The sequence below is a fragment of the Salvia hispanica genome, chromosome 3 (assembly GCF_029641045.1).
Source record: "Salvia hispanica isolate PSC_SH4W2 chromosome 3, Shi_PSC_v1, whole genome shotgun sequence".
NCBI classification, from domain to species: Eukaryota; Viridiplantae; Streptophyta; class Magnoliopsida; order Lamiales; family Lamiaceae; genus Salvia; species Salvia hispanica.
In genome coordinates this window covers 32,943,127-33,065,022 of record NC_142694.1, presented here as the reverse complement: position 1 = coordinate 33,065,022, position 121,896 = coordinate 32,943,127, and the positions used below count along the sequence as shown (strand labels likewise).

The 121,896-nt window shown below is 37.9% G+C and overlaps 26 protein-coding genes, 1 long non-coding RNA gene, 2 other non-coding genes and 3 pseudogenes across 38 annotated transcripts in view; 15 read left to right on the top strand and 17 right to left on the bottom strand.

The window, feature by feature from the left end:
• Positions 1-447: 447 nt before the first annotated feature.
• Positions 448-1,344, top strand: LOC125209796 (uncharacterized). The gene has a single exon (XM_089066773.1). It carries the CDS (start codon positions 562-564, stop codon positions 1,273-1,275), a length of 714 nt encoding a protein of 237 aa, XP_088922899.1. The 5' UTR covers positions 448-561; the 3' UTR covers positions 1,276-1,344.
• A 637-nt stretch (positions 1,345-1,981) lies between these two features.
• LOC148930599 (uncharacterized) lies at positions 1,982-2,459 on the bottom strand. Its single transcript, XR_016136746.1, has 3 exons — positions 2,378-2,459; positions 2,259-2,291; positions 1,982-2,168 (listed from the first exon to the last, which is right to left on the bottom strand). It is a non-coding gene; the product is annotated as an uncharacterized LOC148930599 (long non-coding RNA).
• A 2,480-nt stretch (positions 2,460-4,939) lies between these two features.
• LOC125216406 (GPI transamidase component PIG-S-like protein) lies at positions 4,940-9,378 on the bottom strand. The gene is made up of 13 exons (XM_048118107.2): positions 9,141-9,378; positions 8,355-9,051; positions 8,004-8,088; positions 7,752-7,841; positions 7,231-7,304; positions 6,851-6,935; positions 6,669-6,758; positions 6,299-6,429; positions 5,933-6,014; positions 5,808-5,855; positions 5,660-5,732; positions 5,477-5,580; positions 4,940-5,303 (listed from the first exon to the last, which is right to left on the bottom strand). Exons 1-13 carry the CDS (start codon positions 9,307-9,309, stop codon positions 5,193-5,195), a joined length of 1,839 nt encoding a protein of 612 aa, XP_047974064.1. The 5' UTR covers positions 9,310-9,378; the 3' UTR covers positions 4,940-5,192.
• Positions 9,379-9,726: 348 nt separating this feature from the next.
• LOC125214161 (uncharacterized) lies at positions 9,727-12,039 on the bottom strand. The gene is made up of 2 exons (XM_048115064.2): positions 11,255-12,039; positions 9,727-10,374 (listed from the first exon to the last, which is right to left on the bottom strand). The coding sequence occupies exons 1-2, from the start codon at positions 11,517-11,519 to the stop codon at positions 10,028-10,030; spliced, it is 612 nt and encodes a 203-aa protein (XP_047971021.1). The 5' UTR covers positions 11,520-12,039; the 3' UTR covers positions 9,727-10,027.
• A 2,700-nt stretch (positions 12,040-14,739) lies between these two features.
• LOC148930598 (uncharacterized) lies at positions 14,740-17,310 on the bottom strand (annotated as a pseudogene).
• An 805-nt stretch (positions 17,311-18,115) lies between these two features.
• LOC125214160 (RPM1-interacting protein 4-like) lies at positions 18,116-19,724 on the top strand (annotated as a pseudogene). Its single transcript, XR_016137045.1, has 4 exons — positions 18,116-18,343; positions 18,673-19,142; positions 19,219-19,404; positions 19,478-19,724. The product of XR_016137045.1 is annotated as an RPM1-interacting protein 4-like (transcript).
• Positions 19,725-19,780: 56 nt separating this feature from the next.
• Positions 19,781-22,657, bottom strand: LOC125214159 (oleoyl-acyl carrier protein thioesterase, chloroplastic-like). The gene is made up of 7 exons (XM_048115061.2): positions 22,180-22,657; positions 21,405-21,538; positions 21,196-21,309; positions 20,846-20,941; positions 20,565-20,652; positions 20,415-20,483; positions 19,781-20,296 (listed from the first exon to the last, which is right to left on the bottom strand). The coding sequence occupies exons 1-7, from the start codon at positions 22,492-22,494 to the stop codon at positions 20,015-20,017; spliced, it is 1,098 nt and encodes a 365-aa protein (XP_047971018.1). The 5' UTR covers positions 22,495-22,657; the 3' UTR covers positions 19,781-20,014.
• A 689-nt stretch (positions 22,658-23,346) lies between these two features.
• Positions 23,347-25,318, top strand: LOC125214357 (FHA domain-containing protein FHA2-like). Its single transcript, XM_048115354.2, has 3 exons — positions 23,347-24,112; positions 24,375-24,532; positions 24,903-25,318. The coding sequence occupies exons 1-3, from the start codon at positions 23,473-23,475 to the stop codon at positions 25,110-25,112; spliced, it is 1,008 nt and encodes a 335-aa protein (XP_047971311.1). The 5' UTR covers positions 23,347-23,472; the 3' UTR covers positions 25,113-25,318.
• Positions 25,319-25,431: 113 nt separating this feature from the next.
• LOC125214358 (Mitochondrial import inner membrane translocase subunit Tim17/Tim22/Tim23 family protein) lies at positions 25,432-27,284 on the bottom strand. The gene is made up of 4 exons (XM_048115355.2): positions 27,008-27,284; positions 26,803-26,916; positions 25,855-25,959; positions 25,432-25,750 (listed from the first exon to the last, which is right to left on the bottom strand). Exons 1-4 carry the CDS (start codon positions 27,132-27,134, stop codon positions 25,512-25,514), a joined length of 585 nt encoding a protein of 194 aa, XP_047971312.1. The 5' UTR covers positions 27,135-27,284; the 3' UTR covers positions 25,432-25,511.
• An 899-nt stretch (positions 27,285-28,183) lies between these two features.
• On the top strand, positions 28,184-30,628 carry LOC125211822 (galacturonosyltransferase 8-like). Its single transcript, XM_048111760.2, has 3 exons — positions 28,184-28,428; positions 28,759-30,012; positions 30,108-30,628. Exons 1-3 carry the CDS (start codon positions 28,246-28,248, stop codon positions 30,381-30,383), a joined length of 1,713 nt encoding a protein of 570 aa, XP_047967717.1. The 5' UTR covers positions 28,184-28,245; the 3' UTR covers positions 30,384-30,628.
• Positions 30,629-31,049: 421 nt separating this feature from the next.
• On the top strand, positions 31,050-34,810 carry LOC125211823 (nuclear transport factor 2-like). 2 transcript variants are annotated; one of them, XM_048111761.2, is made up of 10 exons: positions 31,050-31,490; positions 31,654-31,727; positions 31,829-31,966; positions 32,143-32,422; positions 32,507-32,745; positions 32,983-33,145; positions 33,230-33,351; positions 33,495-33,560; positions 33,992-34,058; positions 34,267-34,810. In XM_048111761.2, the coding sequence occupies exons 2-10, from the start codon at positions 31,680-31,682 to the stop codon at positions 34,548-34,550; spliced, it is 1,407 nt and encodes a 468-aa protein (XP_047967718.1). In that variant the 5' UTR covers positions 31,050-31,490; positions 31,654-31,679; the 3' UTR covers positions 34,551-34,810. The 2 variants fall into 2 exon arrangements, with proteins under 2 accessions (XP_047967718.1, XP_047967719.1); XM_048111762.2 differs by having other exon boundaries at positions 31,073-31,490; positions 32,510-32,745.
• A 457-nt stretch (positions 34,811-35,267) lies between these two features.
• Positions 35,268-39,970, bottom strand: LOC125215361 (serine/threonine-protein kinase MHK-like). 3 transcript variants are annotated; one of them, XM_048116757.2, is made up of 18 exons: positions 39,757-39,970; positions 38,713-39,112; positions 38,538-38,616; positions 38,362-38,430; positions 38,182-38,271; positions 37,916-38,054; positions 37,724-37,826; positions 37,576-37,628; positions 37,237-37,303; positions 36,892-37,000; positions 36,720-36,785; positions 36,380-36,448; positions 36,263-36,314; positions 36,084-36,188; positions 35,915-35,946; positions 35,793-35,838; positions 35,639-35,714; positions 35,268-35,556 (listed from the first exon to the last, which is right to left on the bottom strand). In XM_048116757.2, exons 2-18 carry the CDS (start codon positions 38,718-38,720, stop codon positions 35,421-35,423), a joined length of 1,299 nt encoding a protein of 432 aa, XP_047972714.1. In that variant the 5' UTR covers positions 38,721-39,112; positions 39,757-39,970; the 3' UTR covers positions 35,268-35,420. The 3 variants fall into 3 exon arrangements, with proteins under 3 accessions (XP_047972714.1, XP_047972716.1, XP_047972715.1); XM_048116759.2 differs by having other exon boundaries at positions 35,268-35,561; positions 39,757-39,968; XM_048116758.2 differs by lacking the exons at positions 38,538-38,616; positions 38,713-39,112; positions 39,757-39,970 and having other exon boundaries at positions 38,160-38,271.
• A 273-nt stretch (positions 39,971-40,243) lies between these two features.
• LOC125212143 (Pentatricopeptide repeat (PPR) superfamily protein) lies at positions 40,244-43,032 on the bottom strand. Its single transcript, XM_048112222.2, has one exon. It carries the CDS (start codon positions 42,975-42,977, stop codon positions 40,368-40,370), a length of 2,610 nt encoding a protein of 869 aa, XP_047968179.1. The 5' UTR covers positions 42,978-43,032; the 3' UTR covers positions 40,244-40,367.
• Positions 43,033-45,070: 2,038 nt separating this feature from the next.
• On the bottom strand, positions 45,071-46,873 carry LOC125215421 (chloroplast envelope quinone oxidoreductase homolog). The gene is made up of 4 exons (XM_089067536.1): positions 46,662-46,873; positions 46,159-46,300; positions 45,984-46,075; positions 45,071-45,910 (listed from the first exon to the last, which is right to left on the bottom strand). The coding sequence occupies exons 1-4, from the start codon at positions 46,725-46,727 to the stop codon at positions 45,224-45,226; spliced, it is 987 nt and encodes a 328-aa protein (XP_088923662.1). The 5' UTR covers positions 46,728-46,873; the 3' UTR covers positions 45,071-45,223.
• Positions 46,874-48,066: 1,193 nt separating this feature from the next.
• LOC125211252 (peptidyl-prolyl cis-trans isomerase FKBP62-like) lies at positions 48,067-51,222 on the top strand. The gene is made up of 12 exons (XM_048110980.2): positions 48,067-48,340; positions 48,450-48,536; positions 48,626-48,886; positions 48,969-49,043; positions 49,122-49,202; positions 49,310-49,504; positions 49,588-49,683; positions 49,765-49,940; positions 50,017-50,139; positions 50,305-50,451; positions 50,741-50,868; positions 50,947-51,222. The coding sequence occupies exons 1-12, from the start codon at positions 48,154-48,156 to the stop codon at positions 51,071-51,073; spliced, it is 1,683 nt and encodes a 560-aa protein (XP_047966937.1). The 5' UTR covers positions 48,067-48,153; the 3' UTR covers positions 51,074-51,222.
• Positions 51,223-53,088: 1,866 nt separating this feature from the next.
• On the bottom strand, positions 53,089-54,149 carry LOC125209795 (uncharacterized). The gene has a single exon (XM_048109377.2). It carries the CDS (start codon positions 54,091-54,093, stop codon positions 53,206-53,208), a length of 888 nt encoding a protein of 295 aa, XP_047965334.2. The 5' UTR covers positions 54,094-54,149; the 3' UTR covers positions 53,089-53,205.
• Positions 54,150-56,806: 2,657 nt separating this feature from the next.
• LOC125215271 (E3 ubiquitin-protein ligase CHIP-like) lies at positions 56,807-60,098 on the bottom strand. The gene is made up of 8 exons (XM_048116641.2): positions 59,906-60,098; positions 59,746-59,813; positions 59,570-59,633; positions 58,140-58,211; positions 57,829-57,962; positions 57,576-57,714; positions 57,395-57,505; positions 56,807-57,296 (listed from the first exon to the last, which is right to left on the bottom strand). The coding sequence occupies exons 1-8, from the start codon at positions 60,008-60,010 to the stop codon at positions 57,171-57,173; spliced, it is 819 nt and encodes a 272-aa protein (XP_047972598.1). The 5' UTR covers positions 60,011-60,098; the 3' UTR covers positions 56,807-57,170.
• A 1,131-nt stretch (positions 60,099-61,229) lies between these two features.
• Positions 61,230-62,778, bottom strand: LOC125210644 (large ribosomal subunit protein eL32z-like). Its single transcript, XM_048110195.2, has 4 exons — positions 62,642-62,778; positions 62,130-62,224; positions 61,622-61,803; positions 61,230-61,511 (listed from the first exon to the last, which is right to left on the bottom strand). Exons 2-4 carry the CDS (start codon positions 62,217-62,219, stop codon positions 61,382-61,384), a joined length of 402 nt encoding a protein of 133 aa, XP_047966152.1. The 5' UTR covers positions 62,220-62,224; positions 62,642-62,778; the 3' UTR covers positions 61,230-61,381.
• A 1,925-nt stretch (positions 62,779-64,703) lies between these two features.
• LOC125210862 (cytochrome b561 and DOMON domain-containing protein At3g25290 pseudogene) lies at positions 64,704-65,528 on the top strand (annotated as a pseudogene).
• Positions 65,529-66,039: 511 nt separating this feature from the next.
• Positions 66,040-67,701, bottom strand: LOC125210861 (cytochrome b561 and DOMON domain-containing protein At3g25290-like). Its single transcript, XM_048110466.2, has 3 exons — positions 66,944-67,701; positions 66,489-66,743; positions 66,040-66,417 (listed from the first exon to the last, which is right to left on the bottom strand). The coding sequence occupies exons 1-3, from the start codon at positions 67,556-67,558 to the stop codon at positions 66,160-66,162; spliced, it is 1,128 nt and encodes a 375-aa protein (XP_047966423.1). The 5' UTR covers positions 67,559-67,701; the 3' UTR covers positions 66,040-66,159.
• Positions 67,702-68,886: 1,185 nt separating this feature from the next.
• LOC125216609 (4-hydroxy-tetrahydrodipicolinate synthase, chloroplastic-like) lies at positions 68,887-71,151 on the top strand. The gene is made up of 3 exons (XM_048118360.2): positions 68,887-69,220; positions 69,846-69,930; positions 70,038-71,151. Exons 1-3 carry the CDS (start codon positions 69,175-69,177, stop codon positions 70,963-70,965), a joined length of 1,059 nt encoding a protein of 352 aa, XP_047974317.1. The 5' UTR covers positions 68,887-69,174; the 3' UTR covers positions 70,966-71,151.
• Positions 71,152-71,619: 468 nt separating this feature from the next.
• On the top strand, positions 71,620-73,794 carry LOC125214266 (ubiquitin-conjugating enzyme E2-17 kDa). 2 transcript variants are annotated; one of them, XM_048115207.2, is made up of 5 exons: positions 71,620-71,734; positions 71,913-72,019; positions 72,632-72,759; positions 73,004-73,108; positions 73,464-73,794. In XM_048115207.2, exons 2-5 carry the CDS (start codon positions 71,950-71,952, stop codon positions 73,605-73,607), a joined length of 447 nt encoding a protein of 148 aa, XP_047971164.1. In that variant the 5' UTR covers positions 71,620-71,734; positions 71,913-71,949; the 3' UTR covers positions 73,608-73,794. The 2 variants fall into 2 exon arrangements, with proteins under 2 accessions (XP_047971164.1, XP_047971165.1); XM_048115208.2 differs by having other exon boundaries at positions 71,679-71,734; positions 71,918-72,019.
• Positions 73,795-73,971: 177 nt separating this feature from the next.
• On the bottom strand, positions 73,972-75,103 carry LOC125214265 (uncharacterized). The gene is made up of 4 exons (XM_048115206.2): positions 75,019-75,103; positions 74,415-74,491; positions 74,105-74,345; positions 73,972-74,024 (listed from the first exon to the last, which is right to left on the bottom strand). The coding sequence occupies exons 1-4, from the start codon at positions 75,101-75,103 to the stop codon at positions 73,972-73,974; spliced, it is 456 nt and encodes a 151-aa protein (XP_047971163.2).
• A 2,879-nt stretch (positions 75,104-77,982) lies between these two features.
• LOC125213759 (uncharacterized) lies at positions 77,983-82,179 on the top strand. Of its 4 annotated transcripts, none has more exons than XM_089068808.1 (5): positions 77,983-78,212; positions 78,952-79,002; positions 79,599-79,667; positions 79,917-80,025; positions 80,125-82,179. In XM_089068808.1, the coding sequence occupies exons 3-5, from the start codon at positions 79,653-79,655 to the stop codon at positions 81,858-81,860; spliced, it is 1,860 nt and encodes a 619-aa protein (XP_088924934.1). In that variant the 5' UTR covers positions 77,983-78,212; positions 78,952-79,002; positions 79,599-79,652; the 3' UTR covers positions 81,861-82,179. The 4 variants fall into 4 exon arrangements, with proteins under 4 accessions (XP_088924934.1, XP_047970440.1, XP_047970444.1 ...); XM_048114487.2 differs by lacking the exon at positions 77,983-78,212 and adding an exon at positions 78,232-78,400 and having other exon boundaries at positions 78,954-79,002; XM_048114483.2 differs by lacking the exon at positions 78,952-79,002 and having other exon boundaries at positions 77,983-78,213.
• Positions 82,180-82,393: 214 nt separating this feature from the next.
• Positions 82,394-86,108, bottom strand: LOC125215542 (nucleolar complex-associated protein 2-like). The gene is made up of 10 exons (XM_089066918.1): positions 86,042-86,108; positions 85,802-85,902; positions 85,609-85,680; positions 84,588-85,523; positions 84,179-84,508; positions 83,894-84,100; positions 83,588-83,674; positions 83,271-83,365; positions 83,067-83,186; positions 82,394-82,987 (listed from the first exon to the last, which is right to left on the bottom strand). The coding sequence occupies exons 1-10, from the start codon at positions 86,058-86,060 to the stop codon at positions 82,711-82,713; spliced, it is 2,244 nt and encodes a 747-aa protein (XP_088923044.1). The 5' UTR covers positions 86,061-86,108; the 3' UTR covers positions 82,394-82,710.
• Positions 86,109-90,376: 4,268 nt separating this feature from the next.
• Positions 90,377-93,056, top strand: LOC148930597 (trans-cinnamate 4-monooxygenase-like). Its single transcript, XM_089067754.1, has 3 exons — positions 90,377-91,226; positions 91,748-91,878; positions 92,344-93,056. The coding sequence occupies exons 1-3, from the start codon at positions 90,442-90,444 to the stop codon at positions 92,940-92,942; spliced, it is 1,515 nt and encodes a 504-aa protein (XP_088923880.1). The 5' UTR covers positions 90,377-90,441; the 3' UTR covers positions 92,943-93,056.
• Positions 93,057-96,295: 3,239 nt separating this feature from the next.
• Positions 96,296-98,789, top strand: LOC148930596 (trans-cinnamate 4-monooxygenase-like). The gene is made up of 3 exons (XM_089069028.1): positions 96,296-97,085; positions 97,546-97,679; positions 97,764-98,789. The coding sequence occupies exons 1-3, from the start codon at positions 96,325-96,327 to the stop codon at positions 98,357-98,359; spliced, it is 1,491 nt and encodes a 496-aa protein (XP_088925154.1). The 5' UTR covers positions 96,296-96,324; the 3' UTR covers positions 98,360-98,789.
• A 5,679-nt stretch (positions 98,790-104,468) lies between these two features.
• On the top strand, positions 104,469-106,761 carry LOC148930595 (trans-cinnamate 4-monooxygenase-like). Its single transcript, XM_089069243.1, has 3 exons — positions 104,469-105,202; positions 105,672-105,805; positions 105,883-106,761. Exons 1-3 carry the CDS (start codon positions 104,634-104,636, stop codon positions 106,476-106,478), a joined length of 1,299 nt encoding a protein of 432 aa, XP_088925369.1. The 5' UTR covers positions 104,469-104,633; the 3' UTR covers positions 106,479-106,761.
• A 3,100-nt stretch (positions 106,762-109,861) lies between these two features.
• Positions 109,862-109,971, bottom strand: LOC148930594 (small nucleolar RNA snoR100). Its single transcript, XR_016137485.1, has one exon. It is a non-coding gene; the product is annotated as a small nucleolar RNA snoR100 (small nucleolar RNA).
• A 3,466-nt stretch (positions 109,972-113,437) lies between these two features.
• Positions 113,438-119,731, top strand: LOC148930593 (B3 domain-containing transcription repressor VAL1-like). Of its 2 annotated transcripts, none has more exons than XM_089069114.1 (15): positions 113,438-113,563; positions 113,703-113,780; positions 113,955-114,090; positions 115,109-115,190; positions 115,274-115,390; positions 115,694-116,313; positions 116,445-116,541; positions 116,638-116,812; positions 117,213-117,289; positions 117,401-117,481; positions 117,578-117,793; positions 117,877-117,926; positions 118,201-118,314; positions 118,561-118,625; positions 119,013-119,731. In XM_089069114.1, the coding sequence occupies exons 3-15, from the start codon at positions 113,978-113,980 to the stop codon at positions 119,549-119,551; spliced, it is 2,346 nt and encodes a 781-aa protein (XP_088925240.1). In that variant the 5' UTR covers positions 113,438-113,563; positions 113,703-113,780; positions 113,955-113,977; the 3' UTR covers positions 119,552-119,731. The 2 variants fall into 2 exon arrangements, with proteins under 2 accessions (XP_088925240.1, XP_088925239.1); XM_089069113.1 differs by having other exon boundaries at positions 115,685-116,313.
• Positions 119,732-120,018: 287 nt separating this feature from the next.
• Positions 120,019-120,090, top strand: TRNAW-CCA (transfer RNA tryptophan (anticodon CCA)). The gene has a single exon. It is a non-coding gene; the product is annotated as a tRNA-Trp (tRNA).
• Positions 120,091-120,480: 390 nt separating this feature from the next.
• LOC125216510 (uncharacterized) overlaps positions 120,481-121,896 on the bottom strand; it is a 2,670-nt gene continuing 1,254 nt past the window's right edge. The window contains exons 3-6 of the mRNA XM_048118243.2: positions 121,296-121,780; positions 121,057-121,196; positions 120,829-120,895; positions 120,481-120,748 (exon numbers count right to left, since the gene is read on the bottom strand). Of these exons, the coding sequence (XP_047974200.1) occupies positions 120,710-120,748; positions 120,829-120,895; positions 121,057-121,196; positions 121,296-121,780 (731 nt within the window). The 3' untranslated portion in view covers positions 120,481-120,709. The remainder of the gene's footprint in view (positions 120,749-120,828; positions 120,896-121,056; positions 121,197-121,295; positions 121,781-121,896) is intronic.

Here is a 121,896-nt window from a genome sequence, read left to right as displayed (position 1 = left end):
GTCTCGTCTCTTCGATACGAGATAGAGCTCGCATCGAGACGCGATGCGAATGCTCTTAGTAATTACTTCCTCCATCCCCAAAAAATTGACAAACTTGTAAGAGTTTTAATATATAATTGATAAAGTAAGAGAGAAAGAAAAAGACAAAAGGTAGTGAAACGGATATTAGTAGATTGTGGGATGCACATTATAAATGTTGCATATGATTATTATTGGTTGCAAAACTTTTTATGTTTAGACTTTGTCTAATTTTTGGGAACAACCCAAAATAATAAAACTAGTCTATTTTATGCAAATGAATGCAGTGTATAATAAAGCATAAGTGATTGCATAAATGAGAGAATGGAAAAACATTTAGCATTTTCATTAAAAAAAAAACAAATCCCTCTAGACTCGTTCAATCATTCCTCAAATACCATCTATTACACTATTTTCCCTCCCTATTTATTTCTCAAAAAAAAATCATGAAAAATATAATATTTCAATTTTTCACTTTGTATACTAAAAAAACCATAAAAAATAATTGTATCATTCATTATAAGTGGCATTTAACGGCGGCGGATGGAAACCGAGGGCGGCCCCAGCAAATTCACCCGCGCCGTATCCACCCGCACCCTAACCGACGTCATCCACGACGACCCCGACGACGACGACCCGAAGGAGGAGCTCCGCGGCTGGAAGCACTTCAAGGAGAAGATCCGCAGCCAAGGGCGGCACGCAGGCAGCGGGGCCGCATGGACGTCGAGCGTGTCCGTCCCGGCCTCGGACGTGCCGGTCCAGACGAGCCAGAAGCGCGTCATGTTCCGGCACCCCTCGGGCCGGGTGAGCGCGGCCCCGGAGTCCGACCCCGGCATGCTGCAGGGGGCGGAGATCGGGGCCGTGCAGCAGGAGTTCCTGAGGCGGAACTCCAGCGGCCGCAACGAGCGGAGCGGGAGGTTCGACAGCGACCCCTCGCCCCTGCGGCGGCTGCAGGAGGAGGAGGCGGCGGACGAGGAGGGGGAGGAGGCGCCGGCGAAGATGTCGCTGATGTCGTTGCTAGCGGAGAACGACGACGAGTACGGGATGGGGGAGGACGAGGATGAGGAGGAGGACGAGGAGGAAGACGGGGGAGGAGCGAATACTAACTGTAGTATTTGCATGGTGAGGCATAAGGGGGCGGCGTTTGATCCGTGCGGGCATTCCTTTTGCCGCCTGTGTTCCAGGGAGATGTGGGTTCAGGGGGGCAATTGCCCTCTCTGTAATAATTATGTTTTGGAAATTCTTGATATTTTCTAACCTTTTTTGTTTTTAGGTTTATACTTTTTAATAATTGGATTTAATTATTACTCCTTTGTTTCCCAGGTATTTTTTGCTTCATCAATGCTTAAATTAAAAGTGTGGTTTCTCATGATATTGAAAAACCAAACCAAACTTTCTTAATATCTATATTATACTACTCCCACTTTAGTAGTTCTATTGACTTTTCTGCCCTCGTTTTATAAAAATGATAATAAACAGATAAAGTGGATAGATGGTAAAGTAAGAGAGAGAATAATAGCAAAAAATAAGAGTAAATAAACCCCCTAATATTTCCACTACAATATTTCTCAAACAAATTTCCACTACAATTTGATAATTTAATCCTAGATTCCAGCCCTGAAATGCCCTGAAGTGTTTAGGTCGCTTGATGCAAAAAATTTTTCCAAGTGTTTCAGTATTACAGAACTTGCCTGTGCTGCTGAATCCCCATTTTTCACCTTGGTAGAAGTTTTCAGAATTGCTATGTGCTTGTAAATTGTAATCATCATAGTGTCGGTTGCTTCCACAATTTATACGGAAAAAAGTAGAAATCATCTGAGGGAAAAAAACATGTTATGAATATATAGAGTAGGAATATCCAAAACAAATAAGAATATTCCTCAATAATTTACACATTTAGAGTTGTTTTACACACACTACCTTAACGGCTTGATCCTCTCATCACCCCATATAAAAACACAAAAATAACTTCTTCTTCTTTTTTTCTAAATAAAAAACTTGAACTTTTACCTTTGCAATCCATTCTTAGCCAAGGAGGTGTATTTAGTTTCCAAGGATTTACTAGTTGAATAAACATCGTCCATTAATATATACAAGTGAGTTGTCACTTACCTAGCTTGCACCACGGATTTACACAAGAGGGAGCACCACTGCCAAAAGAACGTGATATTAATGGTCATGCTACATTGAATAATGAGATGTTTAATTGAAAATGCATTAAAGAGAAATCTGTAACTCACCTGGTGTTTCCATTTGAGTTGGCAAACAAGTTTCTGAAAAGGAGTGGCGATATTTAAGTGAGTATTGAAAATCTGAACACAGCATACACATAAGGATGAACATTAAATAGTAAACTCACGGGCTGCTTCTCGCGCAACTTGGTACTGGATTTAGAGATGTGAAGTTGTTGTAGGATAGATCGCTGCAGTTTCAATCAACTACATTGCTGTATGAATTTTGAGCACACAATTATCATTCCACTTGTATGATAAGTGGGAAATATTAGTATTAAGTTCTGGATGGAAATGGAACCTCACGTGTTTCCCTTATCTTCCATCAATTGTGGCACTGTCCCGTTAAGGAAGTTCCCAATCAGGTAACTGGAAAACAAATATATCAGAGTTAGCAATTCAACCAAATTTGACTTCAGAACCCCCAACACTCAAAGTAGACATGAATCATCATGTGAGGAGAGTTGAGCCATATAATTACCAACTACGGACCCTATTGACAGCTGTATAATACGAAATATCATCACTGTGTAATAAAAGCACTAATCTTCGATTCAGTCAACTAAAAGAAATGTTGAAAGTTGTCAAACAAACTCTTACATGTCTCCTTCTTGACCACCAAGTTCTCGAGGAAGCAGTCCTGTTAATTTGTTGAAACTCAGATCTCTGCACAAGATATGATGGTATTTAACGAAAACTATAACAACAGGGCATGGTAAGGAATTAAGTTATTATAGAGTATTATTTTACTTTACATTAACATTTTGGTATGTAGCAATGTTACCAATGTTTTCCAGCCACAAATCATTCCAAACCTTTCTTAATAATAGTAGTCAAAACAAGACAACTTAAGCTTAAGGTTTCTGGTTGCGAGTTAATTATCAGGATATGCAAGCAACAAAAGTATTTATTTTAATTTAAAAACAAAATGACCTCGACTCAGAACACCGGAGACAACAAAAAGTTTACGAGACCTAAGGAAAAAAATAATTTTAAGTCGGATTATTTCACTCATCTGGTGTCTTGATCATGTCGCAGGGTGTTAAAATTTTCCTAAAACCTAAAAGAGTATTAGAAACTCTGCTTTGCATTAAAATATCAAAATACACTACAAACCCATTACTCCAAAGAAAAGTTATTATATTGAAATAACTTGCACGAACCATCCAACCAAATATGTATAAATGTTTGGATTCTAAATAGTCAATAATATATAAAGGAAACTAGTGCCACCAAAAAAACCATTATACTAACAGTGAATCGTCAATCTTCAGTTGTGCGGTAGTTCCCCTACAAGGAAATATTTGAGAGAAGAATGGATGGAATATGTGAGAAATGGTTTAGGAGAGGTGATGTGGGAAAACTAAGAACACTTTATTTCTCAAATTTTGGTGTTCAAATTTTCAACTTCTCAACTTCTTCAACCCGAAAAGAGCTCCAACTATAACCAAACTTAGATCTTGAGGGGAATCAAGCGCCAACCATGCAACAATCTGCATAAGTAACTAGGAGTTAAAGTGTGAATATAACAAATGTAGCCATCACAGAATTTTATGTTTTCCATACTGGTTATTTATATGATGCATAGAAACAGTAATAGCCAAATTTTGCCAACAGAAGTTACAAGAAAGTCTCCTTATAACTATTATTATTATTATTTTTTTTTTTTTTTAAATGAAAATTTTATAACTAAACTCTAGTGAAATTTTTATCATAGCAAAAATACTTAAAATTCTCCTACAATTGGATATCCCTAGTGATTCATAATCTATACCTCAAACATTGTCCACAATTTTTCTCTTTCTTGACAGCAGAATATTTAATTTCATAAACAGCAACTAATACTCTTTCCTAGACAGAGATTTAAAGATTAAAAAAAAAACCACCGAAGATATCTTTAGAAGTAGTAGGTACTCAAAAAGAAACCAAATATAGCCCAAGAAAAAATAACATGTAAATTGATCGGCATAGACAATGTGCAATTAGTAAATATGGCATAGTCCCAAAAGGCCCAACATCATACATACAATTAAAAACAAATAAATTCAGTGAATGCCATATTTCAATTCCTTAATAGGCAATTCCTAATACAAATTTTACGTACAGTTAAAATCAAATCAATTCATTGCATGTCTACCCTATTTCAATTCCTTATAATGCTTCAATTAGTCAAGTTCTTGATCATACAAAACCAAATAAGTATGTGGCGGCATATTCCTGTTCAAGAAGTGTATAATACTTATATTGTGTAATCTACCAATCGCTTTAATTCCCTAATTAGGATATTAATTCTTGGATACGGATGAACCCTAATGAACCTTAAATTTAACGAAGGAAAAGAACCTGATATTTTAAGGGTGGGCGAGGCAATATGGAGGGAAATGTTCAGAGAGAGCGGCCGAGATGGGAGACAAACCGAAAGTGTTGAATAATGTAGGGCCAGAAGGAAGCTGACAGAGACGATGAGAGAAACGCAGGCGTAACTTTTTCCACTCACTTTTCTTCATATTTCTTAAAATTCGTGCAAGTCAAACATAGACAATGTTACGTAGAAACTAGGTATAACTCACATTTATGCAAACATTTATAAATAGTTACAAACTCCTACTAAATTCATTAAAACTTGTTAAAGGTGGTGTTTTAATTTACAGCAGTATATTCGAAGTTTAGAAATTCATGAATGCAACGCGAATCAGAAAATCAACATGTTAAGTTGTGCAAAATATGAAAATATATTGTCCATACAAGAATCACACCCTAAGCATACACAAATGACTGTCTATTTTAATTTACGAGGTACTGAACGTATAAAATAACTGCACTGAACCAAGCGTGGCCAACGCGACGACCCCGGTATTTGCTTTGTCGATGTGCTGCTACTGTCAGCTTCAGAATCAACTAAAAACATTCCCTTGTATATGATCTCATTGTGGCGAGGGAACTCTAATCTTTCTTAGCTTTCCATGCTTTAAACTTTCTGCTTTCTTGCTTGTACCTTTTCCATTCTCTAAGGGCTGCCAGAAGCACGTGCAGCGCAACCGGCAGGAAGAAGGGCTGTCGTAGAACGAGACAGCAGATAGTTAGATTGCCTAATTGTGGCTAGGTTCAACATCAACAGCGTAATATTTACAATTGCCTCTAAACAAATGAAGCAAGCAACATACTTAATTCTATTTTGCTGGCTGTAGAGGAAGAATGGAGTGAGTTTAAGTAAAATGAGAACGAACCGAGTAGACAGCAAAGCAGTGCTCAAATGAGTAATAGCTCACGGACATCATGGATGGATGGTAGAAAGCATCCTCCGCAAAGGATCTAGCTCGTCTTGAGGATACTGACACAAAAACAATGTATGAGCTATGGGTTAGAACATGTCTGCATTTCAATGGCAGAAAATATTGCTTCCATCATACCGGCAGAAGCGTCGTAAATTCCAGCAGACACGTTGCTCAAAGCCGATTTTGCAGCCTCAAGAGAGTACCTCACCTGCTCAATTAATGGAATTGGGTATCATATAATGTTCCACTAAACTAAAACCAATATATGACATGGAATATTCACCTGTTCTCCTATTTCCTCCTTAATAATCATTCTTGGAAGTGACTGGACCTGCATAAATATCTTGCTTGTAGTAAAGACAAGGACATACGCTGAAACTATAAGCCAACAAAGAAAGTATGGCGTACCAGTCGAGAAAGTGATCCAAGAGTGGTGGTGCACTGAAGAAGATTATAACATGTGTGCTGCCGTGATAATACATCCAATTCCCTTATAATCAGAAAGTACACATGCTATCAATTTCCGTAGACAATTACTCTTTACAAAAAAGGCATTAACTAAACGGGGAATGTGTGGCTGAATTCCAAACACTTCCAACATGTTTTAGGAAAAGCATAATGAAAATAATATTTTCATTCTTAGCGGCATATAATACTGTCACTAATCTTTTAAATATTAGCATGTTACGACTAGAACTAAAGAAACCACATCTAATTACAAGCTTTTTGTCATTTTTGCCATATTACGCTGAACCAGCTAATAGACTTGCTTACCATTCTGTGAAGCCACTTTCACTGGTCAAAAGTCGCATTGTGCCTGATGCATCACGAAAGATGCCTTTGGACTTCAGACCAAAGAGTTGTCGTAGCTGTCCTATGAAGACTTCAAAGATTTTCCTCATGTCCTGTTGTCACAATTGAGGATAATATACTTATGGTAAAGTTTTTCTACTTAAACCTTATATCTTTTGAGTAGCTTAGCTAGAAAAATTAGTGCAATAACATTTGCAAACTAGTCAGCTTACATAACTTTTCTATGGGAAATATATGAACAAAAAATGGAAAAAGAAAAATAACACAATTTTTAAAACAGAAACTATTACATGAGAATTCAGAACAAGATCACTTAACGATTGCAACTGACCTCAGAAGAAATCATATGCCTGACACGAGTCTCCATTTTTGAACCATTCAAACAAGCTGCATGGTTCCAAACAACAACACTGCCCCACATCTGAAAATTTGGCACATACAGAAAAACTGAGTTTGAAGGGTAAAACACAGTAAAGAAACAATGATTTAAATTTTAAAGCAAACTTAACTCACCGGGGATATAAAGCCATTTGATTTAGAAATTTTCCCATTAGGGAGCTGCAATTGAAGTGGACACTCTGTTGAAGATGGGACATACCTGGGAGAGCAAATAGAACAAAAAGGAAAGGAAACTACATTCAATAGTTTCTAATAACGAATCACAGACTCAATCAGGATATTGAATATCAATCAGATTAGCTGTTGGTAGATGCAAATAATTGTCTGATTTCAAGGTTTTCCCTTAAGTTACTATCTCACAGGAGTGTATGATATCATTACGTTGACCAAAGTACTTCAAGATTATAAACTAAACACAAATTGACAGCAGTAATATTACATAATTTTACATATACTAGTAATAATGAAAATCATTAATGAGTTAAAGATTATACACCACAAGATGGAGGATCTTCGAACGTCCTCCTGCTGCTACTGATGTATCCAAATGCCACTCATTTGAGTTTACCTACAATATCTGGACATATAAGCGTTTTGATGACAAGTTTTAAAATAAATAGTTACTGTTCATTTTATGGCAGAATAAGCAAACATGAAAATTTGGTAATCACACAGAGAGTTAGTCATTACCATGATTTGCAGGCAGCAGGCTTACTAGAAAATGAAATTGTACTACAAGATATAATCTTCAGCAAAATACAAAAATAAATGCAGATGTTATACTGCAATATGGCTCTTCCCTCAACCTTAAGCATGCATCAATTGCAAGAAATTAAGAAAGTTAATAAGTTCCAAACAGAGAACTGATGCTGCAAGCATGCATCAGCTCATTTTTCTTAATTGAGGTCCTTGCGGATAGGAGGAAATATGGTATGCAACCCGACATACAAACTGCACAATATTTGTTTTTTCCTTAGATCAGGATACCCATAGAGGAAGTGTTGAGAGAACATACAAAGAAAGGAAGATCTTTTGTAGTGAAAATATAGCTCCCCAGCATTTCATCCCAGTAAGAAAACGAAGACTTTGGAGTGTGGTACAAGACCTGTTCTTTCATCAAAGATGGTACAATAGTTAATCAACCTGGAGTGATAAATTCAATAGATACAAAATCTAACAAAGAGTTCACAAATATAATTCCAAGCTATATAGTTTACCAAACATTCTCTTAAACACTAATAGACACGAAACAAAGCTTGAGCATGACCTGACTCTCCACGCTTATATCTGCTAGAGGCTTCAAATACTCGAGAATCGGAGCCAAGAGATTATCATCTATCTCTTGGAATTCCCTGCAGAAAAAAGTAATTGAAAATACTTTTCAGTTTGCAGTAGCGAAGTAGATTCAAACTTAAGCTACAGCTGACACTCTGTCAAGGCATTCAATGAAGAATCAACAAAACTAGCAGCATAACCAGACACTGTAAATAACAAACTAGATAAAAAAACATGTAAATATTAACAGTGTTGTTGTAAGAACAAGATATTGTGAAAACGATAACAATAACTGCATCATAAGCAACTTTCCTATCAAAATCACATCAAATAAGTTTTATACCAGTCATAAATCCAATCATGAGGATTAGCATTCAGCAAATTAAATGAAAGCACGATCTTCCCATCTGCTCCCACAGGCATAAACTCCCCACTGATCGACCCTTCCTCTTTTCCACCATTCACAAACGCTTTCACGAAAACAGAGGCCACCTTCTTCACCGCCTCCTCCTCTGAAACTCTACCCACAATCCACCCATGCCTATATTTCCCAACAACTGCACTCACATCCTTCTGTCCTTCCCTCCTCACCACTATCATCGTATAAACATTTCCTCCATTGTCACGACTATCACTTTCGTCCACCAACGAATGCAAATACTCATCGAACAACTCATCATTATATTCCCCTGAATCCTCATACTTGTTCGGCTCACTCAACGCTCCACACTTCCAGTTGAAATCATTGTCACTACGAAAACAATCAGCACCATTTTCTACGACTACAGAAACAGATGAATTATAGCTACAAGCACCGCAGGATGTTGAATCCTTGGCAGCGATTTTCCGCATTTGATGTTCAATCTTAACCGATAATTCATTAGCATCCAATGAAGATCCTCCTGTACCAACAAATACCGCTCGGAATTTGCAAGGAAATTGCAACGGAATCGACTCAACTGCGGCGGACAAATCATCGATTTCTCGGAACGGCAGAGGCGATCTGTAGATTTCTACCGATTTTAACAAAAATGGAAGACCTGCGGTTGCAAAACATAGCAGAAACTATAAACGAGTACAACATAAAAGATGAAACAGTGTGATTGAAATAATTTGCGATGATTTGTACCTAACAGGAAAGAAAAGAGAACAGTGAAGGTGAGAGCGAGGCGTTTCTGTCCTGGTTTGGTTTTGCGTGGGCAATCCTGTTCAGAATTTTCGAGCTTCGAGGGCAGAGGTTCAGCAGCTTCGGCAATTTCCGCCGTCGACGGCGGATTTGGAGCGCTGGCGGCGGCCATTTTCGGTCTATTCGAGCTCTTCGCAGCCGAGAAAACTCACCATTTTCTTTTGTAATTAACTTTGAGCTAATATTTTTGAATCTGAGTAAATAAATAGGAGTAGTATTCATATACGTACTCCATAATTAGATAAGATTATAATTAAATGATCTCATATTTTATGATTACAATTAATTCGTCTTATTTCTTAATATTTGAATGAAAATAAAAATTTTGATTTTGAATATAAAATCTCAAATGATTATATTCTCAAATTCTATATTGAAATCAATTACTATAATTCTTTAAAATTAATTTTAAATTTTACTTTTCAGTTTTTAAGTCTTGACTAATAAGTAATCACGCGGGACACAAACTCGTAATTAATTAAGACTCAAAGTAGTAACAGTAGTTACTAATCTTGCGTGATACTATGCCGAAATTAAATATTGATAAATCCATTCAATGGAACAACACTCGTTATGATTTAATAATGCACATATAATCTATCAAATCGAACGCTCTGGAAAATAACCTCTAAATGAATAGTTGTTGAGATCCCAGTGTCAATTCTACTTGCCCCTTTCCTCGTCGTTGCTACTAAAGGTGCACACAAGTTCGGCCCAGGCCCGACTCCCCGCGAGCAACGACCTCGTAAGCGATACCGAAACCAGCCACAACCAAAACTCACTACTTCCTAACAACAAAAACCTCAACTAGTATACCACCCAAACTATCCTCACTTCCAACCATGGCTATCTTCGAGACGACAGTCGTACTCGAGCAGAAGATCCGCCGCTTGTTTCTGCAGAGCAACGACATGAGCTTCAGCCGCCTCGAGCAGCACATCCTTCTCCGCAGCCTCCATCTTCACCATTTCCAAATCATCAATCAAACTAGATATTTCCTGCTGAAACTGCTTGGCTTCTTCAGCAGCTCTCTCTCCCATCTCCCTCATTTGCACCTTCTCTGTCTCTAGCCTCTCGATTTCCCGCGTTAGAACTCTGGTGCTGCTTCTTAGCTTGCTCAGCCTCCGCATGTAGTAGTGCATACGATCAATCAGAAACCCGAGGAAGAGAGAAAAGGCTGTGATAGATATGCAAGATAACCAGACATCAGCAGCGTTTACAAGCGGATAGGCATAGCCCTCCTTTCTCATCGTGTTAACAAAGATACGATACGAAAACAAAGTAAAAGAATGATAGCAAGAAGTTTAGCATCAAAGTCGATCTATAAAACGATTGCAGATTTTTCAATATGAAAATGAAAATGAAAATGCTTAGATATGATAATTTTGAAATAAGAAGGCCATAGCAGGATTTACAAGTTCAGTTTGCTCAAGGTCTAGATTCGAGAATTGCCAAAACGAACCATGAACTCGTTGAAGCCACAGTGGGAGATAGCACACAATGGTGATCAGCAATCAAGATTCGAGAATCAATTAACACAACCATAAACACATTTTAGCCATTCGGAGAAAGTAAACATAACATTCATTCATAAGCGATCTGTGCACGAACAATCAAGAAGCAAGAATGACCAAAACAATCAAAGTTCAAGAATCCCTAAAAGCAACCATAACACTGAATTTTGAGAGAGTGTATCGTGCATTCTTCTACCATTGTTATCTTATTCCATTCACAGTATATAAACCGGTTCTATATCAGTTCCATTCATCGTCTTCCTTATCTTACCATTCGAGAATAGCTACTAACACATACAATCAAGATACAAGAATCACCAAGATTAATCATAAGCAAACACAACACTAATAAGATCCAAGCCCACCGTAAGAAACCTGTACTCATTCAAGTCGTTCCGATAAGCAAACACAAAAAGTCACTAGCACTTGAGATTCAAGAATCACCCTTAACTCATTATGATAAGCAAAAACAAAAACTCATCAGCATTCGAGACTCAAGAATCGTGAAAAGGAAGCCATGACCAAATCTACAATGACCCTTACCCATAACAGTAGCCTCCAACAGATTAGTCCTCCAAATCACCTGATCCATAGGTGCCATTGCGCCGTGCTTAGACCCGACAACGCTAAACAAGCATGACAACAGAATCACAAAAATAGTTCCAGCTATGGTTGAAACTGTGCCCCTTCTCATTTTCACTTCATCCAAACCCTTCATCACCAATTCCCTCAAAGGCCCAATCTTCACCATTAAAAGGAATGCCACTAAACCCTCACCACACACAATTACAAAGACCGGAGGAATCATCCTTCCCACACACACACACAATTACACTAGTCCCTTTCTGCAAACACTAACTTTTTTCACAAATTGAAGCATATTCAAGAAATGAGCTGATATGGAGAAATGCAATCAATTCTTTATTTCTGTGCAAGCCTTTAAATTTTTTTAAAAAATAGAACTTTTCACAACTTTTAAATTTTTCAGTAGCTATGATAATAAAAGGAAGAATCTTGAATTTATCTTTTGTTCTCTAAAGCATTGGGTTTTTGAGAAAGCAATGACCCACTACGCCTTTCAGCCAAGATTATCTTTGGAAATAAATGCTGAGACAAACTAAACTCTACAATTAATCATATCCCAATTGCTGTTTCTGGTTACTTTGGAGATTTTTCTTACTAAAGGATGAAACTTTAACTTGATTCTACTTTTTCTTGGATAATGGTTTATTAATTGAGAAAGCAGAAAAAAGGAATGGTGCTGAGAAAGAGAGGGAGAGAGAGGTTACATGGATGGAAAAAGAATGAAATTGCAGAGCACACTGCACAATCTCAAATAAATGTAGTACTACTACTTGTCAATCGATATTTATTACTACAATATGTTTTTGTTTTAGAAATATTTGTCATTGTTTAGGAGTTGACAAAAGACAACATTGGCTTGGTGAAACATTTAAACTTTATCTTTACTCCATAATCAACTCAAATGTATCTTCTGAGGCAACTAGTCCCCGTGCAATCTAACATGACAATATAGCAAACGTCATAATAGGCACAAAGAGCCTATTTGAGAGCTGATCACCTGTTTTGTATGAATGAAAGATCTAGACAACGTCCAAACCGCGCTAGGGTTTGTAAAGAGCTATGGTTTAGAGAAAGAATATCTTTTTATTTCTCAATTCTCGATATTTTTGACTCTCTAATGATCTCTAGTATTTATAGAGATCGGACCCTGCTTGATTCGACTCTACGATTCGGGAAAGAATCAAGAAGAAAATCCGAAAAGATTTATTAAAAAAACTATCCTAATATAATGTTCGTTCAAAAGGAAATAAAAGCATAGCAAAAATAAAATAAAATAACTTGGTGACTACTCCATCTCTATCTTCAATAAGTCATGAAATCCTTAAAACGTGCTGGTCTCGACGACACTCGTTTCAGCCCGCCTTTCCTGCTACGCGTGACGCCCTTAGCTCTTCCTCTTGGCTTGCTCGGCGTTGCTTCTTGCGTGTCGTCGACGTTGTTATTCTCCTGCTTGGATTGCTCGTTGACAGGTTCTGGTGTTGCCATGTCGAGGTTCCTATCAACTCCTCCCCGGATGAGATCGACCTTGTCCTCAAGGTTGAGGGACGGGAAATGTTTCAGAAGCTCCAATGTAGGTTCCCAGGAAGCTGTTGTGGGATCACTCGCCCAATACACTAACCACTGACGTTGCGGCAGTCCGTCATGCAGAGCAACCCTCTCCTTCGTCGCCCTCACCGGCGTGTCAACTGGTCTACCATTTCGAAAGACACAAGGCAATTGATCCGAAATCGCCTCAGACAGTGGAGGAACAAAAGGCCTCAAAAGTGAGACATGAAAAACGTCATGGATGCGACTCCCAAGTGGCAGCTGCAAACGGTATGCCACTGCACCTACACGATCGAGAACAACATACGGTCCATAGTATCGTCTACCCAACTTAGCAGAAAGAGGGCGTCCGACAGAGACCTGACGATACGGCTGGAGACGGAGAAGAACTTGATCACCCACCTTAAACTCCACATGTTTCCTATGCTTATTCGCTTGCTCCGCCATTCGTCTCTGCGCTGCAGCGAGATTACCCTTTAATAACTGCAGCAGGGTGGTACGTTCGCCCAAGGAAGCTGCAACAGCCGCGTTCTTGGATGGGGCGGCCGGGGTGCCAAAAATGTTTGGAGGCTCACGGCCATAGAGGGCCATAAAGGGCGACATCCCGATGCTTACATTCAAACTGCAATTCATTGCTAATTCTGCCCAAGGTAGAAATTCATACCATCGTTTGGGTTGGTCAAACGTGAAGGCGCGCAAGTATTTCTCGAGAGACCGATTGGTGACCTCTGACTGTCCATCAGTTTGGGGGTGATAAGTGGTGGTGAACTGAAGCTTCGTACCACTCATAGTTAACAACTCCGTCCAAAACTCACTTAAAAAAATTGCATCTCGATCTGCTTTTCGAGGAAGCCATGAAGTTTGACGACTGTGTTGATGAATAACTTTGCTACCTTGGGGGCATCGAAACCTGTCGGTAACGCACCAAAATGAGCATATTTGGATAGGCGATCCACAACCACCATTATTGCGGTATACCCATGCGAAGGAGGGAGACCCACAATGAAATCCATAGAGGCCGAAGACCATACTGACTCCGGAATCGGCAGCGGCTGAATGAGCCCTGAAGGCTTGTCTGTAATGTACTTCGTGGCCTGGAAAATCTGGCAAGCTGCTACGTAACGTCTCACATCAGTTCGCATTCCCAACCAATAAAACGACGTCGCGACACGAGCAAACGTCCGCCTTTCGCCGGGGTGGCCGGCTGCCTTGGAGTCATGTGACTCACGCAGAATGTCCGCCCGCACCATGGAGTCTCTGCTCAAGTATAGACGGTGCTTAAAATATAGCACACCGTCAGACACGGAGATATGAGCCGGTGCTGTACCTACCGCGACTGCTGTGTGAAGTTGAACCAAGTCGGGCAGCTCCCGATTTTCTTGACGCACTCGGTCCATCAAGGTTGGAATAGGTTGTGAGAGCAAGACAAATAAAGTATGCTCCTCGGTCGGTTCTTCGTGCTCTCGGCGGGATAGGGCGTCGGCGACCCGATTGGAAGCTCCAGACTTGTACTCAATCTTAAAATTAAACCTCATCAATTTTCTTAAATAGAATTGTTGATCCGGTGTTTGTACCACCTGGGATAATAAATCCTTCAAGCTCCGTTGGTCACTACGAATAATGAACTCCCGCCCAAGTAAATATTGTCTCCATTTGTGTACCGACTCGACAATAGCATATAGCTCTTTGTGATAGGTGGATGCAATACGTCGCCTAGGCCCCAACTTTTTACAGAAATAAGCCAAGGGGTGGCCGTTTTGCAGCAAGACGGCGCCAATGCCAAAATCTGAAGCATCAGTTTCAATTGTGAAGGGAAGCTCGAAGTCAGGAAGGTGTAACACCGGAGCAGCCGTCATGGCGGATTTGAGAGCTTCGAAACTGTCTGTAGCAGCTGATGTCTAGGCGAATGCCTCCTTTTTCAATAAATCCGTAAGTGGGGCTGCAATGAGAGAGTAGTGCTTCACAAAACGCCGATAATAGCTCGTCAGTCCCAAGATTTCGCGCAGCTGCTTGACTGTGGTAGGCGTCGGCCAAGATGACATGGCTTCAATCTTAGCCGGGTCAGCTTGCAGTTCGCCGGCTGAAATTATATGCCCTAGATAGTCGATCGTCTCCACCCCAAACGAGCACTTCGATGGCTTGATATAAAAACAGTTGGAGCGCAGAATAGACATTACCCGCTCCAAGTGAATCGCGTGTTCCTCCATCGAAGCACTATACACCAAAATATCATCAAAAAAAACAATAACATATTTGCGCAAGAAGGGACGAAAGATACTGTTCATTGCTGCTTGAAATGTCGACGGGGCATTCGTCAATCCGAAAGGCATAACCAAAAATTCAAAATGTCCGTCGTGTGTTCTGAATGCAGTTTTATGTATATCGGCCACATGCATCCGAATTTGATGATAACCGGATCGAAGGTCGAGTTTGGAGAACACTCTCGCCTTATTGAGTTCGTCGAAGAGCTCGTCAGCCATAGGGATAGGAAAGTGGTCGGGTGTGGTAGCTGCATTCAAAGCACGATAATCAACGCAAAAGCGAAAAGTACCATCTTTTTTCCTTACCAACAAAACGGGCGATGAGAACGGGCTTGTGATGTGTTGAATAACTCCCTGTGACAACATCTCTCTAACTTGACGTTCTATCTCCGTTTTCTGAAAATACGGATATCGCTACAGTTTGACATTGATTGGCCGAGTACCTTCCGGGATATGTATCTTATGATCCCACTGGCGAGCCGGGGGCATGGATGTGGGAACCGAGAATATCGAATCATATGATTCCAGGACCCGGCTGATGAGAGGATCCGTGGGCAGAGGTGAAGCTCGCGGCTCAGGCGGTCCAGCAGCGGGTTCCGTCGAGATGAGCTCAAACAACTCGCAGTCCGGTTCGTGATCAATCAAGGAAAATAGACCATTATAAGAAATCCTCCGCGGTTCGGCGCCATCTCCTTGCAGAAATATGGTTTTATTGTCCCATTTGAACTGCATCGTCAAGGTCTGAAAATTCTTGGTCACATCCCCAAGGTCCTGCAGCCATTGCACTCCTAGAATTACATCTGAGCCTTTCACCTGTAATATAAACAAATCTATATCGAAGGAATTGCCTTGAAGCATAATCTGAGTTTTTAAGCAAGCAAATGAACATTTCAACGATGCACCATTCCCCACAAAAACTCGAAACGGAGTAATAGGGTGAATTGGAAGACTTAGCTGTTCTGCGACGGTGGGCTGAATAAAATTATGAGTACTACCACCGTCAATCAGTACGGACACCTCCTGCTCATTAATAATCCCCTTTATGCGAATAGATCTTGGCTTGAGTTGCGGACCAATCACGTTGACCGCTGAGACGTCACCTGTAATGACCATCGTCTCGCACTCCTCATCAGTCGGTATCTCCAGTTCAGTTGACTCATCATCTTCATCATCTACACCCATTAGAGCGTAGAACTTTTTGCTACATACGTGTTCTCTAGTGTACTTTTCTGGGCACCAATAACACAAGTTTTTTCGAGCACGTTCTGCACGTTCGGCTGCTGATATCTTGACAATAGGGATGCCGGGCTTGGGGTGTGGTCCCACTGCAGCAGGCCGCGGTTGCTGTGTGGTCAGCGCCGAAGTCTGATTCGGTCTGGGTTTCGAGTCGCGGTCGTTCCAGGTCTGGCGTGGTTGGGCACTCCGCGGGTTGACCAATCGTTGGCATGCAGCAAGCTGTTGTGCCAAAGCAAAAGCCTCATTGAGGGACGCTGGGCGTTTAGTTAACAGTTCGAGTTTGAGTGAATCCTACAAACCGGCGATGAAGAGTGATGTCAAGGTCTCCTCCCCCACGTTGGAGGCTTTTTGCATTAGATCTTCGAACTCTGCCTGATAGATTTCAACGGTTGAGGACTGGTGAAGATTGGCCAAACACCCAACATAATCGACATAAACATCAGGGTCAAAACGGTGTTTCACAGCCAACAAAAACTCGTCCCAACCTTTCTCCGGACAATTGTCTTCCCAATAAGTCAACCAACAGGAAGCTGGATGATCAAACAAATATGAGGTCAAGTAGATTCGGTCCTTTAGTGGTGTATAGTGGTGATTGAAATAGCGCTGGATTTTGCGAATCCACTCCATCGCGTTTTCTCCATTAAACCTAGGTGCCTCTGGCTTGATCTTTGGTAGTGGTTCGGTTTCCAGACCCTGCGGGGGTCGCACCAGTGATTGCGGTAGTTTCCAACTCCTGGAGGGCGCGAGAACCGGATCGGGGGGTTCTGCGTGCTGCTTCTTGCTTGCGGCGATCAGGATGGCAAGGCTGTCCTCTATCTTCTTAGCTTGGGTATCTTGTTTGCGTGTGAGAACCTCGAGATCAAACTGGATGGAGAGCAATTTCTTATCCTGCCCAGCGTAGCGCGCTTGGACATCGAGCAATTCCTCCGTCAATTCAGCTGCTGATAAGGGCTGTGTTTCACTCGTCGACATCGTAAGGCACGGGAGAAGAGAGATCAACGAAAGCACCAATTAATAGGCACAAAGAGCCTATTTGAGAGCTGATCACCTGTTTTGTATGAATGAAAGATCTAGACAACGCCCAAGCCGCGCTAGGGTTTGTAAAGAGCTAAGGTTTAGAGAAAGAAGATCTTTTTATTTCTCAATTCTCGATATTTTTGACTTTCTAATAATCTCTAGTATTTATAGAGATCGGACCCTGCTTGATTCGACTCTACGATTCGGGAAAGAATCAAGAAGAAAACCCGAAAAGATTTATCAAAAAAACTATCCTAATATAATGTTCGTTCAAAAGGAAATAAAAGCATAGCGAAAATAAAATAAAATAACTTGGTGACTACTCCATCTCTATCTTCAATAAGTCATGAAATCCTTAAAACGTGCTGGTCTCGACGACACTCGTTTCAGCCCGCCTTTCCTGCTACGCGCGACGCCCTCAGCTCTTCCTCTTGGCTTGCTCGGCGTTGCTTCTTGCGTGTCGTCGACGTTGTTATTCTCTTGCTTGGATTGCTCGTTGATAGGTTCTGGTGTTGCCATGTCGAGGTTCCTATCACGTCATGCTCGAGCTGAATGTACCATCGCAAGTGATAGTCATGAGGTTGTACATAATTCTCGTAAAAACTACTAATATGCTATCAGACTATAAATATATCGCTAGACGTGACATGACATGATAACAAAATAGTTCGATTGCTGAATATGAGTGGATATGAGTGATCCTATTAAAATAATGAACTAGTCACATTTGAGAAAATTAATAACGAAATATGAAGGATTGAAGTAGTTACGAATTTCGATTTTCTTTTTTTACTTTCGTCAATCAACCAATTAGATCATTTGTTGATGGTATATACTCCTTCCGCCAGCATTGTATGCTCCCTCTCTCTTCACTGCTGCAAATTCGTTGCTGAAGAATTTTGCCGCGACCTAGGGCCTAGGTTGATCTAAAAGTGTCGAATTACGTCGTCTTAATAACTACTCCTACAATTCTGCGCATCCAATGGCTGTAAGTTCACGATTTTCAATTTCTTCCCATACGAAATTATATGAATTCGCCTTATTTTAATCAGTCGCTTTGTCTCTCTCTTCATATTTCCATCATCACCTAATTTAGCTTCTGTTATGTTGTTAGTTCAGATCTGCTTCGTGTATATACGTATATGTATTTGTGCATTGGTTGTAGTTTTGTGTAGAAATTCACAATGTTTAATACTAGTACTATTCACATTTGGTTTGAGGAAGATTCATTGATGCATCATGATTATTTGGAGATTGAACTTAATAATTCATACTTTTCTCAATATCTGCATCTAATCGAATAATGCTATTAAGCAGCGTTCAAACGTGCCAAAATTTGGCAACTGGGAGAACGAAGACAACGTTCCTTACACCGTATATTTCGAAAAAGCAAGGAAAAACAAAGGTGGGAAGATGATCAATCCTAACCATCCAGTGGAAAATCCGGCCACATTTGATGATGCTCCGCCACGAGACGAGCCCGACGGGAGGGGAGCAGCGGGGTCGAGGCCCGAACGTAGAGTGAGCAAAGAGGAAGACGCCGATTCCCACAACTCCAGTGAAAATCCAGGTCCAAGGGCTGTAAGCGAATCGACCGGGTTGCCCGCCCTGCCCGAGCCAGTGCAGGATCCGAGCAGAGCTTCGACCGCTCACCTCTTCACCAGAAGAAAGTCGCGGGAGGACGAGACAGCAGTTCACCAGCTTGGGAAGGGAAAAGCCATGATAATAGTAGCCAAGGCACCCCTGGGAGATCCAAGCTAAGGCCAACTAGTCGAGGCGATGAGAGTGTGAGTCTTTCTTACTAAGAATTCAATGTTTGAAATGTATTTTCACCTTATTAAGCAAACGGTGTTGCAATGGCAGCCCGACAAAGGTGCGGCCGTGCCAAGATTTGGCGAGTGGGATGAGAACAACCCTCAGGCGGCAGAGAACTTCACGCACATTTTCAACAAAGTGCGTGAAGAGAGGAATACCGGAGCTGGGAACGTCTCTGGGACTCCCAGACCTCCGTCTTATGGCACGCCCGAGATACAGAAGGACCAACCTAAGGTTCGTTGTCCATTTCATCTGTCTTAGCCCTTTGATTCAATCTTACGTTTGTTTTCTTAACCTTCGAATGCAGAAGGGTTGCTGTGCGTGGTGGTAGAGAAAGAGGAAGAAGATGACAAAGGGTGGCGAACATGTATCGTCTGTGTCGTGATCATAGTCGCCATCTCTGTCGTTCAGGGGTTACGTCTACTTAGTTTTGGTCTTTCTAGTGTCCAGTTTCTCCTAGATTCTTTCATTCTCTCCCTGTTGTTGTAATGAAATATACTACTACCATATATAATCACTGGATTTTCAAAATTTGGAGCACCATTGTTAAATTATACTATGCCTCTGAAGAGTTGATCTTTGATATATTGTCATAACAAAACATCAATCATAAAAAAGAACATAAGAACTGAAATTTCGGCAAATGTTCGACGTTCTCACAAGAAACATACTAGAATTCAATCATCTCGATCAACAAAGACTAAAAAACTTCATACAAAATCATCGGAGATAACGAAAAGCATAGAGTTACAAGATGCCTACTGGCAATAGAAGGAACGAACAACCAACGGGGAACTTCATAATATTACCTCTGGGGATGAGTAGAAGGGGAGGCGAAACATGCTCATCTCTTTGCGGGTTTCTTCCGCCACTCAGTGCGCCCCCGGTTGATCTCAGAACCTTCTTTCGACAATCTCAGGAGATGCAGAAACTGAAGGCGGTCGTTCTCATCTCTTGCAGCAGCCAGAGAGCCGTTGGTTCCCTGAAGCCCTGGAACTGTGCTGTCGTCTATGGCTGGCTCAGGGCTGGTGAGGGAGTCGACTACATCATCGTGCTGGCATTCGCGCCTGTAATCCAACGTTATAGTCTGCAGCTCATGACTGTCGATGATCTCTTGAGGCATGCTCTGTTGGGGGAAAAATCACAATTCAGAATAAAATAACTAATTTCCAAACAAGAAACAGCCATTTCCAAGAACATACAATGAAGGAAATATACTAAATTTAACTAACTAACTAACCAACCTCTAGAACCCATCCAATGTAGGTGACATTGTTTACATGCTGGTTCATGTCAAGATCAGCTCGTCTAGGCTGCGAAAACAGTGGCGCACCCATTATTTCAGATAAAAGGAAACAAAGTTCGAATTATCTGGCAAAACCCAAGGATCTTACCACAAGCCCGACTTTGTAATGATCAGCAGGGTCATCGAGTTTAGCTATTTTCTTCAAGCTAGCATTATTCTCTTCTGGAAAAGCTAGTCTGCCATCAAACAAATTAACAGACATATGATAGTTAGTTGCACGTGCTGTTCATGCAAGATAACACGAAAGATTTTCGGGAGCAGCCTAGAAATTCAGTATACCAACATCCTTGAAAGATAATACACAGAACTTTGGAGCAACTTAAGGCATAACTACCAAGTGAAGGAGTAAATCAGAAAGAAAGACTTCACCTAAGCGTTTTGGGGCAATAAACTAGATATTCGTCACGCACTTCATCAGTGACTTTCTGCAGCCGCCTGGTATCTTGGTTCATCATCACCCACTTGCTGCAACAAAACAGGTAAAGATGATAAAAGGCTCATCAATTACTGTTGAAATCATGAAAGTGCTAGTCGCGTGTCACGAACTAGAGGTACAACCACCGCAAGAAACAAGTGCTAAGAACAGAATTAGGTTCCACCATATCATTAGATAGAGGTTTCCAAGTGATTAGTACGAAATATTAAAGTTAAAGACGAGCCAAGTTTCAGAGTAAGTTCCCACATTGATCACCAAATTTGGAAAAAAAAAATCAACGCACCTAGTTGCCCGTCCAATGACTTCACCAGTAGTATAATCTTTGAGAATCCAATCACGTCTTGTGCCTATCCTTCCTTCACTTTGGCACCATGTCTCGATCTCAACCACATCACTCCTGTTTCATTATGAATATTGTGAAAGCACAGATAAGAGCATTAGCAACCAATTTGCAATTACTAGGCAACAGTTAAAATTCTCAAATTACACTACCAGGCAGGGTATTTGTAGATCTCAATGTGCATACGAGCAGTCACCCATATGAGATGATATTTTCTCATAGTAAGCGTAGTTGCAAATCCATCAGTCGAGAACCCAACATACTGAGCATGGTTGCAACCAACCTCCTGCTCGATTAGAACGCAAAAATAAGTACTAGGTTGGAGATAGTTCGATTTAGCCTCGATGAAAAGATGCGCACAAGATTCAGGCAACAAAAGATGCGAGAACAATATACTATAACATCAGTTTATTCCACTCCAAATGTATACCGCGATTCAAACAAAGTCATGAAACAAAAAGAAAACAAAGACAGATTCATGAATCAAGTTATACACAGAGAAATTTGCAGTAAACAAAACATTCACCATAGTTCAATGGACAAGAGAAACGATTGTATGAAAACATATTCTCAAAAAACCAAGTAAATCTTCTCAACCAATTACAATTTTCCAAATTCTAATCTATACAACAAAGCATGAATATTTCGAGAAATTAGTTTAAATTATATCAACGTTTATTAACCCAAATATGAATCATATTTAAAAAAAAGGACAAACAAGAATTAGGCCAAATTATAAACCAAACACCAAAAAGACCACAAAAGATGCAATCTTGCTCAAAAGAAACACCCACATTAACGCTCAACACACCTCAATCCTCACCAAATGTGCAATCTTCCACCAAATCAGCTAAAATTGCAGATCAAATACACCCATTCAAGTAAAAAAAAATAATACTAAAACCAGCTAATTTTTTAGCGAAGCACCTGCAATAGATTGGCTATGGTTTCAACGGTGGCGGTTTTGTTAATCCCGACCTCATAACACCGCACTATGAACTTCTCCTTATACGACAAGCCGTCTTCGGTCAAGCTGCCGAGCCGCAGGCGGTCGGCTAGGCTCGTCTCCTGCGCCTTGCTCTTTGTCTCGCCCGTGGCCACCGCCGCCACCCGCAGTGAGGCCGCCCTCCGCGGGCGAGCTGAGCACGGCGCGCGAATCACGCCGGGAAATCTGCAATTGGCGGTGTTATCGGCGGCTGCGGCGGCATTGCATGCCGAGAAAGCCCCTCCCCTCAGCAACATTGGCGGTGGCTCGAGCAATTGGGGATTTATCTGGATTCTCGCAAGGAATTGATTGCCACAAAAAATCTAAAATTTGGGCATTATTTTAGTGCGCGTGTTTGTGTTCTTTATTGTAGTGTTCTTCGATATGATCGATGCACGGAGGCTGGAAAATGGGTAACTTTTTTAGGGAAATTGGATTTATTACCTTCTGATAGATCTGTAGAAAATGGAGAACTTTTCATCATTTTCCGAGGGGGTAGTTGAAACAATGATTACAATCTCAATTATTTTTCCTTCAATTATTTTTAGATTATGGAAAAAAAGATTTTCAAAATTGGAAAAAAAAAAATCCTACGTTAAGATGAGAATCACGCAATATGAAATGCCGTGTTTAAAAGATTGGTCACGCCCAACCAATTATCGCGCTGAGATGCTTGTATCGGGCCAACCGAATAGAATTATGATATCCATCGGTATAATAACATAATTAGGTCATTTAATCCTTCACGACTCGCCGATTCGTAGTTGGATTGCCCCAGCATTACCGTCGAGGATCCGGTGTAACTCACCGCCGTCTGTGCTCTTCAAGTCAATCGGGGCATGATGAGTGACGCTGACAACACGTCAATGATAAGGTGGTTGACTTGAGATAATGCAAATAAAGGTTAAATTAATCAGGATTAGATCGCTGAGGATTGAAATACCTTAAGGTGTTAAAGATCGTATAATACATCATTTTATTTGGTGCGCTCAAAATGCCGGAAAATATTAGTTGAATGTGCTACCAATCAGACATTTCGGTACATATGGTGAGATTCCACTTTCAAGAAGCAAAAAATCCAATTTTAAAAATCTACCAAAAGAAGAAAAAAACTAAATATTTTACAAAAGGAAAAACCTTCAATATTATGGAGTAGTACAAAAAGAAAAAGGAAAAAGAAGCTGCCTCCAAATTAATCCCCCAATTCCAACGATCGGAACCCTAATTCCGCAGCGATGAGCAGCAGCGACGTGGAGGCCGGCTTCGCGAAGCTGCAAGGCGAGGATTTCGAGTACTACATGCAGACCTACTCGATTATCCTCGGCCGCAATTCGAAGAAATCGTCTGTGGACGTCGACCTCTCCTCCCTCGGCGGCGGGATGAACATCAGCCGCCACCACGCCCGCATCTTCTACGACTTCCAGCGCCGCCGCTTCGCCCTCGAGGTGCTCGGAAAAAACGGATGCTTCGTCGAAGGCGTCCTCCACCTCCCCGGCAACCCGCCGGTGAAGCTCGATTCCCAAGATCTTCTGCAAATCGGCGATAAAGAGTTCTACTTCCTGCTTCCGGTCAGGAGCATTCTCGGCGGCCCGATCGGACCCCGCCACCACACGGCTAATTTTCCGATTGGGGCCCCACCGGCGGCGCAGCATAATTTGGGGATGCCGCCGCCCTCCGGTGGCGGGGTAGGGCTTGGGAAGAAGGGTAGAGGAAGAGGGGAGTATTATGAGGATGAGTATAATGAGGAGGATGGCGGAGCTGGAGGGGAGGAGGGCTCGTCTGGAGGTAAACGGATGAGGCGGATCGACGCCGGCATTGATGCCGGCGGTTACAGTTACGGCTCCGGTGGGAAAGCAGGGGGGTCAGGGCAATCAGGTAAAAATCGTTCAATATATGAAGTTCATTTAGTACTGGAATTTGCTGAAACAGTTGATAGATTTTGTTTATGATTAGTCTTCAAATTATCACCTATTGTAGTTAAGCATCGGTTTAAATGTCTAAGTTAGGGAAGTTTACACTGATAAACTCGTGTTCTTGTAATAAAGGTTAACTTATTAAATTGATATGGTCTATCTATCTACTGAGGCAGAGATGCAATGTTTCTTTACTATCTAAGAGCATACACATTTTATTTCAGATAAAAAGGGTGGTGGAAGACCACGAATCGACAGGGAATCAGATAACCAGCAGCTCCTTCAGCTGGAGGAGAAGGATGTCGTGTCATCAGTCGCAACGGTTCTGTCTGATCTATGTGGTCCTGGGGATTGGATGCCGATGGAGAAACTTCACACAGAGGTAAAAGAAAATTTGAATAAATCTTGTTGGTGACTATTGCCTTCCAACTTTGTTAGTACTTGCAAAGATGACCAATTGGCAATATCAAGAATCATGTTTCTATGTGATATCTTTGGCCAAGATTTCGATATGTGATACTCGTGTTACTTTCGTTTTGGGATTAACTTCTCTATGTTTCTCCCCCTTGTATAGTAAATGGGCATTTGTAGTAAGCTTACCATCTCCACTCATCTAAGCTGTTGAGTTCTGATATGGAGTAATCATTATAGTGACTATTCCCCCACCAAAACTTGTATTTTACATTGTTTTCCTATTAAGAATGTCTAGATTCATGCGTCATCTTGGTCTGAAAATAATTTGGTTCACGCAGTTGGTGGAGCAATTCGGCAATATCTGGCATCACAGTCGCGTAAGGAAGTACCTGACATCCGAGGATGTTTTGACCCCGGAAGCCAATGGAAAACCATGGCATGGAATGCTCATGTTGTTGAGGAAGTATCCTGAGCACTTCGTGATCAACACTAGATCAAAGGGGCGCGTTGCCCAGGAGTTTGTCTCGCTCGTGTCACTGCTCTCCTGAGAGGGCTCTAAGCATCATGAGCAATGGAACATGTTAACAAGGATGATTACTTTACTTTTATGAAATTTTATTCGTTCCTAGTTAGTTTCGAACATCTGATTGTGTAAATTTTGTCTGAGCAGCAAATATGTTATGTATGATGTGGATATTTGAAGATTGAATCTGAAGAGGTTTGATTGTCAAATAAAATCACCACTTTTGACTCAGTTTATTATTTCATACACTTTTACTCAAACCTAAATTCAAGAGAAGGTCACGGCGAGACGAGCCGTTTATCATTACGATAGGTGTCAAGTGGAAGTGCAGTGATGTATGCAGCTGAGGCATGAAAAGTATCCATCCAGCAAAAGCAAAAGCAAAAATTTAGTACATGCCACACAGAGTTACAACACAGATGTATCAAGATTCTTCTTTTTTCAGATTATGGACACTTCTGTATATTTTTTCTTCCCGAGCACGTTTTGCAGCGAGAGCCTCTTCGTCTAGTATCTTGATTGGTGACCACTCGGGCAGTACAAGCCAGTCGTCCTTCTCTTTGAGCTTGTAAATGGCAGGCATAATCTTAGAAGTAGCATAATCAACTGCTGTCCCAATAACAGCAAACATCACAGAGTAACGAACAGCGCCAACTGGGCCAGCTGAGATACCATTGTAAGACAAAAAATGAAACAAAACCCGAATCAGAATGCAAGAAACATCAACACATTTGCTTATGCAGATAGAAATGGCTCGGAACCCTGACCTTGAAGACGACCAAGAATAGCTCCGCTACCAAACCCTCCAATAGCTGAATTTAGCAAGTCGTCTGGTTTACCTTCTCTACTCACCCTGACAAATTCTCGCGCACCTGTAACTCCGGGAGGTCAATATATATCTTGCAGTTCACACCCCACACCCCACACCCCACACCCCATAGGAACGAAGAAAAAAGGTATAGATATGTATTGCAATTACTATCATTCTCTTTGATATACTACTATTTCAGAATGGTAATGAGGTTTCTGACTGCATAGAAACTAAGTGTAGAGAAGTCTATTTGTGCATCAATACAAACAAAAAGCAGAAGAGTGCAATATTTCAATACCATTCTATCGTCCAGCTGTTTACCAGCCATTCAATTACCCAATCCACGAAAGATATGAAAGATTTAATCTAACATAAAAGAACTAGTGACTGGTAACAACACAATGTGCATAAGAGCAAAAAAGCAAAGAAAAAGAACAACTACATGAAGAGTACTTGCATTGGCCGTTCGATTTGTAGCCTACCGGAGAAAACATCAGGCTTTTCTGCCAACTAGACATGCATATCAATCTATAGAAAAAGAGAGCTCCATGGTAATCAACTAAATATATGATTATCGCAATATAGACATTGTGATGTTATGATCCAAACATAAGTGTTATCCGATTAATCTTTACCTATATACAGTGAAATAAAGATTGACTTTTTCTTCAACATAATAATGATCAGATTTACTTCCTCAAATCAATAAAGATGGAAGAAAATCCACAGCGCAATATGTTTGATCATAAATTTGTGATTACCAAATACAATGAACAATAGCATAAGTGGAAATGGAAAAGCTACACGATCCATCTAAAATCAACATAATCAAATGTGCTATGGTGAAACTATGAATATCAAATTCGATCATTAAAAGCTATCAATATCAAAAGAGTAACTTTACCGCAGTAACAGCCGGTGACGATAGCGAAATTCGAAGCATATATAGCTGAAATCGCTGAAACGCCGGGATTATTTCGGTGTTTTGACAGCAATCCTACAGATCCTCCAGCAATCCCTAGTTTTTGCACATAAACAATTCTCTAAATCAGACGACGATCATCAGAAAAACAATTCAGAAAGCAAGATAGAGAAAAAAAAAGAAAAACCTGCGAGCACAGTGGGGATTAGAATGCGCTGCTTCCACTGGTCCGGATTCGATGAAGACAAATTCGAAGAAGAAGATAATGGAGAATTTGGTGTGATTTGATCCGCGCTTTTTTCGTCCGAAGCCATTTGAGCTGAGGGGGAGGCGGTGGTCGACGGTGGCTGACGGCGGCGATAATCAGCTCATGAGCTACCGAAGGTAACGAAGAGACTGAAGATATCTTATACGGGCCGAAATCGTTTAATATTTCGGCCCATTGGGCCCGAATATTTGAGCCGCATTGTTGACCAGATGCTGGCCTTGTATTTATATGAATTTAAATTTTGTGTTGTGTAATTTAATTTTAATTGTTTATAATAATTTAACAAGTGGTATTTGTATGTAAATTATTACTGAATTTTAGTCGATTTCTAGTTATACATATCACTTTTATTGATTTGTAAATTACACAAATATTTATTTATTTTGATTTTGCAATTAATATACTCTACTATATTTCCAACCGATATATAACTTGATAAATTAATTGAGTGTTACTATTGGGCGCCAACTAAAATAACGTTACATATACTGAAACAAAATTTTACTATACTAAACTAAACAATTTCATTAGTTGGAAATTTATGTTAAAAGAGAATGTGATGATGGAGAAAATGTGAGAATAGAATAATAAAAAGTAAAATCATCTAATTAGTATTCTTGGCATGGTTTCATTGTCTATCACATGACATCGTTTTAGTTTATATCCGATAGAGTCATATAAATATACTATTAAATCTTATCAATACTGAAATTATAACTTACTGCAAATTTGAATAAATCAATAATTTTATGAATTATGTTCAAATTTTAATTTCGATATATGATACTTTAATTACATATGGTTCATATTTAATTTAAAATCTACTACTAGCAATCAAGTAAATCAAAATCAGGTTATCCACTCTTTGCGGTATGATTAATCTAAATCTAAACTACTTGAATATCACCGACAACAAATCGCCGGCCTTTTCTCTTTCCACGCCGGGCCCCACCTGCTCCGCATTAAAACTTGTACATTAAGGACAAAAATTTCACACCCTTAACGCTGTACAACACTCCCAAAGCGTGCAGTTCCAGATCTTCCAATCAACCCCGCCGCACCATATAATAACCACTCAACTATTTTTCCTCCAAATCTGAAAAAGCTCATCGACTCACTGTCACTAACACACACACACGCGGAGTTGCAGAGAATCAATGGCCTCCAATTCGGGCCGGATCCACCGGAATGCGACTTCGGATCGGGCTTCCGGGCGCACATTCCGAAGCTCAATGCTCCGACTCAAATACTTCGCCGGTTTCGTGACCGTCGCTGTTTCGCTTCTCCTTACGGCGTCGTTTATGCTCACTACCTCCTCGTCGCCGGCCGATCTCGGATTCGTGAGTGTTTGTGTTGTTGATTTTTACTGTTTGTTATTTTTCTCCTTTAATTTTGATGTTTTTTTTTTCATTAGATTTTGATTTGTAGGGTTTTATAGGTTCCATTTCTGTATGACTGGATGCATTTATAGTTGTTGTGATTGTGCTGAATTGCTTGTTTTTGTTGTTTTTGTCTCAATTAATGCTGCCTTTGTTGTTGAGCTTTCAAGCTTATGATATGATTGTTTAAAGTTTAAATTCAAATTCGAGTGCTTGACTTCGATTTATGAAGTAATTCAGCTCGATGTTACTTTAGTTTGGAATGTACTGAATTTTAAGTCATTTTGCCAGGGTTCTTCTTTTAGTTCATTTGGATCGAAATCGGAATCTCTTCGGAGATCAATTTTGGCATTAAAATCAGATCCGTTGAAGCCGAGGTTGGATCAGATCCGTAAACAAGCAGATGATCACAGATCTTTAGCATTAGCCTATGCCTCCTATGCACGGAAGCTGAAGCTTGAAAACTCGAAGGTGGTTAGGATTTTTGCTGATCTATCTCGGAATTATACTGATCTGATCTCGAAACCTGTGTACCGAGCCTTGTTTGGTTCGGATGCAAATTCGATTGATGAATTGGTGTTGAGGAGATTTGAGAAGGAGGTGAAGGAACGGATCAAGCTGACTAGGCAAGTGATTGCGGAGGCAAAAGAATCATTTGATAATCAGTTGAAGATTCACAAGTTGAAAGATACCATCTTTGCTTTGAATGAACAGTTGACAAAAGCTAAGAAGCAAGGTGCTTTTTCAAGCTTGATTGCTGCCAAGTCGATTCCCAAGAGCTTGCATTGCTTGGCTTTGAGATTGATGGAAGAGAGAATAGCTCATCACGAGAAGTATACAGATGAGGCTAACCCCCCTAAGCCAGAGTTTGAAGACCCAAAGCTTTATCATTACGCTATTTTCTCTGACAACGTGATTGCTGCTTCTGTAGTGGTAAACTCGGCTGTGAAAAACACGAAGGAGCCATGGAAGCATGTGTTCCATGTGGTGACGGACAAAATGAATCTTGGGGCTATGCAGGTGATGTTTAAGATTAAGGACTATAGTGGTGCCCACATTGAGGTGAAGGCTGTGGAGGATTATAAATTTCTCAACTCTTCTTACGTGCCAGTGTTAAAACAGCTCGAGTCCGCTAAATTACAGCAGTTCTACTTTGAGAATAAGCTTGAGAATGCGACAAAGGATACAACCAATATGAAGTTCAGGAATCCGAAGTATCTATCCATACTGAACCATCTAAGGTTCTATTTGCCAGAAATGTACCCGAAGCTACACAAGATTTTATTCTTGGATGATGACATAGTCGTTCAAAGAGACTTAACTGGCCTCTGGAAGATTGATATGGACGGAAAGGTGAATGGTGCTGTGGAGACGTGTTTTGGATCTTTCCATCGATATGCCCAATATATGAACTTCTCCCACCCGCTGATTAAAGCCAAGTTTAGTCCCAAGGCATGCGCATGGGCTTATGGTATGAACTTCTTCGACTTGGATGCTTGGAGGAGGGAGAAGTGCACTGAGGAATACCATTACTGGCAGAATCTGGTGAGAATACGCATTCAGAAACACCATGTTACATCGTTTGTTCTTTGTGCAACTTAGTTATTTGCTCATACTTATACCTGTGTTATCTCTTGCAGAATGAAAATCGAACATTGTGGAAGCTAGGCACGTTGCCTCCAGGTCTCATCACTTACTACTCAACCACGAAGCCGCTTGACAAATCTTGGCATGTTTTGGGGCTCGGATACAATCCCAGCATAAGCGTGGATGAGATCAACAATGCTGCAGTCATACACTTTAATGGAAACATGAAGCCATGGCTCGACATAGCCATCACCCAGTTCCGGCCTCTCTGGACCAAGTATGTTGACTATGAAAACGAGTACGTCCAAGCCTGCAATTTTGGTCTATGAATGAACCTATATGCTTAAAAGACCAGCTAAGCTAGTTCAATGTTAAGCTTTGAGGCTCATCACAACTTACACGTAGATTATGCCGGCGTATTTAACCTAAAAACTACCCTCGTTCTGTTTAAATTTTAAGCATCTATTCGTCTCAAAATTAGTATAGATATCATCTGTTGCTGTTCATATTTGTTCACTGTTAAGGGCAGTGGTTGAAAGCTGATTATATATCAATCATGAATATGTTTCTTTTATGATGCATTTTCTTTGGTTGATGTCATGATTTGTTTGGTGTGTTAGAAACTTAAAAACCAGAAACTTCGATCTAGTGGTGGAGTCACGAGATCTCGTGGCATTAGTGACGATCTCATGACTGAAAGACCACGAGATATTGATGTGATAGATATCAGTAACGTTGATCTTGTGGTGGAAGACCATGAGTTTGAATCCGAACTATGCCATTCGGTCGAGCTACTTTGAGTCGTACCCCAAACTGATTTACAATAATAAATTAAATACGGAGTATTTTCTTTGTCTCACTCAACGTGATAGCATTTCTCGTCTCATTCTCCTTTTTTTTAAAACTGGAACATTAAATGATAAGATCATATGTCGATTTGATTAAATGCAATGACATGAGAAATTTGTCAATTTATTGTTGCATGTACAATCTTGCAAGCCAATCTAAATGAATTACAGTAATTTGTATGATATGAATATGAATGATTTTAAATTGAATTAGAATATAATTTTTCATATTTAATTTCGATCCCAATTCTAATTCTAGCATATTAAATGAAATCTAATCCAACATATATTAAACGAAAGTGATAAAGCTACGTAAATTAAACGAGATTATTATTTCCATAAATTAAAACTATCACTATTTATATAGTATTTATTTATTCACATAAAGATACAGATTCATGAAATCTTAAAAGAAAACCGCATTCCCCACCTCCTTCAAGATCCACCATTCCTCCACCGCATTCGCCCCCCCTTAAACCCTAGAATCCGCCGCCGGAGCTGCGGATAACTCTCAGAAGTAGACGGAGAAACAACCGACGTCCGGTTTCTCTCTCCGCGCTCTTTGATTCGGATCCGTTTCGCATCCAGGTACGATCCGATCGGTAGATCATTAATGCTGCAGTCATTTGCATCCCGCTGTGCCATTAATACCGCGAATTAATTGCCACTGACGATTCGTGACGTAAACTCTAGTGTTATTCACTGGCGCGGAATGCTGAATTTTTTTTCATGCGCTTTGCGAATTTTGCAGGCAGTTTTTTGGATTGTCGATCAGTGATGGCAGCACCGGCGGCGGAGACTTTGGAATTAGTTAGCGCTGAAGTTGTGAGTTCGCTTCTCACTTTCTTCCGTTCAGTGATAAGGATTTACCTTTTTATTTTCCATTCATGTAATTGGAGTTTTGATTGATTTTGTTGGTACGGTAGATCGGGAATGCCTTCGTGAAGCAGTATTATCACATACTGCATCAGTCACCAGAGTTTGTTCACAAGTTTTATCAGGATGTTAGTGTTGTTGGTCGCCCTGAGGAGGATGGCTCCATGAGCACCACCACCACTATGGAAGTAATATATTTCTCTATCTCTCTCTTTGAATTGATGGTAGGAAACAGTTGGGTTGGGTGTATAAACTATTCTGAATGACAAACATATCAATTTCTAGTGCTTCTATAGTCTTGTTGAGATTGTAAAATGTTGGTTTTCAAAGTGTTTTTAGCTAATGATGTGATTTGACCATTCAGAACATCAACAAGAAAATCATTTCACTCAACTATGGGGAATTCGTATTTGAGATTAAGTCGGTAGATTCACAAGAATCGTTTCATGGTGGAGTTCACGTTCTCGTGACTGGCTATGTAACAGGAAAAGACAACAAAGTCAGCGACTTTGTGCAATCTTTCTTCCTTGCCCCACAAGACAAGGGCTACTTTGTTTTGAATGACATGTTCAGATATATGAATAATGTCGCTGTTACTCCAGTATCGGTCCCTGGTGTTGTGGTGCCTGTTCCTGATGAGCCAGGTGATTCACTTGTTCAGATTTTTTTGTCGGCTTGTCTTTTTAAACATGTTTGTGACTGATTATATATTTCCTGTTTTCTGTCAGTAGTTCTCATCCCAGTTCAAGAGAATCATGTTTCTGAGCTGAGCACGCAATCTGTAGAAGAAGCTGTTTCTGGAGAAGTGTACAACCCACCGGAGAATGGGGACGTGCCAGTTACCGAAGAAGAAAAAGAGGAAGTTCCTGTGCCAGAGGTGGTTGATAACGCATGGGGTAATGCTCAGACGGTGGTTGAGGCCCCTGCCAAAATTGACAAAGCACCAAAGAAGTCTTATGCTTCTATTGTAAGTGTGACTATAAGCAGTTCCAAGAATTAAATCAGCTGATGTTTTCCTTCCTTTTTGGTTGCTCGCAATTCTTACTGTATCTTCATACCTTGTATAATCTTTTGTGATTTGACCCTGATTCATCTTGTTTAATCTTGTTATTTCCCATTGCTTGCCATTTTGCAGAAGAATAACATGAGAGTTTTAATGTTTCCTATTAGCCATTCTTTTACCTCTTCCGGCTTATAATTTCAGGTGATGCATCTCAAGGAAACTGCTGCAACTTTCTCGCGACCTCCTGCAGCAGCCCGAAAAGCTCCACCAAAGAGCTTGGACCAAGTGAAGCCTAATCCTATTTCAACACCTGAAAATCCAATATCCAATTTGGATTCTTTTGATCACGAACATAACCAAGAGGGTGAATACATGTTTTAGGCCGCATTCCTTGCATCTTCGGGTGTATCAGAATCTACAAACTTACATGATTTTCTTATATATGCAGCTGATGGGTTCTCCGTATACATTAAGGGCCTTCCCATGAATGCTACCGAAGCTTTACTTGGTGACATATTCACCAAATTTGGGAACATAACAAATAATGGAATTCAAGTTCGAAGCAACAAAGTATGTTCTAATATACTAGTAAATTTTATTATCTGATGATGGATAAATAATGTATATTGCTATTTACTACTCTGTATTTCTTATATTTACACCATTGGACACAACTTGTAATTGCAAAACTTGTAATTGCATGTTTGCTGCAGCAACAAGGATTTTGTTTTGGCTTTGTGGAATTTGAGGAAGCAACTTCCATGCAAAAGGCCATTGAGGTATATTTACACCAAAAATGTTTGAATGTTACATAGTTTTTCCATCTAAGTATCTTTTTGGATGTAAAAATGAGTTTGGTTGAGGGGTTAATAGCTATCTGATTTAAATTTGTTAGTGGTGTTCAACGATAAACGGTCAATCGTTAACTTTGATTCGGGATCACATGTAGCATATACATAAGTGACAATGATTCCTGTTGTATCCTTGCTCCCGAAACTCTAATCCTATGTACCCCACCAATCTCCCCTATTTATATCAGAGAACATCAGGAAAAGAGGAAGGTCTCGGGTACTGAGGACTGAGATCGTGTTGGCTAATTTTTCAAATTAAATTTCCTATCTGGCTGCAGCCTTTTAACCATTCCAAATTGAATCTGATTCTTCGGTTATTTTTGTTGTTCTGCATTGATCATACTATCTTTGCATCATAGGCTTCTCCAGTAACAATTGGTGGACGCCAAACCGTTGTTGAGGAAAAGAGGTCTACGAATTCTCGTGGTAAGTGGATTATTGATGTTTTGCCTAATGTGATATTGTGATGTGATACTACTAGTTACTCTCTTGTCTTTCTTTCTGTTGAAGATGTGTATTTATCTCGTACTTTCATCGAGCTGGTGCTAGTTCAATGTCAAACGTGTAGAATGATTATGATCATTCATATCTGATAATTGCTTATCTTTGTGACGGTTTGCCTTCTCTGACACAGGAAGTAACAGGGGAAGGTTCCAATCGGCAAGGGGATCTGGGTTCAGAAACGAGGGAGTTATAGGACGGGGAGGCTATGGTGGCGGTAGGGGCAATAACAGGGGTGATTTCAACGGCAGGAGTGAGTTTGGCAGCAGGGGTGGAAACCGGGGAGGATCCGCTAACCGCGATGGATATCAAAGGGGTGAAAGCATCAATAGCTACGGAGGTGTCCGTTCCAACCGAGCTCCTGGGATAGCCAACAACACAAAGAACATGGCCCCTCATGTCTCCGCCACTGCTTGAAGAGTCGTAGCACCAAGTTAGGTTCTGTTATTCCCTCATTCTTCTTCATCCGGTTTCAAGTTGCAGTCGTAGCTCCACGGAAACACGAGCAACCGAGTAGTATTCATCGTCTCTTCTTACTCACTGTGTTGTTAGACGAGATTGGATAGGTTTTTTTTTGTCTTAGTTTTTCACATAATACATACTTTCCACGGACCAAGGAAAAGGAATTTAATTCTTCAACAATTTCTCTCTCTGTCTATGGTTATTTTAATTATTCATTTTCAGCAGTTTTGTTTTTTTCTGGTATGATGTCCAATGAGTAACTATTTTAGCTATTAATTTACTTGTAGACACCACCACCAGGTGATTATTAGGTCCTAAATCGTTTATAACCCTTCCATCAACGAAAAATAGTCTCTTTTTTTAATTAGTTCGTCTATCGAAACTTGTCTGAGTTTCGGCAGGCATCACTGCTGCTGTTGTTCTTGGCCTGACTCGGGTGCTGGTAAAGGTTGATCTTTTACTAGTGTTTGTCAGGCTTGGATACTGGTCGGTGGTGAACGTTCAGGTTAAGCTAGTCTGTGCTGAGCTGCAATAAGAAGTGGAATTTGTTGGGACAAAAATTTAAAATGTCTTTTCATATTCATTTCATTCTCTTGTTTAAAAGATTTGGTGAAGGGGGAGCAACCACAGGTTGTATTAGTGTAACTGTATGTGATCATTATATACATGAAATTCAGAACAAGATGATCATATTCTAACAGAAGTGAAATCATGCTCATTTACAAAAAAAAAAAAAGGATCACAGTGAGAAGACATTCAGTAGCAAAAACAGCATCCAACATCCACCACAAACGATAATGGTCATGCATATTCTAGCCCAGCATTCTATAAAAACTTCAATGGTAACCACCGCGCTGGAAATGGGAGCACGTAGCTAGTAAGGGACGATCCAAGGTATTTGGCTGAAACGGTTTCCTGGCAAAACCTTCGGATTGTGAACCCCCTATTGATGGATGTGAAACTGAGCTGCAGTCGAAAGAAGAAAATGAGCTGATGTGAACGCCATGCAAAACTTCCATAGCCCGGTGAAACTGAGTGTTTACCTGAAAGATGATGATAGGGAGGAGGGGACTGATGGGGGAATGAAGCTGTGATCAGAAGGAAACAGCGACCAGAGAACTGCAGAATCGGGGATCAACCATGGTCGTCTCTCGTTTGAACAGTAATAGTTGAGGGAACAGGAAGATAGGGAAGTACCTGATTGCTGTGAATGATCTTGGAAACTAGAGCAGATCATTAGGTCCTGCATTGATAATGTCAGATTTTTAAAATGGAAAAGTGATCTTCCCTCTACATCTTGCAAGAGAGAGAGAACATACCTCTTCAATATCATGACTTTTCTTCACTTTCTCTACAAGAAATAAAATTCAACCATCAAATAACAGTGAAGTTCCCACAACTGATGCCCAACATACCAAAAATGAAATATTTACAGATGGATATTGTAGCACATGTCCTTTCTTAAAATATTTGGATCATAGTTCTTACCTAAGTTTGCAGCACTGGGATTAACTGCCAATGTTAAGCCAAGAAAACAATCATCTGCTGCAGCGCCAAAGTTCCAGAGGTTCAGTTCAAGGTTTGGTTCAGGTCCTACACATAAGGTGAGGTGAAAGTCAGAACGGGACATGGATTTTCACTGCATGGTTGAAACCAACTATACTTACCCAGATTCAATTTAAGGGCATCTACAGGTGCACGCGGGATTCGCATGGAAACCTAATTAATGGCAGACATTAAGCATACCTATGTGGAAACAATCGTAATGTGAAGATTCGTCTTACATGGAAAAAGGGATGCTCCAAGCATTGATCTGCAGTTGGCCTCCTTAACGGATCCCATGAACAGAGTTTCTGAGAGAAGATAGTATCAGCATGATTATGCTTGGTCTCATTAATTGATGAATAATTATATGCAGAATGTTAAACTCCCTTTGTCCCAAGTTAGTTGAGGCATTTTTTAACGCGGAACTTAAGAAATTAATGTTTATAGGTTAAAGTGGAGAGAGGATAAAGTAAGAAAGAGCATAAGTTATGAGAGAAAAGGAGATAGAATAAAGTTTTTTTACCAAAAAAGGGAAAAACTCAACTACCTTGGAACGGAGGGAGTAGTGAGTAAAGGTACCTTGATCAAGTCTCTGGCTTCCAAACTTGCATTTGGAACAATATCCGAGAAATCAGTGGGCATAACCTATCAATGACATTGAAACCAAAGTATGTAAAAAGAAGAAAAGCACAAAGAAGGCAGGATAACATGTATTAGGACAACATCAGATGACTTTAATGGAGAAACTCACTTCTGAATAAGAGATATCCACTAATCGAGAAATGTTTGTAGCCTGAGGAAAGGCTCTCCAATCTGGTGCCCCAAGCACACAGCAAATTTTGTACAGTTGGTCAATTTCACTGATCACAAACAGAGCATGATTAACAGGCTACAATGGAGAGAGCTCTGCTATTTTTTAGCTTGCCTTCGTTGATTTCAAGAGACATAGTAACCAAATACTAAGAACAATAATTATTTAAAAAAGGATACTTAAAAGTAGTGAATTCTGTTTCAGCCGGTTGCATAAAACCAAGAGAAAAAAAAACATATATTGTCGGTGGAAACATATAAGATTAGGAAAAAATTATCTTGTCACCTTTCCCCCGGAAAAATAGGGTGCAAAGTGAAAAGCTCGGAAAGTATTGCACCAACAGCCCACATATCTGTGAGGATTAAGTGGAATCCATGTGTTATCTATCCAAACTAGAAAAAGCAAATAACAAATATATTCATAGACAAATATCTGGACCAGAATTCAACATAATTCAGAATACCAAAACTGCGTCTTGTTGCACATAGGTGGAATGAACACTCAGTGCAAACAAGATCATAGCTATCTAATATAGTTTATAAAGAGAGCAAAACAAAAAGGAAGACAGACTAAATTTTAGTCATGAGCGTGACCAAAGTTTTATTCAAAACAGATTTTGCATACCAATGGCAGGAGTATACGATGAAGATTGCAGCAATACCTCCGGAGCTCGATACCTTTAGCAAATAAGGATATAAAGAACCCATTAGACAACTATTAACCACAAATACTGTCAGAAAAGGGTCTACTTTTGTTGGTGAACATTATTCACCAGCGAGTGGAAACATAGTCAGTGAAAGGAGGTGACGATGACAGTTCTCTAGCCAATCCAAAGTCAGCAATCTTTATTATGTTATTTGTCACCAACAAGTTCTCTGCAGTTTGCAAGAAGCAGATAAAAAACTTGATTTTATTAGTCCAACAAAGATATATCTTCAGAAGAACACTATTAGGTAATTTGTACCAGGTTTCAGATCCCGATGAACATATCCATGTTTATGCACATGAGCAAGACCTTGAAGCAATTGAGCCATTAAGCCTCTGATCTCATCCTCCCGGAGAGATTTTCGCTGATCTTTCATTATTTCGTATAAGTTGTGTTCCTGGAATACAAAAAAACCTCTATCATATAAGACAGGCTATTTGGTCTGAGTTGCACTATACATATGAAAGATATTGAAATATGAGAATGTAACAGTAAGCAAAACCTTAAAAGCAATGAAACGATACCATATACTCAAATATGAAGAAAAGCTCATTGTTTTCTTGAACAACCTCCAACAACTTGATAATATTAGGATGGTTTAATTTCTGCAGAGACTGTTCAGAAAGAAAAGTTAGTATTCCCAATTAGAGTAATGGTTCTTGGAATTTACAAGCAATAAAAGACCAACTAATGGAATCACAAACCTTAACTTCCCGTAGATTTACACATTCTTCCCAGTAATTGAACTTTCTCTTCATTTTCTTGACTGCAACCTGCAATAAAAACGACATTGTAAACATGTGCATCTCGAATTCAACAGTTCTACAATAGCTGGAACTATCCACACACAGAAAGGAACATAATTTAGAAAATCCCTTACAATCTTGGATGTTTCCATATATATTGCTTTATATACAATTCCAGAAGTTCCATCACCAAGCTCTGTCAAAATTTTATATCTGGAACAGTAACGCAGAGGGAAATCATGGAATGGGTCTGGCAGTGTCTCTTATGAAATATCACATGCATATTTCTATTTACTTAAAGAGGAGTACCTTTCCATTTTGATTTACAAAATCTGAGGAGAAAATTTAGTTCAATGGACGTCCACCCTCTTAAAAGAGGTTTCAACACTGTCCAAACTGTGCTCTTCAATTACGTGACCTGAGCACTCATTTTCGCTAATGCTCACCAAGTAATACAGTATGTAGTGAAGTACTGGTTTTTTGTAGTAAGAATCATAGATTATTAACCAAAATAGTGTCTGCATGCTTATGTGCAGCCTCTAGTAGCTGCAATCAGTGGTTGTCATCCAACAGTAGCCACTTTGACCAAGCACGCGCTCACTACAAAGACTTCAGCTGAGGAAGCCCAGGGATATGCACAACCATCAGCACAGAACTTTTGTAATTCCATCCATTTGCCAAAAATCGACAGAAACAACAAGCAAATGAACTGAACCACCGTTACAAGTTGACATTCAGAAAAGGTACAAAAAAGTACTAGTACAAAACAATAGCAAACGTGTGGAATAAACAGAGTGATCATTCCTACTTCCTAGTCCTCAGAAATTTCAGCTTTACTGAATATCCCACACATACAAGTGTCAGAAGCAAATCATCACCTATAATCAAAATACAGCAACTAAACATGAACAAATTACAACTTCTGATAGAGAATCGACAACAACAGTAATTACTGTTGAGAAATCATATAAACAGCTAGCGCCTGCATGAATCTTACATCAGCCAATGTAACACGATTAACGACTCAATTCAAATAATGGATCACACAATCTAATGATCCATTAACCAGCTCATATTCAAAATTTTATCATCATATAGTAATAAAATAAGCAAAAAAATAAATTACACACTTCTCCAATCGTAAGTAGCTGAATTACAAACTTAGGATCGAACTTTGATAAAAAAAAGGGGGGGGGGGGGGGGGGGGAATAGAAGAAAAAGAATAAGAGGTGCATATTTTTCAATACTTTGCGCACTACAACTTCAGTTTCACTGAAAATTCAGAAATCGAAACATATACAAGTATATAAGGCTCTTCAGCATCAATTCAAAACATAAAATTCGAAATCTTACCTCGATGAATTGACCTCATATAGAACAGCATCAGCATGCCATGAGTAGAAACGAAGAAAGATCTAGCGAATAAAACTTAGTACGCAGTGAAAGAGAGAATGTAACACGACGGGAATCGTTGATATCGAACAGAGAGAGAGAGAGAGAGAGGAATCGAATTGCAGAATCCGTAGAAGAAAACAAACAGAAGGCGAAATATAGAAATGAAACTGATAAATCTAAATATTTCAAAATACAGGAAAAAATCGTTTAATCAACTTATTTAAAACGTGGAATTGGCATTTTGCTGATGACGATATTGCCCTTGCTTTCAAATAAGAATATCTTTTATTTAAAGTTTGATGCTACATTCTTTTATTCTTAATTTATGATAGGGCTCTTATCAAGATAATGTCATGCTTCTCACCAATCACGTGTTTGAAACAATTCACAATTCATTCTTATTGTAATACTAAAAATATTTAATAATTCTCTAGTCTCCAAAACCAAAACCAACAAAATTAATTTCAATAAATTTGGGCCAAACCAATCTCTCCCACAAATCTCTAATACTACCTCCATTTAAGAGATGGATTTTCCCACCCTACATTTGTTTAAACCAAACTACTGTACTAAAGAATTGGCCTCTCCTTCAACCCAATTTGTCCAATCAAATCCAAAATCTGAAGAGAATAACAAGACTCATCTCCTCCCTTCATCAAGAAACCAATATATGGCAAGATCACCCTCTCATCCTCAACACCAGCATCTCTCACAAGTTCATACACCAGAGTTTCAGCTTCTTGAATCCTCCCCTCCTTTTGGAACCCGAGGATCACAGAGCCGTATGATCCAAGAGACGGGGCGTTGCGATAGGCAACAAGCCTCCTGATCCACGCAACAGCAAGAGCACACTCATCGCGTACGCACAAGGACGTGATCACGCTGTCGCAAGCATCGCTGCTGAGGGTGAGGCCTGAGCTCGCCATTTGCTGGATGAGAGCACCGGCTTCTGATATTCGCCCGGCTCTGCTCAGGCCTGTGATCAGGAAGGCATATGCGCCACAAGGGTCGCCACCGCACTCTGTGGCCCTGCGCAGGAGCTCCAACGCGTGGTTGATTCCGATTTTCATAAACAGCAAGTGGGTGGAGCTATCGTCGGAATCTGCAGTTTCAATATCAAGAATCCCAGAAAGCAACGCGGTGTATGTTTGGTTGTCTGGTCGAAGGCCCGCCTTGAACATTGTACGAAAAAGTTCAAAAGCGCGGTCCAAACAGCCAGCTGCAACGTACGACTTGATCAGCAGAGCATATGTAATGGCATTTGGTGAAACTGCAGCCCTAGACATTTCAACCAAAAGATCCTCCGCGTCCTCCAGTTTTTGACTCTGGCAAAGGCCGTTGATGGCTATAGTGTACGTGTAGACATTCGGAGGACAGCCAGCCTCCTTCATGAGCTCCAGCATTCTCAAGGCAGCTGCCATTTCACCTGCTCGACACAACCCATCAACCAATAACGTGTAAGTAACGACAGAAGGAGCCGAACCATGCTTCAACATCTTCCCCAACACAGCATTTCCTCGAACTAGCTCAACTTCCTTGCCAAGAACATCAAGAAGTATGTTGAAAGCATGAGGGCTTGTCAAACACCGATCCTCAACCATTCGTTCCAGGAGCATAAGTGCGTATCTACCCCTCCCCGTCTTGCAGTAGCCTTGGATGAGTGCAGTTAAGGCCACCTCATCAACACGAAGACCCTTCTTCACAACGAGTCCTATAAAAACACATGCTCGCTCAGGTCTCCCCATCTTGCAGAGGCTGTCCACAAATGCAGTATAAGAAAACTGATCAGGTTCAACCCCAGACGAGCTCATGGTACGCAAAACCTTGAGAGCCATACTCAGCTGACCCGCCTTACAAAACCCGGAAATGAGAATGTTAAAGGTTACTTCATTTGGAAAGAGGCCATTGTCTATAGCCTTTCTCAACAAAGCCACTGCCTTGTGAGATTTCCCAATGTTACACAACCCTTCCATGAGCTCATTATACGTCCGTATATTAGGCTTGCACCGCCTTCTCTCCATCAACCCGAGCAGCTCGAAAGCAGAAACCACATGCCCCTCCTTACAATAGCAATTGATCAGCACATTGTAAGTCACGATGTTAGGGCTCAATCCATCCCTCAGCATCTTCCTAAACATCCCATTAGCCTCCTCGATTCTTCCCTCTCTACACAGCATATCCACAAGCACAGTATACGTGTAAACATTAGGCTTGCACCCTTCCCCCGCCATCTCATCCATCAAACCAAACGCTCGAACCATCAATCCTTGATCACACATAGCTTTGATCAACACAGTATAGGTACGCGCACTAGCTCTATACCCCTTCTCACTCATCTCCTCTCTCAGGCCACACGCCTCTTCCAACCTCCCCGCTTCACACAAACCGTGCACAAGGATCGTATACGTCACACTGTTAACACCACAACCGCCCTCTCCCGACATTACATCAAACACCTTCAATGCTTCATCAACTTCCCCAGCTCTGCAATTACCCAAAACTAGAGATGTGCAGAGATGAACATCCAACGCAAACCCGAGTTTCAAAACTGTCGAAGCAAACATCTCAGCAGCCTGCACAAACCCATTCTTACACAGAGCATTCACAAGCATCCTATAATCAATTTCACCCAAAACAAAACCATCCTCCATCATTCTATTAAACACCGAAAACGCAATCAAACCCAAATCCAACTTAGCCAAACACATCAAAAGCACACTGTAACAAGGATAATTAACCCTAAACCCAATTTTCCCCATTTCTTCAATACCATAAGTTACCTTCAAAATGTCTTCTTTCGAAGTGCAACACTCTTTAATCAAGAAAACCAACACCTTATGCGTAACCCCCCACAGATTATCAGACGCCAGCATATGCAGCAGCTGGATTCTGCTGTCTAAATCGTAGCAATAGGTCGATTTTTTGCATACCCATTTGAAGAAAGTGAGGCAGAGTGGGACATCTCCGCTTTGCGAGGCTATGATTCTGGAAACTGATTTGGGGCTCAAGTGGGAAACTAGGGTTTCTAAGCGAGGGTTGCTCTGCCATTTGGGCTTCTTGATCAGAGCTGAGACGTCGGAAACGGCGTCGTCGGCTGAAAATGGAGGAGGGAGAGATTGAAGAGCGCGAAAATGGGGTTTATGAGAGAGGGATTGAGCTCTGAAAGCGCGAAGAAACATGCATGAGCGGGAAGAGTGTGGTTTTGGCGAGTAGTGTTTGTGGGTGGCGAAGAAGAAGGAGAAAAGAGGCGTCTAAGTATTTCATTTTGGAGTATTTTATTTGTTGGCATTACAAAAATCATTTGTTATTTTATTTTATTTTAATGTTTTACACACCAAAATGAATTAATTCCATTGTAGATAAATAAATTTATTTTTATCATACTTACAAATTATACCATGATTTTATTACCACTAGTATCTCCCCGTGCATAGCAAATAAATTTTTTTAAAATATATATTATTATATTTTTGTAATTTAGAATTTATATGTTTGATACTAATAACAATTTAATTAAATTGAAATGTTGGTATAATAATAAATGTGAAAATAAAATAAAAATATAATAAACCAAATCACAATTAATAATTATAATTTTGATTTAGAGTAATATAAGTAAAATTTTATACAGTTTAAGTTCAGAGCATGATTATAATATTTAAAATTATAGTAATATTAAAACAACAAAGACGCATATTAAACAGAAATATTTTGATATATACTACTACCTACTTACTACAAAAAGATATTCCGTTTTAGCAATGCATAGTGCAATTCAATACCAAAACACCATCGATATGAAATTAGTACTCCTAATATACAATATGTAATAATCATAGAAAAATTACAATAACGAACTATATATTAAATAAATAAATAAAATATAATCTCCATTCATATTTCATCAAATTCAAAAATATAATTTATTAAAAATTAAACAAATAAATTTATTACATTAATCCAGTACATCACATAAATCCACAAACGCTTGTTACATCTATTATGTTTCATAAAAAAATAATGTGTAAACTTTTCACTTATAAATAATTGGACCAACTAATTGGAAAGTCCATTATTAATAAACAATTTAAGCTAAAATGTCCACCTCCGACTTCTCTTCTCATCCAATACGCATCAATCTTATCTTTTCCCCCAACCTCTTCTGGCTGACTCCACCTATCTCCAGTACCCTTGATCTTCACCGGTCGTCTCCTACACTTTCCTTGTCCTACACTGGTGCATCTTCTCCATCAGCCAATATGCCTCCACTACATGTAAGAATTTCAATTTAAAATCAACTATACATTGTATATTGCAATTTCAACAAATATTTATTATTGAATGCTTAATCATACCGGAAAATATGTTTTCAATTGCCCATGGAGATGCTCTTAAGTCTTATCCATCGGAATAAATCACTTCTGGTAGTTTTTCTTATCTACGGGAAAAAAAATCTCCATTTGTAGTCGTCAATCGCCGACTTTGCTTATTATCTCCTTTTTCCTTACCCGCTCTCTCCCCGGAGCCCCCATACACATATCAAGCACAAAGAAAGAAACACGCTATAGAATTGGTTTTTGTAGAAATTTTTCGTGTCCATATACCAAGCAATCTATTCCAATTTATTTATGGGGACACCAAGTCAGAGAATTATGCATAAGAAACTCATCCTCATTAATGTGTGATCTTGAGGGTGCTCACCAGAGAAGAGCAAAGAAGAGGAAACAATGAGGAAAGTAATCAAAGCATGAGCACTTCCATCAACTGTCGATAACTATCAAACTCGGAGAATGAAATAATTTCACATAGACAAAGAGGCAAAAACCTAACCTTCTCGTCTGAATGATCTTGAGCTACCAAATCGATTGCACTACATAAAAGTATTCAATGTAGTTTCTTCTTTTTCGTCAACATTACATGAAAGAAAATACTTATAGGAAGATTTCATGCACTCCACTACTCCACTAAACCAACTACATCGAAGTTACATATAATTATTAATAATTTATGATTATGAAGTCTTTATTTTATTTTATTTTATTATAATATACATAATGATAGTTTTGTAAATATTTCCAAAATTCCCTTTTATTTTATAGTTTCTCAATTTTTTCAAGAAGAGAGATGCAAATAAACCATAATTTTATTGGAGAAGGAAGTCCTAACAATCCGAAATCTAGAATTTAAGAAGGAAAACTCTAAAATTGATATAGATGATGGAAACCATGTGATTTCAAGTTTATTTAGACGAAAGCTTATTTAGAAAGCGAGGTAAGAGAATTGATGAGAAATTAATAGTAAAATGTTGAAAATAGTAGAATGGTTTAGTTATGAGTGATGTACTATAGTAGCGTATAAGTTGTTGAAGCAAGAGATGGTTTTGTTATTAGGTTTGTGGCAACAGTGAGGATGCAGCTCGATCCGTCTATGGCTCGACGACGATCTTTCCGGTGGCGTGGCCATCGATGCACTTGGCCCAGGCAGCTTCGGCGTCGTTGAGCGCGTGTTTGCAGTCGATGACAACCTTGAGGTTCCCCTGCTTGGCCAGGTCCGCCAGGAACACCAGGTTCTCCGCCTTGACAGAGTTCATGAACGGCACGAGCTGCTTCTTCGACAGCGTCAGCTTCTTCACGGCGTAGGTCCACATGGCGCTCGTCCCGGGAGTGAGGTCGATCACCTGGCCCCTCGAGCTCAGGTTCGGCTCGAACACCGACCACGGGATGGCCGACGCGCACTGGATCACCGCGTCGTACTTCTTGCCCGACGGGCTCCTGAGGGCCGCGCCCGCGGGGGTCCTGTAGTCGAGCACCTCGTCCGCCCCGAGGCTGCGCACGAGGTCGATGTTGCGGGCCCCGCAGGTGGCCGTGACGTGCGCCTTCCCCAGCTTCGCCAACTGGACGGCGAAGTGGCCGACTCCCCCCGAGGCTGCGGTGACAAGGATGTTCTTGTGGGGGGCGGTGCCGTCGAACTTGACCCCGGCCAACGTGAGGGCCCCGTGAGCGGTGAGGCCGGCGATAGGGAAGCTTGCTCCCTCGGCAGCAGATATTTCAGCGGGCCTATGAACTGTCATATCCATCTTAGCCACTGCATATTCAGCTAAGCCACCTCCTGTCTGTTTTACCAACCCACAAAGCAATCCATTCAAGAAGCAAGAAGATGAAATGTAATTGTAAATGGAAACTTACACCAACATTCAAGGAAGCAATGACTTTATCACCAGGTTTGAAGTTTTCTACTCCGAGGCCAACCTCCACAACTTCTCCAGCCACATCGGTAGCTGTTTCCACAGGACAAGAATGAAGACAATCATGGAAACAAACACATATAAATCACAATTATCAATAAAATGTGACAGATTACCAGGAATATAAGGAAATCTCTTAGGCATCAAAGGACGAAATAAGCCTTTCTGAATTTTCCAATCAATAGGATTCAAGGTTGTGGCTTCCAGCTTCAGCAGCACTTCACCCTTACTCGGACTAGGAACTCCAACTTCAACTTGCTGCATTAATATCCCTTACAATTAACTACTACTAATGCACCAATCTTTTCATAAACTACCTATTATATTTAAGCTTGCATTTTGTATTTTTCTCCAATTTTTATCCTTAAATTCAAATACATGCTTCACTCTTCCATCTCTAAATCCTAGATCCAACACATCAAAAACTAACCTTCTATGTTTATTTATTCATTAATTTATTTTATCATCATTTTCGACCGCAAAATCAAGGAATATGTGATCACACACATGGAAAATGAAAACTCAAAAACTAAAAATTAAAATTTCAATAACCAAAATTGACTGATCCAAAAATAATAAAATGAGAGAGAGAGAGAGTTTAATCGGGAATGGAATTGACCTTCAAGCCAGCAGCTCCGCCGCCATAAGAGTCGTACTGAACCGCGCACATCAGCTTCTCCGCCATACCGAGATAATTTGCTTATCGGAATTTGTGAATCACTTTTTTCCCCAAACTTTGTTCATCCTTCACCTTTAGTACGTGTGTACGGATAAATATAGGTATCCATCTATCTATCTATATATATTCCTCCATCGGTGATGACGTGGATAATAAATTGATCAAGCACGAAACCAATTCTTGTATTTGGAATTATATACTACTCCTCCCGATTGATTGGAGGGAACATCTTTTTAGGTCCACGAATTTTGGCAAAGTATTATTTTAGACCCATAAACTTTGAAAATATCATTTTAGGCCCGTCAACTATAAGTTAATATCATTTGAGGTATTTTAAACATTTTCCGAACGAAAATGCTCTTAACAATTTAGACAATTCTTTCTCCACTCATCTTGCGTCAAAGACCTAGATTCCAACAATTTTTTTACTACTATTTAATTCAATTACCATTCAAATTGAATTTAAATATAATTAAAATTTACCGTAAAAAAATAATCCCTCCTTTCCATGTTATTTGTACCATTTCGGCTCGTTACAAACTACTTACACTATTTATAGTTTAAGTCACAATTAATGTATTAATATGTTAGATTAAGTTAAGAGCTCTTTTATTAAGTGATCTCTTATTACACTTAAAACTCTAATTTAATTACACTAAAAAATCAATCCCAAATTTACAACCTAAAATGAAAAGTGCGAGTAACATGGGACGGAGGGAGTATGTGTTAATTTTTCAATTATTGGATGACCAATTATTTAGGGATAGTGAATTGAGACTTGATACTTTATTTTATTTTTTTCAATCTAAACTGCATTTTAAGAACTTACTATAGGTGATTTGTGAATTATATTTAGTTTATTTGTTTTGAAATTAGATAGCTATTAATTTGGATTGTCCAAATTGCCCTTTGAAGGCCTTAAGGGCATTTTCATCCGAAAAAAGTTCAAAATACCTCAAATAATATTATCTTTTAGTTTACGGACCTAAAATGATATATTGGCAAAGTTCATGAGCCTAAAAAAAGATGTTCCCTCGTTTGATTAAGATTCAATTATTCGGAATTATTGTTGGTGACGACGGAGTACACAATGAACAAATATAACTCAAAATTCATGCTTTTATTTGGGTTTCTACTTGATTAATTCTAATGAGAAACAAAATTGCTAAAGAACAAATTGTATAGGAATGTATCAATTTATTTCGGTTCCAATCGGTGCAATCAATATGTAATTCAAATTTTAAAATTTGTTAAGTTAAAAAGGTAAAGAAAAATTGAAAAAAATTTAGTTTTTTTTGCTAAAAATTAGCTGAAAATCAGTTAGATTTGCAGTTGCTGTATCCGTACAAAGCGTTTCTAGAACTTCTGCATTTATAAGCTCAGCTTCACACGACGAGTACTCATCACTGTCTCGTCGGCTCGTTGCTTTCAGATGGAAATGACAGACGATTTCGACATTCCGGCGGCGGAGGCGGTGGAGGCGCACTTGGATCTGCCGGAGGACAGCAGCTACATGAAGGTCGGAGAAGAGAAGGAGATCGGATCACAAGGCCTGAAGAAGAAGCTCGTCAAGGAAGGCGAGGACTGGGACACTCCCGACAATGGCGACGAAGTGCAAGGTACAATTCCTCAATTTTCATCAAATTTAGGTCATTTGTGTATGCGATTTTGAATTCTCAAATTCTGGCGACTTGCTGTTTTGCTGTTGAAAATAAATTTTACTTTCAGTTCATTACACTGGAACGTTGCTGGATGGAACTAAATTCGATTCGAGCCGTGATAGGGCGGAGCCTTTCACGTTTACGCTTGGGCAAGGTTTGAATTGGTGATTCCGAATTGCGATGTTCGAATGCTTGAATATCGGAATTGTTGAAAAATTGGGGGTAAAATGAAAATGTGTGCAGGGCAAGTGATCAAGGGGTGGGATGAAGGAATCAAAACGATGAAGAAAGGGGAAAATGCCGTTTTCACCATACCCCCTGAGCTGGCCTATGGTGAATCTGGCTCGCCTCCGACTATCCCTGCGAATGCCACTCTGCAGTTTGATGTTGAGTTGCTGTCGTGGTTGAGTGTGAAGGATATATGCAAGGATGGTGGTGTGTTCAAAAAGGTTCTCAAGGAGGGGGAGAAATGGGAGAATCCCAAGGATCCTGATGAGGTGTTTGGTGCGTAAGCTCTCACCTTCAATCAAATGTGGATTGATGTGTATTGAATTGTTAGTAACTGACATGGTCGTGTGTAATGCAGTCAAGTACGAAGCACGGCTAGAAGGTGAGGCTGTCGTTGCCAAATCCGATGGAGTTGAGTTCACTGTTCAAGAAGGTGTGTTGGTGAAATATTGATTGACAAAATGTTTGTGTTATTTGCATACTCCTATACTGATATTCTTGGCATGTTTAGGTCATTTTTGTCCTGCCCTTTCGAAGGCTGTGAAGACGATGAAGAAGGGGGAGAAGGTCCTCCTTACAGTGAAAGCTCAATGTAAGATTAGCTATGGCAGTTACCCAAGATTCTAAGTTGATAATTTTATCTATGCAACTTCTATACAGTTCTAATTGGTCATGTTTATGTTATGATCTTTGATGCAGATGGGTTCGGTGAGAAGGGCAAGCCCGCTTGCGGTGATTATGGAGCTATTCCACCTAATGCCACACTGGCTATTGACCTCGAACTGGTATCGTGGAAGACAGTTTCCAATGTCACCGAAGACAAGAAAGTTGTCAAGAAAATACTGAAAGAAGGGGAGGGGTATGAGCGCCCGAATGAAGGGGCTCTAGTTAAATGTAACCACGTTCTGTGAATTTGTTTATCGTCAATCTTTGATATGAAATCTGTCATCTAATCATGTTGTGCAAATTTTGTTTAGTGAAATTGATTGGTAAGCTGCAAGATGGTACTGTCTTCCTTAAGAAAGGCCATGGTGATAACCAGAACGATCTTTTTGAATTCAAAACGGATGAAGGTACACCCTTTTTCCTAATTGCTCACTTCTGATTATGTGATTTGCAGTTGCATATTACTGAACTTGTGCTCGTATAAGCAGAGGAAGTTGTCAACGGGCTGGACAAGGCTGTGATTACAATGAAAAAGGGAGAGGTAGCACTTGTGACAATTTCTCCAGAGTATGCGTTTGGTTCATCTGAATCACAGCAAGAGCTGACCAAAATTCCTGCTAACTCGACTGTTTTGTACGAAGTCGAGCTAGTCTCTTTCGACAAGGTCAGTTTAACTGTGGTTTAGGTTCAGGTATCAATGGGTTTGTAAAATTTGTTCAACTTGCTGGTGTATATTTCAGGAGAGGGAATCTTGGGATATGAATAACGAAGAAAAAATTGAGGCTGCTAGCAAGAAAAAGGAAGAAGGGAACGCTTTGTTCAAAGCTGGCAAGCACGCGAGAGCCTCAAAGAGATATGAGAAGGTATATTTTCATCTGAGCTTACAAATGAGAATGTGAATTTGAATCATCTGAGCTTATGATATGTTAGATGCCAATTTGAATATTTTCAATGACTGACTTAATCTGAGGTATGATATGTTAGATGCCAGTTTGATACAATGACTGAATTAGATATACGCAATGCAGGCTGCCAAATACATCGAGCACGACTCCTCTTTGAGTGAGGATGAAAAGAAGCAGGCCAAAGCTCTGAAGATCACTTGCAACCTGAACGACGCAGCTTGCAAGTTGAAACTTAGAGAATTTAAGCAAGCAGAGAAGCTATGCACCAAGGTTCGAGGGTGTTTACTTTTCATGAAATAAGATATATGATTGACTAATTTCATCCCGTTAATATGATTCCTTAATCCCACATTTTCAATTAGATAAAAATCAAACACAATTAGCTCAAATAATAGGAGTTAGCATGGCCCTTGAGATATCCCAAAACTCCTAAGGGGGCATTTACCTACTGTTTTTACTTATCTAAGCTAATCATCAAAGTAAACGCCCCCTTAGGATCTTGTATGCACGATTGTAAACACTGTCTGAACGAGCTAACAATCGAAGTTGTCCATTGAAGGTGCTGGAGCTTGAGAGTACAAACGTGAAGGCGCTGTTTAGAAGAGCTCAAGCATACATGAACATGGCGGATCTGGATCTGGCCGAATTTGATATCAAGAAGGCGCTCGAGCTCGACCCCAACAACAGGTAAAGGAAAAAACACAAACACTCTTCTTGAGCTCACTGTGATCACAAGATTCTAAACATATTGTGTGGTGGGATTAGGGATTTGAAGGTGGAGTACAAAATGCTGAAGGAGAAGGTGAAGGAATACAACAAGAAAGATGCAAAGTTTTATGGGAACATGTTTGCCAAAATGAACAAGGCACAACCCATTGACAGCAAGGCATAATCTCTAAACCAGTCTTCCAATTCAATAATTCCACTTCCTTATTGAAAATAAGGTTATTCTTGTTTTTTCCATTTTTATCTTAGTTCATGCTGGGAGTTCTACTTTTGTGGATTCATTGCCCTTATCAGTTCAAGATTTGAGTTGCCTTATTTCTTCTTCTTGAGTTGCTTTTGATATAGTTTGTGGCATTGATAAATTGAGTTTAAGGTTTAATTTTGCAAGCATCGTATTTATAATGTTTGGGTATTGTAATTCACACAAATATGTAAAGCGAGTCGACGATGAAGCACAATTTTGTTTTTTAGATGCTTCTGGCCAAATCTAATATAGGAGGTTCGAATTATGGTTTAATTGGGGAATCATAATTGAAATATTTTAAAAAAAATTATATTTATGATTCATATATTTTGGTCTTAAATTTAATTTTTAACTTTTCTTCATTATGATTAAATATATATTAATTGCCGACATTAACACAGACATTTTAGTGCCATTTTTTATTACATTTCTACAAACAAGAAGATTATACTACGACTAAAATTTAAAGGGAAAGAATCTACATATATTTGGTGGGACTTGGGAATTAAATCTCAAAAGAAATGGCTACAATCCTTAGTAATTATTAGGAGTAGTATAATATTGAAAATGAAACTCTTAATATATTACTACATTTGAATAAATATTTAAATATGTGTGTAGATTGAATATTTGTATAAATGAATGATGATATTCATTTTGCCAGCCCTCTTTATGGAAGAGAAATTCGACATTCAAACTAATTTTATTTGCAACTCTTGTTAGCCTTTCACATTTTATATTTCAACTTGAAACAATATTAGTATAATACAGTTACCTAAATTAGTTCGAATATCATAACGTCCCTTCACAAATAATCTTTGAATTCCACATGCAACTTGGCGTAACCTTTATTGACCAATATCTGAATAAACTACGGCGACAATGAGCAATACCTGTCAAATTTAGGTCCATTCAGTACTTTGGTTTAATCAATAAATAAAATAGTATGATGAATGAATGTATGTTTATAGTAATATAATAGTATTAAAATATATGAGTGGGAAGAGGTGATTGGCTCCCGGATGCTAGAAGAAGACATTCAAAGGGGTCAGTTACCCTTATATAGGATTATTCAATCAAAAGACAAAAGCGAACACACTTGTCCCCCTTTCTATCTTTATTACCTTATCCTTAGTGAATGTACCCTGCCCCACTCTCTATCTGTCACATACATATTCCAGATTTAGATATTTCAGGTGAAGCTAAGTTTATACTAAATGACTTAGTAGTATTTCATTTTGAGTTTTTATTTTTATGGATAAATGAACATAAATATAATATAAATATAAACGCAGTGAGAATTTGAATCCAAAATTTTTGGTTTCAAGTATTAATTCCTCTATTGCTTGGTGAACTCATACATTCCTTTCTGAATTCTATCATTATTGGTGATGGCCGTTGATTCCGAAAATGAAATATAGAAGTACAATTTTAAACTCGTGACTTTCTAAGTTAATACTATATCGGTTCCTATAAAATAAGTGTAATATGGAGTGATATGCATTTCGATCAAAATAATTGGCGTACTGTAAAAGAGAAAATGTAATGTTAATAATTATTTAAAAATATATTAGTTGGAGAAAATGTTGGGTTAGGTGGTAGAAAGATAAAATAAATTGATATATCTAATGTATAATATATTATGGGAAAATGTTTATAAATGAAAATAGACTCATTTTTATGTGTATATACTAAAATAATAAAAATATAGTGGCAACTGGCAAATGAGGGTATTCTATTATGTCAATAATGTAATGACTGACGATCATAAACCACATATTATAATTGAATTGAATTGTAATTTCTCACATTTTATATTAAACTAAATTTCATAACTCCCGTCTTTGTTTTTAATATGCCGAAATATATATATCCAAAAGATCTCTTTTATGCTGTATTTTAGTATTTATTAAATACTCCTAATTTACACGTGTACATCTTGCTAATCTGCGCCGCCGCGTTACAGTGAAAAAAAATACAGGATAATATATTTTAAATTAAATTATTTATCCAAAAATTCATTAGCATTTCATTTTTGTTAATTTTGTAAGCATTCATCTCGTTCTACCCGCCGCCGGAAACACCAAAAGGCCGCCGTTAGCGGCAGCGTCAAAACCAACGGCGCGGCACTTGACGCGATTCTCCGCCGCCGGAGACGGAAACAGATTCGTCGTCCGCCGGTACGGTCCCAGCCACTTGCACTGCATGAACCGGTGCTTCCTCCACGGCGGTAGAGTCAAACCGCCGCTCTTCAGCGAGCACCTCGCCGCGCTGCTCGCCGCTCTCAGGATCTGCCTCATTTCCTCCGCCGTTCCGACGTAGATCCGCGGCAATCGCCTCAGGAGGCACTCGTACTCGCTCGTCGGCCGCGCGATCGCGAATTCCGCCGCGAAATCTAAATCGACCACGTATCTAGACCTCATCCCCACCGCCGCCGAATCGACGTCGATGAACTCGTAGCTTCCGCCGCTGAGACCGCCGGAGCTCGGCCAATTCGTCTTGCAAACCGCCGCATTGTAGCCGCAGTTCCTCAAATACGCCATCACATTCCGCCGCATCATCTGCTTGTTCGATCTGAGGCAATCGAATATCTCCGCCGCTCTCCCAACCTGAACCCTAAGCTGATTCCGAAACAAATCCGCCTCGTTCTCCACGATCCTCCCGATCAGATCCACGCTCTCCGAGATCGAATCGCACATTGCCCGATCCAGCTCCGCATCCGCACCGCCGCAGTCCTCCGCCGCCGATACGACCGCGTCGCAGCCGAAGAAGAGCGCGGAGAGGCTCGAGGAGGTGACGTCATCGTCGTCGGCCTCAGCGCTGTGGTCGCTGCCGCTGCTGACGTAATCGGGTCGGGTCACATCGCCGCCGACGATCCGCGCCTTCGCATTCTCGTCAAACGGGTCAGTCACTCTCTTCATTCTCATAAAACTCGATTTCATTATTTTCTTTGTTTTAAATAAGATGAAATGCGTATTTGTTTTGGCTCCAAGGTTTAATCGATAGCATGGTCGTGTATTTATATAAGGAAAGGTCACGAGAATTAATAATTAAATATGGAAATACTCCGGGGAATATTCCGTTAATGATTAAATATAAATAAATATGAGTGGGATAGGATAAATAAATGAGGGAGAAGGATAATACCTAGGATTAGTGTTTATTCATTATTCATTCATAGTAATTAGTATTACTTTTAATTATATAGAAGCATATTCTTTGGATTGTTCCCGTTGACATGGCAGGAGATTATTGGGCGTTTTAAGTTTTAAATCTTTATTTTTTTCATATATGGAGTAGTATATAAGTATATTATTGCAACTATAGAGAAATTTTAATAAATGTTTAAATTTATAAATTAGCAAGATGAATAAGTTTTATTTATCGCACAGACACTAAAAACTGAGTAATGATAAATAATTTAAATAAATAAAAAATTGTATATATAGTTGGATTCTTGTGAATTTTTCTTTGAAATCGGCACATAAATATTCATTAATCTAAAATTAATAAATATGTTATATATTAATCCTTCTGCAAATAGTTAATTTATTGTATATCTGCATAATTATGTGTAAACTGAACTGAATATTTATAATAAATATTTAAAACCAATTTTTAATGATAGTATCTTATAAATACAACAAAGTTAATTAAGTAAAAATAACATAATTAATAATAAAGAAAATTTAGTGAAAATAATACTCCATTATTCATAAAAAGTTAATTCAACTAATTAAAATAACTTCGTTTCAATTTTAAATTCTGGGATATTATTTCCGCGCAATCTTTGTAGATTTTTGTTAATTAAAAAATAAATATAGACATAGTCAACTTTTAGGGAAGCGTTTATCATGGCGGTGTTACACTAGTCTTAAAGTTGATGCCATATAGTAGTAATTACTAGTATTAAAATACTGGTCCACATATAGACCTAAAATTCCATCCAAAGTGCCTCACCTTAATCTTATAAGATAAATGCATATACTGGTAGGAGTATATATTTACTAATTTACCTTCCATCAGTATAAGATAAAACACTGATTTTATTATCTGTCCACGTGGATAATCAGTATTAATGTGTTCCTCTCAATAATAATAAGAAGAAGAAATATAAATTAATGATGTTTGTGCAACTGGTAATAAAATTGATGGTTTGAGGCGTGGGTGGGTGAAGGGGATAAAGGTTGAGTGGCCATGTCTCTTGGTGAGTGCTAAAGGTGGATATTATGGCGAAACGAAACGTGTTAATCGGTGGTAAGCAACGAGTAGTATATTCAGAGGTGGATATGCAAAATATGCTGTCTGCTATTCCAAGAACTAATCCTACTAATATTTTATTTCAATATATTCAATGTCTACGTGGTCACACCTCCACACACTTGTTATTCTTCTCAATATTTTATCCATATTCAAAATATTTATATTAGTATTAGTATAGTATATGAGTTCAGACGCTTCCTCTTAATATGTTGAGTTAAATAGGAAGGAAATCATTATTAATTACTCCTACAAAATAAATTATTGACGTGGTAATAAAGTATAAGAAAAATTAAATTAAATTTATTATTTTTTGTCATAAAAGAAAATTAATTCAACTATAATGGAATTTTAACGATCCAAACTACGATGTGATAGAGGGAACAATTGTGTTGAGATTCGTCAAAATTCTAGGTTGAACAAATAGAATAATCAAGTTGTAATAAGTATTTGTAATATTACCTTCATAATGACTATTCATGTTTATAATCAACTAACTATAAAACCATGCACTATTTAATTATAAAGTGGAATGAGCTAAATAAATACGCGTTGAACGATACTATAACAATAAATTTAAAATTTAAATACATAAACGGAAATTTCAGAAACCAATTGATAAATGCGTAAATTAATTACTAGTACTAAGTTTTGTACGATAATTTTTAGCCCCATTAAAAGTAGCACGTGTCTATTGTTCTTCCATTGGGACTGACACCGACATTCATATTATTGGCCGTGTAGTGAGTCATCACTGTTGTGTTTCAACCACGTGAGTATAAAATTAAATAAGGTGAATATATATTCCATTTGGTTCTCAAAAGATAGGCTAACAGAATGCGACTTGAGTTTATAAAAACAATTGGTAGCATCAATAATCATTAACTTGTTGTATATCATAGTAGTAGAAAAAAAAATTTAAAAAGGCAAATTGCGTAGAAATTTTATGCTATTTTAAGATGAGTTTTGTGTCACAAGTCAGTGTAGTAGATAGGTCATAGGTTCGTGTTCATATATAATTGCCAGTGATAAATATACTTCTCCTACTATATTGGTTCTTGATTTCTCTAAAAAAGTAATCATTATATTAAAGTTTATATTCGTGAATGAGACATACAGAAAAGGCATAATGTAAACATCAGTATCTTCTTTCTGTGATCGGAAATTGATTCTGAACAAGTAGTGGAAATTAAAAAAACACCACGTGTTTAGTTTGTTTATAATACTAGTAAGTAAATATCATTATATTTTTAAATTTTTTCTCATTGCTTATATGAGTAATGTTAAGCATAATAAATTTTAAATTTACACTAATATTGTGGATTACTCTATTATTATTTCTCCTAAAGAAGATTATTAGACTGAAAAGTTGGTCCAAAGCTTTGCCAATTCATGTATTGTGATTGGGCTGGATATGAATGGCTTACTAAATTTGGGCCAAAAGCCCAATCAAGAAATTAGAATACTTGGTGGTTCAAATTTGACATTCAAACTTAAGCCACAAGAATTTTGCCTCGAAACAAAACGTTGGCAACAAAAAAACACTGTACAATTTCGGTTTCTGGAGACCTATGTGAGATTTCTAACTACTTGTGGTAATTAAATCAGACTTACTATAAGTTATGCAATGATCATACTGTTCTATAAACCTTACGATGTTCGAACGTGCTCGAAAAAAGCACAAATCACAAATAAGTTGTCCTTGTTCTGCTGGAGAGACGCTGCGAATACTTACATGGACATATCGAAGATCCCAGCTTCAGTCCATCCGGTAGGCCCAGCCGTGCGCCTCCAGATATGCTCGCACGGCTTCTTTTATGGCCAAATTCGGTACCAACTGAGACGGATGCAGCGTTTCACGGGTAATGGGGTCAAATCTACCCACCTAACAAATGGAAAATTCGGAAGTCACGCTCATAAACACATGCTTATGAGTTATGATGGAAATTACGATCATGTGAGTTCAGAGACGCGATAACTCACCTTCTGGAGGTGATCGAGGATCACTCCTCTTTCGTATGTCACCCCACTCGGAGTGATCACAGGGTCACGCAAAATATCCAGAGTGATTTTACAACAGAGGTAGTCTGGCACCTGAAAATCAATAAATGGAAATTTAAGAAGACGGGTAATCATATGAACATACAAAGACATCGATGCTCACCTCCGTTGGGGTATCATTCTCTGTAGCTTTCTCAAATACTAGGTTCAAGGCTTTGATTTGATCTAAAGCAGAGAGGTGAGTTTCATCGACGAAACCATCTTTTTCAGAAGCATTGCTTAGGGCTTCTTCACAAGCTTCTCTGTTACTCACAGTAAGCAATGCACGGGTAAAAAACAGACATAATGCCATACCATAAGCACACACAGAGAAATTTTAAGACCGGCAAAGAAGAGAAACCAAAGATGGAAATTACTTTAAGTTCCGAAGCTCCCAAGATCGCTTGGTGGACTCTTGTTCCCATAACAAGTATTTTGCCTTCGCGAGCTCTTGCCATATTTCCTCTACCATGTATCCTTGGGGGTTTGCACCCCTGCCAAGATCCAGCGCCTAACATCATGCATGACGAACAACCATTATTTTCAATCAAGGCCCAATGTTCCAAATAAAAGAACCATAATGAAGTATACCAGTCACCCCAATTCATCTTGATCTAAACATTTACGCAGCCAAAATAGTGAACACGAATCACATACAAGCATATGAATACAGATCACTCCATCATACCTTATCCAACTCAATCACTCCTTTTGCATATTCTTTCTTTTGCAGCAGAGCAAGACCGAGCATATAGTGTGCCTAAAAGGAAAAGGCGTCAACAATGAGTTGTAAATATAGTTCGAAAGTTTTTTGATAGGTAAATATAGAAGTATAGCCACACAAATATCTCAATGCTTCATATCTAACATTTCAATAGAGTCATGCTTGAACGCAACAAATATTTTCAAAGGAAGCACCTGCAAGCTATTTAAAAGTTCAGTTATTCAAAATTCATGAAGGCAAACAAGTTACATAATAGTTCAGGTTTCAATAACTTCCAAAGAGAGCTAAGAGAAAATATGTTTGTTGTATGTTGGATGTTAACAAAATAAGAAAAGTCCATACATACATACATACATACATACATACATAGTTACAGACATACATTTTACCATCCATGACTTATCAGAGTCGGAAAATATGTTTAACTATAGTCTCGGAAAACTAAAAGAAAACATAATCCATCAATGTTTTCAGCAACTACTGCGCCCTTATGCAGAACAAGTCTATAAAGTTGAACGTCGATGTCTCCTTCTCCTACCAGAAAATATCAACATGCAGTCGAGTTCTAGCATTAGATGTCGTGTAACGAAAGATTCAAACTCAGTATGTTTGTATTCACCAAATAAGCTGCTACATTAATGCAAATTCAAGATTTCATGGATTTCAGTATCACAACTTACAGATGCTAGCTAGGTAAACTCAGCATTGAGCAACCAATGTCAACTCTAGTAAGAAAATGCTGTGTCTCAGTGTTCTTTATATTTGACAAATTTTATAGTCAATGAATTTTTCGTGTAAGGATACAATGTCAGCAGCTCTGGGATCACACCCACTTGGCTGATTGTTTTGGTTCGACATAAGTTTTGCACTTTCTCAAATCTGTTATATTTATATTTACAACAACAATCAATGTCCCCATCGAATTCAAGGCTACTTTGCCAACAACGTCCAATCATATTGTGTCCAAGACTAGGAAGAGTAAACAAATAATGAATCCTAGAACTTGTAGAACTTTTTTCCTTCCCTATGAGGTGAAAATAACACGTATAGCTTTGGAACCGAGATTCTTTTAACTGAATGGCAACTGCAACACATGCTGTATTCCTTCATAATTCAATCAACAATTCGCTTCATTTTCAGATAGCCCTTGCCTTAGCTTCTTTAGAGGTAAAGACCTCGAATCCATCGAGGCGCTGGTTTTCACTATTAATGATGCCTAATCATTTGTTTCTCAATATATACACTCTCCTTCACATTCCTTCTTCACAATTACTAATTTAATTTTGATGATTCACATAAACCTCAGCATAAATAGCAAAATCACAAATAATATGACGATCACAAATGAACTAAGAAGACCTAGAAGAATTTCGCACAGTTTTTACACTCCATACCTTTACAGAATAGTGATCGAGCTGAATCGCTCTCCTGCAATCCTCCTCCACACGCGTCCAGTCACTGCAGATAAGGAGAGAGAACAATCGAATGAAAACAATAGGTCTCAAACAAAGATAGGAAACGAAATCTTCTCCAAACTGAAACCGGAAACGAGTTCAGTGATCGTGCATACTTCCTCTTGCGATGACAGAGAGCTCGATTGGTCCAATACACCGCCACATCGGGGCACAGCGCAATCGCCTAAGGAGAACCGAAACTTCTTCAGCAACGCGATCGTGAGAGAGAAAAAAAGTCAATCAGTTTGAAATCACAAAAAAAATAAAAAAAAGTACCTCGGTATAAGCATCAATGGCGGCGCCTAACCGATCCTTCTTGAAGTACGTGTTGCCGTCTTGCCTCAGCTGCTCGGCTTGTTTCGCGGCCATTGTTGGCGACATGAACGAGTGAATAGGAGAGAGAAAATGCGCGGATCCAGAGATTTGCTGATTTTGCTTCAGATTATGAATAAGTTTGTTTATAATTAACTTTTCTATTAATCGGCCCCCAATTTGGAATTAGATTTGAGTTAGGATAGGATTACAAATAAATTAGCTCTAGAATGTTCTATTTACGTCATAAATTTGTTTGGTCAATATTCGTCTTAACTCTTAATCTTTATATGGTTCATTAAATATATGAATCTTACGTGTGACACAACTTTGTGTAGATTATATCCCAACTAAACATTTTCTTAGGTAGGGCTATCAAAATAGGGTATATGATTTTTGAATTGTCGGGTACTGGGTAACCTGATATCCAATTAGATACACATGAATTATTCAATTTTTTAAATATCTGTTTAAATTTAATAATTAAATGTAATCCAAATATTCTTCACTTTTAAGTCAAATTTAGGGTTTTTTCCTCTTAAATTCAAACTATTTTAATTTTGTATTTCTAAAAATTCATAGTTAATTTTCTTAATAAACAATAAAAAATAAAATAAAAATCCAAAATCGAGAGTGGATGAGTCCGTTGTCAGGGTACCGAAAATTTTTTCGGATCGAATAATAGATTTTGAAAAATTCAGATAGGATACCCAAATTGACTAGCCTAGACCCTTTAGATAGGCCTAAGCCTTTAGATACGAGAGTTGAACAAAAGTTTAATTTTGTCGAGAGTAAATGTGTACTACTCCCTTCGCTTCGCCATAGTTGAGGCAAAACTTTTCGACACGAAATTTTAATAAGGAATATTGGATGTGTTAAATAAATTGATAAAAAAGTAAAGGAAAGGAAAATGTAGAGAGAATAAAATATAAAGTGAATAAAGTAGACAGAATAAAGTAAGAAAGATAAAAAAGTTACCATATATAGAAACGACTCAACTATGAAAAAACTTCCTGAAAACGGAGGGAGTATCATTTATGTAATAGTAGTACAAAATGTAGACTACATCACAAAAATTTTCTTCTTTATGTTTACAGAGTGTTCTCTGATTCGCTTCACAAGCTTTGTGGCTTAGAAAGGTCGGCATCTTGTGTCCCGAGAACTGATAATATTCTTTAAAATAAACAGAATTTTGACCATAATTCTCCGATAACTTAATTATTTGAATGCACACAACTTTTAACGAATTTCATTTGAAGATAACAAAAGGATGAACTGCATGTTTAAATGAAGTTCAAAATGTCTTGATTGCATAACACATAAATCAAAACAAAGTCGAATAATTCAACTCTCGAGTCAATAACCTTAATACTAGTAAGTAAAAACACTGACAGAAAAATAAGGAAAGAGGTAATAAGTAGCAGAGCTGTGCAACACAGCTTACTCATCTTCCTGGCTGCGCAGCCTAGCCAGTTTGTTGGTGACTACAACATCGAGCTGAGCTGCCCGCTCAACGATCTCCTTTCTCTTCCTGGTGGAGACATTGTGCGCAATCTCAGCACAGTACTTCCTGGCAACAAATGACCAACATAGCGTGTTATAACTCACAGTTGCACCGGAAATCAATGTGACAGTAAGTGCGGTAGTAAAACATTAGAGATAACACACAAACAAATGAACCTGTTGTGCATCATGAGAATTTCAAGCTCCTTGACGTTGTGGACAAGGAATTTCTTAAACCCGTTGGGTAGGTAATGGCGGGTCTTCTTGTCCGATCCATAGCCGATATTTGGCATCAAGGTGACTCCCTTGAACTTTCTCCTGACACGGGAGTCGATACCCTTGGGCCTGCGCCAGTTGGTCTATCACATGAAAAACAAAGCCAATTAGCAACACAATGGCCTAAATTAAGCATCATATGAACAAAAGTAACTGAAACTAAACCTAGCTCAAAACATCTGCCATCACCTAAGCTAAACCAAAGAGACAAATATTGAGGAATAGACTCATGAAATCTCTTAACCCCATGTATATATGTAGTATTACTCGATCCCAGTTATCATGAAGCATTGAAAAAAACCCTAAAATTAAACGATAGCATCTAATAAGTTGATATTACTCTACTTCTTCGGTCATATTCATTTGGTATTACAAAATCTACAAATAGAATCAAGGAATTGAAGTATACCTTGAGACAGGCATATCTGTCGCTGTGATGCCTCTTAAACTGGGTGACACGCTTCTTCACAACCTTTTTGTTCAACAAAGGCACAGCCATGGCTTCTGCAAACACACAAGTAATAGTATTAAGAAGCGAGCACATCAAAACAAATGCTGCTGCATATTCCCCAAATTTCCAGATTCGCACAGCAAATTTCAATCAACCAAACATACTGAATGTATAAATCATTTTCTAGTATTAATCAAGCTGCAAAGCTTCGGTTACGCAGATATACATCAACAACTGAACAAAAATAGAGAACATCTAGCTACAGAGCTACTTCTCTAAAATGAACGCAGAGCAATCAAATTGAGACTACTGCAGAAGATAATCCATCATTACATTCATCAAAACAGCTCTCTATTATCATATCGAGTAGGTGAAATCTTCGTAAGTTTCGGATTGAGTTAATAATAGATATAGATTGAGCTAAAAACAACAGTGAACATGACAGAAATGAAGAAACAACGGCGGCAGACCTGGTGATGCGGCGGCGCTGGATCTCCTCCTTTAGTGTCTCGACGCTATGAGGTATTGGGTTAGGGTTTTGAGCAATTTATACTGTGAATACAGCTGAGTTTTGAATTGGGCCGATATGAAATTAGGCCCTATCGTCACTGGGTTGGATTTTGTATCCATGCTGCGGAGCTTTAAATCTTTAGGTCATTTATCTCACATTCTCACTCATTGAGGTGCCTACAAATCAGCGCTGAGAATAATCACTAGGTCTGCCGGTGGATACTCTGAGTAATTACCAAAAAAAAGAAAAAGAAATGATCATGTATCATGATTTGTGCTATTTATATTTTTAATTAGCATGTTTGGTGCAAAATATGTATAATGTCATGCCAAAAAATACTATATATACTTAAATAACCTCAATAATATGTACAAAGTGAGAATTGGAAATAAGGAGGACAATTTAGTAATTTTGTTTAAGTATTTTGGTTCAACTTTTAAAGTTGTTAGTTAATCCATCAAAATCATGTGTTAATAATCCAGGTGAAGCATAGACTTCAAGTTGAGCTTCCTCAGGCCGAGTTGCATACTAATATTAGTTAAGTACTCCCCCAATTCCATGTTAAAAGTAATCATCCCTCTTACTCTCTTCATATATCTTACTTTATTCACCATCCGTTTAATACATTATTCTTAATCTATGTGATAAAGAGAAGTGTATCTATTAATCAAACACACAATTAAAATTAGAAAAGGACTTGTAACTTGTCTAGTATAGCGCTATCATACACCCCTTAAAATATAAAGATTACTATCTGTCACATTTATTATTTGTTAAATCCCATTTAATATTTTTTTAATACACTTTTAATGCATGAGATTTTAAATAATACGTATTCATCACATAATTTACCATTTTTCTAAATGCACGTGACTCAAATAAATGTGTCGAATGTTAGGAAACTAAAGCACAAGCAATCGTGAATATAAATAAATAAATATAAAATTATTTACTAATTTGATACTGCATGATATATATGTAACAAATAAATTTGATTATTATTCGGGTGATATTTATAAATCATTACTGGTATAGTGGTATACATTTTCGTATATTGTGATTGTGAATTGGCCCAATATATACAGCCCAAATAAGTCCAAATTTGAAACTGTGACAGTTGAAATTATGGGGTAGTATATATTCAATTTAACTCGATTTATTTTACAGCGATAGGTGGTTAGTTAATGAAATATACTGAATATGTAATAAGTCAATATGCAAAATATTGCAATCCATATTAATTGATGGTCGTTCTCCCAACCGTGAACGTACATCTTAAAATTAAATCTACACCACTGTCTCTGACAACCCATGGGCCATTATAAAGAATTAAAGTCCATATGGAATTATGGATTGTCACTAAAATTAATAAACATATACTACTCCTAGTTAATATCTAGCTACTTAAATTAACAGAAATAAATACTATTTAAGTACATTCTGACTACGAGTTAATAAATCTATTTTTTCTGAAAATTTTCAACTCAGTTTTTTATTTACCTTGGACCAGTTAATTATACCACTACTACTACTTTTGTTTACAAAAGTATTCATTTGTGTTTTACATCGCATAATATAGATTATGACTAGCTATGATTTTACTAACTTTGTCTTCTTGTTTGTAGTTATCTTACAGTGCATTTCTTTGTTCCCTTTGCTACTGTTAGCCTCAAGTGAAGACATGAAGTTATCAGTTAAGGTTCTTGCATTTTTGTTTTATTGTCCTTTAAGGTATTTTTGATACAATGATTGTGTTTTGTTGAGTAATTTTTCTACTACTAGTATTCTATTTGTGGTGTTTTATCTCGATCATAATTCTTATAGATTAGTAATTTGAATATTTTTTCTTTGCTCATGAAAAAAAATAACTATCATTTAATCAACAAATTGATGTCTTTAGTACATATCATACTATAAAATCACAAATGAGAATTTAAAAAAAAAAAAATAGTACCAACTTGAAGAAAATGCATACAAGCACATTAAAGGTTGTGGGGTATAAAGTAAGTAGAATTTTCCCAATTGATCATCAAACTCTCTTAACTCTACATAAACTCCTCAAACCCCACCAATGATGGCGCTCACCTCCGCGTCCCTCCTCCTCCTCCTCCTCCTCCTCCCTCCGGCGATGCCACAATCGTGCAAATCCCAAACATTCTCCGACGCCAACACCAAGTTCGCCAACTGCGCCGACCTCCCCACCCTCAACGCCGCCCTCCACTGGACCTACGACGACTCCACGAGGCCCAGCCCGAAGCTGAGCGTCGCCTTCGTCGCCCCTCCGGCCCGGCCCGGCGGCTGGGTCGCCTGGGCCCTCAACCCCACGGGCTCCGGCATGGTCGGAGCCCAGGCGCTCGTCGCCTTCTCCGCCGCCGTGAAGACGTACAACATCTCCTCGTACGGCCCGATCGCCGAGTCGGAGATCGCGTACGCCGTCACGGGGAGGCGGGCGGAGCACTCCGGCGGCGTGATCAGGCTGTTCGCCACGCTGGACCTGCCGGCGGGGAGCGGCGGCAGGGCGATCAATCAGGTGTGGCAGGTCGGCGCGGCGGTGAAGGGCGGCGTTCCGGTGAAGCATGAGTTCTCGCCGCAGAATCTGAATTCGATGGGGTCTTTGCTGTTGACGGCGGCGGAGGCCGGTGGATCTCCGGCGCCAACTCCCAGCATTCCGACAGGGAATGGCGGTGGGAGGAATCACGGCGGCGGTGGCTTTTTTGCGGTGGTGCTTCTAGGGGTATTTTTGGTATTTTGAAAAATTAAGTATTTAATTCAAATTCACTAGTATTGTTGTTGTTGTTACCACTGCCTTTATTCTTTTTTTATTGTTAACCGAATTTTGTTGTTGAGATGTCTCATTATATATCAGTGCATGCATGTGTATTGGACACTAAAGAAAGGAGTATAAAATATTTGCAATCTTAAATATTAATCAATCTTCTAAATTAATTTAACTTTTTATTGAATACAAACCTTTTTGGAACAATAGAAATCATGCCCCTTGATGTTACTTTTCTATCAAAAGTAGGCGAAACTTAAAGAAGGAACAAAGAACTATGTTAAACAATCTAAAACTAGTACTACATTGCTAACAATATTTCCATATAAAATTATGCTTGAGGATTGGCGAGTTGCATCATGGAATCATACCTATTCCAAATTTCTACCTAACTAATTCCTATATAATCTATCTAAGTTATGGCTGTACAATCCATCTTAGCTTAACTTTAGTAGCTTAAAAGAATGTTTGTCGTTACAAACTATCCAATCAGCAATACAACGTGTCACCAGCCAATTATTGGGAATGGGAGGAAACAAGAAAATGTTTTAAAGTTTATAAAAGAGGGTACAATGTGTGTATCCATGCGAAATAACATATATGAATATTTATAAAATTAAGTTAGCTTCAACTAGAAATGCAATTAATATTAATTGTGGAATTTCACCAAAATGAAGAAACGAAGAAACTTTTTCTTTTTATTATTTCCTAGTTTGCTTTCTCCTACGTAGAACAACAATCCAAGTGATTGCTTCCAATAGCATAGCAATTCCTCCTAAAACGGCAATCACCACAATGTATGTAGTTCTCCATTTTTCTTGAGGCTTCAATATGTCAAAGCCTTTGAACACATTGGTGATGCCGAGCGCAACTATCGTGTATCCGATTACGTGGTGATATATGTTCCAATATGATCTATACTTGTGGTCTTTTTTTGGTCTCAAAACTAATGCAAACATCTGCAAAACGAGCACGATTAAAGTCCTTAATTACATGTCCGTTTTCTAATAAACAAGCATTGAGGAATTACCTGTAGAGTAGCTAGGGCAAATAGGGTAATGCCGATATTGCGATGGAAAGAATGTGTGATGCCTTTCGATTCACCACCAAGCTTGAGGCCTGTGCCCCAACCGGCCACCCCGATGGCATAGGCCGAAACTTGGCAAGAAACATGGAGGTAGAACCATGCCGGATTGGCTGACGGAAATACGCGCAAATACCTAGCTATCACGATACCCGCCGGAAACATAAAGCCCCAGCTAATAACATTTAGCAACCCATGGATCTGAAACCAACATTCATAATGTCACAACTCATTCAATCTCCCAATTGAACTTCTAGTATATTCCATATTAAAGTGAGATCATATGTATAACTTGTAAATCTACTCAATTTTTTTCATTGCGAAAAAATTCCCTCTATTCTGTCAAAGAAAATCAAAGAAAAAGAAAATTAATTGAACCGTGCATCATACTAAAAACTCACATTTCTGTTTCTACTCCTCCTCTCATTGCCACTGTCGGCTCCAGCGGAAGCCGCGGTCCCCCTCACCAAATCAAGTCTCCCTTTGGCCATCAAATTATCCGGGTTGGACGCGTGCTCGAGCGGCGTCTCCCCCTCGACCTCGCCCCCCACCTGCCACACGTGGTTCACCACCGCGATCCCCTTCTCCGGAAGCACCAGCCTCGCAAACAGAGTCATCACCCCTCCATCGAACTCCGCCGCCGTCTCATTCACCGCGAACCACAGGGCGTCGGTCGGCGCCGCCAGTGCGTAGTCGGAGACGTTGAACGTCTTGACCGCCATCCCGCCCCCGGCGCCCTTGAAAGCGGCGAGGGCCTGAGAGCCCCTCATGCCGGAGCCTGAGGGGTTGATGGCCCAGGAGATCCACCCCTTGGGCCCGGGCGGAGGGGCGACGAAGGCGAGGGAGAGGGCGGCCTGGGCCGGGTCGTAGGCCCAGTGGAGGGAGGCACCGAGGGCGGGGAGGTCGGCGCAGAAGGGGTAGGTTTTGTTGGTGGAGAACTGGTGGGAAGAGCAGGGCGGCGCGGGGTGGGAGGAGAGGGAGAGGAGGAGGAGAGCGGGGAGGAGTGGGGAAGCCATTGGTGGGCGGAGGAAGACATGGTGGCGGAGATATGTATGTATATAGAGAGAGCGGCGGAGATGGCGATGGAGTTTGGATGATCCAAAGCTTCGTCGAGGGGCGGCTATGGAGTGGGATTTTTGTGTATCTTGGATTTTGTGTGTGTGTGTGTGTGGAGGAGAATATTTATATGCATTGAGAAAGTCCTAGTATATTTTAACTAATGAAAAAATGGATTTAATTTTAATTAAAATTACTAAGTTTGGTCGATTATACGGTTACGATTCTGAGGATGATGTTCTCGGGCAAATGCGAGGTGAGCTTGCGAGCACATACTCAAAATGAATAATGACACAAATGTGTATTAGCGGAGTTATTGATAATTAGGAGATATATGTTTGATATCCATAATAAATCTATAAGATCAATATAGTACATCCAACCGAATAGTAAAACTTGATCATTTTGTGAGAACGATTAATTATCTTTTTTTTTCTACTATTTTTTCCTCAAAATATTAATACAAATATTAAAATTATATCTTGTTATTTTCTTTTTCTATTGAATAATCTTTTGTGGCCAAATACCTCTATTCTTTAACTTTTTTTATACTCATTATAGCCAAATTTCTTCTCGGCCCTTACGTGTGTCTCCGCCTATGCTCACGATCCCCTAGCTCGCCTTCATGGTGGCTACGGGCATTATTGTCGACTGAAGGAGGCGGGTGATGAGGCAACAGTAGTAGTAATCACAACGTACGATAAGAGTCAATGACATTATGGGCTGATTCGATCAGTGATTTGAGGTTGTGACGTTCGTTCGATTTTTGGGTCGATCACGTACGTTTTTACCCTTATTTCTAATTTCTAATTATTTATATTATATAAAAATAAAGCCATTATCTAGTTATGTAGGTGGTGTGCCGAAATAAATACTAGGGATCCGTTTGATAAGTTAGTAATGCCTAGACATAGATACTTATATGATTATTTATAAGTGTTTGATATCATAGTTAACCTATTATGTCAGCCCGTGGTTTTCTCTATGGCCCATCCGAGCCCGCAAATTTTTTCTTAAAATACAAAGATATGTTTCTCACAAAATTGGTCGGATAGCATTTCTACCTCATTTATTATGATTTATTAATACAAAATCTAGATAATTTCTTGTCTACATAACAACAACAAAAAATTTTCATCCGAGCTTATCTTGTCACGAAGCCCGTATTTCTTATCTTATTTAACAAATCTTGAATATCTCATCTTTCTTATCACACAAGTGCTAGGAGTAGTACTGGAATATTTATCTGTTTAAAAATATAGTAATATAAAATCATTATAAGTTTAAAACCCTACCATTCTCCTCCTACCAATCAAAATCTCGCCGCCTCCACCGCTCCTCCGCCGCCGCTCTCTCGCAAGTTAAACCACGTGGAACGACTGCTTCAGCTGATTTCAAATAAACTGCAATGCAGCTGCGCTGCTCCTCTCAAAGCGCAAATTATCCCCTAGGATTCGGAGCTACAGCCACCGCGCGCTCCCGGCGAATCAAGTGAAATCGCGTTTTATTCCTCATATCAATCGCAGCTATCATTTTCTTCATATCAACCGCCAATTATCCTCACAAATTTACTGTAATGGCGTCGGCTATCGGATGCTATTCTCTCAATGCTAACCATCGAGGTACACCATTTTACTGATAGTATTATTACTATCCTTCTCAATAATGGTGCAATCCGTATATAACTGTCGCTTTGAAGAGTTTTTTTAGATTCACACTCCATTTTTTTGGTGCTGAAAGAAGATTCATATACTGAATCTAATATTGCCATTTGTTGTTATTTTAGTTTTTAATTCCTACTTTGTCAACAAGTCACATTGTTTATCTTGTTTTTCCATCCTGTTTCTTTTGGCTTGTATGAATATACAAAAATTAATGGTTGAACTGGAAACATAATGACATAATACTATGAATTAATTGAAGGAAATGAAATTATGTTGGGGAAGTACTGTTCAAACCTCAAATTGGCCTTTTTAAGGGAGGTTTTGATCACTTAGATACGTTTTGCTTTCGAAGAGATATGTTAGGAAGAATGCAGCTTGGTTAGGAAGAATGCAGCTCGTGAAATGGCCCATTCAATGCCAAAAAAATGCAAAGACACATACAATCTCCCAGAAGTTGATGCTTTTAGATGTAGTTGTGTTTTATTCGGATAGATAACGTGATTTTCTCGTAGCTCTGCTCGATTTCTTTGAGGAGGAATGATGTCGCGTGGTATTGATGCCAGTTTTTACTACTATGATGCAGGAAGGATCCCAAAATGGATCTCACCTAGAGCAGCTGTAATCCCCAATTTTCATCTTCCAATGCGTAGTTATGAAGTTAAAAACAGGTTTCCTCTTTAATTAACTTTTTCATCGCAGTTCTTGAACTTTTTTCGGTATAAAGATTTTATACTGATGTCAATGTTGAAGCAAGATGTCAACTTTCCACTTGCAGGACTAATGTTGATGACATAAAGTCGCTTAGGTTGATCACCGCCATCAAAACACCTTATTTGCCGGATGGTAGATTCGACCTCGAGGCTTACGATGCCTTGATGAATGAGCAGATCAAGGATGGTGTAGAGGGTGTGATCGTTGGAGGCACGACTGGCGAAGGCCAGCTGATGAGCTGGGATGAGCACATCATGCTCATCGGCCACACGGTGAACTGTTATGGTGGATCCATCAAAGTAATCGGCAACACAGGAAGCAACTCGACTCGGGAAGCAATCCATGCTACTGAACAGGGCTTCGCCGTTGGGATGCATGCAGCCCTTCACATCAATCCCTACTACGGTAAGACCTCCTTGGATGGTTTGATCTCTCACTTCAGTAACGTGCTTCCCATGGGCCCCACGATCGTGTACAACGTGCCGTCCAGGACGGGCCAAGACATTCCCCCCCATGTGATCAAGGAGATAGCAAAGAGTCCCAACTTGGCTGGTGTCAAGGAATGTGTTGGACACAACAGAGTGGAGCATTACACGAGCAACGGGGTGGTTGTGTGGAGTGGGAACGATGATGAATGCCATGACTCGAGATGGGATCATGGGGCTACCGGAGTAATCTCAGTTGTGAGCAACTTGGTTCCTGGTCTGATGAGGGATCTGATGTTTGCCGGAAAGAACTCATCACTGAATGCAAAACTTATGCCTCTGATCGAGTGGCTTTTTGTGGAACCTAACCCGATCGGGCTAAACACAGCCCTAGCTCAGCTCGGGGTGGTGAGGCCGGTTTTCCGGTTGCCGTATGTGCCCCTTCCTTTAGCCAAGAGGGTGGAGTTTGTGAACATAGTCAATGAGATTGGAAGGGAGAATTTTGTTGGAAAGAAATATGTCAAGGTGATTGATGACGATGACTTCATTCTAATCGATCGTTATTAGAGCTTTTGAGTCATTGTGGGCCCGGCCCGAACCCGTTGTGCCTACCGAGGAAGTCGGGCCAAGTTTTTATTGATTTTTTAGCCATGTTTTGTGTTTGTGTGGTTTGTTGAGATTGAGTCTTGTGCTTGGATTTCATTGATGCAGTGACACGCTATAGGAAGTGAAGAACTTCTTATTTGTTATTTATATCTTTGATATGTTTACCATACAAGCAATAAATACATCATACCAAGAATGTGATGGATTTGGTGAATATAGATTTTTACTTGAATAAATGAAAGAAGAAAAGCCTAAAAATACGGTGTTTATGTGTGTAAATGGGCTTTCTTATAGCAAACGTGACCACTTTCTCCATAATTCTTGTTAAATATCTCTCACATTTCTATACGCCAAATGGTAAACTTTGTAAAAATGTGAATTCCATATAACTTAGGTCAATCAAAACGTTACTCCTGAAAATATTGGTGATTTATATATATTAAACTTATAAGTTACTTTTAATTTTACATCACATAAATAATTACTAGAATAAGTTTTATAATAATATGCATATGAATGTATGCCTATTTTATTATAATTATTATGTGATAAATCAATTCTAATATTACATCACATAAATGTTTTTTCTTGATTTTAAATATTCCAAAATATAGGCACCACAGTAATCATGTGTCATCTGCTATAAATACACACTTTTCTACTGCCACCACCCTTCTCCATTCTAGCTCCCAAACTGTTCTTCTGCTTAATCGCATATTTTCTGGATCAGGTATTGCTTACCGCCTTCTGATTTTCACCCGAATTAGCTCTCGTTCTATAATTTTTGGTGATTCTCTGTTTGAATTTGTTGGATTGTGGTCATGGGTTTTGGATCTCCCCGATTTCATTGTTAGGGTTTTGGTTTTCCCTTTTTTTAAATTTTTATTTTTTCGTTTCTGTTTTGTTAGATTAGGCGCTTTGCCGTGAAGGCGAGAAGGATTCCTGATGGCGTCGAAGAGGATACTGAAGGAGCTCAAGGATTTGCAGAAGGACCCTCCGACGTCTTGCAGCGCCGGTATCTTCACGCTTTTCCCTCAATTAGTTAAAAACACTGTTATCTGGATTATTGTTTGGAAATTATTTACTCGTTTTGCGTTTTAATTCTGAAATTGAGTGTCGTCTAGTGATTTCCGGAGGTGTATGGTAGAAATTAGGTTACAATCTCGGTTGTGAATGACCAAATGATCATGGGGGTTTGATGAACTTATATGAGTCGGCAGAAATAAGTTGGTTCGATTCGATCGAATGTTTGCTTGAGTGCTTATAATGAGCTGCCAGATATTTAGGTAGTCCTCAATTGATTGAATTTGCTTGCTAGGATGCTTGTAGGCTGTGTATGTTTTTGTTCTTAGATTTCAAAATTTGATCGACGTGGATGTTTCTTCAATAATTTTCCAACGAGATCGTGTTAGGTAGCTAAGCAGGGAGTAGATTTCACTACTATCTGTTCACATGCAATTGTGGTAGGATCTGTATGTATTACTAGTTTACGAAGTAGTACTATATTTAATGGATAGTTTTTGCTTTTTCTATGAGCCTTGTTCATACTTTTCCATGTTGAGTTATATATGCTCATGATCCGTTATGTTCGAGATCTATATCTGATCCTCAATTTATTAAAATGTAGGTCCTGTTGCGGAAGATATGTTCCATTGGCAGGCAACGATAATGGGGCCTACTGATAGCCCTTATGCTGGAGGTGTATTTTTGGTCTCGATCCATTTCCCTCCTGATTATCCTTTTAAGCCACCAAAGGTATGTTACGAACTCACAATGCCCCAAGAGAGCTTCAAATTTACTGGTCTCCAACTCTATTGCTAAGCATTTATTGTTGTAGTTGCAAAAGGCAGGCATAATAAACACAGGAATTGTTTTCCTCTGGTAAAGTAGTGCAATTGCCAGATTTATATATATTATCTGATATGTTAGTATTCAATTACTGATTGTGTGTTTGTTGTACAATGATCCTCTAAAAATGATCCTCTGTCTGCTAATACAGGTTGCTTTTAGGACGAAGGTATTTCACCCTAATATCAACAGCAATGGAAGCATTTGCCTTGATATTCTGAAGGAACAGTGGAGTCCAGCCTTGACTGTTTCTAAGGTATTAAGCAACTCGTATTTCTCTCTTGCTGGATCTTTTTTCGAAGGCTTTCATGAGATTTAAAACTCTGATCTGATGTTTATTATTGACAAAAATGAGTTATCTATGGTTTTCTACTTTTGGTTGAGTTCTTGAATGCTGGGACATTTCCGTCTCTCTAGCTTGGTCAATGATGGCCTTACTTTCTGAAAACTGGCAAGGAAAAGATCCATCTGTTTATCGGGGCCATTCTATGCATAAGATTCATGATGTTACTCTCTTGATGCTTTTATGTTGTGTGTACTGTGTACATTTCCATTACTCGAGCTATCATGTCGTTATCATCTTCCTTATTTGTGTCCGTGTTTTTTGTTAGGTCCTGCTGTCAATCTGCTCTCTGTTGACTGACCCAAACCCTGATGACCCACTGGTTCCTGAAATCGCTCATATGTACAAGACAGACAGGAGCAAATACGAGACTACTGCTCGTAGCTGGACCCAGAAGTATGCCATGGGATAAACTGAACAATCAACCCGGCTAGGCCTCATCGTCTATGGTTAATCCAGAAAATAAAGCAGTGTTTGGTATGGTATTTTGTCCTTAACTGGTTAACTCTTGATGGTTGTTTGTGTATGCAGTACTCCATTTCCGAATTTGTGAATACAAGTATTCGACATCTGATCAAAAATGCTTTTTTTGGTCTCAACTCTCAATCTAATAGCAAGAAATAGCTATATATATTATTAGTGATCTTGGTATTCGTATCTGAAATCTGAATACAGGAAACACATTCATGCGTTCTTTTATTACACATATCTACTATCAATCTATGTTGAAAAAGGGCAATAAACAGCCGATGCAACTGTTTTTGCTAGGACGGGGTTTATGGGGTTTTAACCTTCCAATGAGAACCATACTTGCTGATTCCAGTAAAACCTATAGGCAAGAAAATGAGTCCAAATTAGATACTTGAAATATCTGTCTCTGTCAATGTGAAATGGTCGGTCGTGTTGTACCTGAGCCACCGTTCTTGCAGCCGGCATCTATGGTGTCGTAGAGATCTTGCACAGTTGCAGCGTTGGCAAACCAGTAGTCTCTCTTGACATGTTTGAGGCAGAGTAGCACTGACCTCGTGTGGTCAGCGCAGCCACCTGCCTCACAGAATCTGGGCCCTTCCTCTGCGGTGACGTTCAGCCACCCCTTGTAGGTCAGGCTGTAGTTCTTCGTGCCAAAGCCCGTTTTGCATATAGCCGAGACCTGGATAGCCCACGAATAAACTATATGTGTGATTCTCGTAATTGTGAAATTTTGCAAAGACAGACTTACATTCTGGAGGCAATATTCGGAACTCCTCCAAGCCTGGGTAGGATTTAGATTCTGATTACCAGCTGGGTACTTTTTGTCTGTAACCAGATCAAATTTAATTAGACATAAGTTAAAATTATTTTTGGAGAGGTTTTAAAAAATTGGTCATGTCCGTTTGATTCGATCCCCGTGTTCAACAGTTTGTTTGGGAGTTTTCAAAACTTTATGAATATGCCAAAGAGAAATGATATTCCCACTCTTGAGTTTTTATTGAATCAAGAAATAAAATAGGTAGGTTTGATTCACCATCTCATTTATATTCACGTAAGTGGCGTTTGGTTGTCATTACTAATTATCATAAGACTATCTATCTAGGATTTAAGTTGTATGGTTCAATCTTATGAACCAAACATGATACAAATTTAATCATGAGATTTAATCTTGCCATGATTTCTTAGAATACTCTTCCTTTTTTCTCCAATTTCATTCTAATTTGTAAACTACACTGAAAATCAAAATTTGAAATTGAGGGTGACAATAAAATCCTCTTAATAAAATCCTCTTAATAAAATCCTCTTAATGTGTGTGTGTGTGTGAGAGAGAGAGAGAGAGAGAGAGGATTTACTCTCTATAGCTGTGGCGTGTGTAAGGAAAAACGCAATGAAAAGAATAGCGCCGCCGAGAAACTGCCGTTGGCGATCACTTGCCATTTTCATGGTGGTTGAACTCTTGCACGCTTTAAGGGGGTTGTAGCATGTGCTCATGTATACATACATATATAGGAATGAGAAAACAACGAGATTACAACTGAAAATGGGATATACTTGGAATACATAGAAATTTGCGACATAAACAATAACTAGGTATGTGCAAGGTTAGAAAGAGTTGATGAAACCGATGGAATATGTTGTCATCTTAGGTAGAGTTGCAATTATTTGTAAAAGAAAGAATATACTATAAGTACACAAGTAGTCTAAAATGGTACATATATTGTCTGACTTTTACTGGATTCGGACCATGGCACTACACGGGTACACCTACACTCTTCTACTAATAAAGAGGTTCATCCATTGTAGATCTTTATGATTGAATATTCAAAAATGATTATATGTTCTTACGGTAAATTTTTTTTGTAAAAATAACATTACCTTCCACTTATAGAATATCTATACTTTATGCACTAAGTATAGTTGATTTGCGTCGGGCTTCGGCCCAATGGACCCTATTTAAATCCGACTAATGTACATAAACTAAAGCTGGCCCAATATAAAATACTTCAACTATTTCACAAGTCTCGACTAATTAAAATTCCTCTAAGTCTAACTATTAAAAAACTATACAATTAAACACTAGGCTATTTTTCAAGGCATGCAAATGACTAGGCTATATTCCATGATGATATAGAAAAATATGATAAATCTAAGGTGTGATTTCGAATTTCAACAGTCATACCTCTTATTCATTAATCATTATATTGAGATTTCACACTATAGTCATGGATACGCGCAATTAGCAAATGTTACTCTGGAATTATAAAAATATAGTATTCGACTAAATAAAAAATGGTTTAGCTGTCATCAGATAATGAGAAATTGAGAATGATAATATATATATTATTTCTCAGGTGCAGTATCCCTTAATCTATCTTGAAAATGATAGAATATTTTCTCATCGTCTATTTTACTAAACCTTCTTTAAATAATAACATTATTTCACCGCCTTACGCTAGTTATATTTGAATGAAACTTAGGTGGCATTATTAATTTGTAGATTGTGAGGTACTAATTCGGATCTCACCTAAATCAATATCTTTCTATTATTAATTTCTCTTTAGTAATTTGTTTTTGTTTGTGTTGTGAAAACTTTTAAATGAATATTGGCTTTATACCTGAGTCCCATTTTATGGTTTTGTGAAATTTGTTTTGCCAAAAAAGCTATGGTTGTCATTTATGATTGATGAATTATTTCAAACTGATAATCAAAATCTTGCATTAAAACGCATGACGTTATGATATGCTATAATCAGTAGAAAATAAATTAAGTCAATGAAATAAAGTCAATGATCGTTGAATGAGCAACCAATATAGGTCGGCTTTGGATACATGTCAATTCGTTGAAGCATTTTTTAAAAATATTATCTTTTATGTTTGACATAAAAAAATACCCTGAAATTAATCATTTACCCTTCATCAAATATGCACAAATCACAATGGTGGATTAAATTGAAATACGAAAAAAAAAATTATACTTTTGTACTTCAAATAAATAATTAATGTTTAAGACGTATATATAGAGAAGCTCAATAAATTAGTTCTTGAAATGATAATTATCTTTTTTTTAAAATTAAAATTGTCCGTAACTATATATTTTTGTTCCCACGTCAAATATCTATATGCAAAAATGATTAGTAAAAATTGAATTTATAGTTCCATTATTAAATTATTGTTGAGTTTACTTTTATAATCTACTTTTTAATAATTAAATAAATCAAATTCTCATGTTGATGGCTCCCTCTACCAGCTTCTCATCTAGTTACTAATAAACTGCACATTAATTCAAAGTTGAAATCATGCATACAACTAAAATACCTTTTTAATCACTTAGTCAACACTATTTTCTTTTCTTAATAATTATTGAAACAATTAATGGTAGTAGGAGTATTATCAAGATTTATAAGCTCAAGATTTATAAGCACAAGATTTATGCATTTTGTTATACAATTTGAAATATACTAGCAACAAAGAGAGAGCAAAAGTGGACACAGGGAATAAAATATTTAGGTTTGGTTTGCACTTTGTGGTTATAAAAAAAAAAAACAAAGAACACATAAAGAATGTGCGTCCATCTATATAGATCATTAAACATTTTAACTTTAAAAAATTTAAACAAAATTACAAAAATGCAATTCTAAGTTCAAATGGACAAAAAAGAAAAGGCCAAAGTAGATGTTTCCAAACTATGAACTAGCGAGAATACATATTTTTTAAGAACTAAGCAATTGGAACCCACAACGTGGTAGGAATGCTTCTTTTCCCTTTTTAAAATTTTATTTTATTTGAATAAATTTCACAATGACTTATTCCATTTCACATATATTTACATTTTCAAAAGTGAAATCAAATTCGGACGATTCACAATTTAATAGGAATATTACAATTAAGAGAATAAAAGTATTAATTCAAACACATTTATTACAAACGTACTATCCTTTAATCCTCGCGTAATCTACACTTTGTTTTCAAACTAGTACTTAATAAATCATACCAATTATAATAATAAAATACTCCACTTTGCAAGACCAAGTCAAATTTAAATAATAGGAGTAGTGCTTTTTTAGATAATCCAAATTACTATTAAAAATATTCAAAATTGTTGGACGCTCCTCAAATCATGCCAAATGCTTCTTTTTCCCAATCCCATCTCTCCATAATAATTAGTATTATTCCATAAATTTCTAAAACAATTTACAATCTAACATCAAATTTTATGATTCAATTTTGTCTCAAAAGAGTTGAATTGAAATGAAATGAATAAATATGATGTTATAAAGCTTTGACTTACTACCAGTCTACATGTGATGAAAACTTCTTACACGTCTCTCTCTCTCTCTAGATAGAAATATAGATAGATATAAACACACAGTGCACTTCCACACCTACAGCTAAAGGCTAAAATACAAGGAATCTCCACATTTTTCATACACAACATCTGTCTCTCTTGCTGGAGCTTCACAAATTTTGTTCTCTTTCATAGGTTTTGCCGCCTTCTCTCTCTCTAAAATTTTCCAATTCTTTATAGCTCTTCAAGAAACAGTGAAAAGGTGAGACATTTTGTTATGCTTTCCTTTCTTTTCCCACTATCTCAAATCTTGTTTTTTGGGGCATTTGTGGTTTGAATTAAAGATGGCGTCTTCCTCATAAAAATCCTTTCTTTGCTTTTCCATACCCTTAAAAGTTCTTTTCTACTTCTCCTTTGTCTTCTTCCTCTCAACCTTCCCCTGATTTGAGGTATATATAAATCTTGAATTGTATTTCTTGGTCGGTGTGAACATGTCTTGATTTGATTTTCCATGTTTAGAAGTGAAATTGTTTCTTGATTTGATTGAATTTGGCCCAATTTTGAGATTCTACATTTGGGAGCTGAATTTTCTTTTATCTCACTCTATCTCCATTAAATTCTCCCACATGTAAACTGCGGCATTGTCTACTGATTTTCGTGTTGTTGGGCCACACCTCTCTCTTGATTTTAAATAAATGGATAAAATTGGTATCTTTATTCAATAATTAATTGCACAAGGGGGGCAAAGGTCCTTCCATTTCTGCCCCCTGTGAAAGATCGTGGCTTGTCATGTTAAATCTCTTATTCAATTGATGAAATAATAAAAAATGATAATCATGTTTTAATAAAGGAGTTGGTCAAGGCTATGGTATGAAGATTGTGTGGATGTATAGCTGTTTTGTGGGAGATTACAGTTGTGCTAATGTTCAAAGCTCCTATTTGGCTTAGTCTTCGTCTTCGCCCTCGCCCTTGTCTTTAGCCTCACTAGTTACTGCATTGTAGATTCAAGATTTGCTGCAATGGCTGTGATTCCTCTTGCAGCGTAGTTTAGGTAGGTGTTCGTGTCGTTTTTTGCTGGGAAATCCGTGTTTGTGATGATATCTTTGTTGTGGATTCAAGAAATGTATGTTGTTATGAGATGAGTGCTGTTTGCTGCATTGTAAATTCTTCCATTCATTGTTAATGTGTGTGTTTGTGTTGATGGTTTAGACATTAGAGATCCATTTCGTGTGGTTTTGGGGGATGGTAGACTGTGTGACCAAGATTTGCTGCGATGGCTGTGATTTCTCTTGCAGCGTTGCTTAGGTGATCGTGTTGTTTTTGCTGAGAAATCGGTGTTTGTGATGATATCTTTGTTGTTGATAGATTCAATAAACGTATGGTGTTATGAGATGAATGAAGCTTGTATGTACCATTCTGATTCCATATTTTGTCGTAGAATATGTGTGTTTGTGTTTATGCTTTGGTGATCCATTTCGTGTTGTTTTTTTGCTGAGAAATCTGTGTTTGTGATAATTGATATCTTTGTTGTGGATTCAAGAAACGTATGGTGTAATGAGATGAATGCAGTTTGTGTGTACCGTTTTGATTCCATGTTTTGTCGTAGAATATGTGTGCTGATTTTGTCATCCATTGTTGTATGTGCAGCTGATTGGGTTCGTGTGCTGCCCTGGTGTTTGGATCGGATATTGAGCTCGGGTCATGGCTTCATCACTCGTAAGTAACCGGCTAAATACACTTTTTGTTCGAGAATTTAAGTCGAGTAGGCTAGTTTTGGGAAAGTTTCCGTCTTTGTTAGTTAAATCTCACGTGGGGCTAGTTTTTGTTTGAGAATTCCATCCGATGAGGGGTTTGAAACGAAACGCGAATTGGTGAAGAAAATTGGAGTATCGTTTGGTATTGTTTTACTTTCACATGTTTGTGTTTTGCTATTGCATAAGGCGGTCTCCGTTGCCCTTTTTATAGGTGAAGTTAAACAAAATGAAGAGGATGGAGTCGAAGAAGTCTCACTCGTGGTGGTGGGATAGCCACGTCAGTCCTAAGAACTCGAAGTGGCTTCAAGAAAATCTCGACGGTAAGTTGTTGCTTGCTCGAGGAATCATGTCATTGCAAACCTCTATTATTGACTATATCGAGCGAATGAAATGATGAGAATGATTTTTGTTGGTTTCAGACATGGATGCAAATGTGAAGAGGATGTTGAAACTGATAGAAGAGGATGCCGATTCCTTTGCGAAGAAGGCTGAATTGTATTTCAAGAAGCGGCCCGAGTTGGTCAGTCTCGTTGAGGAGTTTTATCGAATGTATCGTGCGTTGGCTGAGCGGTATGATCACGTGACGGGTGAGCTCAAGAAGAACATTCCCTCGGATCTTCGTTCTCAGGGCTCCGGGGTCTCTGATGTAGGTTCTGAGCCACCTTCGACCGGGCCCTCGCCTGACACAAAGCCCGCTCGCACCAAATCCGGACCTCGTGCTGCTGGATTCGAGTTTTTTCTCGGGAGCAACGGAAGTGGCTCGGACTTGAATAGCAAGGAAGGTGACGAGTCTTCGACGCTGGATTCTGAATCGGAGTCGGATGATTCCTCCGTCAATAACTACTCCAGCACGCAGAGCAACAGCGAGGAGGTGGGGTCGCGGAGGAGGGTTGTCGAGCTCGAAGCTGAGCTTCACGAGGTGAGAGAGAAGCTTCGTGTGCAGATGGAAGAGATCTCCAATGGTAAGCAGTGCAGCCATGAGTGTTCCGAGATCAATCTAGCGAAATTATCAGCGTACGAAGACGAGTTGAGAGTTGCGAAAGAGAGTATGGAAGCGTCGAAAGAAGAAATAACGCGCCTCAAGATCGAGCTTCAAAAGTACGAATCTCTTGGAGATTCGGACGACGTCCTTTCTAGTGGAGTCGTGGTAGAGAAAGAGTCGGAAACGCAAGAATCGGGCATAGTGTTGGAGCAAGATCAGGAGAGCGAGCTTCAAGAAAACAACGTTGGCTCGGAAGGCGAAGTCGGGTTGGAGCATAAAATTCGGAGACTCGAGCAGGAGCTTAGAAGTGCGGAGAAGAAGCTTCGTGAGTCGGAAGAAGAAGTAGCGAGCCTAAGGCGGGAGCTCACGAGCAAGGGCTCGTCCGTGCAGAATCTCCAGGATCAGCTGAAATCGGCACAGAAGGAGGTCGCGGTCTGGAAAAACAAAGTCGAGCGAGAGAAACGCGACGCTGCAAGGCTACAGGACCGCATAGTGAGGTACAAGACGAATCTCTCCGAACGCGATCAGGAAATCCGGGGGCTGAAGGAGTCGATAGGGAACGCGAACAAGGCCCTAGCCGAAGAAAACGAGCACCTTCAAGCGGAGATGACGCGGATGACGAAAGAACGGGCGTATTTGGAGGATAGCCTCAAGGAAATCGATCTACGATGCCAATCGTTGGAAGATGACTTGAGGCGAGTGAAGTCCGCCAAAGACGAGGCAGAGGCCGTGCTCGGAGCTCAGATCGAGCTGCTAAAAGCCGACATTGCCGAGAGAGACAACTGCGTCGAAGAGCTCAATAGAAACCTCGACGCGTGGAAGGTGAAGCACGACACGTTGGAGGCTGCCAGGGACGAGCTGAACGCCAAGGTCGCCGCGCTCGGTGCAGAGATCAGCTCGAGAGACGAGCATCTGCACGAGCTGCATCTGCAGCACGTCCAGCTCATTATTAACGTGGAGGAGGCCCGTAAGTCCGCGGAGGATCTGCGCTCGAGAGTCGCGGAGCTCGAGATCGACGTGGAGAGGAAGCAAGAGGCGATTCTCCAAGGGGCAGAGGAGAAACGGGAGGCGATAAGGCAACTCTGCTTCTCGATCGAGCACTATCGCAGCGGATATCACCAGCTCCGAGAGGCTGTCACCGGACAACACCGGTTGGCCGTGACAGCGAGATAGGCGTACGTCAGCCGTGACGGCGCAGTGATGCGTACGTGAAGCGACGTCGTTCTTGCTATATGATGTTTGAGAGTATTGCTGCTTTTTGATCAGACGATTTCCACAGCTCTTTGTAATACTATTGAGTTTTTTTTTTCTTTTTTCTTGAGAGAATAAACGATTTGTTTAGATTCAAGAAAGTTCAATCTAAAATCCTCCCTGCATTGTATAGCTTCTTTTTCGATTTTGGTTCACAGTTTTTGTTTTTTTCATTTGGATCATTTAAACATGATGTGACTGCATGTGGAATGGATAATAGATATATTTAGAATTTTGATAATAGTTGCATAAATCTCATCTTCAAGCAATAGGACTAATAATTTTCGGAGGATTACTTTCTCTCTTTTTTTTATGGTACGACAGGTAACACCGGAAATAAACTTAATGAATATAAGAAATACCTCTAATCTAACATGATTTGTGAGGAATAGAAATATATTTTGATATTTTGATAATAGTTTAATGCATTTAGTTTAAAACAATATACATACATATAAATCAGAAACACATGCAAACTCAAAACTGATTTTCTACAAATCTATCAATTTTTTGATACAATTAAATCATATAGAATTGGACACAGCTCTATTCATCCAATCCTATTTACAAAATCTCCTAAAATCTCAAAATCCATAATCAATATTGAGTACTACACAACTAGTTCTGTTTGATCACATTCAAAAAACATTTGCTTACCAACTCCCTCCAAAACACAAACCACATTCATAATCGAATGCATTTTCGATATTAGTTTAATTCAGATTTCTTCTTCTCCAAAAACATCCAAACATCTGCAACGATGATGTATGTTTTACCTACCGTGTGTCTTCCTCCTCTTCTTCGACTTTCTATTTCCACCGTTTTGCTTCCCTTTGTGCATATCCACACCATGTTTCCGTTTCTTGCTGCTGCTCCGTTCCTGCTGGTCATCTTCAGGCTCATCATCATTGTCATCTTCATCGGGACTGTCACTCAACGGAGCATCTTCATCAGAGCTGAGAACCAAGTCCTCAACGATATCTTCATCCAAAGCCATATCTTCTGTGTGCTTAGTAGTACTTCTCTTCTTGTCGACACTTTTCTGTTGCCTAATACACCAAACAAATATATTATAGTACATCCTTCTTTTCCTTTATTTGAGAGAGAGAGAGAGAGAGAGAAATGTACTTGGAATAGTGATCAGAGAGCATAGCACTGGCATTTTCTTCCATGTCAGAATCATCATGCTCATCATCGTCACTTGATATCTTGCTCCCGAATTTGGATGATTTATCTCCAATGAGCACACTGGCCAAAAAATGCATCTCTCAGCATAGATACAAAACCTCGAGATTTAGTAGAATAACACGATAAAAGGTATATGTGATTTACCTGGATTCAGTCAAAGCGCCGCTCCTTTCCTGGGCTCTCTGGCGTAGTGTGGCAGCATACTGGGACAGGGGGCTCGTGCCTGAGGTTTTCAGGTCCTGGTAAAATTGGTGGAAAACAAGAAAACAGATAAACAAGATGAACATAGGCTGATAACCTATACAAGATGTTTCAGTTAATTAAATTATATATCAGCAAAACATAAATTAACAAGCTAAGCAACAATTTGCAGTCGAGACTTGCTTGACGGCAACAAATAGATCGAACAACAGGAAAATCTTTTGTAAGGGAAGGAAATGGGAGACCACATAAGTTCAAACCTCAAGGAAAGATTCTGCCGCAGTGTCATTTGGCAAGAGTGCGACTGTCGTTCGCTTCTTATTCACAAAATCGGAATTCGCATCAATCTGTGTGGCAGATGACAGCACAGAGATTAGTCCAACCAGAAGAACGTTCAGCTGTTACAGCATGAATAAATTTCTTTCTGTGTAATTTCTACAACTATTCGTGTAGCCAAAGGAAAGAAGGCTGTTTATGTTTTATAGGAGAGATCATAAAGTTCAAAATTTATTTGTTATTTGAAAATGCAAAATGGAAGAAGTGGTCTCAAGGGACGTATGACAAACCTGGCGAGTGAGACGCCTAATTTCTTTACGAAACCTATCAACCTTTGTGGACTTAGTGAAGTTTCGCAACCGGACACCAGGAATGAAAGACAATTCCAAGAACGCAATAGAGTAACTCCACTGAGCAAGATGCTCGGTGAGTTCCTCGACCACAGAGAAAACACAGGCCTCCTGAAATGCTCGGGTCTTCAAGGTGGATTTGCTAACCTGTTGCAGACAAATCCAGATTTTCTCATTAAAGGCTGTATCATATCACGAAATATGGATGATAACCACTTTTATTACCTTTAGGATCGAGTTAAAATCAACAGCTTTGCCTACTCCCCCTGTAGGAGGTTTACGCAATTCTTTAAACTCTAGCGAGTCCAGCAGAAGTAGAGATACAGGAATAAATGAACCCGTTGATGCACTGATTCGGTTGAGCATTCTTACACAACGCAATCTAAGTGGAAAATAACAAGCTGAGGGAACTAAACGAGCTACCCCAGTTATGATCTGTGTCAATGGATATGCAAGTGGTTTCAAATCAGCTTCATCGCTATATGCACAAACAACTCCAGTCCATAGCTCCAGGCAATTTATAAACTTCCACTGATAAACCTTTCGAAAAATTTCCTGCAAGAGTGAACGATAGTTTCTGTGATCCGTGACACGATGAAGAAAAATACTATAATTCATGTTCCCAACACTATACCTTATTTGAAGAACTGGAACGTGCTTCTTTCCCCTTCTCTTTCTTTGAAGGCTCATCCTTCCCTTTACTGTTATTTTTCTTTTTTGTTGGAGAAAAGAGTGCTTCCTTTAGTATCATTACTAACTGCCGAATGTAAACAAAAGCATGCTGATACGCAGCTGGAATGTCCACCCGAAGAAGTTCAGCAAAGCAATTACCAAGAAATTGTATATGCTGCAATTTTGTTGAATTAACAAAGTGGCAATTTAAGACATAGGCTTTATACATCCCTTTGATGCAATCTTCCAGACAGTCAGAGCCAAGGCGTATGCAACAGTCTCTCAGAAACAAAAACGAGACAACCGGCAGTGCACCACTCCCGGTACCCCAGAAATGAAGCGCAACCTTAATGTACTTCCTCAAAAGAGCAGGAAAAGCAGCCAAAAACACGGACGAGTATCTCAGGCGCCTTAACATGAATGCAATCATTTCATTATCGGTCATTTGGTTCAACGTATGCAGAGCATTTCCAAGATACGACTTCACCAAAAGATTGTATTTCTTCCATCGCTTTGTAGCCATAAGTTCCTTAACCATCTCATCCTTTCCCCCGGAGGATGGGAATTTCAAGATCCCTCGAAGAATCCCATCCATTTCATTCAAGACAAACAACATTATCTTATTGAATACACTGCTCGACATCGTGCTAAACTTAGCTGCAGGGTCGTCGCCACTATCATCGCCATAATGGCAAGCACTCCGGAACGCCTTCAGAATTGAGCGAACAGCTGCTAATTTAGACTCGGAACGGATTGCTTCGATCCAAGAATCAACCATTGCACTAGTTATCACATTAGTCGAAGCCTCTTCCTCCGTTGCAGTTTCAGGATCGCTATACTCAGCAGTATCGTCATCAACTTCTTCATCTTCATCTTCTCCATCAGTTTGAAGATTATCCTAAAACAATCGAAACACAATCGTTCCAGTTAGCAATTTCATCAAATAATCACATATCAGAAAGGAGCAGAATTTCCTCACTCACATCCAAATCCTCTTCATCAAAATCCAAAAGCTCCTTGTCATGTTCTTTCAAAAATTCATAAAATTCAGGATCCTGCGTCACAAAATTAAACCTCCAGCACATCATACAACTTAGATATGCAAAGAATTTCAAAACATTCATCAAATTAACCAAATTAACAATCAAAATATAAAAGAGGGGAAATGAGGGGGACCTTCTCTTGAAGTTTTTTCAAGGTTCCAATGTGCTCTTTAGCTTCTTCCTTCTCCATTTTCACGCCGTTTTTCACCTCACTTTTTTCCGTCAGCTTCTTAGCTGCAAAATACCAAATTCAGCTTTCTCTGAGCAAATCGAAAACATCCAAAATTTTTTTGAAATAATTACACTTGACCTCAGTTAATTCCAATTGAGGCATAACATAATTAAACAAGAATATCGAAAAAAATTATCATACCTCTGTTTTTGGATCCCATTGCAGAGTTGAATCAGGTGGACAACTGAAACAAAACCCTAACTAAATCGCAGGGTTTATCACTAACCGGGCCGGGTCTGAATTTTGCGGGTCTCTCGTTGGATCTTTGGGCCTTTCTTGTATTGTTGGGCCTAGATTTTAACATAGGAAATTTATGAATAATTTTGAGTATGCCACATCAGACTTAATTTCCAAAATTTGAGATCATGTGATGATTGAGAAAATGTAATGTTTGTGATATACCTTGTTATTGGGGTATTTTTAATGTTACAGTATATAGTATGTAATATTTTCAATCTCATATTCTAGTCTTGTTATTTAATGATTGAAATTTTTCGTATTGTTCTTATATATATGACCAATTCTTATTGATAAGAAGAATAAAATCACTAATTTAATACTTAATATTAAATCACAACTACATTTTAGTAGTATTTGATATTGAATATTATCGTTTTGTGTTAATTGTCATCCCGAATTCATTTATTACGCAATACATGAAAATTATATCATTGTCTATGGTGGTAGGTAAACATCAAATTTTGAATTTGGATGACTAAATTACTTAGCTAATATCGATGCCAATTGAAATTTGTTGGATAATCCAAAGATTGGTATCCTGTTAATTTTGTTTTATCAATTATATATTCGTTGGAAATATCTGTTTCAATTATAGCTAGACTATATTTTGTACAAAGGCATCGTCGATTTTTCCACGTAAGTTTAGGTTTAGTAGATTTTGGCAACCCGTCATGCGACATAGGAAGTTAGGAACCACCGAAACAATTCAATTCACTTAATCTAGTCAAATCAATTTTTGATAATATAAAACCAATTTATCATTTTGCCACTTCAATTTTTTATATTGTGAAACTACTCACAACCACCCCACTAAGTAACTTTTGGTTTATTTCCTCCATGTTGAAATTAATACTCCACTAATAAAATCAGTTATGACGTACTTCATGCGTCATCTTAAATTCATTTATATTTGTTATTTTATTATATTAAAAAAATTATAAAATAAATACAAAATGCTTGTTAAAAGATAGGACGGGCTATAGTCCACCCACAAAAGATATGACCATAAAATGCTGATATGGAGGACTATAAAAAGATCGGATTATTGAGAATGCCGATCTATTATTTTGAAAATTAGCATTTACTATATCTATAAAAGTTGCCCTAGATGATTACTTTATTATTTTGAAAATTAGCATTTACTATATTTATAAAAGTTGCCCTAGATGATTACTTTGTTACTTATCTGTAACGGATATTTCGTAACACAATTATATTTGTATATAAAAATAAGTAATGTATTATAATATCCCATTCAAATACTGCACATTTTTTTATTTTTTAATAAATATTAGAGTATCCACAATAGGGCGGACACCGCAGCCACCGACTTCGCGGCGGCGTTACGCCTTCCTATAGTGAGAGCCGATTAAATTATATAATCAATTGATTTAGAAAAAGTGTCCAAATAAATCGTTCATTGTTGCTGTGGACACATTTTTTTTTGCCTTTGACAAATAAAAATTGATGTGTCCACTACTGTTTCCTTCCTATTTTAGGACACGTTTAGTAGTATTATATTTTAAGTATTTACTTATAAACAAAATAAAGTTACTATCTTAAATCTTTGTTCGCCCACAATATTACCAATTCAACTAGTTTTCGAAACATAAAACCTTGGGTTTGACTTTAAATATTGCGGCGCAAATGTCGGTTTAAATAAAACAATCATGTAACAAATTTAAAAATTAGAATATAGGAGTAGTAGATAAATAAACAAATGTATTTTTCTAGAGTAGCGGTGTTAGGTGCAATGAAAATTTGACCACACGCACAACACCTAATTCCTTTTTACTAGTACTATTTTCTAATTTAAAAACAATAAATAGTTTGAATGCGTTTAGAAAAGGTTATTGTTTAAACACAATAGATAAACAATCATGATTACTAGTATTATTTTTGAATAATTAATTATTCTAGTACTTCACTTTATTGTTCAATATATATACTATTACAAATAAATTTACATTCCAAGCCACCAATTATGAAATTGTACACTAATGTAATATGAAATGGAAAAATGCTACTCTTTTTAAAGAATAATCCTGCATGGATTAAATATGTGTTGAAAATTCACAATTTTCTTCTTCAATTTTTTCCTCTCGTTTGACTCTCTAATTTGCCAATATAGTCTAATACAAGAAAAGTGGACTGTTAGATAGAAAGTTTTTTTAGCATTAAAATAAATGCCACGTAGAGGAAATGTCAGATGAATTTATTTATCAAAATAAAACCAATAATAATATTTATCAACAGGAAAAGTATTATTTGTTGCAAGTCTAATATGTGCTTTGTGTAGATTCAAATTTGCATTGTGTTCTTCAAACTAAATTTTGTTAGCAAAGTACATTCGAATTTTAGTTATAATGTTTCAAAATTCATAACACCAAACATAATTAAAAATATGCATTTGAATATGAATTGAGATCCGAATTTCAACCTATTTCATTTTGTGCATACAACCTATAGTAAATATAACAATAGTTCATAATAACCCGCAATGAAAAAAATTTAAAAGTTAGCATATTAACAAAAACAAACGTTCTATATATCCAAAACTATCACTATATAAAACAAAAAAATTTAGACAAATGAACAACAAACATATTGTCATTATCCTATCTCCAAACGTCATTTATTGATTAAATATATTTAGTAATCCACAAATTAAACTCAAAAAGAATTTCCAACTTTTGTTGATCTTAACATTGTAGTAAGACATACCATATATCTCAAACCATAAGATATAACAAGTCCAATTCCATAAATGTTTACATATTTTTAGGAGATAAAAGTTTTTTCTTTCTGAATTAATCTTTACTTGTCTAAATATGGTCCTAGGTTCCGTAGTTCTCACAAATTTGTGAAGTGTGGCAATTTGTGATCATAAAAAAGCCACGTTTTTCATTTGAGTGTTAGTTGTGACTTGTGATCATACAACATTTATTCATGAATACCAACAAAATATTAGGCACGTTATAAAAATAACAATAATAGACTAATAGTCATTCTTTTGAATTGTTTTAATGTTTAAAAATGAGATTTAAACATTCACTTAAAGACAATTATTAGGAATGAACCTCCTTCATTCTTAATCTACTCGTTTGATATATACTAATTGATTCATACATTGCATATAAACATCAAATTTGTCTTAATATAAACATCATTTAATAATGGTACAACGTATGTACACTTACAATTAATTAGTACTACTAAATAAAACGTGTAGGAGTACTTTTTTGTATACTACTATATGCTGCAATAAATAAAATGGCTGAAACGAAACGTCCACGTATCTAGATATAACTCATCACAACTATTAACAACATTTGATCCATTAAATGAAACATTTTAAAGGAAGCATTACGCATCAAAATCTGATTTAATAAATGAAATAGTAGTACTACAAGTGGACTAAAAATAATTAAAAATACTTTATAGATCTCACCTACATTTTCATTAAATCATTTTCTTTCTATTAATGCTCACCTTCAATACCGATCCATAAGAGTTGAAAAACTCCATCAAACTTGATAATATCGAACGGTTGCCTGCAATACATCAGCCCCACCCCATCTTTTACGGTTAAGTTCATTTTTGGATGACGTTCGCCATCCATTGTCTGTTAGGACCATTGCACCAAGAACGAAACGATTGCGAATAGTTGAAACCTTATAACTTAATATTACGCTTTACAAAATTTACGCAACTGATCAGAATTTGGCCGAATCTTATGATTGAAACGACTATTGCACAATTATTACATAAAATGAGGGGTAAAAATATACTCCCTCCGTCTCCCGCTTTAGCAGTCCCATTGACTTTTCTGTCCCCATTTTGTAAAAATGATAAAAAATAGTTAAATAGGAGAAATGGTAAATTAAGAGAGAGAATAATATAGAGAAGAGTCTTATCTAGATTATGTCTCTTTTACTTTATCATTTCTCCACTTTAATTATTTTTTATCATTTTTAGAAAAAGAGGACAGAAAAGTCAATGGGATGCTAAAGCGGGACGGAGGAAGTAAATAACAAAAAAATAGAGGCGGTTGACGTGTGGCTCACCAAACACCCCACCTACCCCCGACGGCTTAACTCCTCTCACTTACCACACCCTCCCGCCGTTAACTCTTTAACGCCGTCAAACAACCCGCCGTCACCACCGGGCCCCACAACACCCGCACCCTCACCTAAAACCATCCCACACACTATAAATCCCCTAGCCTCCTCCTTCAAAGCTCTTCAATAACCGCCATCTCCCGCCATCTCTACCGTCGCAGAAAATCCCCAAATTGAAAAATGGATCTCCTCCTCCTGGAGAAGGCGCTGATCGGCCTCTTCTCCGCCATCGTCGTCGCCGCCGTGGTCTCCAAGCTGCGGGGGAAGAAGTTCAAGCTCCCGCCGGGGCCGATGCCGGTCCCGATCTTCGGCAATTGGCTCCAGGTCGGCGACGATCTCAACCACCGGAACCTCACCGACTACGCCAAGCGCTTCGGCGACATCTTCCTCCTCCGCATGGGGCAGCGCAACCTCGCCGTCGTCTCGTCGCCGGATCTGGCGAAGGAGGTGCTCCACACGCAGGGGGTCGAGTTCGGCTCGCGCACGCGCAACGTCGTGTTCGACATCTTCACGGGGAAAGGGCAGGACATGGTGTTCACCGTCTACGGCGAGCACTGGCGGAAGATGCGGCGGATCATGACGGTGCCGTTTTTCACCAACAAGGTGGTGCAGCAGTACCGCCAGGGGTGGGAGGCGGAGGCCGCGGCGGTCGTGGACGATGTGAAGAAGATGCCGGAGTCGGCGACGACGGGGATCGTGCTGAGGAGGCGGCTGCAGCTCATGATGTACAACAACATGTACCGGATCATGTTCGATCGGAGGTTCGAGAGCGAGGAGGATCCTCTGTTTGTCAAATTGAAGGCGTTGAATGGAGAGAGGAGCCGATTGGCGCAGAGCTTCGAGTACAACTATGGCGATTTCATCCCGATTTTGAGGCCGTTCCTCAGAGGCTACCTCAAGCTGTGCCAGCAGGTCAAGGAGAGGAGGCTGCAGCTGTTCAAGGATTACTTCGTTGATGAAAGGAAGTAAGTTAATTTATTCTCCATTTTCAATTGAACACACGATTCGTCGTTCTAAATTTCAATTATCTGCATTGATTGTGTTTTCATTGAGCTGAGATTAACTTTAATCTGATTTATGTGATCACTTCATTGCTCTGCTTTAATATGATTTGGTAGACAATTACTTTAGGCAACTTTTGAGATATTATGTATTTGATTATTTAGGATTCCACTCAACCCTAAATCATTGTCTCATATATAGGCCAATAATGTCTCTTGGTGTGATTGCTTGAAGAGTCATGTTGCAATTTATAGCAATTTGCATACTGTTCACAAATCATAGCTATTGAAATAAGAAGCGGAGGAAGAAATTACCATAATAAGATTAAGAGCTCTAGATCATGTGATTCAGTCTCTTTTCATGTTGGATTTGGAATAGACCGTGATTTAGACCGAGCTATATATGCAAATATCAAGAAAATCCTTTCTTATCTTTTCCTTTTTTTCACTTGCTGGATAATCAGTGTTTTTTTTTTTGTACACAGGAAACTCGTGAGCACGAAGCCGGGCGACAATGGCCTAAAATGCGCAATCGATCACATGCTTGAAGCCCAGCAGAAGGGAGAGATCAACGAGGACAATGTCCTTTACATTGTTGAGAATATTAATGTTGCTGGTATGTTTCCCTTGTTATAAGTTTATGTCAGTTGATGCTTTTCGATCTATAATAATTTCTATTAATCTCATTTCTTGAATGGTCAAAATTAGGCCTAAATTTGTGGAATAATATAGCATAGCAAGATTTATCTTAAAAGTCTATTATTGGTCCACTTTTCAAGAAATGAAGTGAGAAAAAGTCCAAATTTTATTCATGGGAGAGTTCTATCAAGTTAGATACAGTTTTGTTTTAAATTGTGACATTGTTGTGGTAGGTGTGACAGATTTTCACAAAGTTCATAACTCCCAAGTTAGGTTTAGTTAATGGTAGTTCACAGTCCACGCCACATGTCCTAACCTCCTTACCTAACTCCTCAAGTTAGGTTATATTTCACCCACCAACCACCAGACTATAACAAAAAAAGTGTTTTGAATTTAGTTGTGAATTAATGTAAGTTAATAACAATACTTGTATTCATTGCAGCAATTGAGACAACTCTATGGTCGATTGAGTGGGGCATCGCTGAGCTAGTGAACCACCCAGAGATCCAGAGAAAACTCCGTCACGAGCTCGACACGGTGCTTGGCCCGGGAGTCCAAATCACGGAGCCCGACACCACCAAGCTCCCGTACCTCCAGGCCGTGATCAAGGAGACCCTCCGTCTCCGGATGGCCATCCCGCTCCTCGTGCCCCACATGAACCTCCACGATGCAAAGCTCGGCGGCTTCGACATCCCTGCCGAGAGCAAGATCCTGGTCAACGCGTGGTGGCTTGCCAACAACCCCGACCACTGGAAAAACCCGGAAGAGTTCAGGCCCGAGAGGTTCTTGGAGGAGGAGGCGAAGGTCGAGGCCAACGGCAACGACTTCAGGTACCTCCCATTCGGGGTCGGGCGGAGGAGCTGCCCCGGGATCATCCTCGCGCTGCCTATCCTTGGCATCACGATAGGCCGCCTCGTGCAGAACTTCGAGCTGCTGCCTCCCCCGGGGCAGTCGAAGATCGACACCTCGGAGAAGGGTGGGCAGTTCAGCCTCCACATTTTGAAGCACTCCACCATTGTCATGAAGCCAAGATCGTTTTGAATAAACTTTATAAAAATCTTTCTTTCAACATTTCTTGATTGGTGTAACAAAATATATTGACGTGATATTGTAATATTAATGTTTGTAGTGTTACTAAAACTTTTGATTTGTCAACCCTCTCTCTACTACTAATAAAAAAATGCAATTTTTTAATCATAGATAGATCATGAGATAAGATTTTAATCATAGATAGATCATGAGATAAGATTAAGAATAGAATGCTAAACATTAAACACCACAAAACTATATCAATTCATAAATAATGAAGGAATCAAAGTCTAAAAAACTTAGGCCCCGTTACTCTAAAAATCAGCCCATGAAGTTCGGACCTGGCCCATTTTGATGTTTTTCAACCGATCGCCTTCTCTCTTTATAGATGGACGACATTGTTTAACACATCATCAATCGTATTCACATAGAATTTTGTAGTGGTCATATCATATACTGATATACTCCAGTTTTAATTTTGTTATGGGATGATTATAAACAAATCCACACTTCATGATTTTTTATTAGATATAATGATTTTTCAAATAATTTACCAAAGATATATGAGGCATTTTTATTTGGGCTGGCTCAAGTCTTGGCTGATGTTATTGTTGAAGTTTAGGCCTAGCCCATTTGATCCGTTTGTTATGGGTCATTAGCCCATAATGAGAAGCTATATATTAAATATGTAATGGCATAATTCTGGTATTTCTAGATATTGGAGATCCCACCTATATTAATTAATTTTCATATAAGTTTCATTAAATACAATGTCACAGATTTCCAAACGTTTTTATTTACTGCTTTTCAATGTTAGATTTATTATAAGTTATTGGATGTATGCGAAATAATATTAACTTTGATGATCGACTTTCTCATGATGTGCTATGAACTTTTATAATACTAATAAAAAGAATAACTGTCTCTAGCTAAATTCATTTTGACTGTACGCCTTTATATTCACAGTCCATATAATTAATTTTTTCTGTAATAATGTAACACAATATCAAGATATTGATTAAATAATTTAAAATTTTAACAAACAATCCATAATAGCAACAAAGTTAAAACAGTTCAAACTAAAAATTAAATTAAGCTTTTTAATTTAAAAATTCAAATTTACAATTTTTAGTTTTAACACTTATATCCATTGACGAATCCAGAAATTAAAACAAGTTTGTGCCTTTTTTTTTCAAAAAATTAACTTCTCAAATATTCTAATTTACATATAAAATCTTTACAAAATTGAAAAAAATCTATATAAAGTGACACCATATCCCAAAACATTAAGATAATTTTTATTAATCAACAAAAATTTTAATATTAGTACATTCAACATAAAATTTATAATTTATTTTATTATTTATGTTAATGAAAATTTTACCTTCATTGATCCTATTTAACATTTAACATAATATAATGCTACTAGTATGTACTAGCACTCACAAGTCACAACCAATTAACATAGTACTAACAAATATAGAAAGAAAGAACAACCCAATACTCCTTCCGTCCACGAAATATAGACAAGTTTTGTCATTTTGATCCATCCACAGAAAACAGACAAAGTTCAAAAAAGAAAGTTTTCAATCAATACTAACCATACACATCATTCTAAATGTGGATCCCACAATCCATTAACACCCATTCCACTAACTTTTCCCTCCTCCCACTCTCTTATTTTTTACTATCTCTCTCTTACTTTACCAACTATACATTAAAAACCGTGTCATTCACAATCTTATCTATTTTTCGTGTACAAAGAAAATATAATACACTTAAATAAATACACGCCTAATTTTTGCACTTTCATACTAGCAATTAATGAAAAAAGGAAATAAATACACGCCTAATTTTTATATACTTTTATATTATAGGAAAGTAATGGCTACTGTGCATAAAAGTCTATTAAGACTTTTAGTTTTATTTGCTATATATATGGAGTATTTTTCATCCAACAATCAAGACTAAAACCTAAACGGTTCATCTTTCTTCTTCATTTAGTTGTGGTGGCGCCCCTATAAGGTTGTAATCTCCAATGGTTTTATAGTTTGGCACCGGCCAAGTATAGCAACTATATTTGTTATAGACATGAGTTCATTTCGATGAATTTAAGTTTTGTTAGTAGGTCAACTATTAGATCGGCATGCTCTTTAATACACCTCGTTCCATAGTAATAGAATCATTTTTCCATTTTGGACATTCTATAATAAGAGAGTCATTTTATTTTATTAGTAAAATGTAGTAACACATTTTCTCGCTCTTACTTTTTTCTCTCTTATTTTATTCTCTCTACTCTTTCTCCTTTTTTATTTTATTATCTTTTTATTTAATACATACACACCTTTTTTTTTAATCTTGGTGCTGGAAAAAAATGACTCCACTATTATGTGCTTCTTGTCTTCTTTTCATGCTTCATGACATTATTATGAGAATCTAACTTATATCGATTCAATTTTTGGGTATTGATAGATAGACTTCAAAAAGAATCTTCATTCAAAATTTAGGACAACAAAGAAACTCATCGCTCTTGTCAAACGGATGAGTAGCAAATATGACAAGTGAAGAATGTCAATTCTAATTTAGAGCACAGTAAAGAAGACCGCCTCTTGTGTCAAAAGGCTAAGTAGTAAAATAGGACGAGTTGAAGAACGTTCATTTTTTATTCAATATACGGTAAAAATTTTAATTTAGGACATAGTAAAGAAGTTGTTTCTCGTGTCATAAGACTCTGAGTAGTAAAATATATAGATCAAAGAAGGTTCATTTTTAATTTAGGATACATCAAAAAAGATCGTTTTCTCATGTTAAAAACTATGTAGCAAAATATAGTGAGCGAATAACATTCGTGTTTTAATTTAGAACGTTGTTTCTCATGTCAAAAGTCTAAGTAGTAAAATATGGCAAGCAAAGAACGCACATGAACCACAACTCTTGCAGGATTGGAGCCTCCATACACCATATTTAACAGGATTTTCTAATCTTTATGAACCTCCAGTAGAATCGATCGACCCTCCTCCCGCACCTGGACCATATCCATCGTGCAAAAAAAAGAGAAACAGCATGTCGTCTCAACTAATAAAACTAAAACACAAAATTAAAATAACACAACATGCACAAAATAAAATCACAAAAACACAAACCAAGGAGTTGTAGCGCGGAGATGTGACAAGTTCAAACCCCACCACTATTGAGAAATTTTCAGCCTTAATCCACAAACCTATTCGAACATTATTAGTCGGATTCCGCCACCTTTGGTCAAACCAAAAAAAAGAAATCACAAAACGCACCATTCCAAATAAGTTAAAACACACACACACATGTCTATAAATAAACACACTTTCACAACATGATCATCAAACATCACCACCACCACCTCCCAAAAAAAAAACAAATGTATCTCCTCCTCCTCCTCTTCCTCTTCCTCCTCCCCGTCCTTCTCCTCCTCCTCCTCCGCCCGGGTCTCCGCCTCCCCCCGGGCCCCTTCTCCCTCCCCATCTTCGGAAGCTGGCTCCAGCTCGGCGACATCGACCATCACGACCTCGCTGCCCTCTCCCGCCGCTTCGGCGACCTCTTCCTCGTCCGCATGGGCAGCCTCCCCATCTCCGTCGTCTCCTCCCCCGCCCTCGCCAAGCAAGTCCTCCTCACCAAAGGAAAAGAATTCGGGTCCCGCTCCCGCAACATCGTCTTCGACATCTTCACCGGAAAAGGCCAAGACATGGTCTTCACCGAATACGGCGACCACTGGCGCAAGATGCGCCGCATCACCACCGCCCCCTTCTTCACCGCCAAGGCCGTGGCCCACTACCGCGCCGACTGGGAGGCGGAGGCGGAGGCCGTGGTGGCGGACGTGAGGAGAAACCCTAAGGCGGCGGTGGAAGGGGTGGTGCTGCGGCGGAGGCTGGAGCTCATGGTGTATAACAATGTGTATAAGATGATGTTTGATAAGAGATTTGAGAGTGAGGAGGATGAGAGGTATGTGAGGTTGAAGAGTGTGAATGGAGAGAGGAGTAGGTTGGGGCAAAGTTTAGAGTATAATTTTGGGGATTTTATACCTATGCTGAGGCCCTTTTTGAGAGGGTATTTGAAGGTGTGCAATGAGGTGACAAGGAGGAGGTTGAATTTGTTCAAGGATACTTTTCTTCAAGAGAGGAAGTAAGTTTGTTATCTCGTTTTAATTTGGTGTGTGCTCGCGATTACGACTTGTGTTTTATCGTCTAATCTGGATCCGTTAATGCTTGAACTATCGAAAACTAAGTTGTTTTATCGACTAAGTTGAGTTTCGTTCTCTAATTTGGTGTGTATAATTAGTGTTGTTTGTTGGGGTGAATGAGACTCTTCAATTTAGATCGGTTAATAGTTGAACTATCACTATATAAGTAAATCTGGTCGTCTTACCAATTGAGTTTGATTTAGACTAGAATTCATATATTGTTGGGGTCAATGCGACTATTTGGTCAAGATTGATGAGGTTAATTTGACATAGAATAAAAGAATTGCGTGCAAAATATCTGATGAACATACTTGACTTTCTAAGTATCGAATAAGTTTGTCTGATTTTCTCATAGTTTTGAGTATTAATTGGTCTAATTAAGTCATATTCTTTCTGAATTAGGAATATTGCATCCACAAAAAAGATGGAACACAATGGGTTGGAATGTGGTGTTGATCACATTCTTGAAGCTCAACGTAATGGAGAGATCAATGAAGACAATGTTCTTTACATTGTTGAGAACATGAATGTTGCAGGTACGTAAAGAATAATTCAAATTTAATCTTTTACTACTATTTAGAAATCATGATATTAAAAGTAAGTGTATATAAAATGTGAAGCGATCGAGACAACTATTTGGGCACTAGAATGGGCAATCGCGGAACTCATCAACCACCCCGAAATCCAAGACAAGCTCCGAACCGAGATCAACGCGATCCTCGGCCCAAGACACCAAGTGACCGAGTCGGACACTACCGAGCTCCCATACCTTCAAGCCGTTATCAAAGAAAGTCTTCGTTATAGAATGGTTGTCCCGTGCCTGGTCCCTCACATGAACCTCCACCAAGAAAACCTAGGAGGGTTCGACATCCCGGCCAAGAGTCGGGTCCTAGTCAACGCGTGGTGGATGGCCAACAACCCGGCCTATTGGGACAAGCCCGAAGAGTTTAGGCCGGAAAGGTTCTTGGAAGAGGAGTCTAAGGTTGAGGTCACGGGAAATGACCTCAAATACATCCCGTTTGGGGTAGGACGTCGGAGCTGCCCGGGCATTGTCATTGCGATGCCCATTTTGGGCATCACTTTGGGCAGGCTCGTGCAGAATTTCGAGCTTCTGCCACCGCCCGGGCAGTCAAAAGTCGATATGACGGAGAATAACGGGCAATTTGCTACCCGGATTTTGAAGCATTACACGGTGGTTATGAAGCCGATAAATTAATGCTCGAGGCATTATTTATCAAAATAAGGTTATAACCACATAAATTATATTGGCAAAAGATCTTGACCATACTATTTCTACACTACTATGTAAGTTCTACAAAATTTGATCACCAAATTTAAATTTCCTCTTTCTCGTAAGTTACATGAGGTCGGCTCTGATTAGTATAATCTATAATTTAATATTGAAGCCAATAAATAATTTGTTGTGAAAATCGAAAGTATGATAATGTGATAGTCGAGGCCACGGGAGCTGCCCCGGGATCATCCTCGCGCTACCTATCCTCCGCATCACGATAGGCGCCTTGTGCAGAACTTCGAGCTGCTGCCTCCCCCGGGGCGGTCATGAAGCCAAGATCGTTTTGAATAAACATTTTTAAAAAACCTTTCTTTCAACATTTCTTGATTGGTGTATTAATGAATTGTAGTGACGTTTCTTGTGTTACTAAAACTTTTATTTGTCAACCCTATCTCTCTCTGCTGCTAATAAAAAAAAGTAACAATAGACAGCCAAATTTTGTACAACCAAAATAAGATTATAGTAATATTGATATGTTAATTAAATATTAAAATAGTAAATATAGTTAGTTAACAAATTAAAAATACTTTAGTAGTCTTTGGCCTCATTTTCAATTTTTTATTTTTATATTTGAATTATTTCTCTACTTTTTCAAATTTTAATTAGAGTATGCATTAATTACATTTTATGGTTCAAAAAAATTTAAAAAATTATACACAAATACCATAATATTATGCATGTTCCCTATACTATACATATGTCTATATTTTTTAATTAAATGTATAAATAAATTACTTTTTTTTCTCAAATAAATCAATTTGTGGTTGTACAAAATTTGGTTGTATAGATTTATTGTAAAAAAATGCAATTATTAATCATAGATAGATCACGAGATAAGATTAAAAATAGAATGATAGATACCACAAAATTATACTCCCAATTCAGAAATAGTAAAGAAATCAAAGTCTAATTAACATTGTCCCCGTTACTCTGAAGTTCGGACCTGGCCCATTTTAATGTTTTTGCAACATTTCTTAATAGGTATGGTATGACGACATTGTTTAATACATCGTCAATGATATTCACGCATGATTTTGTACTTCTCATATCATGTCATATAATACAATTTCAATTTTGTCAGTGGATGATTATAAATCAATCCACGCTTCATGATTTTTTGCAATGAAAAATAACCGTATCCATTTGACGAATCCAGAAATTAAAACAAATCTATGCTTTTTTTTTTTTAACTTCTCAAATATTCTAATTTACATTTAAAATCTTTACAAAATTGAAATTTTTTTTATTAAGTGACACCATATCCCAAAACATTAAGATACTTTTTATTAATCATAGAAATGTTAAATAATATATATACCATTCAACATAAAATTATAAAATTTATAATTTATTTTATAATTTATACTAATGTAAATTTTACCTTCAACGATCCTAATTAACATTCAACATATAATATAATACTACTAGTATATACTAGCACTCACAAGCAATTAATATAACAAATATAGAAAAATAAAGAACAACCTAATATAATACATTTAGGACATGTTTGGTTGACGAGAAAGTAAAGTTGCAAGGAAAATGATTTCTGAGAAATTGAATCCTAGAAATATGGTTCATAATAACTTTACGTTCTTGCGTTTAGATAATATCAAGATTTTAAAATTTATATTTGATTTAAACACCAAACTAAAAATATACTACTTATTATTTATCTATACAAATTGAATAATAATATAATTTTTTAATAAATTATTAATTACAATTATTAATAATTATATTATTATATATATTATTATGATGGATAGTTTAAATATAAATTATCTATTATAATATATAATAATAAAATTGTAATTATAGTTACATGGAGTATTATAATCATAAATGATTATATTAATAAATATTATTATTATTATTATTATTATAATATTTACTAGTATTATAATTGAATAAATTTTATAATTCAAAATTTCACTGCGACTTTATTGATTAATTATTAATTTTTAAAATATCTATTATTATATAATTTATACAATTATATAATTATATAAAAATTATTTTAATAAATTATTAATTATTATTATAATACTACTTCCGTATTTTAAAAATAGAAATTATTTCCATTTTGGGTCATCTCTTAAAAATAGAAGCTTTAGAATCCTTCTATTTTTAGCGTGGACCCCACAATCCACTAACACTACTTTTACTACTTTTTCTCTTCCCCTGTCTTACTTTATTACTCCCTCCGTCCCCTATTAGGAGTCACTCTTTGACCGGGCACGGGTTTTAAGAAATGTAAAGAAAAGTTGGTTGAAAAAGTTAGTGGAATATGAGACTCATTTTTTTATATTGGTTTTATAATAAAATGTGAGTGAATTGAGTTAGTGGAATGTGGGACCTACTTACTATTTATGGTAAAAATGAAGTGTGACTCTTAATTGGGGACGGACCGAAATGGAAAAGTGTGACTCTTAATGGGGGACGGAGGGAGTATAATTTTTTACATTCTCTTTCTTACTTTACCAATTTTTTCTCTCTTACTTTACTAATTGTATATTAAAATCCGTGCCGTTTGAAATGTTTCTATTTTTCAAATACGAGGTAGTAATAACAATTATATATAAATATTATAATAATATAGTAATTTTAATTATAGTTATTTATTATACTGAAATTAGGTAGTAGTAGATGATTTATAATTTTAAATTAATTTTAAAACATTGTAATAATAATAATAATAATAATAATAATAATAATAATAATAATAATAATAATAATATTATTATTATTATTATTATTATTATATTATGTAAGAATCCTAAAACTAGGAAAAACAATACCTAAAAAAAGGTTAGGATTTTGAATCTCGAAAAGTTGTATACTAACTTTCCTTGTCCCTGAAATTCTGATTATTTATCAGTTTGATCAAAAACTGAAATAAACACAATAATTTAAAATTTAAGAAATTAGATTATTTTATCAGATAAAATCTTAACAACCATACATGACCATGAATACATTTGATGTTATGAATTATACTATCAATTAATGACCATAAATACATTTGATGTTATGAATTATACTATCAATTAATTGAAAAAAAGGAATAAATACACGCCTAATTTTATACAGTACTTTTGTATCATAAGTAATGGCTACAGTGAGTAAAAATCGATTCAAAGAGTATTTATAGCTAAAGATAGTCTCTAGTCTATTAAGTCTATAAGTTTTATTTACTATATTTGGCATCCCGACAATCTAGATTTAAACCTAAATGGTCCATCTTCTTCTTCATCTAGGGGATTTCATTTAGAGGGTGTTTGGTTTGCAAGATTGTATTCGAAATTCAATTTATTGGACATTTGGTTAATAAAATTCAACCCCACAACTCAATCCTAGATGAATAATTATGAGATAATTAGTCATAGTTAACCTCCTATGACTAAAATAATCTCACAACTCAATTCTAAATTATATCTTAATATTATTTTATCTTGGAAACTAAATACCACCTCAACTGTGGTGGCTCCCCTATAATATAAGGTTGTAATCTCCAATGGTTTTAACAGTTTGGCATGGCCAAGCCCTCGCTGGATTCGTCATTGACCGTAGCAACTATACTTGTCATAAATTGGTGAAAACAAATTAATTAAGAGTATATGATTTCATTTCGGTAAATTTAAGTTTTGTTAGTGGGTCAACTACTTTAATATTCCCTCCGCCCATTCAAGATGGTCATATTTTCTTTTTTGTTTATCTCAATCGAGATGGTCACTTTTCCATATTGGAAATAACCTCTCGTCTCATCTCTTCTTATTAAAATATTCAACTACTTTTTCCTCTCTACTTTATTTTATCTAACAACACTTTCTAAAATCTCGTATCACTCAAGAATGTGGCCATCTTGGAAGTACTTATTTCGTTTCATAATAGAAGAGTCATTTTTCTAATTTGGACATTCTATAATAAAAGAATCATTGAATTTTTTTAGTAAAATATAACTTATTTTCTCACTTTTACTTTTTCTTCTTTCTTACTTTATTCTCTCTACTTTTTCCGCTTTTACACTTTATTGTCTTTTTATTTAATACATTGCACACCTTTTTTTTTAATCTTGCTGCATGAAAGAAATGTCTCCATTATTACATGCTTCTTCTTTTCATGCTTCGTGACATTATTATGAGAATCTAACTTATATTGATTTAATTTTTGGGCATTGATAGATAAACCTCAAAACGAATCTTCATTTAAAATTTAGGATAACAAAGAAAATCATTGCTCGTGTCAAACGGCTCAGTAGCAAATATGATGAGTTGAAGGACGTTCATTTTTAATTTAGGATACAGTAAAATTTTTAATTTATGACACAGTAAAGAAAGTTGTTTCTCGTGTCATAAGACTGAGTAGTAAAATATAAAGATCAAATAACGTTCATTTTTAAATTAGGATATAGCAAAGAAGATCGTTTTCTCATGTCAAAAACTAGTGAGTGAATAACATTGATGTTTTAATTTAGAACGTTGTTTCTCAGGTCAAAAGTCTAAGTAGTAAAATATGGCAACCGAAGAGCGCACGCGAACCTCAGCTCCCGAAGGATTGGAGCCTCCATACGCCATATTTAACAAAATTTTCTGATCCTTATGAACCTACAACATAATTGATCGATCCCCGACCGTACATGAGACATGGACCATCAAAGAAAAGAGAAACAACATGCCATTTCAATTAATAAAACTAGAACACGAATTTGAAATAACACAACATGCACAAAATAAAATCATAAAACACAATCAACGGGTCGTAGCTCAGTTGGTGGCGCGTAGCTGTGGTGACCTTGAGGTTATGAATTATACTATATTTTTATAAGTGAGGAGTATATTTTTCGGCCCAACAATCAAGACTAAAACTTAAAACGGTTCATCTTCTTCTCCATTTAGTTATGCTGGCGCCCCTTTAATCTCCAATGGTTTTAGGCACCGGCAAGTCCTCACTGGATTCGTCACTATATTTGTCATAAATTGGTGAAGACAAATAATTTAAGAATATATGATGGTTTCATTTCGATGAATTTAAAGTTTTATTAGTTGGTCAACTATTAGGTGGCATGCTCTTTAACATATACATATAACAACAAAGAGTTAATGAAAATGTACAACGCATGAATCTGGATGACCTATTGACCTTAGTTTAGATATGGCATTGAAAGAAATATAATACTATGTACTTCTTGTCTTCTTCTCATGCTTCATGCCATTATTATGAGAACTAACTTATATCAATTCCATTTGGTATTTTGATAGATAGATCTAAAAAAGTATCATCATTTAAAATTTAGGACACAAAGAAACTCGTCGCTCGTGTTAAACGGCTAAGTAGCAAAATATGACGAGGGAAGAACGTTCATTTCTAATTTAGAACACAGTAAAGAAGATCGTCTCTCATGTCAAAAGCCAAAATAGTAAAATAGGACGAGCGAAGGACGTTCATTTTTAAATTAGGATACGGAAAATTTAAGACACAGTAAAGAAAGTCGTTTCTCGTGTTATAAGATTGGAGACCTTTCATTTTTATTTCTGGATGCAGCTAAGAAGGTCGCTTTCTCATGTCAAAGACTGTGTAGCAAAATATGACAAGGAAGTAATAATCAGGTTTGATTTTGAACGTTGTTTCTCTTATCAAAAGTTTAAGTAGCAAAATATGAAAAGCAAAGACTCCGTAGAAAAACTAATAGTGCCTCTATAGACCAAATTCAATAACTTCCTTCGTCCAATCATAAATGATGTGCTTCTTTTAAACACGAAATTTATAAATTTTAGAAAGGAAATAAAATTATCTAACCCTTGTAAGCATATAATAGAATCGATTACAATGCAAGAAAAAGTAAACAACATGCCATCTCAACTAATAAAATAAAAGCACAAAATAAAAAATAACACAAGATGCACAAAATAAAATCACAGAACCATTCCCATCCATCTATATATAATCACACACTTCCACAACATAGATCATCAATCACCCAAAACAAAACAAAACAATGTATCTCCTCCTCTTCTTCCTCTTCCTCTTCCTCCTCCCCCTCCTTCTCCTCCTCCGCCCGGGCCCCCGTCCCCGCCTCCCCCCGGGCCCCTTCTCCCTCCCCATCTTCGGCAGCTGGCTCCAGCTCGGCAACGCCTTCGACCAGCACGACCTCGCCGCCCTCTCCCGCCGCTTCGGCGACCTTTTCCTCGTCCGCATGGGCAGCCTCCCCATCTCCGTCGTCTCCTCCCCCGCCCTCGCCAAGCAAGTCCTCCTCACCAAAGGAAAAGAATTCGGGTCCCGCTCCCGCAACATCGTCTTCGACATCTTCACCGGGAAAGGCCAAGACATGATCTTCACCGAATACGGCGACCACTGGCGCAAGATGCGCCGCATCACCACCGCCCCCTTCTTCACCGCCAAGGCCGTGGCCCACTACCGCGCCGACTGGGAGGCGGAGGCGGAGGCCGTGGTGGCGGACGTGAGGAGAAACCCTAAGGCGGCGGTGGAAGGGGTGGTGCTGCGGCGGAGGCTGGAGCTCATGGTGTATAACAATGTGTATAAGATGATGTTTGATAAGAGATTTGAGAGTGAGGAGGATGACAAGTATGTGAGGTTGAAGAGTGTGAATGCGGAGAGGAGTAGGTTGGGGCAGAGTTTGAACTATAATTTTGGGGATTTTATACCTATGTTGAGGCCATTCTTGAGGGGGTATTTGAAGGTGTGTAAGGAGGTGACAAGGAGGAGGTTGGACTTGTACAAGGATACTTTTCTTCAACACAGGAAGTGAGTTTCTCTTATCTTGTTAATACTTGAACTATCAAAAGCTAACTTGTTTTACCGACTAGGTTTAGTTTTTTTTTTCTCTCTCTCTCTCTAATTTGGTGTGTAATTTGTGCTGTTTGTTGGGGTGAATGGGACTGTTCAGTCTAGTTCGGTTACTACTTTACTTATTGTTTTGAGTATTAATTGGTCTAATTGAGTTTTATTTTTTTAAAATGAATGATAGTATGATAATCTTTGTTCCCAAACTTGTATGTGGCAAGTGTTTTAATGTACAATTGGTAAAATAAGAAAAAGATTGAAAAAAGAAGAAAGAGAAAGGGAAGTGGTTTTAGTGGATTATGGGGTCCATATGAGTAGTGGTATGTAATTAATTAAAACCTTTTCAATTTTAGAGGACGGCCTAAAATGATAAAAACAAGCCTATTTTTTGGGACAGATGGAATATAAATTTTCTTCTTTTTGAATGTAGGAATATTGCATCCACAAAAAAGATAGAACACAAGGGCTTGAAATGTGGTGTTGATCACTTTCTTGAAGCTCAACGTAATGGAGAGATCAATGAAGACAATGTTCTTTACATTGTTGAGAACTTGAATGTTGCGGGTTAGTAAACAATAGATAAAATACAAGATTTTACTAGAATTCATGGTATTAAAAATAAATGTATTTCAAATGTGAAGCGATCGAGACAACTGTTTGGGCACTAGAATGGGCAATCGCGGAACTCATCAACCATCCCGAAATCCAAGACAAGCTCCGAACTGAGATCAACGCAATCCTCGGCCCAGGACACCAAGTGACCGAGTCGGACACTTCCAAACTCCCATACCTTCAAGCCGTGATCAAAGAAACTCTTCGCTATAGAATGGTTGTCCCGTGCCTACTCCCTCACATGAACCTTCACCAAGAAAACCTAGGAGGGTTCGACATCCCGGCCAAGAGTCGGGTCCTAGTCAACGCGTGGTGGATGGCTAACAACCCGGCCTATTGGCACAAGGCCGAAGAGTTTAGGCCAGAAAGGTTCTTGGAAGAGGAGTCTAAGGTTGATACAACCGGGAATGACCTCAAATACGTGCCATTTGGTGTAGGACGTCGGAGTTGCCCAGGCATTGTCATTGCAATGCCCGTTTTAGGCATCACTTTGGGCAGGCTCGTGCAGAATTTCGAGCTTCTGCCGCCACCCGGGCAGTCAAAAGTCGATACAACTGAGAACAACGGGCAGTTTGCTACCCGGATTTTGAAGCATTACACAGTCGTTATGAAGCCGATAAATTAATGCTTGAGGCATTATTTATCAAAATAAGGTTACCACCACATAAATAATATTGGTGAGAGTTCTTGACTATACTGTTTCTAAATTACTTTGTAAGCTCTACAACTTTGATCACCAAATTTAGATTTCCTTTTTCCCCTTAATTACATGTGGTCGTTATAAACAACATGTACTACCAGTTATAGCAATTTGAAAAGTGATGTACTATTAATAATAATATACTAGTATAACTTTTGTATCAAAATTTACTACTCCATATACTAGTACAATACATGTCCCTCGTAAACATATGTTTTTTTATTTTAATGAACTACGTAAATGGTACCTGATCTTTCATTTTCGCACATAAATTATACTTGATCTTTATTTTATATCGTTTTTGGTACTCCATTACAAAAATAACCCTAGGTACCAAACATGCGATTTTTTTGTTATGGAGGATATTTTTGGAAATTTCAATTGAATAGAACCAAATATGTGATTCTTTTTTCTTCCTTTCTTATTTCTTTTCTTCTTCTTTAGTTTATTCTTCTTTCTTTTTTTCTTCATTTTCTTCATTTTCTTCTTTCTTTTTAGTATTTTATCTTCTTTCTTTTTTCTCCTTAGTTTATGTTTCCTCTTTTTTATTTTCTCTTTTTTTTCTTCTTTCTTTTTAGTGTTTTATACATACATCTAATTGTACTCATAATATAAATCAATAACAAAACACCTAATTAAACTAATTATTTAAAATAATTAAATCAAATGAATATTTTTAATTAAATTATTTATACTCATTTTAGGGTTGAAACACCTAACTAAAAATATTCAACTCTTATCATTACGAATACAATTCATAATTTTAAATTTTAATTAAGACTATATTGATTAATTATTAATTTAATATAAAATAATAATTATTATTTATTAATTACTACTACTAATTTTTACTATTATAATAATAATATTATTATAATAATTAAATATAATTATAACTATAATTATAATTAAGTATATTTAAATAATAATAAAAAAATTAATTATTAATTTATAATATCAAAATAATAATATTAATATTGATTAATAATAATAGTATAAGGAGTAAGGAGAATGAGAGAAGATATTATTATATCACTTTTGGTACTAGTTTTATCAATGCCCAAAATACTCTTTATGATAAAAATGGAAAAATGAATTTGTTTAGAGGGTAATTTGGGGTGAAAATTGCATGTACCAAAAATGTGATTTATAGATACCAAAAATGATTACAATAAAAATCAGATACCATTTATGTGCAAAAGTGAAAGATGAAGTACCATTTACGATTTTACATAGTTCACTCTTTTTCTTTTGAGTGAACTACAAAAATAGTCCCTGGACTATGCGTTTATCTCGCCGATGAACCCTGGGCTTTAAAAATATCCTCAGACAACTCTGGACTAAGCGTTTATCTCAAAATTAGTCATTTTTCACTGTTTTGTACCGAAACTACCCGTTTAGGGGTTTGGGCAATTTCGTCAGTTCAAAGTTTTGATTTTTTCACGTGTCAGCGCATTAATTGATTGTGTAGGCTTATTTAATAACTTTCTCATTCTCTCTCTCACCTTCTCTCCTCTATCTCTCTTCCCTTCTTCTTCCTCCCCTTCCTTCCTTCTGCAACATCGTTGTCGACCCAAGAAAGGAATCAAATGGAATGTTGTATTTCGTTTGCGAGCAAAAGGGCAAGATTGGAGTCGACGAGGCGGAGGCGGTGGACGTCAGGGCCGTGGGGAGATGAGGGCGGCGGTGGGGCTGGCGGAGATGAAGAAGGAGTTGAAAGGGGTGGAATTCGCGCTGTTCAGGCAGCCCAGGCTGTCCGTTTTGCCGGTGGAGAAGGGTGTTTGGTAGAGAGTTTGCCGGATGGGAGGTGGATATGGGGATGATGAGGACGATGGTGATGGTGATGATAAGGATAAGGTGTTTGATAATATGCCTCAGTGAAGATTTGCTTTTTGATTGATTGCCTTATTAGGGTATTTTTGTGCAAAATTACATTGTGATTTACTAGTTTAGTGTGTACCTACTTGACGAAAGGTTTGATCAAATGCCAATGTGCGATGCTGCGGAAGTCGGAATCGAAGTGGTGATGATGATTAGGTTCTGAAGATTTTGCTTTTTTAATGGTTTGTGTCAAATGCAATTATGTGATAATGTAGAATCGAAGTGCTGAAATTGTGAGATACTAACAAGTAATAGTAGTATTTCCTATTCCAAAAGAGTATGCCTAATTTAAAATTTGTGAAAATCACTTGTTAAAATTTTATTTTATATAACTTATTTTTAAGTAACAACAAAAGCTTAGATGATTAAACAAAAATACGACTATATTAAGAAGTTTGTTCTTATGTTTTAATCTTATTTCTTGTAAAATTTTCTGTACAAAATGGAATTTATGATATCATTATTAACAGATTTATTGAAGCTCTTTTATGGTTGAAATGTAGCTCCATTTCTGAATGAAAAGAAAGAAAGAAATATTCAGTGAAACGCGATTTCAAAAGATTCCATGGAATTCAAAAGTCCGTTGAGCGCGAAGAGTTATGAGTGGCGATAAACCCTGCCGCTGGAGCTCTTCCAATGCAAATCATAAGCTATAATCCGCGGCTCTTTAGATCAACCAGCATTTCAATCTGCGCCCATTCTCCTCCTCCTCAGCCTATTCCAGCCAGTCACGCGCCGGACTTCTCTATTCTTCTCCAAAACCTTACCTACCACTAAGCTACTTCAATTCCCCATTTTTCACCAGCCTCCAACCAACCTTGCTCACAAAAGGGCTACAACATGAGTTATTAAATAAAATGGGCTCACATGTGCAAAACTCAAATTTTTTAAACTCTTTTCAAGTGTAATCAACAAATTTCGACTTCCTTTTAGAAACAAAGTTTATGAGATTAGGATTTGAATAAATTCGACTCAAATATAGCTCTGTGTATAATACGTAATCTAATATTGAAGCCAGCAAATCATTTGATGTGACAATCAAAAAGATTATATATTGATACTGTGATTTACTTGTTGGTCACAAATTTAATTCAATAAGGTAATCTTTATATTCGAAGAAAAAAAATGTTTTTATACTATTTATTTGTTATAATTGTGAGGTCCCAGTATGTTGGTTCAATCATGCTTGTATATTAAAATGAATGTTTACAAAACAATTATTCCAATTAAGAGCTGATTACTAAATTAATTTGATAATCGGATCAAATTTCAGCTAACAATGGAATTTTTTGGATATAACCGAGGATAAGAAAAATAAAATAATTTTAAAAAAAAATGGAGCTTATGCAAAATCAATTTAAAATTAAATAGTACTAACAAAAAAGAGTTTGTTTTAAAATAAAAAAACTAGAATTGAAAATCGAAGAAAATGTAGGTCTAAAACCAGGCCCCCAAGTCATGAAGAGAAATCGGAGGGGGCAGACATGTAGACCTTGCACCATCGCTCTCTGTGCACACTACCATGCTTCCTTCATTATTTTTCTTATCCAGAGCATCGGCTTATTGTACACAGATCCAATATCACAAACAGAATAGAACAAAAGTAATTGCATTACACAGAGATCGAGAGAGGGATGAATCGAATTCAAAATAAGTGATTGAATCTGAGACCTATCAGTTCAGTCAGATCTTCAATTAGAACAAGTAAATCGGCTTTGAAGCTGAATCGAAAATCGATGGAGATAATATTAATCGAAAGATCGGAATTGGAGAACTGATTTGTTTGGATTAAAAATAGTGTATTTATAGGCGAGCTGATTAGCTAGGGCTTCACGGAAATGCTGTTTGTTGGGCTTATTGGGCCTGTATTTGGGCCAAAGTGGGTATGTACTGTAACAAATTCATTACTCATTTGCTAATTTGCATGTTTCGTTTAGTGCATGTAAAATTGATTTGTTATGTATAACAAGATTAATAAATTGTTTTATCATTTTTAGGTGATTTATGAAATTAATAATATTTTAAGAATCAAAATATTAATATTAAATAAAATAAATAATTCTAAACATGGAGTATTTGTTTTGTAGAGAAAAATAAATTATGTTTTGATTTTATATACTCATAAAATTAATGACGTTGATTAGTAATTTTTTAGATATCATAATTAAACTTAAAATATTAAACAAAATAAATAGCGTTAAATGTTAACTAAACGAGAGTTTCTCATGAATAGTGCATATAATATTTATGATTTATTTTATTTTTTAAAACTATTTGTAGTTGTATAATTAATTATTAAAAATTTAAAGGAATGATGAACAATTATTTCTTATTTGCCTCGTAGCCGTAGAGGGTCTTGAATCTTTGGTTACAAGCTAGATTGAGATTTTGATAAGACTAATCTTGATTTTGATTGTTGTTTATTATTATTTTAATACTAACGTCATTCTATTTTAATCAATAAGTCTTAGTTTTAAAAAATTATTGATCGAATTCGAATTAACAATGTATTCGTCACGATGTTACAATATCTGCCAGTGCTTGAATACTTATAGTAGTAATAAATACTTATATTTCTATGTTTGATTGATTTTCCAATGGAGCTTTCAAAACATTGAAATATCATGTATCGATGTTAATGTTAATATAACACTTGACTAACGTTAAATCAAAAGAACATTTACATTGATTTGATAATCATCTTGTGTACGTAGTACTATCAATTATTGTATATTACGAGTTTTTGAGACATATATATAGAAAGTTATACATATTACATGGTAAATTGTTCATTCTAACCTAATTTTTTATAACCTTTTCAAATTGTAACGTTTTTTGAAAAAAATTATTTCGATACCTATTTTTATTTGGTTTGGAATACGTACTAGACAAGAGTTTTTACAGTAAAAAGATAGGTACTAACTAAAATACTGAATTTAATATGAACATATAGTATATGTTTCATGATGCATGCATTGTGGTGTTTAGTTTGGTGAATTTGATATGGTTTATTTTTATGATATGTTATTTGGGTGGTTTGAATAATATTTAGTATGGGAATAATGCTACGTATGTATAATAAATCTTGTCTTTTGATTTATATTTGCTATAATATGGGATCAAATTAATCTCGATTCATTAAACAACATGATATATTGACGCTGTATTTGCGCATACTCATCGAAGGTGATTTGACCGCATCTACTTTCCCATGTGTATGCAGGAATAAAATTTGAAATGCTCGTTTAAAGAAATTTAGTAATGATCATTTGCTTACTTGTATATATTAGTAAAATGCAAATATAAATGCATGCACAGCCTCTCATATCTCCATTCCAATGTAATTTTCATTACATAGTTTCTTATATGTAAACATTACTAAATGTGCACACATATTTCATAGGGTGGGAAAAAATATCAAAATACCAACTAAAATCATAGTCTACCGTGTATATATCGACATCAATATATACCTTAAAACAACACATTCTATAAATATCGAATATAGTATGAAATACTCTCTCCATCCGCCATTAGAAGTTTCATTTTTTAGCGGTATGAGTTTTAAGAAATGTTAAGAAAAGTAAGTGAAAAAAAGTTAGTGGAATAGGGGTCTCACTTGTATATATTAGTTTTAAATGAAATGTGAGTGGAATGAGCTAGTGGAAGGTGGGACCCTACTACCATTTATGGTAAAAGTGAACCGGGACTTTTATTCGCGAATGGACTAAAATGAAAAAACGGAACTTCTATTCGCGGACGAAGGGAGTATATATTTAGAATATAAGTATTATACTAACAGTATTGCTATATATTGTATCAAAATTCAGTATGCCGTAAAATTTCAATATACCAAAGAGGCGATACGGTATCAACATTGAAATTGGTTGTAACAAAAAATCGTTTTATACCAATTTTTCATATGATATACCTATGGAAGTTTTACCGATCCACCACTAGTATTACATATGGAGTCGTAACTGCTAAATTTTGACGTTAGTCACCTATATCTTTAGCGGTGCCTGCATGCTTACCTGTCATCATGAAGGAGATAAAAAGTCTTATCTAGGCCGTTGAGACTATTTGTTTGTGTGTACATGCATCCCTTCATTTACGGTAAAGTCTTACGTTACTAATTAAAGGTGATTTGGCCGAATCCACCTACTCATCGTATTTGCGGGTAAAACGTGATGCTACTCATTTAAGATGATATGGGCGCTTCTACTTTCTCATCTGTACACACCGATGAATCATAAATACAATTAAATGCATTATTTTCTATATATTTGACCCAACGAAACTTTCACCGCACCGTTTCTCTTATAAATAACAATAGTAAATAACACATGTGATAGATTTACAATGCTCGGTAAATTTGCCGCACCCACGTGCTTACACGTACGCACCAGCTAGCTGCAACGGCTAAATCACATGACTTTCTATGCAAAGCAACAAAACCTTCACACTACTTACCTGTGCACACCGGTGAATCATAAATATGATTAAATGCGCTATTATCTACATATTCTTTACCCAACGACTCTTTTACTGCACCGCATCTATTTAAATTAATTAACAACAGTAAATAACACAACCCATATTTCACCATGCTTGGTAATTTTGCCGCATCCACTTGCTTTTGCATACGCACCAACGAGCCACAAAGGACCAGGTCTCACGACTTCTATGTATCCGACTCAACAAAACCTTCCCCGTTTTCGCACCCCTCACTCACCAAATATACCTCACCATGTTCCCATAGACCCAAAGATTTACACCCCTTGACCTACCTCAAGACTTTGACACATTTTTTACCACCAAACATGGGAATCTACGAAACCTTCGGCCCATCCAATCATATATATGTCTGAAACGTCCACACAGTAATAATAACCAAGAACTCAATAACCAGTAAAACCCAAATGCCAACAGCCTAGAAAATAATTAAAAAAAAAAAGGTAAAAAGATTTGATTTTTGGGGGAAATTTCTTTATAACATAAGTATCGATGAACTGTGAAATGCTCTTCAAATGTCGTGCATGCATATCGTTGCACCCATTTCCCTCTCTGCATGCTTAGACGCTTTCCTCTCTCCCTTTCTCTCTCTCTGTCACCGCATCGTCATTTCGGTATTACTATATTCACCTTGATTCATCCCACCGACCGCCGCCGCTGTTTTTTTTTTGTTTCCTTTTATTTCGTTTTCTGCAGCTTTTTTTTTTTCAATTTAATTGCGGAAGTCTCAGATTCGATTTGGGGCGTTTTCAGCTGCAATTGGGCGCATGGGCTCTGTTTTCGTCTGAGGAACTTCGCATGCGGACGTTGGATTCGTTGGATTCGGACGAGGTGAGTGGAAAGATGTGATTTTTATTTTTAATTTTTTGAATTATTGAGTTTGGGTTTGAGATATTGCCTTTTTTAAATGATTTGAGGTGTGGGAATGTGTCGATTTCGTTTGAATTCGTTTGATCTGGGCTTAGGGTTTTGATCGTGATGAGTTTTGGGTTTGGGGTTTTGAAGGAAATCCTGAGAATTTGAGAGAAATGGGGTCGAAGAAATGCATGAATGAGAAGTGCTGCGGAACGACGTCGTTGGATTTGAAGAGAGGATGGAGCTTGAAATCCGGTGGATTTGCTTCCCTTTGTTTCAAGTGCGGGTAATTTTTCTAAATTCCGATTATGGCCCTGTTTCGCTCACCGCCATTGCAGGTCTGGTTTCCAATTTCTCGAGGGCAGTTTGGGGATGCGGCTGTTTTGATGCCTGAAATATAGATTCGTTGTTTTTCCATTCTGTTACTATGAATAGCCTTTTCGTTTTGCTTCCACTTGACTCTATATTTAGTATTTTTTTCTTGACAAAAAGTTGAAATTGAGCTTAGTGGGAATCTGGTATTTGCTTGTGTTTTTCTTATTTGAAAAGGTAAAAGTGAAAGGGATGAAAAAAGTTGCTATTTTGATGTGATTAATGTAAAGATCATAGTTGGTGATGGACTCTTTGATCTATATTTAGTAAATACATCATGAATTTGTATATGAGTGGTTTAAGAGTATTTTTGGGCTGTAGTAGCTCATATCTTACTTGCCTGAGAGCATTTCTCGTGGTTTTGTGTATTATATCTTTTACGAGGGTTAAAGGTTTATTCGTTTCGAATTTCGTTGTTTACTTTCCCCTATATTTCATCTGTGCCTTTTACTTGTCTGAAATGTTGCAACTGAGCTTGGTAGCAATCTGGTAAGTATTTTGTTTGTTTAATTATGTGTTTCTCTTATTTGAAAAGATAAAAGGGAAAATGATAATAGTTGTTGCTATTTTTATGGGATTAGAGGATTAAAGATGGACTAATGCAAAGATCATAGCTGATGATGACTGGTTGATCTATATTTAGTAAAAATATCATGAATTCTTATATGAGTGATCAAAGATAATTTTTGGGCAGCAGTAGGTCATGTTTAGTTGCCTGCGAGCATTTCTTCCGTTTTTCGTATTTTGTATCTTTGACGAGTAACTAAAGGTTTATTCTTTTACAAATTTTCATTGTTTTCTTTCTCCTATTACAGGGAAACAGATTTAGATGCACTGGTTTGCCATATTTCATAGTGTGAATTGTTGATCACTTGTTCGTCTATATTTTCTGCTCGTTTCTTGATCTGATGTAGTTTTGATGTGGATTTCAGATCTGCATATGAGAACTCTGTTTTCTGTGAGTCGTTCCATTCAGACGAATCTGGTTGGAGGGAATGCAGAACATGTAGGAAGGTAATGACAGTTTGGTTCCCGCGTCTTTAGCCTGCACCTTTTTAATTATATTAACTAACTCCTTATGCTTTTCCGCTCGGCAGATTCTTCACTGTGGATGCATTGCTTCAAAACATTTATTTGAATACATGGATGTAGGTGGTGTTGCATGCATAAGTTGTGTTAAGCGTTTGGAAATTCAATCTCCGCAGCCAATGCAGGTTATAGTTCGTTTCTTCTTGAAAGATGCTATATGTGTTTTTCGAGCTTGTTCTTTTCTATTTTTAAAAGAAGTTTGATTGTCTATAGGCTATAGCACTCTGACGATTATTGGTATGTGTTGCTGAAATCGTATTCGTGATTGATATATGAATTTATCTTACCTTCAGTTATCATTGCAGTTTTAGCGTTCTTCGCTACATCTCGTGTAATTTGATATTGGAAATAATATTAGCCAATTGTTTTTAATCTCCACATATGTCTCAATTAGTTATATGAAATTGATTCTTAAATAGTTTTTGCAGATTCCAAATATTATTTCAGGTGGCAAATCTGTCAACAAAACAAGTTCTCAGGAGGCCCAGCCGATACTGCTTGGACTTAAAGTTGACGATGAGACACGGAAGCTTCTGCAGATGTCGAGGGCTATAGGGAGTGTGCCTCCAGCAGTCGAACTCGAGAAAGAAGAACCTGTGATTAGATATACAGAAAACAGTAAACGCGTACAGAGTCACCCCCAAAATGGTTCATCGTCTGTTTCTGCCAAACCCGACTACAGCCGCCCAAAACAAGGGGTCAAAGATATGTATGAATCTCTAGCTCTTGCGTCCCTGAAGTTCTCACTGACCTCTCATTTGGCTAGTTCAAGCAGTGTGCTGGCTATTCCTGCTCAGGGCGCGCCTGTTCCTGGTGGGATGGTCGAATCAAATGAAGCGTCGAAAGGTTCTTTGCAACATGGGCAAAAGGCGCATCATGTCTCCCCCAAACCCCCCAAACACAGCCCAGCAGGCTCGGAGGCGAATAAAGGATCGGCTTCACAGGCGCGTGTTCCTAGGCCTCCTACCGAAGGGCGGGGCAGCAAACACTTACTTCCTCGGTACTGGCCTAAGATCACAGACCAAGAATTGCAGCAATTATCGGGAGAGTATCCATGATATACATTTACACTTTCTTATATCTTTCTGTACTTTTAATTATGCATAACTTCGATTATGTCGCCTGCTTTTCATGTCTTTTAACATTTATCAAGAATTTGCCTTAACCTTCGACTCCTAGTTTTAACTCCACTATTGTACCATTGTTCGAGAAGACTCTTAGTGCCAGTGATGCTGGGCGAATTGGTCGTCTGGTCCTTCCAAAAGCATGTGCTGAAGTGAGTATTTGGTTTCGAATTTTTGCAGTTTTTCATTTAAAAGTTGTATCTTTCCCTTTTTATTCTTATGTTCTTACAAAATAATATGCTGAGCAGGCGTATTTTCCTACTATCAATCAGTCGGAAGGTATACCTATAAGAATTCAGGACATAAAGGGCAAAGAGTGGACGTTTCAGTTCAGATTTTGGCCTAATAATAATAGTCGGATGTATGTTTTGGAGGGAGTAACCCCATGCATTCAAAATATGCAGTTACAAGCTGGTGACACAGGTACACCCTTTTCTTGTGTGTTGTGTCGAACATTGAGATGAAGACCGCTTCAAAACTTTTCGATTTCTATTCATCTGACATTTGTTTTCATATATATGACACTTGGTAAGAACTAAGATCCTCATTAATTGCTGCCACTAGTATTTTTTGGTTTTATTCACCTTACATTTTCGTTTTCTTGCTCCTTTTCTTCACCATTCCTATCTGGATGTTGAAATTGAAGTCAATGGTAGTTCTTTGTGTAAGATGAAATTAATTTTCGAAACTGTTGAATCTCTTAGTGCTGAGCTGTGTTTGTTTTACCATCAATTGCTACATCTCTCAAAGGGAATATGGTGTTTCTGATTGAATTTTGATGAATTAATTCTTTTGTTTTCGTGCCTTCTTTGCCTTTGTTTAGTGATATTTAGTCGGATCGATCCCGGGAGCCAGCTCGTCATAGGCTGTCGAAAGGCAGCTAACAACACTGATGTGCAGGTCAGAAACTTTAGGCATTCCCCCCTTTCCCTTTTTTTAATTTCTAGGGATTTTGATTTTGCATTATTCAAAACTTGAAAGATTAATCGATCTCTTGTAAATACTATTTAGGAGCCACAAGCACCACCATCCTTGAACTGTGATTCTCCGGGAGAGGCGTCATTTTCTGGGGTTAATGATACTCATACTTCTGTATGTTCTTATTTGCTATTTTGCCATGATTTTTGCTTTGATAAATTTCGATATCTGTTCTAATCGAGATGCTCTGATGCTCTAAATGATGTGAAGAACGGAGGCCGAGCATCTGACGATCCACAGCCGCATCTGACCACAGCAGAGAAGAAGAAGGCTAGAAACATTAAAAACAAGAGGCTTCACATGAATAACGACGAGGCATCTGAACTTAGGGTCACTTGGGAAGAAGCTCAGGAGCTGCTTCGTCCAGCTCCGTCTTCTGAGCCAACTGTGGTCACGGTTGATGGCTATGAATTCGAAGAATTCGAGGTAGAATTTTAGAAGCATTTCAGTTTTGAGTTCTGATGGTTTTTGCTATAGTTTCGTGTTGACAATCGTCTTATCTTGTGTAGGAGCCACCTGTTTTTGGAAAGAAGACTATTTTCATTTCTCAACCTTCTGGGTAAGGATTGTTATTTTTAAGCTCGTTACCGTTGTCGTTACTTCTTAAGAGTTAAGAGCACTCATCCAAGTGTGGACTTATGTTCGTATACCTTTAGACTTATTCTTTTGCTCTATAAATCGAACATGATGTGAAAAATTTAGGCATATCTAAGGCTTCCCCAATTGCAAAGACTAATAGAACTGTTTGGCGTTCTAAACAAGTGATAGACGTCATTTAATTCTGCTTTTTTGGGTGGTATTGACAACGAGATTTGTGAAACGGCTACTTTCAGTGGGCAGGAACAACTGGTTCAATGCGACAGTTGTTCGAAATGGCGAAGGTTGCCTGCCAATGCACTCCTGTCTGCAAAGTGGCTATGTTCTGATAATATCTGGGACTCGAGCAGGTTAGTCCAGTGGTGTTTCGAACATGTTACAAATTAACGACGATTTAAATTCCTAGCGTAGTAATGCTGATGATCTGTTTTGAATATGTATCTTCATAGTTATGTTTTTGATGTGTGAGGATTGCTTCTTGGTAATTAGTCAATTTTGTGATGCTATCGAATTCGACTTCTACTCGTATGACTTCTTGGTAATGAGTCGATTTGTGATGCTAATACGAATTTCCACTCTTGTGATCATCTTTTCAGGGCTGCGTGTTCTGCTCCAGAGGATGTAAGCCCGGGAGATCTCGATTCCTCTAGCCTTAACAAAGGTAAGGGATTGGTCTAATTTGTAAACACATGCATATGAATAACTCGAGCTCGTGTAAACCTCACGAACATAGATCACACTTTGCTTGTTGCGTATGGTAACACCCTCTCGTTAGAAGCCTTCTCGTCTTTTATATGCATATCTAATTTCTCAAAAGCCCCTTTCCTCTGTTTCTCTCAAACACACACGCGTCCGAAAAACTCGAGCTCGTGTGAACCTCACGAATACAGATCACGCTTTACACATTGCGTATGGTAACACCCTTCTCGTTAGACGTCGCCTTCTCGTTACACATTGCATTTCATTTACAAATTGTTACTATGTTGTCTTGCTTTTTTCCTGGCTTTTTGTATGGTTTCTGAAAGTTTTTATTCGTTTCCGGCCGCAGAAAACAAGAAGCAACGGGGCACGGAAAGCGCGGCGTCGAAAGGAGGGGAGCCGTCTGGACTGGACGCTCTGGCGAACGCTGCGGTCCTCGGCGATGCTGTCGCCGACACGGCAGATAACTCGGCCGGGGCCACCACGAGGCACCCGCGCCACCGTCCCGGCTGCACATGCATCGTCTGCATCCAGCCTCCGAGCGGGAAGGGCAAGCACGAGCCCTCGTGCAAGTGCAACGTCTGCCTGACTGTCCGTCGTCGCTTCAAGACGCTGATGATGCGCAAGAAGAAGAAGCAGTCGGACCGCGAGGAGAAGGAGAAGGAGGACAGCAGGGCCGCGAAGGAAGACATCGCGGGGATGGCGCTCCTCGACATGAACAACAAGGGGAACGAGACGGGCGGCAGCAACGGGGATCAACCCGAGGAGACGAGCAGGGGTGGGGGACTGGACTTGAACTGCGACCCCCGTCGGGAGGACGAGATCCTCGCGGAATCCTCGGCTGCTTTCTCGCCGGTGGACGTGTTCGCGGGCCAGAATGGAGAGTGAAGACCGGAGAAGTTGGTTGTTTGTGTTTTCGTTGAAACTATAGAGAGGTTTTCTCAAGAGTTCTTACAGTTGCTTTTAGATTATAGAGTCTATCTGTCTTGTTAAACTCTGTCAATATATATATAAATATATAGAGAGACATACATATTTTATAAATTTAGTAAAAGTACTTTCGTTTTAGTTTATGTTGGTGGAAACATGAATTGTGTGTTTATACTTGGAGAAAAATCCCCCCAGAGTAGCAACTAGCAATGTACATCAAGAAAAGGTTTTGGTTCTATTTTCTTATGTGTTTTCTTGAGGTAGAGATTTTCATTCATGTTGATCTAGTGCCATAATTTTTGTATACATGTTTAGTTTATTTTGGATTTGAACAATAGCCTATAAATGAAATACTATAAAGTTTCCAATTAGTTTAGTATTAATTTCCAAACATAGGTATAATTAATTTAAGATTATGCACATGTGGATCCGTGGCGCAATGGTAGCGCGTCTGACTCCAGATCAGAAGGTTGCGTGTTCGATTCACGTCGGGTTCAATCCCCAATCCACTAATTTTTATTTATTTTTTATTTATTTTTAATTAATTTTCCATTACAAAGATGATTATAAGTTAATGCTTTAAAAAGGTTCAAATCGCATCCAAACACAATTGCTCTATGAAGATCTTGACCCATTAACTTTAACCAATATCGAATGACACAGTTCTAGATTTTGTTAATATTTCAATAGGGTTACCATCAAATCCGCTCTACGACCTGTGAAATCATCTCACGCAAAACTCTCCCTTTTTCATCAAAGCCCTAAATCTTCCATACTAAAATACAATAACGTGCTTAAGTACAATAAACTTTTAAATTGAACTTAACTTCCAAGAAAAAATACATACGCTTCAATTTTGAATTATGTCACCACAAAATTAAAACATCTTCAAGGAGAATTATTTTATCCTTCATTCACAGCAAGTTCTTACAACCTAATAAAAACACATAAGCCAAACTATACCAACTATTACAAGTTATACAAAAATCTATTCACATTATCAAGCATATTCCTCTACTGGTTTACCTACCATCATTCAACTGCATCTACTTGAGTCAAGAAGCTCATAACCAAAGCTCTACCTTTACATGCAAAATACGACATGTTTCTTCGTCACTACTTGCACATGTTTCTCCACTTGTCCTTCAAATCAACCTGAACCCGGAAACCCATTAATAACTTCAACGAAACAAGACGCGAGAAATGAATTTAGGGAAGCCGGAGAGTGTACTTACATCAGTTCTGCCATCAAACGCGTCTCTGTATTCATCAAGGATCCGCTTCCAACATCCTTTTCCAAACCTTCATGAAATCGAATAATTCCTTTTAAGCCCATATATAGTCGTACGATACAGAGTACAGAATATAATACTCCATTTAAAATGATACTTGAGAAATTATTAATAAAAAAAAAATCAATCTTGCAAATTCCCATTACAAATGAAGTAAGGGATAGTGCATACCTCTCTACTCCAATTCTCAGAGTTTCTTCTTCATCAAGGCTCCACTTCCGAGCTCTCCTCCTCCTCTTCCCATCATACTGCCGCAAAGGCGATGGTTTGAGAACTGTGTCAATCGGTGATCCATCATTCGAATCATCCCACTGCAAACACCATTCAAAAGAAATGAAACATGACAGAGCAGACAAATGATCGAGCCAAATAAGCAAGTGCAGTAAACAGAACAAGAGCGAGCTTACTACCTCTGATGTACGAGCAGTTCCGTTCCGTTTCATCAAACTTGACCTATGCACATTGTTGGCATTAGCAACACTAGATTGAACAACTCTATCACCATCTGTAACGGGAATTTTGGGTCCATCATTACTGGTTCCAGCCCTGTCTTGACACTCATCTTGCCGCCTGGGTTCAACATTACTGTTTTCAGCCACTTCTTGACGCTTATCCTGCCTCAGACCGTCGTGGATTGCATCAGCAAGTCGCAATGCATCAGGAAGGGGATCCTTAACAGATGCTCGGAGCTCCTTCGAACTCTTTTTAAGGGCTTCCCAAGCTTCATTTGTTTCTGCACTGCGTGGTGACCTTCTATGTATCTTACCCGATGGCTCTGCCTCATCAGCTTCGTCACAGTCAACAATTTTTGCTCCTCTCGAATTCCCAGCTGTAGATCTCACACGTCTCACACCAACAAGCTTATCTTTAAGCTTGATTTTCCCCTTGTGCATTTCTAAATCAACAGCAACCAAGACAGAAGAAATGAAACAAAGAATGGATTTCAAGAACACAAAACAAAACTCTCAAATTTCACACGCTAGCATCGAACCAATTCAACAATAAACAACA

Coding starts and splice junctions, on each gene's coding strand:
- LOC125209796 (XM_089066773.1), top strand. CDS start 562: ATGGAAACCGAGGGCGGCCCCAGCAAATTCACCCGCGCCGTATCCACC.
- LOC125216406 (XM_048118107.2), bottom strand. CDS start 9,309: ATGGCCGCCGCCAGCGCTCCAAATCCGCCGTCGACGGCGGAAATTGCC. Junction 9,052..9,140: donor TCTCTTTTCTTTCCTGTTAG/GTACAAATCATC, acceptor TTGCAACCGCAG/GTCTTCCATTTTTGTTAAAA. Junction 5,304..5,476: donor ACTGCTTTGCTGTCTACTCG/GTTCGTTCTCAT, acceptor GTTCTACGACAG/CCCTTCTTCCTGCCGGTTGC.
- LOC125214161 (XM_048115064.2), bottom strand. CDS start 11,519: ATGATTCCTCCGGTCTTTGTAATTGTGTGTGGTGAGGGTTTAGTGGCA. Junction 10,375..11,254: donor GTTGGAGGCTACTGTTATGG/GTAAGGGTCATT, acceptor TATCTATCACAG/CCTTTTCTCTCTTCCTCGGG.
- LOC125214159 (XM_048115061.2), bottom strand. CDS start 22,494: ATGTTGCTGAGGGGAGGGGCTTTCTCGGCATGCAATGCCGCCGCAGCC. Junction 21,310..21,404: donor ATCTACAAATACCCTGCCTG/GTAGTGTAATTT, acceptor ATAATGAAACAG/GAGTGATGTGGTTGAGATCG. Junction 20,653..20,845: donor TATTGCCCCAAAACGCTTAG/GTGAAGTCTTTC, acceptor GTTTGATGGCAG/ACTAGCTTTTCCAGAAGAGA.
- LOC125214357 (XM_048115354.2), top strand. CDS start 23,473: ATGAGCAGCAGCGACGTGGAGGCCGGCTTCGCGAAGCTGCAAGGCGAG. Junction 24,113..24,374: donor AGGGGGGTCAGGGCAATCAG/GTAAAAATCGTT, acceptor ATTTTATTTCAG/ATAAAAAGGGTGGTGGAAGA. Junction 24,533..24,902: donor TGGAGAAACTTCACACAGAG/GTAAAAGAAAAT, acceptor TGGTTCACGCAG/TTGGTGGAGCAATTCGGCAA.
- LOC125214358 (XM_048115355.2), bottom strand. CDS start 27,134: ATGGCTTCGGACGAAAAAAGCGCGGATCAAATCACACCAAATTCTCCA. Junction 25,960..26,802: donor CGTCACCGGCTGTTACTGCG/GTAAAGTTACTC, acceptor CCGGAGTTACAG/GTGCGCGAGAATTTGTCAGG. Junction 25,751..25,854: donor TATTCTTGGTCGTCTTCAAG/GTCAGGGTTCCG, acceptor ATGGTATCTCAG/CTGGCCCAGTTGGCGCTGTT.
- LOC125211822 (XM_048111760.2), top strand. CDS start 28,246: ATGGCCTCCAATTCGGGCCGGATCCACCGGAATGCGACTTCGGATCGG. Junction 28,429..28,758: donor CGCCGGCCGATCTCGGATTC/GTGAGTGTTTGT, acceptor TCATTTTGCCAG/GGTTCTTCTTTTAGTTCATT. Junction 30,013..30,107: donor ACCATTACTGGCAGAATCTG/GTGAGAATACGC, acceptor TATCTCTTGCAG/AATGAAAATCGAACATTGTG.
- LOC125211823 (XM_048111761.2), top strand. CDS start 31,680: ATGGCAGCACCGGCGGCGGAGACTTTGGAATTAGTTAGCGCTGAAGTT. Junction 33,146..33,229: donor TCACGAACATAACCAAGAGG/GTGAATACATGT, acceptor TTATATATGCAG/CTGATGGGTTCTCCGTATAC. Junction 33,352..33,494: donor TTCAAGTTCGAAGCAACAAA/GTATGTTCTAAT, acceptor TGTTTGCTGCAG/CAACAAGGATTTTGTTTTGG.
- LOC125215361 (XM_048116757.2), bottom strand. Junction 37,001..37,236: donor CCTATTTTTCCGGGGGAAAG/GTGACAAGATAA, acceptor GTTTGTGATCAG/TGAAATTGACCAACTGTACA. Junction 36,315..36,379: donor TGGAGCATCCCTTTTTCCAT/GTAAGACGAATC, acceptor GCCATTAATTAG/GTTTCCATGCGAATCCCGCG.
- LOC125212143 (XM_048112222.2), bottom strand. CDS start 42,977: ATGTTTCTTCGCGCTTTCAGAGCTCAATCCCTCTCTCATAAACCCCAT.
- LOC125215421 (XM_089067536.1), bottom strand. CDS start 46,727: ATGGCGGAGAAGCTGATGTGCGCGGTTCAGTACGACTCTTATGGCGGC. Junction 46,301..46,661: donor GCGGAGCTGCTGGCTTGAAG/GTCAATTCCATT, acceptor ATATTAATGCAG/CAAGTTGAAGTTGGAGTTCC. Junction 46,076..46,158: donor GAGATTTCCTTATATTCCTG/GTAATCTGTCAC, acceptor CTGTGGAAACAG/CTACCGATGTGGCTGGAGAA.
- LOC125211252 (XM_048110980.2), top strand. CDS start 48,154: ATGGAAATGACAGACGATTTCGACATTCCGGCGGCGGAGGCGGTGGAG. Junction 50,140..50,304: donor CCTCAAAGAGATATGAGAAG/GTATATTTTCAT, acceptor TACGCAATGCAG/GCTGCCAAATACATCGAGCA. Junction 50,452..50,740: donor CAGAGAAGCTATGCACCAAG/GTTCGAGGGTGT, acceptor TGTCCATTGAAG/GTGCTGGAGCTTGAGAGTAC.
- LOC125209795 (XM_048109377.2), bottom strand. CDS start 54,093: ATGAAATCGAGTTTTATGAGAATGAAGAGAGTGACTGACCCGTTTGAC.
- LOC125215271 (XM_048116641.2), bottom strand. CDS start 60,010: ATGTCGCCAACAATGGCCGCGAAACAAGCCGAGCAGCTGAGGCAAGAC. Junction 58,212..59,569: donor TCGATCACTATTCTGTAAAG/GTATGGAGTGTA, acceptor TTTTCCTTTTAG/GCACACTATATGCTCGGTCT. Junction 57,297..57,394: donor TCCTCGATCACCTCCAGAAG/GTGAGTTATCGC, acceptor TCCATTTGTTAG/GTGGGTAGATTTGACCCCAT.
- LOC125210644 (XM_048110195.2), bottom strand. CDS start 62,219: ATGGCTGTGCCTTTGTTGAACAAAAAGGTTGTGAAGAAGCGTGTCACC. Junction 61,804..62,129: donor ACAGATATGCCTGTCTCAAG/GTATACTTCAAT, acceptor TTCATGTGATAG/ACCAACTGGCGCAGGCCCAA. Junction 61,512..61,621: donor ATTCTCATGATGCACAACAG/GTTCATTTGTTT, acceptor ATTTGTTGCCAG/GAAGTACTGTGCTGAGATTG.
- LOC125210861 (XM_048110466.2), bottom strand. CDS start 67,558: ATGGCTTCCCCACTCCTCCCCGCTCTCCTCCTCCTCTCCCTCTCCTCC. Junction 66,744..66,943: donor GGAGGAGTAGAAACAGAAAT/GTGAGTTTTTAG, acceptor TGTTGGTTTCAG/ATCCATGGGTTGCTAAATGT. Junction 66,418..66,488: donor TTGCCCTAGCTACTCTACAG/GTAATTCCTCAA, acceptor CTCGTTTTGCAG/ATGTTTGCATTAGTTTTGAG.
- LOC125216609 (XM_048118360.2), top strand. CDS start 69,175: ATGGCGTCGGCTATCGGATGCTATTCTCTCAATGCTAACCATCGAG. Junction 69,221..69,845: donor TCTCAATGCTAACCATCGAG/GTACACCATTTT, acceptor ACTATGATGCAG/GAAGGATCCCAAAATGGATC. Junction 69,931..70,037: donor AGTTATGAAGTTAAAAACAG/GTTTCCTCTTTA, acceptor TTCCACTTGCAG/GACTAATGTTGATGACATAA.
- LOC125214266 (XM_048115207.2), top strand. CDS start 71,950: ATGGCGTCGAAGAGGATACTGAAGGAGCTCAAGGATTTGCAGAAGGAC. Junction 72,760..73,003: donor ATCCTTTTAAGCCACCAAAG/GTATGTTACGAA, acceptor CTGCTAATACAG/GTTGCTTTTAGGACGAAGGT. Junction 73,109..73,463: donor CAGCCTTGACTGTTTCTAAG/GTATTAAGCAAC, acceptor GTTTTTTGTTAG/GTCCTGCTGTCAATCTGCTC.
- LOC125214265 (XM_048115206.2), bottom strand. CDS start 75,103: ATGGCAAGTGATCGCCAACGGCAGTTTCTCGGCGGCGCTATTCTTTTC. Junction 74,492..75,018: donor ACACGCCACAGCTATAGAGA/GTAAATCCTCTC, acceptor ATCTGGTTACAG/ACAAAAAGTACCCAGCTGGT. Junction 74,025..74,104: donor CTGCAAGAACGGTGGCTCAG/GTACAACACGAC, acceptor TCTTGCCTATAG/GTTTTACTGGAATCAGCAAG.
- LOC125213759 (XM_089068808.1), top strand. Junction 80,026..80,124: donor GCTTCAAGAAAATCTCGACG/GTAAGTTGTTGC, acceptor TGTTGGTTTCAG/ACATGGATGCAAATGTGAAG.
- LOC125215542 (XM_089066918.1), bottom strand. Junction 85,681..85,801: donor TGAAAAAACTTCAAGAGAAG/GTCCCCCTCATT, acceptor TTTGTGACGCAG/GATCCTGAATTTTATGAATT. Junction 83,675..83,893: donor TTAGGCGTCTCACTCGCCAG/GTTTGTCATACG, acceptor TCTGCCACACAG/ATTGATGCGAATTCCGATTT.
- LOC148930597 (XM_089067754.1), top strand. CDS start 90,442: ATGGATCTCCTCCTCCTGGAGAAGGCGCTGATCGGCCTCTTCTCCGCC. Junction 91,227..91,747: donor TACTTCGTTGATGAAAGGAA/GTAAGTTAATTT, acceptor TTTTGTACACAG/GAAACTCGTGAGCACGAAGC. Junction 91,879..92,343: donor TGAGAATATTAATGTTGCTG/GTATGTTTCCCT, acceptor TATTCATTGCAG/CAATTGAGACAACTCTATGG.
- LOC148930596 (XM_089069028.1), top strand. CDS start 96,325: ATGTATCTCCTCCTCCTCCTCTTCCTCTTCCTCCTCCCCGTCCTTCTC. Junction 97,086..97,545: donor ACTTTTCTTCAAGAGAGGAA/GTAAGTTTGTTA, acceptor TTTCTGAATTAG/GAATATTGCATCCACAAAAA. Junction 97,680..97,763: donor TGAGAACATGAATGTTGCAG/GTACGTAAAGAA, acceptor TAAAATGTGAAG/CGATCGAGACAACTATTTGG.
- LOC148930595 (XM_089069243.1), top strand. CDS start 104,634: ATGGGCAGCCTCCCCATCTCCGTCGTCTCCTCCCCCGCCCTCGCCAAG. Junction 105,203..105,671: donor ACTTTTCTTCAACACAGGAA/GTGAGTTTCTCT, acceptor TTTTGAATGTAG/GAATATTGCATCCACAAAAA. Junction 105,806..105,882: donor TGAGAACTTGAATGTTGCGG/GTTAGTAAACAA, acceptor TCAAATGTGAAG/CGATCGAGACAACTGTTTGG.
- LOC148930593 (XM_089069113.1), top strand. CDS start 113,978: ATGGGGTCGAAGAAATGCATGAATGAGAAGTGCTGCGGAACGACGTCG. Junction 116,314..116,444: donor TTGCAGCAATTATCGGGAGA/GTATCCATGATA, acceptor TTCGACTCCTAG/TTTTAACTCCACTATTGTAC. Junction 118,315..118,560: donor AATATCTGGGACTCGAGCAG/GTTAGTCCAGTG, acceptor TCATCTTTTCAG/GGCTGCGTGTTCTGCTCCAG.